Raw genomic sequence first — 143848 nt, forward strand, 5'->3', positions numbered from 1 at the left:
TGAAAAAAGACATGCACTGAACCCACGCCTTTGTATTCTTTTGGTCTTTGTTTGTAGAAGGTTCTTACATGGAGGAGGAGGTAGTTGGCTCTGAGTATCAACCTCAAGTAATAGCACACACACACACGCACACACACATTCACGCACGCACACACACACACACCGCACACAGACACACATATTCGTTCAGTCTTTAAAAGAAATGTATAATGCTGTTAGATATTATTTTAAGGCGAGGTACTGATTTCAATGCCAAATGTCAAATCAGATGTAGATGACTAGGAGGGTTCTTTATGCTAATAAGATGGAGTGTTAATATTCAGATGATATGTCTACATGAAGCCTGAGTGTGTTTTTAATATCCCAGAGAGGTGTGTGTCTGTGTGTCTGTGTGTGTGTGTGTGTGTGTGTGTGTGTGTGTGTGTGTCTACCTCCAGACAGAGACGGGGATGGTGCACCCAGGGGCGAGCCGGTGCACTAGCTAGCCTGCGTCGGCGCGACTGGAGCGCCTCGCTGTTTTACCGCAGGAAGTAACACAAAAGAGCAGCAGGAATGTTTATGAACACCTCAAATCCCCGAGGACCTGCGGGCTGACCTGATTATCGCCTGTCTGTAATTCCACAGTCGGCAAGGTGCTGCTACTCCTGGAGGGTTTCGAGGGGTGTGTGTGCGTGTGTGTGTGTGTGTGTGTGTGTGTGTTCCATCACTGATAGGTATCATTAAACATCATTAGAGGGTTGGAAGAGTCTCAAGCTGCTTTTGGTTTTGTGTGTAAGACTGTTTCTGTCAGACGCACTCTAGGAAGATCACTAACAGCGCAGCCCTGAAGACACACACTCACACACAAACACACACACACACACACACACTGAAAAGAGGGTATTTGCCAGTCAAGCTTGTTTTGTTATCGCATGCATTCTTTTGACATGAGCTCTGACTGTGGCCTTTGTAAAAGAGGAAATCAAATAACAGGGCCAACAGGAGCAGAGCTACAACCCCCTCCAGCATATACACACAGAAATAAACCTCTGCTCTCTATATCTAACAATAGGACAACAACTTTTACTTCAAGGCCATTGCGAAGTTTGAGCAGTCATTTAAGGGTTTGTGCGTATTTGTCTACTTGTGTGTTTTGACATGGCTGGCATCTACTCATTCATTTCCCCAGACAGCTATTTGTTTTAAGTTATGTTTAGCATTCGCTGCCAGAATGTGTCATGTGCGATTCTGTTGATCAGCTGTTGATTTCTGGGCTGATCCAGGAATGCCGCGGTTAACTGGTTCAGCATGTTTCAACGTAGAGAGCAGCAGTGAGGAGCGGGCCCTCCGATCAGCTCGGTGACCTGCACTGTGTAGGAAGCGCGGCCACGAAACATCTCTATCCATCATTGGACACAGCATATCCATGAACAGACCGCTGGACACAATAGAGACCCGAGACGGCCGAAGCGTAGCTGGGTGCTGCCATCTGCTGGCCAGGCGCCACACAAGGAGGGTAAATTCATATTATAAGGCAGAGAATCATGCATTTTTTCTACATTTACATACCCATCTTTCTGTCTAAATAATCACAGGGCAAAACCGATGCGGTGAGTGTTGAAGAAGCTTTAACTTCCAACCGTGTAACATTCCTCCATTCATTGAGGTTTCCATTTACGTCAACTTAAAGACAAATTAAAGACTCATCCCCCTATGTACTTCAAATAGAAAAAAACACCTTAAGAATGTGAGCTATTTTTGCAGGCTTAATTCTTCAATCTATGTGTAATAAGCGCATCAGTGATGAGTAACTTATAAAACTTCAAAGCTTCGATAATCTATATTGCTTTACAGTGGAATACGCTGTATCTCCTCAGGTGATCGTACAGTACTACAGAGCAGCTGGAAAAAGCTCCTGGCTACCTCTCTCCACCCCGGCTGAACACGTCAAGCTAATACAGGGTGACGCGTGGTGAGTTATTGCACTGAGTACCAGGCCGCTGGTTCTGCTCACAGGCCTGGTTTGATCTTTTATTTACACTCCTTTTTGCTCAGGATTTCAGGACAATTTTCCCAGCTCTTTACAGTCAACAAACTACAAAGCAAGGCCCCCATCTCTGGGAGGCATGTTGAATAGAGAAACAGACCGCTGGCTTGGCTGCCTGCTTCAGAAACAAAAAACTACACCGCTTCAGCCACTTTGGACTCCATGTTGGCCTGGCAAATAGGTTGATCTGACTGTGAGAGACTGGGAGAGAGGGGTGGTTGGATGGATGGATGGGTAGATGGATGGATGTGGAGAGACAGTTGTTAAAGTACAAAGGAGGAGGCAAACATGCCAACAGACCAACCGTGAGATAGTCCTGAGAGACAGACAGATACTGCAGACAGAAAGACAGACAGACCATTAGATAGTCAAGGTGGAGGACAAACCATTCTGACTGCAAGTAGAGTTGCATATTCACTCAAGTGGCTGTCTGTATCGGAGAAATAGAGCCAGTAGCTAAAACTATTATTCTGCCATTAGTTTTCTGCAGGTCACGATTGTGGCATAATGCAATAGCATTCATCTATTTCATTCATTTTAGTTCTTAGAGAGCGACACACAATTTAATTACCCATCCTCCTCTTTGGCTGTTGGAGCGGGAGCGAGCGCCTCGCCCCCCTCCCTTTGCTCACTCACTTCTCGTAAAGGATCGAGGGTGCCGAAACAATGATGGATAGAGTCTGAAAAGTGCAGTATTTCTGATGCATTTTTGATTATTTCTACCCTTTCCCTTTTTTTCAGGTAATGCAATAAGCCAGATACGCCCTGAGTTCTGTCAGAGACATGGATATTGCAACAGCTCAGGCATCTCTTTCTATCGGCAGGCGAGTCATTGTTTCTGAAACAAGGAGTTCTTGTCTATTTTTTCTCCTTTTTATTCTTTTTTCTTTTTTCTTTCTTTTTAAGTTTTTTTTTTTTTTTTTTTTTTTTTTTTTTTTTTTGCATTTATCTGTGTCTGTCCGTCTTTTTCTCAGTCTTTGTGCTTCTGTCTGTCTATCTGTCTCCAGCTTGGAGACATTCTCATTTGGACCGGTGCCTTGGATCCCCCAGCAGACTGCCACAATAGTTCCTCATCGAAACCATTTCAAGGGCCTCTTCAAAGTGAGTGAATCAATAAGGCTCATATGTGGGGTTAAAGCAGAGGTTACACTGATATTGTTCAGTTTCAGACACTCCCTTAGCCCCAACATGCTAGCCAGAGCCAGCGACCTCTTGTTTGCTTAATATAATTCATTCTGAGAATAGAGAATATCAATCTCCCCAAATATAACCCCATTTTGCCCTAACTATATATATATCTACTAAAAAAAAGGCAAACCTTAAGCCTTATTCATCAAAACTCTTTTGTCTAAAGTCTTTCCTCCACAACCAGACAATGCAAATGTGTGTGATGTCTGAAATGTATGTGCTGCCAACAGGCATTGATCCCATGGTCCTCATGTTGTCGGAGCTATTCTCAACAAAAGCCCATTTTGAGCACAGTTTCTCTTTTTACAAATTGTTTATACAATATTTCCCTCACGACACATTTCAAGTTTTCCTCACTGCGATATGAAGAAACATTACTGGGCTCAGATAGCACCAGCAATAATTGTTCCACGCAGAACCAAAATGCTTCTTCAGTGGCACATGTTGTTCCCAACCATAAACAGTTTTTTAATGTACTGTAATGGTTTCATGTCACGTAACGATTATTGGTTTTGTGTGTTCTTTGATAGTTCTTAACTCCATCCACACTTACAATATATGGAGCTTCCAACCCTGATTGAACTCTGATGGTTGACATTCATTGTATTCTCATATAAAGTAATCATATATGTGACCAAATGCCATGAACTCAGGCTCATTTATCATAACAGTAGATCCCTTTTACATTAGAAAAAGTCTGATCAAAATGCACTGTTATTATTCCATTAATTATTAAATGAACCACAACAAAATCATTTATTGACCTTTATTGCATAATATACCACTTTAAGCTCTGAAAAAGATCTATGGAAAAAACAACAAAAAAACTATCTACCACAATCCAGCAGACAACAAAGAACCGTTTGGATGTACGACAGTGCTGTATTGTGCCACGTGATGATCTGCCACAATACCACCACAAAAAAAAAAAGTGTAGCACCAAAAGCAAGCCAAAGAACCACCATTTGGCATTGTTAAACACCTTTCTTTCTTAGAGTGTATGCCCCGTACCTTGCTAACCTTCTTCCTCACATACCAGCACTACACACCACACTGCTTTGATACAGCCAGCAGCTCTACACATACAGAGCTGCACTGCACTATTGGGTCACAGGCACAGGTGAAGCAGTCCAGGTGAGCTTGGCAGGAGAACGCAGGCGGCTGTCTGTAGGACGTGAGACTCAGATGGGCTCTGAAGCCTCATCTTGGCATCCCACTTCACACAGAAACACAATCTAACCCAGGTAAGGCAATAATATACTGTACACAGCGTTGGCTAGGCTCCATCATGCATGCGACTGGCCGCATTCCATTTAGTAATATACAGTGAAAAAGGATGATCACTCATTGTTTAATTTGTTCGTTTGGAGCTTTATCTTTCAGGGTAAGAGACTCCAAAATCTAAATTGATTTCTTGATGAATTAATGCAAGTAATTTATAGCTGAATTGTGTTCTGTTACTGTTAGGTGGCTGTATCTTAACCGACCCATCAAACATTGCCCTTTCGTTGGAGTATGACACGATGGCATTATCTTCACGGCCTCCAGGTTGAGCTCAGTAGACGAAGCTGAACTCTGTTGCTCTGTAATATAAAAGTTCATTGCTGAAATACCAGCTGGTAATAAGGGCGGTCCATCACCCATCTCTAAATGATGTCAACAGAAGTTAAAGGGTCGCGGTGTGAGTGAAACAAGAGAACTTTCTTTAACTTTCTTACCCCAAGTATTCACACATAGACACACACACGCACACACACACACAATCCATACCTGCACCTCCATTCACCTGCAACCAGATTCTTCTAGCTCTCCTTCACATACACACGTACACACGCACACACACCTACACACACACACACATACCAACACTCACACACACAGACTCTTTACAGGGCCGAGGTCTCCTGACATAGCCTCTCCAGTGACATTTCGTCAGCAGGTGAGCGTGGCATCCCGGCCGTGTTGATGTGATTGGCTTTGTGCTCTGCTGTCGTAGTGACCGGGGGAAGATTGATCGTGGGGGCCCAGGGTGTGTGTGTGTGTGTGTGTGTGTGTGTGTGTGTGTGTGTCTGTGTGTCTGTTTGAGAGGGGACAGCATGGAAAGGTCAGGCTCTGAGGTGAAGCCTCTGATATTGACTCTACAAAGGTTCCCTCTGATGAGACTATAATGCCTGGGATCCCACAGCCCCACAGTGTATACACACACACACACACACACACACACACACACACACACACACACACACACACACAGGAACACAATGAAGCATGTAGTCAAAATCATAATGACACTCCTGTTGAATTGATTACAGCACTAATTGAGTGTAACGAGCAACCTATGTACCTGGAATAAACTGATTGTTGCAGCAATTCAAATCACTCAAGGTATTTAATGCTGTGTCATGCTTCAACTTGAACCATAGAAGCCACTGTAAACTCTTTGATACCATGCTGTCCCACTGTACTGTGCATTTTGGCTGTATGTGTAGATCTTACTTTGTTTTGGACTTTCTCTTACATTTCCACACCATCTTCTGTAAGAGTGTGATATACTTCTGCTGCGTCATTATTCCAAATTTAAAATTCTCTTTCCAGCTCACCTGTCTGAAGGAACTACCCAGGCATATGTCTGGCACTTATCCCCCATTTATCACTCTCCCTCACTCCCTTCCTTCCTCCATTCCTCTGCCCCTCATTCCACGCAAGTTTCTCTTCCCCGCACTCTCTCCCTCCATCTTAACCTCTCCTTCCTTCATCCTTTCTCTCCTTTCCCTCACTCCTGCTCCTCCTCCTCCTCCTCCTCTCCCTCTTCTCCCTCCCTTCTCTCCAGTCGTCTCTCAACACTGGCTGGTGTGTTTTCTCCAGGACATTTCCTATCATTGTGCTTCAGCTCGCAGCACCATGCCTCTATGTTTCCTGCCCCGTCTCAATCTGTGCCCGCGCCCATTCGTCTTACAGCCACCTGGCAACGAGGGCCGCCTCTCAGCAGTTCCTTGTCTGATGCTGCTCGGCGGGCCCAGACCTTCTCACTCGCTCAGCCCCGTGCCCAGGGAACCTGCCTCGCTAATTAAAGGAAAACAAACTCTGTGCTTTCCACCCGCTCTCCGCAAAACACTGCTTATTAAGGAGTAAAAGTCAAACTTCATGATTCATTAAGAAGAGGAAGTCTGAGCAGACTGGACAGATCAGAGAGACTGGAGAGCAGTGTGGAGATGGAGCGAAGGAGGAAATGGAGGAAGGTGTGTGTGTGTGTGGGTGGGTGGGTGTGCATGGGCGCCTAACTTTATTTAAAAATGACGTGTGTGGGGTGGGGGGCAAAATCCAAATGCAGTATGGGGGTCTGGGGTCCTCCAGATGTAATTTTGATGATAAACTCCCTGTAATTCTAAGCTCTTAAATGTGGTTGGTTTTAGTGTAATACGACCGGCCTTCCTTTTCTTACTTTCTATCAGTTGTTCTGTTATCTCCACTTTTTTGTTGAATCCTTACTAACCTCTCTCTGCCCTGTCGTGGCTTCTGCCCTCTCTGTCTCCGGTGTGAGTCTTGTGGGTTTTTTTTCTGGTGGCTGTGTTTTATAAAATACTTCAGTGAACTCTTAGAATCTAGCCACAATGACTTTGCCACAATGGAAACACCACATTCTATTGTGCTACAAAGTTATTTCAAAATGCATTTATTTGTTGTTTTTTTTGTTTGAGTTCTATGCAACTATACACATTTATGTAAAAGTATTAAATTCAAATAACAAGATTCTTGCACTAGTACTTACAAACCCTTTGCTTCATTTGGACTAAACTGCCACACATGCAACAATTTGCTCATGTGACTCAGATGTCATCATTTGATTGAATTTAGGTGTTTTGAAAATTTTCCTTTCAAATTTGCTTTAATTCTGTCTCTCCTGCTAACAAAGCTGAGATCAGGTCATATCACTATATCTTAATGGGACTTAATGGGATTTTATGGTGTAGGGTGGACTCCATCAGAATACCCAGGCACAGTACGGCATAGGTGGTTTTCTTATGGATGACCATTGAGTCCAATCCAAAGTTTCAAAGAGAATTTAAATCATGCAAACTTTCACTGAAATTTCCATAATTTCCTTCAAAATTTGTTAGAGTACTTTGAATAGAACTCAGACAAAACAATCCATTTTGAAATAACTAGGTGGTGTGTCCATTGTTTTGTTGGTTAGCCTACCTGATTTGGCACTGCCAACTGAACAGATTTTTTTACTCAAACCAAAGTAAGTTTTGTAACAAAAACCACCGCCACCTCCCCAGTCTGCAGGACGCCAAAAGAGCTCTGATAGACGTAGATCTACTGAATAATGACTGGTGCTGCCTGCCAGTATGAAGACGAGCCATTCGTCAAATCTAGCTCTAACGTTGCCCAGCTAGCTACAGTGCTAACTGACATCAGGCTGTCGGTGGACTCTGGACTATTGTGTCCACTGTTTTGCTTGAAAAACACATTATGTGGGTCTATTATTAAGGTACAATAATGCAAATTTAATTGCTGTACTACTGTATATGAAACATCCTACTTGTCCTTGCTACGTAGAACCTAATATTTCTGTTCTTTTCATTTGATGATTGACTCCTTTCATATTTCAAAGTACCGCGCCAGATGGGCTTCAAGTGTGTGGGTCATACCATTAATATTAGCAATGGAGTTGTCACTGATTTATTGTATGCTGGTTTAGGTAACAAAACATTTCCAATGACTTTAAAAAAAAAAAAATCTTTGTGTGTTATGTAATAGATTATATTTATTAGGATCAAAAATCTGACAAAAATGTGTGGGGCAAACTCTATAAGGGCAAGGGTGCCATTTGCTCTGTGGAGTAGGTGCCTGTGTGTGTGTGTGTGTGTGTGTGTGTGTGTGTGCGTGTGTGTATGTGTGTATGTGTGTGTGTGTGTGCGCGTGCGAGAGAGCGCACCCGTTTCTGGGTGGTATTTATATGTAATAGATGCAAGAGGGGATTGCACAGGGACAAAGGTTACTGATGGTGTGTTAATGTATAAAACCCAAAGTAATTCTTTCTTGTAATCACTGATGTCGTAAGAGAGTAAAAGTTATGATTACTGGCATGCCACTTAAATGAGGTTGAGGAATTGTGTCTCTGTGTGTGTGTGTGTGTGTGTGTGTGTGTGTGTGTATGTGTGTGCGCCCGTGCATGTGTGTTTACGTATGTCACCGACATCTTGAACTCAAACTAATGCAGATATCTGTACATGTGCCAGCTAGCATGAGTCTTTCACTGTGTATGTTAGTGTGTGTGTGTGTGTGTGTGTGTGTATGTACCCATTCCTCCTTTCTCTCCTCTCCTCCAGCTTTCCTCAGTGTGATGTTTTCCTTTGGCTCTAATGAGTTCTAAGTGGCCAATACTTTCTTCTGCAGGAAACTCGTGTCAAACTAATTAACTTTTAATGAGAGGAAACCCACTGATTAGAGTGTTTTTCTTGGCAAACGAGCCTATTAACTCTGTTGGTCTGAGCAGCAGGGCTGAGGAGCTGGGTGAGAAGGCCTCTCTTCAGCCGTCTGCACCACTCGCGGCTTCTCTCTCTCTCTCTCTCTCTCTCTCTCTCACACACACACATAGACAGCTCCTGCCTGAACCCCCGCTCAGTCTGTTTGGCCAGCTGCTGAAGCTAGGGCATTTTGAGTCCACTCACTCCTTTGCTCTCTCTCTCTCTCTTACACACATGCACACACACACACACGCGCGCGCGCGCACACACACACACACACACACACACTACACTCATGCATGTGAGTGCAAATACACACACACGTATTCCACGGCATCTCCGTTCTCATCGTTGCCCAACACTGCTCTCTAGTGATCGGAGTGAGTCTTCAGGATGTTTTGTCTGGTTTATGTGTGCTGGAGTTTGACTTTTGTGGCAGTTTTAGTGTTGTGATCCCTCATCTCTCTACCTTCCCTCTGTCTGAATAAAGGGGAAAATGAGGGGGAAGCAGAGAGAAGGAGAAAACAATTAATATCTGGGATGTGTAACATTTTTTCATCAATACATCAAACTAACAAAATAATTAAAGCATGTTTTTATTTTTTCAAAAAGAAAGGATCTTTCCAAATTAATATGTTAATATATTTTGTGATGTATGGAAAAATGACAGGCTACAATGACAACGAGCATCAACTGCAGGAGAAATGAAACTGAGAAAAACAACCTCAGTGTTAATTTCCTGTTCTGCCAAAATTGTCGTTGGTACAAATGTTCGCTGCATATAGTTCAGTTGCACTTAATTGTATAATTTCTGTTTTTATGAAATAAACCACAGACGTGACCTGTGACCTTTAGAAGACACTACTGTTTGCATTTGTATCACTGTGCACTGCCTAGTGATACAAGCTGTAACTACAAATGCATAAATTAATAATGAGTACATTTCTGGGTTAATTACTCTTCACAAACAATTTCTTAATGTATTGGATGTAGGTGAATGTGTAGTAATCACCTGATACCAACTAACAAACAAGTTACAATAACAAGCATTTACTTTTCCATTTTTTTTACTTAATAGTTGATTGTCAGAATGAAGTCCTGAAAATCAGTGCCTTAGTCTACCTAAAATTAGATTTTTATATCAAGATTCTACCTTGTTCACTATGTAGCTAAGTTGTTCCTCAATCCCTTTTACAATATTAATGATAGGGTACATTAATATTGGAAAAGGGATTGAGGAACAACTTAGCTACATACATTTTACCTTCTTGTTAATATTTTCAGTTCTGGTCATATGTTATCACTAAATTATTTCTGCAAAGGCAAAGGCAAAAAGCAGTAACTACGCAGTTGATACACAAGATACATAACATGTCATCGAAGCAATATCAAGAAAAAGTAATTTTTGACACAACTGTCAGTTTCCCCCTTTGTAGGGCAGTATGTGTCTGAAGTAGGCTTACATTATAAATCTGTGCAATGTTAGACCGGCGTCCACATGGGGGCTAAACATCAGGGGGCAATATTTCAATGACACACAGAAACATTTTCATGATGGTACTATCTACATCGTGGGTGTGTGTGTGTGTGTGTTTCACTAGGATCAGCAGTGGGCCTATTTGACTCATATTTTCATATCAGAGTGAGTTTAACTGCCAATAGACCACATTAGAAAGTACTAACATCTCATAACGGCGGCATTTAGATCCAGTGGGAGCGGAGCGCCGCTCTCTGCCATTCCCTGGAATCCCGAGTGGGAGCGTTTGATGTGCCGATCGGAGCGGGCCTCTCAGAACCTGGAAAATGTGTCTGTTTCATCTCTCAATTACTGTCGGGGTTTGAAGTACTGATGTTCTGCCTTTATCTGTCACAATATGGCTCAAGTTTGTTGAAGTAGCCTATCTGGAAAAAAAAAAGCAAGCCAATGAGTCCAAAAGAGAAAGAAAGAGAGACAAGCAGGCCCGGCAGCTGGTGCTGTTTCAAAGCCTGCCCGAGCCCTTAAAGATGAAATCCATTTTGTTTCAAGTTCCGCACCCAGCTCGCCTGATGAGGGCTCTAGGGGTGAAGAGGGAGAGAGAGAGAGAAGGAGAGAAAGAGAGAGAGATAGAGAGAGAAATCTGTTTGATTTGTCAGAAGTTCTTTAATTTAATCTACAGCTGTCAGGATGCTGAGGATCCAGACCTCATCACTGCCTTTTATCTGCCTGATTTCACCCCAGGCACCAGACACTCTACTCAAACACACACAGACACACACAGACACACTCACACACTCACACACACACACACACACACACACACACACACACACACACACACAGAGTGAATGAATGAGAGAGAGAGTACAGGATGAACACTGTTCATTTATTAGAGAGCACAAAGAAAAGATAGAAAGTAAGACTAACTAGAAGGGCACTCGGAAAGCACAGACCTCCGCCAAGGTTCGTGCTATTATTGCTTGTTCGTGAGTCGGATCCGGATCCGCTCCAAAATTTAATGGGTTCTTCCTTGGCCCATGCTACACCCTTCCACGAAGTTTCATGAAAATCGGGCCAGTAGTTTTTCCTTAACCCTGCTAACAGACAAACAAACAAACAAACAATCAAACGGCACCGAAAACATAACCTCCTTGGCGGAGGTAATAAACAAATAACGAAGGGCCTGTTAACTACCATCTAGGAATCTATACTGGGCTCTGAAGGCCATGCCACATATTTGATTGGCTTTGCAATATTCCAAAGTATGCAGAAACGGACAAAAACAGAGACAGACAGACTAGAGGGTGGTGTAGAGAGAACAGTGGTGTGAGTACGTCAGCATTGCCGTGTGCCTGATATCCGGGAGCACACACATGCATACACACAAATACATGTATGCACACACACACTTACACCAGAGAGACAGTATGTCTTGCACGACTAGTATGTAGTGTGTATATTTACATGTGTGTGTAGTCAGAAATCATCTACATCTGGTTTGACAGTTAGCATTCCCCTGAATACCTCACCTTAAAATAATATCTCAAACACTGAGCGAGTTTGTTTGCGTGTGCTTGTGTATTTGTGTGTTTGTGTGTGTTTGGGGTTTAGGGAAAATATGCAATGTCATCAATCTGATGTTGTCCCTGTCCTGTCCCCTAGTACATTCCTTGGCCTCTCTTCCTTGCTCTCTCTGTCTCTCATCCTTCACACTCACAGTTGGCCACAAATTTCTGCTGAGGCTGGACATATACCTCCTCACCTGGAGGTGAACTGTGTGTGTGTGTGTGTGTGTGTGTGTGTGTGTGTGTTTACACAGAGGAGATCTGCAGATTGCCTCTGTTGACCTATATCATTTATGAAACACAACTGGGGTTTGGAAAAAAATTCTGCACTATACATTTATTATTGTATTGCAGCACAACAGGCTGTTTATGAGCGTCATTTATCTCTGACAGACATATCAACCATATCAACTTACTGTTTACTGAATTTGCATTTGATGGTCATTTTGCAATTCCAGGATATTGAAAACCATGGATAAACCAAAAAAAAAAACCTTAATTTATATAGAAGTTCTTCCTGTGATACTGAACATATTTCCTTAATTTGTGAACATGACTAAGACTAAGACCAAAGGTAGAAAACTGGAGAGTCTCTCTTCACGACGAAGACACAAATCTTGGAGCTTCTCCAATGAATCCAATGAATGGGAGACCAAATTTGTGGACAGTGACAGTTCCCAGGGAGACTTGACAAAGATATGGGGAAACTAGAAGGGCACTCGGAGAGCGCAGACCTCCGCCAAGGTTCGTGCTATTATTGCTTGTTCGTGAGTCAGATCCGGATCCGCTCCAAAATTTAATGGGTTCTTTCTTGGCCCATGCTACACCCTTCCACGAAGTTTCATGAAAATCGGGCCAGTAGTTTTTCCATAATCCTGCTAACAGAGAAACAAACAGACAAACAAACAAACAAACGGCACCGAAAACATAACCTCCTTGGCGGAGGTAAAAATCCTTTAGTCTTACAATGAAATAAGGTTGATTTGGATGTAAGAGGTCAAACGAACACATATGAGCCCACAAAGTTCCAATTCATTGTCATTGGAGCAGCTCTATGCTTTGTGTCCTGATAAAATCACAGACTACAGCTTTTGTCCTCTGGTTTCTAGCTTTAGGCAAGAGTCGTTCATGTTCACATTTATTGACTAAACTGCCTGAGGTGACCGGAGCAGCAAATGTAAATTCTGCTTTACTGTGGATTTTCCCCTTTTTCACCTTTCTTCCACAGTTGGAGGCTCATATGTTTATAGAACCCCCACTGTCTCTACTGTTCTGTTTTCATTTTACTCCGTCTTTACCTCTCCACCCACCTTTTAATATCGCAATATCTCTCCCTCTGTCTGAATCTCTCTCTGTGGTAGTATATCCACCATCAGCTTGTCCTCTCCTGGCAAAAGCCCTCATTTTCCATACTCTCTAAATCTTACACCATTCCAGTCACTTACCCTCCCTCACATCATACCTCCCTCTTTTTTTTTTAGCATCTCTCACACACTCAGCACACACACGCACCATTCCTGTCTTTTTCTCCCATAGGGGGACTGTATTGCAGATTGACACACACTCTTTTTGTGTTAGCTTGGAAAAGAGGAAATTAGAATTAGACATTGGGACGGAGCTCGGCCTGCAGAAATGTGATCCTGCTGCTTTCCCATAAGGTTCCAATAGGTTTTTTCTTTCCTCTGTCCTAGTCTCGATTGTTCTGAGGAATCTGTGGACTCTGGAGAGTGCTATCTAGTTATTGAATCTGAGGACTGGACAAGAAAAATAGGCTGCCTAAAGCCGCACTATGTCTAACCCCTGCCTGAGGAGATCCAGCATTTCACCAACCCTCCTCACTCCTTTTCTCTGACTTGGCTGCTCTTCTGTCTCTTTTCCATGTACTGTATTTCACTTTCACCTCTCTGTTAACCTTTAATGTCAACGATGCAGAGGTGGGATTAGGGTAGAATTCGGCACAGTACATTTATAAAGTTATGGCCAACTCATTATGAGCTAAATTTATCATTTAACCCCAATCCCTCTCTCTCTCTTGGCTGCTTCTCTCACTATTATGTGTCTTCTCCATTTCTTTCCCCTCCTTCCCCTCCTCTACCTATCCCTCTTTCTGCCTCTCCCTTCAGGCTGCTCCTCTCTCCATCTTTTCCCCCCCCTCCATCTTGGCTGCCTCTATTTGTAGCTCTGAGGTGAGACTAGATGTCTGTCAGACCCCACAAGATTCTGTCATGTATCCAAATAGCACATCTACATTCTGTGGCCACTTTATTAGTTACACCTAGCAAGTACTGGGTAGGACTTGCCTGGTGTCCAGCCCCCATGAATTGCAGTCTTTAGCACTTTTTGAATTTGCATGGCAATTCATAGGGGTCTGCACGCAAGCCTATCCATCGGCAGTTATTTCGGACAGACTGTCCGAGATATCCGATTGGATGGTTGATGTAGGTGGGCCAAACCTACATGAGGAGTAGTTGGTAGTTGTTGTTGTACAGAGTGCAACAACAACTACCAAAATGTCAGTGCCGGCAAAGGGATTGGATGATAGTGAGCTAGATTTAGTGATTTCGGCAGTCCTTAAAAAACTTAATGGCATCGATGAATTAAAACAAGAACAAACAGCGTGTTTAAAAGCTTGGAAGTGATTGTTGTTGCTCTGAGGCATTTCCAGATTGTGTCAATCTGCTTTGCTACTGTGTATTGTGTATTGTATTGGTCAAACATTTTGAAGTATTTTCTCTATATGTAAAGCTTGGTCATATGTTTTGTTTTTGATTAAAAGCAAGTCTTTGTCCATTATCTCATGAATAATTGAATTATTGTCAACATGATTCCCAGCAGTACCAAACTTTTTTACAGCAGTGGTGTTTTGCTGAGTGTGGAAGTATCGAAGACTCTGAGAGCCATATGATTTTATTTAATTCTGGTTTGTCTTATTTTATTAATTAAAACCACAGCAGGCACAGTGGCAGTTGACAAGGTTGCTGGCAGCAAGTGTTGTAGAAGGGTCATGTGGACATGGGAGCCAGCTACTTATTATTCATTAACTTTTTCAGCCAATGAGCACTGCATTAGCCACAATGCTAGTGTGGACATGTACACACATGGATTCCAAGGACAAAAAACCAATAAATCATCTTGCCATTTATATTTTTATAGACATTGACACTGAAATTATGTTGTCACTTTAGACGATTTCCAGGCTAACAACTCAGTGATAACACAACAGACCATATTAGCCTCATTGCCTTCCACGCAATGCTGGACTCTGCACATTAGAGGGCGCTCCAAACACTCGACTGCAAGCGTACCATTGGAGAGATGGCGAGTTGCAAGGCTGTGTACAATGGCTGCGCCCCAGTGGAGGTCTGTGGACCATGTAGATATCTCTGCAGGCCTCAATCTTGATCTTAGAGGGGTGACTACGACCGCCCAAACGCAGGGGGCTATTGGGTTTTGAATTGGCCAATCACAAGAGGCAAAAGTCAGCCCAGGAAGACAGTATTTCATTAGAAATTCTTCTCATGATGTGAATAGTAAGACTCCAGTTTGGTGCTCAAAGTTATTTATGGTTAGGGTTAGGGTTATGGCCTGGATAGTTGTTCTCGGTAGTCTGTTTTCTATTTTTCACCCTTTTTCTAGACTATATCCGTAACAATACATTACAACACACATATAAAACAACTTATAAACTAAACACAAAAGTTATGATGATTTTCATTTTAAATCATTAATTTCATTAAAGCCTTCCCCTTGAAGCTCAAGACCATGCCCCTTGGAGCTCATCCAGGCCTGCAGGGATACCAGTCTCCTTGTCAGTTTTGGTGATCACGTGTGTAGTCTCATCTTCTTCCCATCTGCTGACTGGAAGTTTTTTTGTTTATCACAGCATTCTGAGTAAACTAAACACTGTAGTGTGTGAAAATCCCAGCAGGTTGGCGGTGTCTGAGTTGCTGGAAGTGGTGCGTCTGGCACCAACGATCATATCATGTTCAAAGTTACTTAAATCGCACGTTTTGCCCATTGTAACATTTTGTCAAACAGTAATTGTACGTCTCCACCCTGTCTGCATGCTTTATGTACTGAGTCACAATCGCTTAACTCACTGTGTGGAGGAGCGAGATGTTTGTGTAAACAGGGAAGTGTACCTAATGAAGTGGCCACTGTCTGTGTGTGCGTGTGTGTGCATGTCACTCAGTGTATTCTGCTCAGACTGTACTTTTACAATGTCATAATATCTGCTTGAAGGCTCGTTCTGCTTAGCTGGAGAGGTTCATCCAAAGCAATGCATAAGGTCACACTGCCACCCTGAGATCAAATACGGTATAGTAAGTTTGCAATATTGCATATTGCAAATCTTTCCCAATGACGATATAAAAAGAGGTAAAAAAAAAAAGAGTCAAAAACTGTTTTATTGAAATCCTCCATGTGAAATGTAAACATCCTGATATACTGCATTAATTGTGTTGATTAAAAATTCCATTTGTTTTGGTAAATTATGCAGAAAATTGTGTTGGCAATAAATTCTACTTGCAGGACAGTTATAGGTGAAGAGCTTATAACTGGTTTCCTCTCCAGTCTCCTCTGGACAATGAGACAACTAGTGTGGTTCCCCTGCCTCCAAGCCCACCGCCTCACCAGGCCGCACTGCCTCTGCTACCTCAGGAGGTCCTTTTACCACTGGAACAGACATCAGGGAGGGTGTTTCAACATGAGCCTGCTAAGTCACTGGCTTTTGATTTATTTGTGCAGAAATACTTTCATAAAATATCAATCAATTATCTTATATTTGGTCTCTTTCATTGAGTCCTAAATATGTAACATATGTAACTAAATATGATACTGTAGAAGTGGCAGGAAAGTTGAGACGGACAACTTCTCTCGTTGACTACATCAACTCGTGTGTCATTTATTTTTTAACCACACAGCAAGACAATTTTTATCGCGCTCAAAAACACAACCACATTACGTGGAGCTGACGTCACTCAGGAAACCAGACTTTCTTAAAGGGACCGTGTCTCCTTAACCCTGAGAAGCACACAATATATCTGCGTGTGTTAAACATATCCAAACCACAGATTATGGTGAATAATGTCCATAGAGTCCGCCACAATACATAAAATATTGCTACTTCTAAAATGCAACAAATGGGTGAAAATAATTGTATTATTTTATTTTGTTCTGCTATTAATAGTCTTGAGTTTAGTGTTGTCTGTTCTGCAATTCAGCAATATGCTTTCATGTAAAGATAAACGAGAGGGTTAGAGAGGATAGCTTGTAATGATCACAACATAAAATTCTATTGGTATTACAGGAAACAACTAGTAGACTTAAGTTAACTGAGTTAGTAGCAGGGTTAGGGTGTGACTTATCCTGAATGGTTTGAAGATATAGTGTTTAATTTGTATTTACTTACATCTCGAGTCTTGAATGTGACCAAGAGAGAACCTGAGATAGCTGATAACTCCTATAACAATATGGGTGGTTGAGTTGGCCAAGCCAGACCATATAAATGGAAATGCTTTGCACAATGTGTTAGCATTTAATCCCATTGGGGACAGTAACAGGGGTTGACTATATTATGGATAAACAGTAGTCTACTGTCACTTTCTCCCTGTATCCTAATTTCCTTTAGCTTCAAATGATTCTCTTCAAAATATACTTTTCTAAGTAGGCTCACTGCTAAAAGAAATGCAACATTGAACTAATTTCATATTTCCAGCAGCGGTCAGGGGTAGTAGCTGCAGTGAGGCAGGTTTGGACACAGTCACACACTCTTACCTGCTGCCGCCACGATACTACAACAGTCTTTTACTGTTGGCCACTAAGCAGCTCCATTTGAGAAGTTTAGGCTCCAGTGCTTTGCTCAAGGGCACTTTGACTGTAATGTGAAAGAGAGGAAAGTCTTACCAGTTCCTTATGCCACTTTAGCTTCAGGAACTCCATGCTCCACTAGGCTCTGAACTTATTTAATGCATTTTCACCCTGCTCAGAATTTCCATCTCATGTTATGTTGTTCCAATGCACTGTTGGACTTGTTGGACCTGTGGCTGCAACCTACTGCATGCCACATGCATGAATGCACATAGTGTAAGGATATTTTATCCTATATATGCATCCCACTGTGCAGTTGTCAATATGTCTCTGCACCAATGTCACCGAGATGAATAATATACGTTTATTCCAGGTGGTGAATAGAAATTCTTATTGTTATTTTCCTCCATGTTGATTTTTCCACCACCACTCCACAGATTCAAACTAACAGCCTTTCAGTCACAAGCATGCTTCTTTAATCTTCACATTAGATCCCTTCACCCTCTCCTTGAAAATTGCCCAATGTATTGGGCAGTATTGTACACTTTTTCACAATTACTTTGGCCCAGTTTCTCAACAGAGTTTCAGTGTACAAAGCTTAATGCAAAGCTGTCTCTACAGCTGTATTGAAAGCTTCCACTGTGGTCACGGTTACTGTAACATAGTAACAGTATTTGGTTGCCATTATTGTACTGCTTTTATTTTTGGTTTCTTTGTGTTACTGTTAATGAAGTGTACAGTAAATTGATGCTATAAGGTACAATCTCATCTCATTTTGCATCAATTTTGTGTTTTGGACACATGCAGTCTTCCTTTTTCTCTTTCTTGCATCATGATGAACACCAATGCATTGCTTTTGCATTACTTTTGCCCATATGTACTGGAGAATTTTGATCCAAAAGTCTGACTCACTCTATCTGTCTATCCATCTCATAGAAAACTTCAATCCAGATCAGCAAGGGGAATGCTCACTGAACATAATTTCAAAAAGATCACTACAATTTAGGTTGAAAACCTTTTGCTCCTTGCTATTTGGATAATCTAAATATTGTAAAATGACCATTGTATATTATTGAATTATTTTTTATTTGATGGCATCATTTGATAATGACCATTTTATTTTCAAATTCAAAAAGGAACAATCCAATGTTCAGATGTTGTGTGATGTACTACCTCATTTGACACAGTTGTTTTTATTTTACATGCTATGTGTGATTTTGAGCCCACAGTATCAAATTTAGCATTAACAGTTTTGCACTTTGAAACCTTGGAAACTGAGTCAAAGCAATCAGACAGAACTGTAACACGCTTAGACTACAATGTTCCTTTCTGTCAAAAATCTCCAGTGGGACAATTGTCTTTGTCTAGGACTTTGCCTAATCCAGGTCCATGAAACCGACCCTTGGTACAAACTACTCACAGCAATACCAACCAGTTCACATGGTGTCTGTGTATCTATGTTCACATGTGTGTGTATACCTCTAAGCTACATGTCTTGATGTGAATTACTGTATTTATAGGCTACAAACTAAGTCATAGACTAAGTCCTACTGCCACTTGTGGACATTCTCATCATCAGCACTGCAGTGCTGCGATAAAAACACTAGAGGGAGACAGAGCCCTTTGGTATGGTGTATTGAAAGGTGTTCAGTGACTCATATTACAGAAGTGTGTTTCTGAGAAACTCTGGGTCAGAAGCTTCATGGAAGGCAGATTTAACGCAGATAATTAATTCTACTTGGTTGCTTTCAATGTAAGACCAACCTCTGCATTTTACAGACAACATGTCTGTTTAATAACTCTTAATTCCCTGTCAATTGCAAACTAGTAAATGTAGATTGTTCAACAGATTAGGCTATATTCCATCATTCCAAAATGCTCTCTCTCTCTCTCTCTCTCTCTCTCTCTCTCTACCTCACACTGATAAATAAAAGGGTGGATATGTAATTTTATGTTTTCTATTTCCTTAAAAGACCCCATCTTCATATAACATACACAAGGTGGAGCATATAACAAGTTTATGCTCCTATTACAAGTATACCTAATGTACATCCTTAATTTTCTTCATCTTCATTTTGATATCTGAGAAGTCACAGAGAAGTCTGCATGATGGGAGAGTAGTTCTGTCCATCTGAGAATGAACAAACATCCTTCCCTCCGCGCCGTGTCGCTGTCGGCCCGTGGATCCTCTCCGTCTACTAACGTGTACTGTAAATGCTGCTCCATCCTTCCTTGGTCGTGAGTGGACTGCTGATGAGTGGTTGACATTTTAGAGCTTCCCTGGAGATACATTCCCCGATAGATATGGGCCTACAGTCCTGGTTAAACCAATTTTAATAGCAATTGGTTGCTGTTAGAAAAAAGAGTCAAGTTGTCGTCCCTTATAGGCTACTGAGGCTAAATGTGTAGGTTGGCCAGTGACCAGCATAGATGTTTTTTCAAGGGAGTGAGCAGTTTACATATTTAATATTGCTTGAATAGGCTACAGTTAGTACGAAATCATTAGGAGTAAACTCGTGTAACTCTGTTTTTTATTATGCTCCATCTCTCTGCGGAGGTCTCGTTGCACAGTGAGCTGGAGCAGATATGTCAGATGCATTTCACACAGGCTAGGCTACCTCAGCAGATGTTTAAAGATATATTTAAAAATATACAAAACGTTGCCCATAACAGTAGGGCAACAGTAGGGCCCATTTGTACATGTAGGTTACATTCATTCCAAACATTTTGGATAGGCTACTGGAAAAACATTTTCTCCCTAAAGTATAGGCTATTAGGTTGTTCGAATCAATGCCCGCTATTTCTACACAAATTCACATTTTGGCCATGTTTAGTATACCTATATGTTTAAACATATCTCAAAAAAAAATTCTGAAGTAGCCTACTTGTGAAATGTAATTCTGTTGCAGTATGGGGAGGATGAATTAGGCTGCTCTTCTTTTGAAGCGTCAAGCTAGCCAGAGATAGCGAAATAAGACCAGAAGTAAACCTTTTTGCCTTCAAAAGAAAAGCGTCACGCCACAGAATCCGTGCGTCACTCTTACGCAAAGAATCCTTCGCAACTCGTGTTCATCAATAAGGATTTTACTTTGAAAGGTATGACCGGACGTTGTGTCTTTTACTCCTGGTAGCTTGACACTAGCAGCGCACAGGCATCCTCTGCACTCCGCGCTCTGCGTGTGTGTGGAGCGAGTGTTTGTGTGTGTGTGTTTGTGTGTGTAGACATAGCTGGGGCGGCTCGTATGAGGAGCGAGGGGTAGATTTGACTGCAATAAAATAACAGGGTGAATTTTTTTTTTGACCGCTCAGATGAAGAAATGGCAGCAGAATCAACCCGGAGATTCACCAAGAACCTGCTGAAACCGGGGAGCGCAGCGGAGATACGGCAGACAGCATGCAACGCAGTCAGACACTCTGCAGTGACGGTGAGTGGATTGGTATGAATTTAAAAATTTATAGTAAAAACATGGTGGCAGTGGAAACCAGATCACCACCTGTGGGCCAAAACACAGCGTTTAACCGCAGAATTTATTCAGCCCCAGGCGTGGAAAGCTGCGATCCGAGGCGTTACAGCCGGAGTTCGGATGGATTCGCTTTCATGTATGAGCCTCCAACAGACTGGAAGGATTGGTTTTTTAGCGGAGACCGCACCATTGCACCCTGGCTGTGGCGGACTTGACATTGACATTCATGTTGCATCTTTCTTTGCGGTGGATGAGCACAGGCACCCCTGCTGCTCAGCCCGGGTCGGCTTATTGATCATGCAGGGAAACGATATTTAATAAATAACCCCATTGAATGCATCTGCCGTGCTCAGTAGGTGTAAGAACGGGGGCATTGCTTTTCAGCAAACCCGCTATTGGCTGGTAATATGGCTATAAAGTCGTATAGCCTATCATATTCCCCTGTGGGTTTGGAGTTCATTTCAGGCTGGTTGGTTGAATTAAGGAAATGAAATAAATAATGGCTTGGTAGTAGGATAGTGGGATGCGGCGTGACACAGTGGTAACATCTGTGCAGCGGTGCACAGGGAAACACCAGCAGAGATGGTGGGAGGAAGGGAGAAAGGGGGGAAAGAGACGAATGCGACGGTGGGGTTCGATTTATGATAATTGGGCAACTAATTATGTTCTTATTAGATTATTAGCCTGTTATATTTTTTACTGTTGTGAAATGTGAAAGGCAGGCTTCAGTGGGTGTGTCGCGCCTTATGATGAGAGGCTTTGGTTGACATATAAGATACTGGGAGGAGGGGTAATCCAGGAAAAACCAGCATGTACAACGCATTACACACTTGCGCACACGCATGCATGTACGCACGCGCAGACAGACACACACAGGAATACACACACACACACACACACGCAAGGATGGATTTGTGTTTGATGATGTCCTTTTGATTCATCTGGCAGGCAGAGGACAAATCCTCTACCTTACGTTGAGTGTGTGTGTGTGTGTGTGTGTGTGTGTGTGTGTGTGTGTGTGTGTGTGTGCATGTTTCTCCAGCCTGTAGAGATTAGCATAGAGAAAGGTCACTCCACTCCAGCCTCTCTTCAGTACTCTCCACATCCTCGATGTCACTGTGTCACTGGGACACAGCATGGCACAGCATAGAATTAATTACAATAGAATGGGAAATAATAATACTAACAGTTCTTAAAGAGGGTGCATGACAAAAGACAGGAATAAAATAGAGGAGAATATAATTGAATAGAATAAAAGTGAATGAAACCTTGATCAACCTCTTTGAGCAGATGTTACTGTGGCACTAGGACTAACACTAGGAATAGAATAGAGTAGAATAGCATGGACCTTAAGAGTAGAAATAGTTTAGCTTACAATACATTTGTCATGTCCAAAAACACGGTAAAAGAGAGTAGTGCTTATTGATTCTCTTATTGGATGTAGAAATTGATCGGTAATTTGACTTGTGGCCTATATCTCTAGAGACACTGATGCCCAGTGCTGCACTGCAGTAACAACAGACTGTAGGACAACAGACTGAACTGCCTTGCTCAAGGGCACAGCAGCTGGGGGGATGGGGCACTGTGTTCTCCAATAAAGACATGAAACAACTGACGACTCAGAGAAAAGAGGAAGTGAGAGAGAATGACATATAGAGGGAGAGAGATGTAGGGACAGTCGCTCAATGAGAGCTTGCAACTCATCATGAAACAAGAGGCACTTGAATTGCCTAATGTCCTGCCATAATCACCATGATATATTGAACATAAGCAGTTATGCTAATGAGCTCATTAATTAAACTAATTAAGATTTCTATGCCAACATACTGCACTTGTCTTCACATAACACTTGGGTTGTTCAAAATCAGTTTTTCCTCGTTAATATGCAAATTTATGCAGCAAGGTGCTCCCAAATCTAATCAGATCATCTGCTCTATAGGGGGAACCTGCGCTGTAAGTGTAACACAGACACCAGCATGACGATGTACCATGGTGTCGGGGTATAAAAAGTGAAATATAGAAACCATAGAAACCAGAGCTTCAATATTCTAATCTATGTTATCATGTGCAAGTTTTTGTCTCTATCATCTTCCAGTGTAAGAGCCTGGCTGGTTGGCTAGTCTCCATTCCGTCCTAAAGCTAAAGGAATTCATGGTTTTCAATGGCTGCCCACTGGTCACTGGATCACTGCCCACTGCCCACTGCCCACTAATACTGGCCTCAGCCACAGCTCTAAAGAGACAGAGAGAATTACAAGAGACGGATAATGGCTCTACACATGTGGCTCTTGAGATTTACTACGTACAGTTATAGGCTAGAGAAACAGAGGGGCAGGATGGATAAAAGAGTAAGCATGTGTGTAAATGCATAGGCATAATGCCTGTATGCACATGCTTAGTTTAAGTGGGTGCTATAATGCCTATAGGCATTGTGTGCATGTCTGTGTGTTAACGCATGGTCTTTGTTGGTGAAAGAAACCAGGTCAGCAGAATCAAGCCCTATGGGGGAACGCTCGATGAAGCGTGAGCCTCTCTCTCTCTCTCTCCCTCTCTTTCTCTCTCTCTCTCGCTCTCTTTTACTCTCTCTCTCTCTTCAGTTTCCTGTCCTCTCTAGCTCTCTGACCCTCAGTCTTTTTTTTCACAGTAGCCCCCTTTCCTCATTCACCCGACTTCACCCCCTCCCTTAATCTTCTCTCTCCATCTTTCCCTTTCTTCACCGTTTGAGTTTCTTCTGTATCTGAGTTGCTTCTGACTCTGTTTTTCCTTTCTGTGTTTCTCTCTGTCCCACTGCTCCACATGGGTCCTGACCCGGGTTAGATCAGTGTCTGAAGTGTGTGTCAATGTATGTGTACATATGTGTGCGTGTATACAGCTTACATGTGTACCGCAGTATATGACCCTGATACTTGGTAAAGCTCCCTAGTGCACTACACGTTGAGTTTTCCTCTGACTGACTGCTCTGTGAAACCGATCACTGCTTTCTGTCTCCTTCACTGTCAGATTTAGACCGCACTATTTCTTGTTAAAGGGTAGCAGCAGCCAGCCCACACATCCTCAAATAAGAGGGAAGCATGGAAGGGTAGATACAAGATTGAAGGATTTGGTTCTAGGTTAAAAAAGGGATGTGGATCTAATTCAGTTCACCTTTTCTGACCTCTGTCTAGTTGCACTGTGAGCTACATCAGAAAAAAATACATTCTCTAACGGAGCATGATCTATCTACATTTTATCTGTGTATGATCTTCTATACACTGAATGCAATATATGCAATATATGAGATTCGTGAAGCATGTTGCGTATATCATGTGAAGCACAATCTGAGTAAATGAATCTCTGTGTACAAGTTAGAATGAGTCAAGCAGCCTTTGAAACATAAAATGTACTGTAGATTTTGGAGTGTTCTGACTCTCAACAAAAGTGAGCAGCATAGTAATCCAGACACAAGTGTCATTCTTGTTGTGACACTGGCTGCCTGCTGGGCTGGACCCACCACATGCCATACCATGCCTTCAGGATGCCAGCCACACTAACCACACAGCCAGAGAATGGGGCCAACATGCCAAGCCTGGCACCATGCTGTCGTTCAGCCTTTATTTTGCCCAGTACCACTGGGTTGCTTGTCTGCAGTCAGCATCACTCACTGCTTTTGGCCATATGCATGCCTCTGCCTTTCCGCATGGTATCCCAGTGTTTGGTGTTGTATCACGATGGTCCCGTCTTTCCTTTGGCATCAGATAATGCTGCTCCTTGCCCTTGGCATCACCAGTGTCCTTATGGTACAACAAGCCCCATGCCTAATCACACATTGCCTGTGTTTGGTGCCCAATCCCATACACTCTCCAGTGATTTTCCATTGTGTTATTAACCCGTGTCAGTTGTCCAGTCATAGTGATGGCCCTGACATCCTATACTGTGTAGTGTTACTGTGTAAAATGTCTATATCTGATGTGCGTTAACAAGCCGGTTCACCCTCCTGGTCATGTGCCTGCTCCTGTTCTCCTAATGGCTGGCATGCTGTATGGGAATGGTCAGACCTCATCTGGGACTATCACCAGAGACCAGCATGTGTTCACCAAAGACACACACACACACACACACACACACACACACACACACACACACACACACACACATACACACACACACGCACTGAATCTTTTATGACTAGAGCCACATATAGAAAGAAGGTCACACGTTATTTAAAGTTCAAGTGCTTTTCCTTCCTCTGTTTTTGTGCGTTTATTATGAGACCCTGGCCTTGCACTGGATGTTGTCAAATATTAAGAAAGTCATTCATATTTCATGGATCTCCCTTTCAGGTTTCTTTTCCCCTCCCTCTCTGGCTTTACCCCATCTGTTCCCTAACTCATGTCATTTTGTACCCTGAGAGGAAGACAGAATATTTGTGCAGATATTTGTCGAGCTCTCCTCTCCTCTCCTCTCCTCTCTTCTCCTCTCCTCTCCTCCTCTCTTTGGAAAATGGATGGCTGCTGCTCTTGGTTCATGTAAAGGAACTACTACTGCCTGTCCGTTATATCTGCTGCATATTCTCTCCTCTCTCTCTGCCTATCTGTACGTACATCAGCCTTTCTTTCCCTCTCTCCTGTACAAATGCTAGTAGATGCGTGTCTGCTCTTCTAGTAAACACCACTACTGGGCATGTCTGTCTGTCTGGAGCTAGAATGTGTGTCAGACAGCGTGGAACAGTAATTTGTTGGCGGGGGGCATGTCGGGCGGGCGGGCTAGCCCCAGCGTTGTAGTGCGGTTGTGTCTAGCGGTTGGGGGACATGCTGTCACCCTGACTCCACTCCCTCCTCATGACACATCATGTTCACAGCCTGGGGAGCATTGTGCATGACTGCTGACCTGCCTGTTTGTCCAGCATACAGACATAGCTGTGTGTGTGTGTGTGTGTGTGTGCATATGCGTACATGTTTTGTGTGCTCCACGAACATCGCTTGTGGTTGTTCTGAAGCTCCTGCAGTGTGTAAAAACTAAAGTATATGTGGTAAGAAAAAGCAAGCGAGCATATAGGTTTGTAACTGCTTGGGATTTGCTCTGGTCACATTATACTGCCATGTTTCAAAAAGAGAGATGTCACTGTCACACATGCCAGTCTCTTATCAGCATGCAACACCGACTAATATCCCAATCTCATGCGAGCCAGTCAAGCTGATAATGTTGAAAATCAATTGTCCCAGTGGAAGGAAACCAGTTAGATTACTGGTAATTACTCTCCCGCAGCAATGCCACTGTTACCATAGCGACAGAGAAAGGTCAATTAGGATGGCATTCTAACCAGCAGGAAGCACTCCTATCACTCCTCGCATATCTCTATATCTCGCTCTTTTTTTTTTTATCATTCTATCTCATCTATCGCTCTCAGGCTGTTCTTCTGTTCCCACGCTCTCTCATCTGCATCTGTCAAGATATCTCATAAATTCATTTGCTGGTATGCGTAATGTCTAGTTACGCTCATGCTTTCTTTTAACTGTGCCTGAAACCTGCCACCCACAACCACTTTCTGCACACCCACACTCTTTCATTACCTTCTGTACCTTCTTTATTATCCTTTATCTCTTTTTGCTTGTTCCTTGTGTTGTTGTTGTTGTTGTTGGCAGGATGACTAGTCAGGACTGTTGGCCGGTTGAAGTTGACCTGTATTGATCCTGACATTTCTGTCACATGCCTCCTATTACATCTGGACAGGACAGAGCAGGACAGGAGAGGAATGAAGTTGGAGTCAAGTGAGTCTATAATTAGGTCAGACATCACCAGTTTCACCATTCAAGAGAGCGAGACGATAGAGAGGGGAAAACCAGCGAGAAAATTGAGCAAGGAAGAGTAGGGAGAGAGAGAAGGGGGGATCCTGGCTATCGGTTGGTCTATCTGCACTCCTCCCCTCCCAGAGGAGTTTGTACTGAGGCTCCTACTGCAGATATCGTCCTCTCATAAACACATTGTCCCCTGTGTGTGTGTGTGTGTGTGTGTGTGTGTGTGTGTGTGTGTGTGTGTTGTAAGCATAAGTAAGCAGGCTAGCAAGTGTCCAGGTCTGTTTGTGTTTGTGTGTGTATGTCTCTTAAGTGTGTGTGTTTGTGTATTTATGTGTTATTAGCGTAGGTTAGCAGGCTAGCGAGTTTTCAGGTCTGTGTGTGTGTGTGTGTGTGTGTGCGCGCACGCGTATGTGTGTATTTGTGTGTTGTAAGTATACGTTCGCAAGCTAGCAAGTTTTCAGGTCTCTGTGGACAGCCATGTGAGTGTTCCAGTTCTTGAGGAAACAGCGACTCTGATTGGAGTCTCAACACGTTGGGACGGAAAGTAGAAATATTGTGCTAAGAACGATTGTCTTTATTACCGAACAGTCAGTTATAAAGCTGCTCTCCGAGTGAACAGAGATGACATTTCCTTGCCTGCCAATATAGTTATTCTCTTACATAAGTTTGGGGATTTGGAAAGCATACCCCAGTTGGATTATATAACCATACAAATAGCGTGTGAGAGAGAAGAGACTATCCCACCCAGAACAATTAAGAAAGGAGCTCATGGCCGCTCTCATCAGCATGCATAGGAACACTATGATACTGACCCTCCTCAAGTGATACACCGTCAACAGCATAGTACTGAGCTAATAACCAGGCTGCTACATGTATTATGTGACAAAGATCTTAAATTTGGCTGTATATCATAGATCTTAGACTGTGTATCTGTTACATCTTAAATTGCATGCAGGTCCATTGTTATATGTTAGATGTGCATGTGTATCTAAAACCCGCTGTTCCATACATCTCACATTGTGTGTGCCTCTACGTCTTAGCTAGTGTGTATGTCATATCTTATACTGTTTTCATCTCAGAGTGGATTGTGCAAGTGTCACCTCCTAGACTGTCTGTGCGCCATCTCTGACATCGTGGGACAGGATGTCGCACATTTTGTGTCTCTGAACAACTCAGCATGCTACTTTTCTGAGAAGCCTTGCTGTGCAGTTCTTCATCCAGCGTTTGTCATGCAGTGCAACCTAAATGTGTGTGCATAGCAGTTTAGCGATTTCATCAGTAGTGTCACACACATTCTCCTCTTCCTGTCAAACTGCAGTCTATGCTCACCCCATCTGCCTCTATTCCCCTCTCCACTTTGCCTCTCTGTCTTTTATTTTCACTTCTTACCTTCTCTCTCTCCTTCTGCTCTCCCTCAATTCGAGCCCGTTTAGTTCTCACCTCTTCGCTTCGCCTTTTCCCTCTCCACATGAACTCCGTAATTGCCTTCCCTCTCTATACCTTCCTCTCCTCTCCTCTCTTCTCCTCCCTCCCTCTTTCTCTGTGAACATCAACTGGATTACGCTCACCCAGTTCTTCGGTTTTCAGTCCTTGTTATTGTGAGAGAATGGTTCCAGTGTCACCGGTGTGTATACAATGCAGACAAGAGAATAGAGACATGGATTAGAGGAGATGAATAGCTCTTTGACATTTGTTATGACTGAGCTGCAGACGACTCAGCCATGTTTGCCTGATAACAGTGGGGCCGCGCACTGCCAGGCCTTGGTGTGTGTCGGTCCCTATCCGATCCTCTCAATGACTCATTCAGAAAGGACAGAAATAAAAGCAAAGAGCGAGAGAGCGAGAGAAAAAAAATCAGAGCCTGTCACTGTCACTAGTGACACTGTCTCCTGTTGAATTCCCCCAGTGTTTGAACTCTGCATGATCTCACTTGTGTGTGTGTGTGTGTGTGTGTGTGTGTGTGTGGATGTGAATTTCATGGCCGGGCGCGAGTGCAGAACATCCAGTCTTCGCCTGCAATAGCCTTGCAGTATCAAGCTGTGGGCTGAAGTTGAAGATGAAAAGTGTGTTTAGTCTAGAAAAACTGGTAGAGAGAAAGTATGTGTGTCCGTCTGTGTGTCAGTGTTTGTAAGAGGTCACATGAGAGAAGGAGAGCGGACAGAGGGAGTGTAACAGAGAATGAGTGGCAGCGAGAGAGAGAGAGGGAGAGAGAGAGAGAGAGAGAGGGAGGGAGAGATAGAAAGAGAGAGAGAGAGAGAGAGAGAGAGAGAGAGAGGGGTCCCTGGGGGCTCCTGCATTTTGCCAGTGTAGGTTTACAATAGGCTCTTTGGAGAGGCTTCACAGCCAGTGAACTGCTCCATTCAGACTTAGCTGACCAGGCTTCGCCTCACTGGAGCTTAGCTTTTACCCTTTCTCTCTCTCTTTCTGTCTGTCTGTCTCTCTCTCTCTCTCTCTCTCTCTCTCTCCCTCTTTCTCTGTGCCTCTAAAGCCGTCCGTCCAGCCTAGCTGTCCCATCCGACCTTAATAGATACCACCGTCCGCCCGTCTGTCCAGACTCTTTCATGGCCCACTGGGAAGGGGAGTCCACTTCACATACTGGACTAAGAATAGTTCACTGACTCTCTGTGAGTGAATTGAAGTGTTGTATCTCTGCCTCGCTCCACATTCCAGAGTAGGAGGCCTGAATATGCTGCTGCCATTACCCTTCAACCCCTCCTCCCGCCCTACTGGCCTGGCCCTGTTGTATATGCATGCACAATAAACACACACACACACACACTGTGTGACAGCTGTGCATGACCCATCCTTTCCCTCATTAGCTGGCTCCGTTGGCTGGACAGGGTTAAGAGAGAGAGAGAGAGAAAGAGGACAGGAGTGATCTAATTAAGCAACAAATTGGCTGAATGAAATGAAAATATGTCAGATGCTACTGTTCGAACCAGACCCCCTCCAAGCCTTCCTCTAAAAATCTTAACATCAGATGAACCACTTTCATATGGAGGAATCCTCAAAGAATAACTCGCTGTCCCTCTCTGCTCTGTCTGTGTCTCTAAACTGTCTCCCTTCTACCAACCTGACTGACCCACCAGTAATCCTGTCTGACCGCCTCTGTCCTCTTGGCACTGGTGGCAGAGGGGAGAAACAGAGAGATACAGAAAGGAGCAGCCATCTGCTACAGTAGCTCTACACACACACACACACACACACACACACACACACACACACACACATAAACAGACACACACACACAGCCACAAGGACCAGCATCATCGCTTACTGAAGCTTTATTAATGTTTCACCACCAGCACCCAGATAGATGCCCTCTCCAGCTACACACACATGCATGCACACACACTATTATGTCTTTGTTGTGCCTGTGTCCCTGTTAGAAACAGAACAGATAGTTATTCACTGATTGAAGAGAGGCTTTCCAGCACGTTGCCTTGGGGCAGCAGAGCCCAAGACGACATAGCTGGCATAACTGGCTGGCAAAGCCCAAGATAACTGGGCTTAAGAGCCCATCGTTTCAAGATACGGCTGTCGTCAGTGTGCTCAGTTGGCCAAATGCTGGATAGAAATATATAGTATGGAGCTGTGATTAGGGATGGGACGATATGCTTGTCTCACGATGCGATTTGATATATAACATGGGGTTCACGATTCCATACAACCACGATACGATGTAATGAATAAAAGTTCAACGTCAACAAAGTATGACTGTGCAGAATTATGTTTATTTCTGAGCCACAAATCTTTCTAGCAATGGCATTAGCTTGCTAGAATGTAAACAACAATTTGAAAATGTCATTGTAAAATGCAAATAATATAGTTACAATGGAGAGCTTGTGAAATCGTGATGGGCAAGCCAACTCATTTGTCATTACTACAGCAGAATATAATGTAGAATATGATACGAATTGCATTGCGATGCATTGCAATATATTGAATTTCGATATTTCATCCCATCCCTAGCTGTGATGACTCTCTCTGGCACATCGTATCTTTTCTGCTCCACTTTCTCTTTCTGAATTATTTGGACTCTTGAATGTGGCCCAGTACACGGCAACACAGTTTCCCTGAGTCAAGTGCCAGCAGTGGAAATAGAATTGATTCAGCGATGCCAGTTCCACTCGCCGGTGCGCCTACCAGCTGACACAGAGAGGTGTCTCGCTGACAAATGTCCCAGGGGAAACATAGCCCAGAGCCAGAATGAACAATAACTGAGGGTAGTAAAAAAGAGATTATTTGAAAGGTGGGGAAACAATGGGCAGAGCTATGATGCTGCCTTGTCTGTCATGCTTGTGTAAGCTGATATTGGAGGGAGGGAGTCAGTGGGATTTCTGTTTTGTTTTCTCCGTTTTGGATTTACAGCCCGTCTGTGGGTCTGCGCTGGCTTACTGTGTGTGTTTGTTTGTGTGTGTGTGTGTGTCTGCCTCTGTATCTTTTTGTGTGTGGTAGTGTGTGTGTATGTTAGTGTGTGTGCGTGTATTCATTTTGTGCGCCTTAAACTTCAGCCAAAAAGCTGAAAGCGGATCTGTAAAAGAAATAACAGAGAAGAAAGCAGGGGGCAGAGAGAGAGAGAGAGAGAGAGAGGGGAGACAGAAAGAGGGAGTTAGAGGCAGAGTGGGGGAGGGAGAGAGGAGGCGAAGGTAAGGGAGGATAATAGATGTATGAGGAAGCATGAGGAAAAGTCTTCAGTACGGTCGCGTCCTCAGTCTAAACCGGGACCTCAGGGAGAGGGAGAGATGCTGAGTGGGCGTCTGTTAGATGGTTAGAGGTTATACAGAGGTTGCATGTAGGCTTTGTGTAGGAGTCAGTGTAGGCGTTATGGCCGGATGATTTATAGCAAACTAGGCGTCATAGTGGGCTTTTTTCTTACTTTAGGGCTGTGTGAGTGTGAAGATTTTTAGGTTCGGGGTAGGTGTAAAGTGTTTTTCTCACTGATCTGTCTGGAGTGAGGCTGATATGATTGTTCATGGTATCCATAGTATGAATGTAGAGCAGACTAGTCGAGTGTTTCTGCCAAGACTGCGTAAAAGTAAATATTGGCTTTGGTGTCCTTACATCTGGGCCTTTGTTAGGATGAAGACAGCAGGTTCAGAGAGAGGACAGAACCTCAAAGCTAACCGAGTAGAGGAAATAGAAATCATTAGGGATAAATGCTTAAGGAATACTTACGCTTTCCCAGTATCAGAGGCCCAGACGTGCAGTGGAAGTACAGTAGAGGTTTGCGTATTCCAGAGTTTGGTTTGGCCTGCATGGAGAAGTCAGTCCACTGTCCCATCGGGTGTAGACTCTGTACCTGAGCAGGAAGCAGAGCAGGCCTCACAGCTGTGTAAATGGGCCAGATAAGAGAAACTATGGACACATGGCAACGCTGAAAAATCACAGCTACTGCGCTAGACTGGTACATGCATTATGGTGCTGCAGTACATTTTCCAGTAATACTAAGGTTTGATTAACGGATTAGTATTGGCAAAATGCTAAAACCTCTTTTTTTCAGCAGTAAAGGGTAAAGTAGTCCCTCAATCCTTTTTCTTCCATTTAATCTGTTTCTCATTAATGTTCTCTCTCCTGCATGGAAAATCACCATTAAAAAGAACAGCTCTATTGCAGTAGTGGTAAAACTAGTTTGCTCCTGCTTGTTGGCCCACAGTATGAGCTTAAATTTTAGTCTTAATATGCAGCATAACAGTACTGAATCTCATTTTGAATGTATGCCTGTGTTACTACACAAACTGAAAAAAAGCTTTGTTACTGGAGTATTCATGAAACGTTTTAACTGCAGTTTACACTAGCAAATTGGATTATTACACAGTTACACGGGTATTGTGGCAAATATTAATTGTAGAGTGCATAAGTGTGTGCACATAAAGACAGAAGCCTGTGATCTCAGTTCTGTGTGTGTGACTGCTGCGGAGGCCCAGGACAGGAGGGGGAGGGGAGGAAGGAGAGAACAGCGGGGAGATGTGGAGGGATGCCACGTGGGAGAGTGAATTAATGAGACACTAGCCTCTCTGACAGAAGCTGTGTGTTTTTCTGCTGCTTTTGCTGCTACATGGTTGCTAAATAATAATACTTGTCTACTTCTTCTTTTCTTCACTCAGATTCTCTGTTTTTCTCTTTTGCTATGATGCATGTTTATGCATATGTGAGTCAGTAGAAACAGACAGGTAGACAGGTAGATAGATGCATCAGGGGTGATTTTGTTGTTGTTTCTGTTATGCCCATTAAGTCCAAGGTAAAGGAGCGCTCCATAGAGCAGATTGTAAGGAGCAATGATGTACTTGCAACATCACAATGTTGGAGTCCAGCTCATGACACTTGTTGTATATAATCCCACCTCTGTTTTATAGCCCACTTATATTTCTTATGAGTCACTCACTGTACTATCCAATAAAGTCAAAATGCATAAAAAAAAAACAAGACCTTTCTCCCTTTACTTTACATTCAGTTTACAGCTGACCTCTTGACATTTGAGATTTGACCATACGATGCATTTATTATCTATAAATATCAGCTTTCCAATGATGCAGTATCTACTTCTAAACCTTTACTCTCCTATTGATTCCTTACCTTTGAGAGGTGCTTCTCTGTCAGGGTCTATTTGAGCTGATCCAAATGCAGTCCTTTAGTTATGTAATGGTGGAGTTTAGGATTATAGTGATTAGTATTGGCACAATGCTCCAATAGTGGATTACAACAGCTGTCACCATAAAACAGGTCCATTCAAGTACCACAGACACTTTTTAAATCGCCCATCGTTGTATCTATGTGTATGTTCTTCTGGAATGGTTGGAAGGAGAGGAAGGGAAGAAAGGAGGGAAGCAGTAGAGGGTAAGATGGGGGGTGGAAGGAAGGGAAAAAAGGTGAGGTGAGGATTATAGATTTTAGAGGGTGTGTTTTGGGGGTGGGGGGGTGGGGGTATTCTACAGGAAGGATTTAAAGGAGGAGAGTCCAAGAAGAATGAATGGAAACTTTTAACACTACCTCCATTCCCAGCAGTTCCTCCTCAGCACTGCCCCTGTCCCATACTCTCCTCCTCATCCCCCCTCCCTTCCTCCCCCCCCAACCCCCCCCCGCCTCAGGACTTTAGTTCTCAGTTAAAGACATTTTAATAGCTTCCTTTTCTAAACAAACGGCTGCAGCCAGAGGACCAGATACACATCTGTGGCTTAGAGCGCCTCCTGGAGGCCATTTAGGAAAGGCATGGCAGCGAGAACAACAGTCGGACAGAGGTATGGGGACACACACACACACACACACACACACACACACACACACACACATATATAGGCACTCACTCTCGCACAGTTGCCTGGTCAGTACAATGGTCTCTCTATTTCTTCTCCCACACACAGAGAAATGGAGAGAGACGGAGACAGACAAGGAATATGAATCAAGAGAGTCAGCCTTGCATCAGAGGCTTCGCCATCACAGCAGTAGACATAGTTTACTCTGCGTCCATAGAGCCTGTTGTGATGAGTTCTCGGCACTAGATGGCATTGGCAGTGTACTGTAGCTCTCAGCTCGGCTCTTCCTTTGACCTCCTCCAGGAAAGAGCTCAACTCACAGCCAGATGCAGCTCCGTGTGACATTGCACACATTCTTCCTGCTTGTCAGGTCCGCGACCTGAACCTGTAAGTCTTTATGTGGCTATAGCAGCTCTACAGATAGTGGAGAGATAGACAAGTGGGGTTCCAGAGTACCTGAGTGCATCAGGTAAAAAAAAAAGTGTGTTCACACAAGACCTTGTCTGTCTTCCTGTTTGTGCAAATGATTGCTTTGGTGCTGCATCCGGAGGCTGAGGTTTTACTGAGAACTGCATATCGTGATGGGTTGAAGTCACACGTACACACACACACACACACACACACACACACACACACACACACACACCCACACACACACACACACACACACACACACACCTTTAACAACAGCAATAATTAACATACTAGAGGCCTAAATAGAATAGTGACCGCAAATACACAGTGACAGCTTGAGCTGCAAACTTCCTTGAACTCTGCTGTAAACACCAATCCTCCAACCAGCAATACGCATACAGAGAGAGAGAGAGAGAGAGAGAGAGAGAGAGAGAGAACCACATTTTAGTTAGACAATTTATTCAACCTTCATTTGACCCAGCAGAAGAACAGAGTAAGTAGAAGAATAGTGGAAAACAGTTAACAGAGACAGACAGGCCTAAGGAAAGGACTCCAGGTTTATTTCCAGTTTGTTGTCTGCAGAGTTAAGCCCTCTCTTCCTCACTACATTTTTTTCAACTTGGCTCAATTCTTTTAATATTTTTTTCAGTACAGTGTAGTCTATCCATCTCTGCAGCATTTCAGCGAGAGACACTTTGTGTGTGTGCTATGTCAGGCTAGTGAGGTAGGGCAGCTAAAGAGGTTGACCCTGTGTCCCTCTTGTTGCTCTGTGAGTGCCAGAGGCCAAACTGTAGTTTGCTGAGAACCCAGCACCCTTGAGTGACAGCATCCTTCCTGTTGTGGTCGCCATGGGAACGAGGGAGTGTTTTCCCAAGTAAACTCAGTGGAGCTCTGCACCACATCAAACACTGCTGCCATGAGTCAGCCTGCAGCTCTACAGGGAGGCTAACTATAGCAAAGCTAACTGCTTACAAGGCAGTGTGCTGGAGTCTTAATGGACTGCGGTTTCCTAGTTGGCCTAGTTGGCTAGTTGGCTGTGGTATGTAAACTCAGTAAAACGGCTTGTGATTGCCTTTTGTCTAAATAGTTAAACTACATATATGCAACACGCACACACATGTCAAATCTAATGTACATAACCACTAACTACACCACACACATAGCAATGTTCCTCTTGGTTCGTCTCTTCAGCGTTCAGCAGAGTAACAGTTCTGTCGGGAAGAGAGGGATTATGTTGCTATGGTTGTGCGTTAGAGACGGAGGCCGTACAGCTGGAAAACATTAACTCCACAAATGATGGAGGCACACTGCCCTATACAACCCCAATGATGTCATCCTTCACCGACATTCAGATTTACACACAACTTAACCCGGTCACACACACGGAAACACAGGCGAGCACACACACACACACATGCACCCAAACTTACTTAGCGTCTGGCGTGTAGTTTTGCCATTGCGCAGCCAAGGGAGTTCAGATATTGGATGTTCGAGTTAATAATCAGAAAAAAAAATTGTGACGGAGAGAGGAGACAAAAAGAGAGGGAGGGAGTATTTAGTCTCATTGTGTGCATGGGGCTGAGGCGGTGTGTGGTTTTCTCTAGGGACGTGACATTATCCTTGTAGTGTTTTGCTTTCCTTTTCCATCGTGTTATTTATTTATGCTCCCAACCAACTCTAACTCGAGGACAGGTGGTCTGGGAGCTGTGCTGTTTTACACTGTATCATCTCCGTGGCTCTGTTTCAGCCGCACCAGTTGTGTCAGAGTTTCCTCATTCCCTTCCATGGGAGCCCGAGGTCCTCATCACTAATTCAGCACTCACCACCTAATTCACTGAATGTTGCCTTGGGTGTTTTTTTAATTTCTCTCTCTCTCTCTCTCTCTCTCTCTCTCTCTCTCTCTCTTTAAAAGGGATATGAGGTGAAACAATTACAAGTGGCTCCAACAATACAGACTAAACGCAGAGAGGAAGCTATTATACTGCCCATCTCGCATTGGTCCTGCAGTAACACTGCAGTATTTTCCACAGATTTTCTTTTGCGGCAGCAATACAGCAAACATGTAAAAAAAATGAAGTGATTTCAGTGATGGCCATATGGTGACATAACACCCTCTAACCCCCAGACTGCACCTCTGCAACAGCACCAGCAAGGTGCTATAATCTGTGTTCAGAAACAGTGTGAAGGCAGCCAGATCAAATGAGAGCAGAACACCAAGCCAGCTGTGTAACATGGGGAGTCTGCTGGCAACCAGAGGGCATGGCTGTGTGGGCATATTTGCATGACAGGGCCATTGTGGAGTCCTGGCATACAAACAAAGCCGGTCTCTGTGGTTCCTGTGTGTTTTAGCTGCTGTATCAGGCATGTTGCACTGCAGAGCCTTTAGTGAGAGGTAGTGGTGGTGGTTTTTGGATCAGAGAGGAGAGGGATGGGGCGGGATGGAGTGGGGTGGTGTGGTAGGAGGCGGGCTATTGCACTGTCATCTGCTACTGTGTGGGGGACATTAACATTTGTACACTGTGTGGGAGAGGAATTGTGTATCTGTGTGTGCACATGCTTTTGCGTGTCTCTGTATGTATGTGTGTGTACATGTGCATCTATGTGTGTGTACTGGTGTGTGTACTGTTTATAATTAGCTGTGTAAAGCATTGTAATAATAAGCGTGTATGTGGGAGGTGGGTGGGATTATCTGTCACATGGACTCTAATGATCCTAATCGTGACCTAACAGCATCACCATGGTTACCTCCTACTTTCTGCCGCGAAGCCAGAATGTGCAAACGTCTGGACCTAAACATGATGTGTCACTACAGATCTGCTGATGGCCTCTGAACACATTGGGATCCATGATAGCACCGCTGGTGTCTCCTCACTGTTAGCAAAACCATGCTACAAGCAGTAAAAAATTCCCCCGAATGATTCCAGGTGTGGGTAGCTTGTTCCTATTCCAGCGATGCTTCACATATTAACTTTGTCTTGTATCACCGCAAGTTTTTCCCATTACCATTCCTATTTGCGTGGAACCTGCATTTACAAGTTTGACCTTATTCTTGTAAAAATGTGCAACGGAATCTTCCTTTTTTTTTTCTTCATATATTCTTCACATAGGAAACAGCTGCTAAGTCCATTCATACTTAAATGCAATGCCTCCAATTTCGGATCCACCTTTGACCTAGCATAGTTTTCCAAAGGGAATTCTCTTAAACAAGGAATAGCATCAAAAGTGTAAAAAAAAAAACTAGCAAGGATATGATTGACTATGTAAAGCCTTATGAAACATGACAGACTATCCAAAAACATACATATGTCATTCGTCGCTTGTTTGGGCAATTTCTTGTTCCACACTATTTCTGGTTAGGAAAAACAAAGAATTTGGAGATTTATAATGACAAGGTTTGAAAACCACTATCAAACATTTGAAAACTATTGTTTTGAGACTGTGCATGGTTTCTTTCAGCACAGCCACCCACGATGAAAGGGGCTCATGAACAATAGAGCAAGACCAGACATAGACATTATTTCTGGTGACATGAGAAAAATTAGAGTGATAAAAGTGATTAATTGTCACTGGCGCTGAACAGTAGAAGGGGATCAGAGCAGATTCAGTGGAACTTGGTACTTAGTTGCAGGCTCAGATATTGGTCTAGGCCCAGTCAGTATCCTAATGCCTGTCTATGTCAATGTGCTGAATCAAAGTCAGGGGAATTTCACATGCTGGCTCTATTTTCCTCTACAGTCCTAAAACTCGACATGCACACTTCATCTGTAAAGCCTCCCACTCCTCACTTTCCATCCACTTTCCATTCAATAGCCTTGCTCACCATTCCTGCAACCTCCACCAGCCCCCACCCTCTCCCCAGAGTCACACACACTGCCAGCCACCACTCTGGAACATTAAACTGCATTTACTGTAGAATTTATTGCATGCACACTCAGGCAAACATGTACATGCATAAACACACATGCATGCATGTACAGTATACACGCACACAGACACCACAATCTGTATGTTCTCTCTTTCCTCGATAAAAGATAAAAGCAAAGATAAAATCAACAGTCTATTTTACCAAATCAGTCCAAAGAGAGAGAGAGAGGACACATGCTGGGATAGTGTGTGTGTGCGGACGGTCTTGTCTGCAGATGCAGAAACACACCCAGCACAGCTTTGACTTGAAATGGCTGGTGTGATCGGGGTAACAGGGAGAGTGCCGCAGAATGAAAATCAGAAAAATTATGAAACCAGTTTGTGTTCGCATGTGTGTATGTGTAGCGGCTGGTTCTGGTCAGCTGACAGCTATTGCAGACTGTGATTTGTTGGCTGGGCTGGGTTGGGCTGAACCGTGCACAGCTGCAGTGTGTGTGTGTGTTAGAGGAAGAGAGACAGACAGAGAGAGAGAGGGGGGGGAGAGAGAGAGAGAGACCCATGTAAGGCTGCCAGTGTGTAAGCTCAGCAACAGCAACAGTAGGGGCTGGAGGCAAGAGGAAGAGTGGAGCAGAGCAGATCATAGCAGCACAGTAGAGCCAGGGAAAGCTAGCTAAGCAGGGCTGGTGGAGAGTGGAGCTGGAGGGATAGGTGAGGCAGGGCAGGGCAGGGTAGGATGGAGACTGAGATGTTCCACTGGGATTGAACAGAGTACAGCACCACTGGCTGGACCGGGGGCTGAGCTGGGCTGGACAGTATAATAAGTGCAGAGGGCTTGTTGGCAGGGCAGGAGCTTGACTTTTGGATCAGAGCTTTACCAGGTTTGGTATGGGCTACAGCTGCACCGAAGCTGGGCTGAAGCTGTGAGGGAGGGGTGTGACTGGGAAGGGTGACGTCTGGCTGGGCTGGACTAGGCCAGTCTGGATTAAACCTCATTGTAGCTGAAGCCTGTACTGTAGGCGCTGGTGCTGGAGTGGACCGGACGGGATCAGGCTGCACTGGGAGTCGACGGCGGTGGATTATGGGTTGCTCGGCCAGCGTGGTCCTGCTCCTGCGCTCAGTGGGCGGGGCCGACTGTGGTCACATGTGCTCACGGCAGGACCAGCTGTCATTGGATGCCGCCACGCCCACCCTAGAGGGCTACACCAGTACCGACGCACCTCTAACCATCATTGTAATGGTAACCGGCACTGCTGCAACCCCCCCCCACCCCTCCACTTTAGTCAGCTCTGCCTTTTCCACTTTATGCATGTGTGTGTGGGTGGGTGGGGAGTGAGTGTGTGCACTGCATTGGACACATGTTTTGGATGTGCATGTGTGTGCGTGTTCTTGTTCATGTGTGTTTTCAGCTGTAATGGTTTGGGGGGGGGGGGGGGGGGGGGGGGAGATTGCGTTTCAGCTTCACTGGTTCAAAGCAGTAATTTTTGCCATGTGTCAATGTTATTCTTTTCATATGTGTTCTCTCATTTGCTCTGCCTCTTTCTCTCTTTCCTGCTCGACCTTTCTTTCTCTTTCTCTCTTTCCTGCTCGACCTTTCTTTCTTTCTCTTTCTTTCTCACTGTCTCTCTCTCTCTCTCTTTCTGTTGCTGAGGATGATGTATTACCCAGGAGTGGGGCCTGGTTGTTTTCCTCACAGCTGAGAGGGAGAAGGACGGAAATGGAGGGAAGAGGGAGGAGAGTAAAGGGGGATGGGGGGGTCAGACCTGAGGAATCTAGTTTCTGTGGGAAAAATCTGCTTTCTCTGCATATGGCTTCACTCATGGCAAGGATGACAAAAATAGATTTTCAAACAAAACAATGAATAGAACGGTGGGTAGGCAGTTGTGTGAGCGAGTAAATGAATGAATGAATAAATGAATGAATGAATGAACATAATACTGGATGTTTCTTTCTCCTTGCGTGACTTTCAGTCTTTTCCGTAGCATACTGTATGTGAGCCATCTGTTTGGGATCTGTATCCTCTAGTGTTGGACAGATCTCTTTATTCCCAGAAAGACCCTGGTTCCTCTAAGCACAGTGGAAAAAATGTCAGAGTTTTGGCAGAGTGGGATCTGTACAGTCGCCCCCTCTATTTCCCCTTTCTTTCTTTCTTTCCCTCTCTTCTGGTGCCCCTCTCCCAGTCCATGTGGCAAAGTATGGTCATGTTAGTTTGCACTGTAATACCATGTTCCCTTGCAGATTCCTGTAAGTATGAGACAGTGGGCTGATCTATTTAGGCCAGACTGTGCCTGAATCTGGTGCATTAACGCCGCCTCTTGCTGATCTTTTTAGCTTGAAATATTTCCAGTGTAGAGTTTTATCTTCATCGCCATAAACCTCCATCCTCTTCTCATCTGCCTTCAAGGTTTCTAAACTTTTCCAGACTGGGATCTCGACAAATTTACAATTGAAAGGTTTTTATTCCAAAATTCTATATCTTCATGTTGGAAAACTGTTGCTGTTTTTTTGTTTTTTGTTTGTTGATGTTTAATGTCACTATTTCAAAAACATAGATGATTCTGTTCTGAAAAACATATGTTGTTTTGTAAGCAAAGGTCTTAAGATGACACATACAGTACCTTTAATATCAACCCATAGTGTTCTTTACTTGCATTCCAGCAAACATTTTCTAAGAGTAGTTACCATGTTTTTCATATGGCTGAGATTTAATTTTGGAATAAAACCGCTCATAAAATGGCTTATGAGAACATATAACCATATTTATTAATAATTCATTGCGGGGGACAGAGCCTTTTTAAGTTATTAAACTGTCTAGCCTTGCCATGCAGTAAATGACTACAGAGGTGGAGAGGAGTAGCCATTAGGGAGTCTGTTTGTCTAACAATGTTTTTATTATTGGTATTATTTTATTTCTTTTTTTAACCTAGTCTTTTTTACTTAAGTCTTTTAATGTGATGTGGCTTATGTGATGTGTTTACTTGTTTGCCCTGAGCAGCAGCACTTTATGTCCAAGACAGATTTCCCCTTGGGGACAATAAGGTTCATCTTGCCTTATTTGTCATTGGGGGACCCACAAGAGATTGGCCCCCAACCCATACTTTGAGAAGCTAGGGTATCACGCATGTTGTACTGTATCCCTATTTGGCAGGAAATGTTGGACAGATAGGGGGATATCAGAGCAGGACGAAGGCTGACAGACATGAGAGATGCAGCAGCAGAACTTGTCAACCGGCTGCCAGACGTACAGCACCCCCCCCCCCTCCCCCCCCCTCCCCGCCTCCCTCTGTCTCTCCCTCCAAGCTTGATGCTCTTTTCCATCCGTCTGCCACCCTGTCATTGACACTGTGGTCAGAGATAGAATGCGAGTCCTCCAGTCCCACTTTCACTCTGTGTTCACTCCTAGAGTGATGTTCGATCATGTGTTACTATGTCTGTGTGTCTGTTTGCCTGTCTGTCTGTCTTTGCCTGTCACTAATGCTGCTCCCTTTCTTCAGCTACTGATTTTTTGTTGGTTAATTAGTGAGTAATTTATGTGTGAATTGGGAAATTGCACGTTTGTCCAATCACTGAGAAATGAGGGCTGTTTGTAGAATGATCGTTCACACAGTTGACTGGACAGGCTCAAATAGATGTGATGCATAGGTGTTAAGCAGCCAGCCTCCCAAAAAAAGTGTGCATTCATTGTATAGTTCAAAAGAATGTGAGCAAGTTACAAAAAATGCTCATGGGCTGTACACCATTAACTCAGCATGTCAAATTGCCCCAAAAGAAGTGGCAAACACTCTTTTTCATCAGAGGAGCCACCTCCCTCTGAAGTATGAATCGCTGTTAGTCCGGCTGTGTCTCTGTGTAGACCTTACATCGCTCTAATGATGTAAAGCAGATGGCTTCTGTCTGGTTTCTTCTCTCTGCTGTCTCAGCTGTCTCTGTCCCTCTCTCTCTCTCTCTCTCTGTCTTTCTCTGTCTTTGTCGCACACTCCTCTCATCTTTCCCCGAATAGATTGATAAGCTCTTAAACCCTGTGCTTGAGGATGACATAGACCAGCTTGTGCAGATGATGTGCGAAGAGGTGAACCCTGGACTTTCTCTCAGCATCAACTCTCTTTTCTTTAATCTCCCTCTCCGCCTTTCTCTGTTTTGGCACTCGTTCACTCTCTTTGGTCCGCACCATCTTATTCATTTCTCAACTTTGATTTATTCACATCCAAATGTTTTTTCCGCTCTTCTGTCTTTCTTTCTCTCTCATTCTCTCTCATTCACAGCACTCCCCCTCCCCTCCCCTCACTATCTCTCTCTATCTGTCTCTCTCTCTCTCTCTCTCTCTCTCTCTCTCTCTGTCCTGCTCCCTTGTTCACAGTTATGCTGGAGGGAAGCCATGCTGTGAGCCAGCAGCCTAGTACTCTATTTGTGCCCTCCACACAGCTGTAGTTTACCAACATCAACACCCACTCTGCCTCGCCCCTGCTGAGAGGGCGGGATAGAAAAACAGAGGAGAGGGGGATCGAAGGAGAGACGTAAAAAGAAAAAGAGAGGATGCTTAATGGGGTGACGATGTGAACAAGAGAGACAGAAAGAGACTGTGAAAGAGAGAGAGAAAGAATGAATGAAATGAAGAGAAAAGAGCAGCATGAAGACACCAAAGACATGTTTGATGAGATGAGGAAGTGATGGAGGAGAGGAAGAGAGGGAGGTGATGGAGGGATGGAGCCAGCTGAGGCAGCTGGAGCAGAAGAGAGGAAGGATGGAGGGAGGGAGCGAAGGAGGGAGGGCGAGCTGGCGTGCGCTGCCGCAGTGTTCAGAAGAGGTCGTTAAACAGGCTTGAAGGAGTGCAGTGCTCAGAGCGTAATTATGATTCACTGTTTCAGATGCGAAACATCAAAGACTTATTAAAGGTTATTAAATTAGGAAAACAGATTAAGATTAATGCATTACTTAGAAGTGTATTGTGCTGGTAGATTGCAAGGTCTTGTCATGTCGCTTTTTTTATACCTCTGCTCTCAGTTTACTATCATGAATATGACAGTTACAATGATGAGACATAATGTTGACTGTCGGCACCTTTCTCTATGTCACTTGTCTCTATTGAATCATTAAATCTCGTAAATAGCAAGCTTCGAGCACAAAGGGAAAGAGAGAGAAACCGTTGCATTTAAGAGTGATGTTGAATGTGTTCTGGGAACGTAAACATGTCAAACAAACTTCTCACCTCAACCTCAAAATTTCCTTGCTATTTCACACTATCTAACCAAGCCAAACTGCCATGACCTGAATGGAGCCATCCTTGTTCCACTTGCTATTCTCCTTCTCGTACTATACTTAGAAGGACAGTGTGAAAATGACTGAACAGCCTCAGCACTGTGAATTAGCTGCACAGTGTAAAAAAGATTACTCTTGTTCACACGGTTTGATTCCACATTGCCGCGCCTCATTAACTGCACAAACTCTTTTAAAAGGGAAAACTCCATTGATTTGTTTGCCTCGCTTAAATCATCAATACTCCCAGATGACCTAATGGAAGTTTCTTATGTAATGGTGTTAGCAACAGTCAGAACAGTTGGTTATATCATCAGAAGTTGTTTCCTCTAATACTGATCTCTGTTCTGCTATGGAGTTTAATCTGGGGAAGTGAGTGTTTGTGTGTCTGTGTGTGTGTGTGTGTGTGTGTGTGTTTGTGCATACCCGCAAGCATGGAAATATGCAAATGTTATGTTTACGTGTATGTTAATATGCTTCATATCGAATTCTGTAAAAATGTGAAACCTACACCCACTGCTTCACCCAATAATGCTGTCTATAATAATGCTGTTACTTCTGATTAATTCTGTCAGGACACTGCAGTGCTTCCACACTCTGTACACCGCCTCACACACAGCTCTCCATGCAAGAGGGACAGAGACTACCTTGGTTTAGAACAGGAACTTAATGGTTGTTCGTTCGTGTGTATGTCTGTATGTGTGTGCATGCGTGTGTGTGTGTGTGCATGAGCAAGCTGAGGCTGCGCTATTGATAACCACGGACAGAAGGAGATAAGACGCAGAGAGTGAATGTGGCTTTGAGAATGTGTGAGTACATGATAGTGTTTAACTGTAGAGAGAAGCAGTTGCTTATTGTGTGTGTTTGCAGTGTTAGCATGGCAGGGAGTGTAGAAGCAATTTAGTGTGAGCCGGTAACCCCACTTTTAGTTTGTTCAGTCCAGATGATAACTTTAAGACTCCTGGGTGAAAGAGAAGAGAATAAATAAATTGAGAGAATAAATATGAATTGTAGAAAGTGGAGAGCGTGGTTGGATAGTTTCTCGTTTACCCGGTGATTCCTCAGTGTGTGTGTGTGTGTGTGTTAATATAGACATGTGTATGCTGAACTGCGTGTCGGACATCACACATCTACTTCCTCCACATCCACGCGCTCTGACACATAACTCATAAACCCGCTGAACGCTAGTTCTGCTTCTGACAGAGCACATGTCCTCAGCGTGTGTTTGTTTAACTTGTAGTAGTTTCCTTTGACTTTAGCTGTGTCTAAGTTTTATTTCTAGATAGCGGACAGTTGGCTGCTCTTTGTGTAATGCTGTAACTTGTGCACTTAATTCTAGTCACAATGAGCTTCAGGAGCAAAATCACCTTCAGGAAGAAAATAAAGAGCAAACGAGTGAGATCGAATTTCAACCGCCTGAGTATTGTATGTATCATCTCTTTCTGTCTCAGTTAGTTGTTAGGGTGTGAGTATCACATTTAGTATATATATATATCCAGGGTGTCAGTATTTTACACTGTATTAGCCTCAAATGATCTAGAATGAAATGACTACCGCATTGTTATGGTTTTGCTATCAATGACTTGTGTTTGCCTGCTGTCAATCACTGCTGTAAATGTAATTTATACACCTTGAATGATTATTGTCCACAGCCTACTTCATCTCTGCCGTTATAATACTCAGCCCATAATCTTTTCTGTATTATCAGCATTTATGATATGAGCATGGCTTTGTCTGGTTCATTTCCTCTTCTTGTGCCAATGTGTGATTTGTATGTTACAGTCCATTGCGGCATGCTCTGTGACAGGTTCATAGTTTGAAGTTGACAGAGAAAATGATACACATCTAGCAGATGTTACCATGTTGCATCATCTGAAAGCTGTCAGCTTGTCAGGGGAAAACCAGCACCCAGTGAAACACTTAATCACTTACTCTGACATCACATGGGTCAGAAGGCACCATCTGAGGGTGTACTTGGTATACATTTTGACTCCAAATGTATACCAAGTATGACTATGATGATGTGATAACTTTAACCTCAGCTAATCTGTCAGTCTGTCTGAATGGTTTTCACTGCCGTTGACGTGCCGTTGATGTGCTCATGATAGTTTTTCTTTTCAGAATAGCAAATTTGAAATATGTTTACTAGGATACGTTTTCTTCAACATCAGCATGCTGAAAAAGCCAGGATTTTTCAGCATGCTGAATTTTTTTTTATGTCATACAGCTTTACTAGTTCGACTGAATAAACACCAGGAAGTAGGGCTGAAAGATATTGACAAAAAAATCGAATTGTGATTATTTGACACATTATTGCATTTTCTGATCTGAGGTTTTTACCAATATTAGACTTCATTCATGGACCAAAGATTACCCGGAGCTCTAAAACACCTTGTTTATTAGTCCATTTTGAACCAGAACCAGAACCAGAACCTCTACCAGGAAGATATGGGAAAAACATGCTAATGCTGTGCAGATGATCATGAAATTATCCAAACGAATGACAATCATCAGTGTTTGGAGTTAGGAAGGTTCTGGATATAGTAAAATGTAGAATGCTGACAATGTACAGTTTTTGAATGCTCCATGTGTCTTTTAAATATGAGTAAATATGAACCGTATACAATATGTTGGGTATGGCTAGTACTTGTATGTTTTAATAGATTTCAGGCAGAGCACCTACATTGTAACCTAACCTTAACTATTAATAATGGGGCTGTCCTAAGGCAAGGATCACCTTTCCTTTTCTGGTAATCTCATGGACTTTCCTACATCCTTGCCTTTTTCCCCTGTGCTCTCTGTTGGTGGAGTGCCAAGGGCTTCTCTCTCTGTAAAGGTAGCTGTTGTGGGTAAAAGCCCCGGCCTTCACTGTGCGTGTGAACAGAGTCTCAGAGATCATTACTTCCTCCCTCTCTCTGACCACAGCCTGTTTCAGCTCTCATTTTTACTGCTGCCACTGTGCTGCTGTTCTCTGGATGACAGAAATAATCTACCATTGTCCTTGATCTGTTCAACACATGTTTTTAATGTTATGTTTTCTTGTTGTCCAATCCGCAATCCTTCACAATATTTTCTAAACTGTAATCTTTGAGCAAAGAGTAATCTATTGTGAATGTATTGTTTTCTCTGATGTATGTTCACTGATCTAATTTGGTGATTTATATACTCTACGTTTAATAAAGGGTAAGGAGGACTATTCGAAAACAGGCCTTCGCAAATAGAAGCATCTGTTGATTAGTTTATCTTATGTGTGGCGTTTTCACATTTGAGGTTAGTCGTATGCGTGACAAGTTAAATGAAGCTATCCCACTCGAATAGTTAAAAACCACTTCACATATATTTTGTACAAGTCTGCAGTGTGGTGTAGCGCAGCCTCACATTACCACTTCATCTGCTACTTCCTCTGCGCTTCTTTTAGCTCCTGATGTCACGGCGAAACACAGGAAATGGCATGATAATGGCTTTTATCCAGAAAGCTGAGATTGTGTTTTGGCTATGTCTAATTTACTGTGACCATTGCCATCTCTAAGACCCACATTTGGCATGCTTGTTACACTGCTGCTGTACTGTCCACCCCTAGAGGACTTGTTTGGTAATTAGTGTAGTACTAATACTGGATAAAGGCAGTGTTGGGGGGCTTCTACCATGGATACTACTGTAGTTGAGATCTTAGCGCAGTCTTATTCATCTTATTCTTTCTCTGCTTTCACCCTGTCTGGTATTAGATATGAGATATAAAATGAAATAATTGATCTTGAAAACAGCCAAACAAGTGAATACTGATTGAATATCTGTCTGTTTGTGTCCAACTGCAGCAGGAGAAGCCTAAGCTGATTGATCCTCTTGACTATGAGGCCGTCATCTCTGAGCTGGGAGACGAGTTGAAAGAAGACCCTCTCAGAGACCTGCTCCTCTTCCCTGACAATGATTTCTCGGTAAGAGTGTGTGTGTGTGTGTGTGTGTGAGAGAGTGTGTGTGTGCATGGTTGTGTGTGTGAGCAGAAGGTATGGGGGAACAAACATGACTCACACCACCTTGAAGGCGCTACGTGTGTCATTTTAACATCAGTAAACCATTACCACATTAACACCGACACTAGTATAATTACCGTAAACAAACAAGACCATCGATTGGCAACCGCGCTACACTGCATTTTACATTGTGAGCTAAATGGAGCTTAACTTCTCGCAGATGGCGGAACGAGTGAAAAAATATTTCCAACATGTTTATCCTTTGCAACAGGAAGCAAGGGGTTTTATGGGAAATCTTCTTAATTTTGAGAATCACTAGCACTAACAATAGAACTGGCATGAGATAGAGGCTGCCAAACATTTCAACCATGGTGTCATTTGTTTACGGTTATTATACCAAGGTATCACAGTTAATTTGACAGTGATTGATGTTTATGATGCTACACATGGCTCCATTAAAAGCAACACATAAATAGATGAGCGTGTGCAAACACAAACACTCAGCCCCCAACCCCACCATGACACACTTATTCACACTTGTCCATGCATGTTTAGCTTTGCGGTCTTTTCATTACAGCCAGCAATTTATGCTCTCCAACTCCCTTTAGCTCTTTGTTCATTAGTGCCTTCATTACTGTGCTAATGTGTTCCTGCAGACACAGATCCACTGCACATTAGGATGGCCTAATTGGCTGCTTGTGGTAAAGAGTATCGTCTGCCTGTGGACCCCGGAGTTGATGTTTTAATGCATGACTCTACTGGTTCCAAGCTCTTTCTGGCTACAAAACAATCTCCTCTGATATACTTTGTCTCTGCAGCCTACAGTCAATTTCCTTAATTGAAAGTGAGAGTGGCTTGGCGGAGTATTGCTAATGCACAAACGCCATTCACTAGAGTTGCTGCTTTGCCAGCTGGTTTGTGAGCTCAGCATTGCAGCCAGCTGATTGGGTTGTATAAATCAAAGCCGGACTCTCGTCACGGACACAGATCTTTATTGCAGACACATTTTCAATGCCTTCATGCGCCATCATTGGGAAGGATATTCCTATATTTCTGTCTGAATATGAACATCCAGCGAAAAGACTGAATGTTGATTTTCTGTATAATGGATCGTCCAATATACTCTGTAATTAGAGCTGAATGTTTCATAAGCTAGATGAATAGCTATAAGTCCAATCAGTGCTGAGAAAGGGAATACATATTTAAGGGTTGGACTTTGAAGGAGCAAAGCTATTCAGCTTCACTGTAATCAAGGCGGTCAAGACCGACTTCAAGAAGAAGCAAGGAATGAAGAAATATTACATTAATTTACTGTATATCTTTTTGCATGTCAGGCCAAATGATCCCTCATGAGATTAAATTTTTTCTTATCAACAATACATTTTTATTAGACTCTCCCCTGTTTTTCCGGTGGTGTCCTGTCATGTTAACAGCCCCTCCTCTCTCTGGTTTCTCTGCAGGTGTCCACGGTGCCTCAGGAGAGACGGACTCTCAACGCCACCGTTCCTGAGGGGGCAGAGCTACAGGCTGAATGTCTGCTGGTCAGACAGGTGAGGGGTGTGTGTGTGTGTGTGTGTGTGTGTGTGCATGTGCGTGTGTGTGTGTGTTTCCATGTGTGTGCCAGTATGTATAAGACTTAACTGAAGCCACTGTGGTTTGGAGTGAAGACAGTTCGGTTAGTGGTGGTTAGGTCTGTCAGTTTTGGCTGTTCTTAATATAGGACCTCCTGATACTGGTGGAGCGGTTTCTCCTCCCTCCACCATGCCTCTAAAGTAAACCAGATGCCTGTCTGTGCATGTGTTTATGTATTGTGATGTGTGTGTGTGTGTGTGTGTGTGTGTGTCTGAGGGAGAGATTAGGCCAGGCCCATCACAGCCCATTGCAGCGGGGAATCATTGATTGACCAATCATAATCTCAAGGGCTCAGAGTAGAAATAATATCTCTGTAGACGGAAACACCCCAGACAGCACTGGGGACTGGTGTGTGTGTGTGTGTGTGTGTGTGTGTGTGTGTGTGTGTGCGTGTGTGTGTATGTAAATGCATGCAAATTATAACAGTTGTTTGTGTGTTGGCACCTGACTTGATTGATTGCCAGAGAAAGTAAACCTGTCTAGACTGCTTATTAATGTTGTTTTGTTATACTGTAGTGAAAAAGATTGCACTGTGTGAGGTTGTTATTGTAGTTGATAATATGGTTGGTCTGTCCATAGTTTCTGATGTTGTTAACAGTCAGGATCTTTCTAACCTAAAAAATAACAGAGAACAACAAAACTGACATTCAACTATCAGACAGAGAGAGGATGTGAAACTTGCAGTCTTTGTTTTTGTGTGCGTGTGTATGTGTGTGTGTGTACATGTGTGTGTGTTTGAGAAAGAAAAAGAGAGAGGCGGTGAAGAACCTACATGCCATCAGAGAGTGCCATTTCAACCCACGGGACAGACAAGGAATCTATTAAGATATAAAGATATCTTCTTCATAGATTCCTTGGGGACAGAATCTTAATTCAATTCCTTTTAGAGTTTAAATAATCTAATGATGAATCCCAGCTTGCAAATGAGTAAGTAGGCCTGGGGAGAGCCGCAGTCTGACTGTGCTACCACTATCTGTACTGTAGTATCGCATTCTTAATCATCTGGAGAAATTTGAGCTGCCCCAGGTCAAGGTTTCCCAGAGAGGCCATCATTTTGGAAAGTTAATATTTTATCACATTCCACTAAATCTCCATCCCCCCCTCCAGGCCTGTAAGTACTACAACTCTGAACTATATGTGGTCCAGTTCAAGTATGACGACTACGCTGGAGACTACCGCCTGCTGCCCAGGTAATACAGTATTGACAGTACTCTACCATCACCTCTACTGTGTCTGCTGTATAGGGTTTTAACTCAACTTGCATATGGCACTGTTGGCTTTTTGTAGGTCTTTCCTTTGCTTTTGGACTTTTAAGAATTATTAAGTTGCCCATAAAGCGCAGAGAATACTGTGAACTGGCATTTTTCCTGCTTACTTAAACGTTTGAGATGTTATGATGAAATTGGAAAATGCTGAACCAAGGTTTTTTGACTTCATGTCTTGGTCAGGGACATATGTCAGCTTTTTTCACATGAACACATGTTGTAGAGAGAGGGAATGTAGTTCAGCTGAGCAGCTCCTGACATCAATGAGAACTATAATCTGTCACACTGCTAACAAGCTAACAAGAACAAGATGGTGGCCGGTGTTGAGTGAAAAAGAGAAGTTTGCTCACTCTAACAGATGTGCACTTTCATGTGTGTCCGGTCCCTTTTTTTAGATGTCAGCCATTCATCCATTCAGTCAGTCATTCAGTCAGTGCGTCAGTCAGTCAGCCATTTATTTAGTTAGGCTGTCTGTCAGTCAGTCAGACAATCAGTCAGTCAATCAACTAGACTTTTCTTCAGTCCCAGTGAGACTGACCTAGAGCAGTCCTGCAATTACTGCTCACAACCACAGGAATGTCCCTCTTCTCTCCCATGGGTTACCACTGTATTCTCTCGGTCAGTTCACATGACCTATGCACTGATACCCAGGATAAGCTATAAAGTGAATAACTTAATGCAACTTGAGCACAATTTAGAGCTCAATCATTCCAAGAAATTATTCCATTAAGTCCACTCGTCTTTTGGCATTATTTTGGAGATAGAAGAAAAGCACAAATGCTATGTTACAGTCTTTGTTTTGTAATCTTAAACTGTAAGCTTACAGGTTTATAAATGCAGTTTTTAAATATGACCAAAGTGCAAATACACCAGGGAAACCATAATAGAACAGAAAAAAGGAGACTATTTTGAGTTATATCTAGCTAAATCTGCAGCTATATGTGCGGTTCTGACATAAGTTACTGTAATCTGTGTGTGAATGGAGCTTTCTGGTCTTTTATCTGTGCGGCCAAGATTAGCATTCCTGTGTCAGTGGCCAGCCCACAAATGCCAGAAGTCCTCTAAACATCTTCGCCTTAAGAGATTTTGTCAGACAACTTTTTACGATTGTGTGACTTTTAGCAGAGAGCGGTGCCAACGCTGTCCTCTGCAGACTGCAGCCTAGCTGTCTGCAGCTCACAGCACACACACAAAGGCATTTTATCCCATTGCTCACACACAAAGATGGGCCAGCCAGTGAAATCAGTGGAGCAGGATCTAGTGAAGACCACCTATTGTCGACTCTTGACAGAGAAAGCTGGAGCAGAGTCAGCCAGCCACAGTCATTTGCATTGGTCAAATGGAGTGGATTGATTTAATCTCAAAAGTCATTTTCTCTTTCCATCATCATTGGATTTCACTATCAGTATTCTTGGACTGCACATGTGCTTTATTTAGCAGTACCATATTCTTCTCAATATCTTTCTCTTCCTTTCCTCATTCCCATAGGAAACTGTATAAAGCAGAGAAGCTGCCATCCCATTCTTTTGAGATTGACCATGAAGACATGGACAAGGATGAGGTCAGTAATGACCACCGTTCTGATGAATGCTTTTATAAGGCAATCTGAACCCATTGTGTACTAGATACACCACGAGCCTCACTCTAAATCCACATTGAAATGAGTCTATAGCAGCCTTCAAACTGTTAAAAAAAATACTCTGAAAGAGGGGTTAGCTTATGGCAGGTCTTTGGGACTAGACACATTGTTTACAAACCTAATTTGACTGACTTAATGGCCATTGTGAAATAGAAGCAGTCTAGAGAGCCTCCTTTTCTCTATTGATCATCTGCTCCTCTGTGCCAGAGGGATGAGGGCCAAGCTAATGTATCTATGACTTACCTTATTTGTGTTTTACAGGATACCACCTCCCTGTCCTCGTCCAAAGGAGGTGGGGGCGGCGGGGGAGGAGGAGGAGGGGGAGGTATCGGTGTGTTTCGGTCCGGCTGGCTGTACAAAGGGAACTTTAACAGCACTGTCAACAATAGTATCACTGTTCGGGTGAGGAAATGGGACCGAGACGCAAACTCCCACAATTCAGCTCTCTGTCCCTGTCTTGTCCTCTGTGGTGTCTGTTGCTCTCTCTCTTCACACGCACACATGTCTGCTGTCTTTCTTTTGCCTTTTCACCCTCTTCATTAGATCTCCCCCCGTTGTCGCCTAAAATGTTTTTCCCTTGCCTTCTGACCTAGTGTATTCGATATTGTTGTAGTGTGAATGTATCGTTATAGTTTATAGTTTTCTTTATAGGTGTCGTTCCCACTTTGATAACCTTATTTTTACCCAGACTGCCCAGGGTGACAGCAGGAGTCTGTATCATGAATATAGCACTGACTAGCAACACAGTGGGCTCTAGTCCAAGAAAGAATTCTAATGTTATTATTAAGCTACAGTGAGCTCCAAAAGTATTTGGATAGCAACCAATTCTTCTGTTTTGTTGAGTCATTTTTAGTATATAGTCAAATATGATTAATAGCCAATGACTTTGTCCATAACCCAATTTAAAATATTTGAACCTTATTTCTGTTTGTGCAGTCATTCAAAAGGAGGTATTTTCAGCTGACCCAGTTGACTGACAACTCCTACATCATGAACTTCTACAAAGACGAGAAGATCTCCAAGGAACCCAAAGGATGCATTTTCCTCGACTCATGCACTGGTGTGGTGCAGGTGGGTTTTAAATACGCATTCTTGTAAGCCAGTACACACACACAAACACACACACACACACACACTCAGGCATAGTAAACACACTCAAACACATTTGCTGATTCATTATTAAAGGAACACTTTAACACGCCATTTTTTAACCTTATCTCCATATATTGGTCCTCACTAATACATGCTATGAGACGGCACCAGAGTGTCTCAGAGACGGGCTGTGGGAAGTTCCAAAATTCACCCGGTGGTGACGTCATCGCCGGGTGAATTTTGGAACTTCCAACTCGTGGAAACTACAACCGCTCTCTTTCTGGTTGTAGTCGGACTGCCCACCGCCTGAGGCAGAGACGAGAATCCAGGAAGAGAGCAGTTGTAGCTTCACAAATACAAATTTTATTTTTATTTTATTTATTGGTTTATTTTTTCAGGGACAATGCACATCAATCAACAGTCAAACTGTAAATGAGCCAGAGTTAGCCAGAAAGGCTAGTTTTCATCTGCTGTCCCTGGCCAGATGTTTAAAAGGCAGCCTAAAATTTCAAATAAGATAGAATTAAAATGCATGTGTTACAGAGATAAAGAACTAAGTAAGTGACACAAGAGAGACAATAAAACAAGAAAGGACAGATTAGGAGACAATGGCATGTAGACAAAACAAATGCACATATAAGCATAGTGTACATAAGACACTAAAGCAGGGCGGACACAATAACATAAGACTATAGCATGCGTCAGACAGAAAAAACACACCTACAGTAAAAGCACATATATGACACTAGAGCACATAGCATACACATCAGCACGTATATGAAATTATAGAATAAAATAAACAAGAAAGACAACCTCAAAGGTTCTAGATATTTGAAAACTGTTGAACAGTGTATATACTTTTTTTGTTTCTATGGCGTTTCAGGGAATCAATGAGAGTGTTAATCTCAATTAAAAACAATTTAAAGCAGGGTACAGATTTTGCTAATGTTGTCTTATGACTATGAAATTTTGCCATCAAAATGAGCATGTTAATAACATAAGCTATATAGTAGGGCTGCAACTAACGATTATTTTCATTGTTGATTAATCTGTCGATTATTTGCTTGATTAATCGATTAGTTGTTTGGTCTATAAAATGTCAGAAAATGGTGAAAAATGTCGATCAGTGTTTCCCAAAGCCCAAGATGACGTCCTCAAATGTCTTGTTTTGTCCACAACCCAAAGATATTCAGTTTACTGTCATAGAGGAGTAAAGAAACCAGAAAATATGCACATTTAAGAAGCTGGAATCAGAGAATTTTGACTTATTTTTCATAAAAAATGACTCAAACCGATTAATCGATTATCAAAATAGTTGGCGATTAATTTAATAGTTGACAACTAATCGATTAATCGATTAATCGTTGCAGCTCTACTATATAGGAATTCCTGTCATAATCAAAATAAAGAATCACATGCTTCTTAGTAATTAGTTTTCCCCACAATATCATGCGTGAACTCTTGCCAGAATGTATTGTTTATTGTACAGTCAAAAAATAAAAAAATTCCTTCGGCGGGTGAATTTTGGGACTTCCCACAGCCCGTCTCAGAGACACAGAGCGAGTAGACAGACATGTTGTCATCTCATAGCATGTATTAGTGAGGACCAATATGTGGAGATAAGGTTAAAAAATGGCGAAGTGTTCCTTTGAGGCAGCAGCACACTGGGGACAGAAATGTTCTACCTGATCTAGCACAGCCATTCACTGTATTATAACCGTTATTTATTTAGAGTCAGATCTATCAGTGCCTTAGGCAAGCTATCAGACTCCCTCCACAAGCAGTAACTTGTAGGGGTATAAAGTAAAGAGAATGTATTGAAGTGAAGTTGATCTCTCATGAGGAGACATGATGCTGTATAGTTTTACTGCTGGAGAATGTAGTTCTTAGCAGGATTATATAGGGCATGATGACACTACATGCCCAGGTCAAGATATTTTTGGGTTTTCTTTTAAAGGGTGTCAGGTGCGTACTTCTGGAGCTTTGATGTTGTTGTGTAGTTACATGAATCATGCTCATTTATGTATCCATCCATCCATCCATCCATCCATCCATCCATCCCCCTCCAGAATAACCGCCTGAGGAAGCATGCCTTTGAGCTGAAGATGAACGAGGTGACGTACTTTGTTCTGGCCGCGGAGAGCGAGCAGGACATGGAGGAGTGGATCAGCACCTTGACCCGCATCCTGCAGATCAGTCCCCACGACGGGCCTGTTCCAGACCGCAAGAGTCTGGACCTCACCGACCACCGCCAGGGTGAGACAGGTTCTGTTACTATGCCCAAAGAATGCATTAGGGTTCCCTCCGGTGCATTTAGAGCCCTGGAGTGGGATTTGAAGAAAATGTGGAGTGAGGATATAGTGAAGGGAAGCACGATCGGTAGTTCAGAGGAGAAATGGGTATTTGTAGAGAGAAGAATGGGAAATTTTAGAATAATTCCACCAGATAAATAGATCATGGCGCCGTTACTGTAAGAAAGGCATGATTTCATACTGAGTGTAAGCAGAAATATAGCCTTTTCTTCTCTATGTCTGACATTACTAAAGGATTTCTGTCATCATGCCATGCCTTAAAGGGAGAATTACCACTGGGTTGAGGCTTGATCCATAACATTAACATCAGGAAATGAGACCTGACACCAACCAAGGACTCCACCTTGGTTTAGTAGCCCATGCCTTGTTAAAAAAAAACTGTGCATCGGAGCAGAATCCATAATACTAAACCTTATGTGCCAGCACTGTGAGAGGCTGGGCACGGGAATACAGCCTGTAACATAACACACTCTGACAGAGCATGGAGAATTGGCCCAGTGAAAAGTGATGGAATGATGTAATAGCCTCAGCCATCATGGCTCTGTGGTCTGTTAGCATGCCTGTAAATCAGGCTGAGTGTAAGTGGTGACCTAACATTAATGAGCCATTTTGTTCAGTATGGCCTTTGGGGAGAATAGCTCCAGGCACGTATAAGTTATGTTTCTCCAGAAGCTTGCCTACCTTATTGTCCATGGATATGAGAGATGGAGTCCTATTATAGTCTGCGATGGATATATGCAGACTGACTGTGATTACTGTGTATTTACTTGACCTTTTCAGAAAATGATCTATGACCCTTGACCTATGGGGGAAATGGATTTTGTAGATAAACATTCCCCTCCACTCAACATCGGCATTTATCAGTCATAAACAGGAGGCACTCCCTGGAGCCCTGATTGTGTTTGTTCTCTCTCCAGATGTGTTTGACCTGTCATTGAGTGACGGCTGTTTGCATGAGAATGAAGAAACTACAGAGAATGGCATCAATCCAGAGTTAGCAAAGGTTGGCACTGACAGCTCTTCTCTTTCAGACAATAATATAACTCTACTGCTGCACTCCACAGTTACCATTATCACAATTTACACATACATGCATGCACAACAAAATCGTAATTTAAGTGTCAGCACCATGCCACTGTTTAGTCCACACAAGAGTTAATTTAACACTTCATGATAGTTTTGAACACCTGCCCCCGAGCCATATCAGCTCTATTAGTGAACAAACAACTACTACTACTACTCATAATTGATAAATGATTATTTTTTTGAATCACGCTGTTTCTTTAACTGTTTCTTTCTGTCTGTCTCTCTCCCCATCTCTCCTATCGCAGTATATCTCTGAGACAGAGGAGGGTGTTCGCTCTGCCAGGAGAGAAGAGAGGTTGAACCTGTTCTCGCTAGACCCTGACACTCCTGTATGTACACACTTTGCTTTACCTTGCTCTTTCTTTTGTATGACTTGAATCTTATTTTGACTTTATGCATTGTTGTACTGTATGTTGTTAGTCTGCAATTTTTATGTTTGTCATGATGCTGCCTTCTTGACCAGGTTTCCCTTGAAAAAGAGATCCTTACTCTCAGTGGGACTAACCTGGTTAAATAGAATAAAGTAAAGCGTGCCTCCCCGTAACGATCTGTGTGTCGCCGACCCCAGGTCTTGAGGAGCCCGCGGGGAGAATATCCCTCAGCTGAGAGCGCAGCAGTGCGGCCGTTTGAGGAGAAGCTGGGCAGAAGGTTTATGATAACCTGTCGATCCCTCAACCTCACGCTACAAGGCTGCATCAACGAGACTGAAACTGGACCCGTCACCAATGTGAGGATTACAAACACCCTGGGAAGACGTATATTCTACACTTTCAGATATTTATTCAAAAATGCTTCATGTGGGGATTTTGTCTCTAATTTGTTACTGTGAAATTAGTTGTGATGGCACATTCCAATGCCAGCAAAAAAAACACTAGCCCCACTGATCTGCTTTATACTTTCATTTGATTCAGTCTGGGAGTCCTCAGGCTCAGTTCCTTATGAAATATAAGAATGGGCTTTCTGGTAAACTAGTAAGCAATATAAAAAGCAGTAGCGGGGAAGGGTAATAATGAAATATCCCGACAGAAAGCATGTCAAAGAGGCTGTTGCTGAGTGGTGTTTTCACAGTTCATTTGACTTGGATATATAGCTACCTGACCTTAATAGTATGTATCCTTAGCATTTGTAAGAACATCTCCTTTTGTATAATGCATAGTCGCAGTTCAGTATGAATTTTGTCCAATATAACACTTCTGTCCCACCAGATTGAGCCCTTCTTTGTGTCGGTGGTTCTGCTGGATGTCCGTGAGGGGAGGAAAGTGTCGGCAGACTTCCACGTGGACCTCAACCACGAGGCGGTGCGTCAGATGCTGGGAGGCTGCAGTAACGGGACAGGGGGTCCAGTGACAGGGCCGGGACCTGGTCAGGAGAATGGCCTGAGCTCCCCTGCTGAGAAGAAGCCAGGAGACTGTTATCTCAGCCTGGATCTGGACCACTGGCTATGCTTCCCCAAACAGGTACAAGAATAAGACTTAATGTTCTTATGTTGTATAGAGTTGCATACTTTTCGAACACTTTTAGAACTGTTTTGTTACATTTTGTGTAAATGTATTTGATTGTGATATCTGATCATACTACTCGTTCATTCGTAAAAGGGAAAGCACACTTTAATTTCTTGTACATACCCTGTATTTACCCTGTAATATGTCTAAATGTGTCTATCCATTGCTGTCCATGCAGGCCATCTTCTCAGTGACCAACCCCCACACAGACATAGTGATGGTGGCCCGGGTGGAAAAGGTGCTGATGGGAAATATTACTTGTGGGGCGGAGCCTTATATCAAGAATACAGATTCAAGCAAGGTCAGAAAGCACTTTTAAAAAAGTTTTTTTTTTAATTCGATTTACATTCATTGCCTTGTTATTCTCACTTCCACTTTCACTTGCATCTATATTTACACTGATCAGCAGTACTGTGTTCTGTCTTAAGCATTACATTTCATACACTACCAGTCGAAAGTTTGGACACATGCATTTGTCTTTATTTTGACTATTTTTCACATTTTAGAATAATAGTAAAGACATCAAAACCATGAAATAACACAAATGGAATTATGCAGTGACCAAAAAAGTGTGAAACAAATTGAAACTATCTTATATTTTAGATTCTTTAAAGTAGCCGCCCTTTGCCTTGATGGAAAGACAAAGGCTTTGGAAAGAAATTCATACATAGGCATCAACTTCACTATTTATATTTGTCTAAAAAACAAATTTCAAGAATTTAAGCATAAGCCGTTAGATCAAAATGGCTTTAAGATAATGAAAAACATAGTAAATTCAATCAGGTGTGTCCAAACTTTTGACTGGTAGTGTACATCACCAACAACATAGAGGTAAACACTTTATATTGTCTTGTCTCATTGAGCTTGCTGGGAAAAACGGCTTATGAAACATGCTGTAAGGGCCATTTATTGTAAGGGAAATGGCCTCATCTATTCAAACAGTTGTTTGCATGACATTTATGAAGTGGTTTTCCTGTAAGTCCCTACCAGTTTATCTTCATCATCGCATGCCAGTTAGATGGGTTAGAAATTAAGTTTTTCCTAGATTCTATCCAATATGTTCCCTTGCTTCCCCACTGGCGGTGCTCCATGTGGTCTTTGTTTAGAGGGCTAAGTGAATCACCAGACATGCAACCTGCTGCCAGACTTACTGTATTAAACAACCTCTGATTTAATCTGTCACTCTGTCTAGGTCAACCAGTATTTAGGGTTGATCACATCCCACAGAATTCAAGAATATCAACCGATGTGACTCTTTGCTAACATTTCCCTCTGTCTGTCTTTCTCCGCTTGTGTCTTGCACAGACTGTTCAGAAGATGTTGAAATCCAACAAACAGTTCTGCAGTAAACTGGGAAAGTACCGTATGCCATTTGCCTGGTCCATCAGGTCAGTTCCACTGTTCCACTTGAAAAACATTTCTACTGTACTCTTCATGAGTTTTAACCTAATTTAGTGTCAGCCTAACATCTGAAATTGACCAGGCAACATCTATTACTGATGTCTAATTCAATCTATTATAGGTCAGTGTTTAAGGACAACCAGGGGACATTGGACAGGGAGTCTCGTTTCTCACCTCTCTACAAACAGGAGAGCAACAAGATTTCCACAGATGACCTGATTAAGCTGGTGTCTGAGTACAGGAGGTAAGACATAGGCTTTACTGAGAAAGTAGACCATACAGACTTCTCCAAAACAAGATGAACAGTCTTTTACTCTGACCTCTGTGTGTGCAGGGCTGAGAAGACCAGCAAGCTGCAGACTATTCCTGGGAATCTGGACATCACAGTAGACTATGTCCCTCTGGAGCATCCTAGTACGCCCACCCTTCAGTCTATACTTACTCTCTTCCTGTGCTCATTCATGTTCCCATTCTGCTGTTTTCTTTCTGCCTTCTTCTAGTCTTCTCCCTCTACATACATTGTAATGTGTTTCAAGCTGTGAATCTGTGACTTTTTCTTCTCTGTCCATCTAGACTGTGTGACATCCTCCTATGTACCAGTGAAGCCCTTTGAAGAGCTGAGCCAACACCCGCCTACGGTGGAGGTGGAGGAGTTTGTCCAGGACACCACCAAGTTCACCCAGCCGCACCGTGTTTACAAGAACCACATCTATGTCTACCCCAAACACCTCAAGTATGACAGCCAGAAGAGCTTCGCCAAGGTATGGCACAGTAGCATTAAACATAAAGCACAGTTGCAGAGCAGCAAGAGTTAATGTTATTAAAGGTCATAAAGACAACGTCATGGTCTAAATGCTTAAAGTATAACTCGTATAGTTAAACTGTAAGCAAGCAATTGTAAGTTAATGGTATAACTTAAAAGTGTAACTTGTTTTTTTACATATTTTATGTAGTTTTATTACTCATAAGCCACTGTTTGAGCAGGTATATGAGCATTAATTAATGTTACAATGGTCTCTTTGTTCACAGGCTCGTAACATTGCAGTCTATGTGGAGTTCCGCAGCTCAGATGAGGAAATTGCCAAACCTTTAAAGGTAAAATGCTATCCAAAACACACTGATGGCACATTAATCAGCTTTTATAAAACTCTATTTTCCACATTTTAGCCCTTGCTATGATGGGAAAATGGCTGAGCATGACGTTTTCTTTTGTTTGTTTTTCTATTGCTCCTTTTCTAGTGCATCTATGGCAAGCCAGGAGCTCCAGTCTTCACCACAGCAGCCTGTTCCACAGTCCTACATCACTCCCAGAACCCCGACTTCTATGATGAGGTGAGGACAGAAACAGTAGTATGGATAGGATCAAGAAACAGAAAGGATAGGATGGGTATCAACACATAGAGAGCGATCATTAGAACCTGGATGATGGACTGGGAAAGTGTTTAACTGTCTTTAGCTAGAACAAGTTTGCAGATGACCTCCCAATCTATACCATTCATTACATTACATAATGTGAACCATCATATGCTGTTGTGTCCCCAGGTGAAGATTGAGCTTCCCACCCAGCTTCATGAAAAACACCATCTTCTCTTCTCCTTTTACCACGTCACCTGTGACATCAATGCCAAGACCAATGCTAAGAGGAAAGAAGCTCTGGAAACCCCAGGTGGGGATGGTGATAGATCCACAGAACCAGGATTCAGCTAAAACTAGAGTTAAAATTCACTAGAACACTTTGCTTGTCGGTTAGAAGTTTATACTGTGATTTGTCCACCATTCCATATCCTGTTTTGTGTGTGTGTATGTGTGTGCGTGTGTGTGTGCGGATGCACGTGTGCGTGCTTTTTCAGTGGGGTATTCTTGGCTGCCTCTCCTCAGAGAAGGTCGTCTGGCGTCTCAGGAGTTCAGCATCCCTGTCTCCTGTAACCTGCCTCCTGGATACCTGGCCATCAAAGAACCCAGCAGTTCCAAGGTAAAAAATGGAGCAGGAAGGAGGGCCGGGGCCAGAGGGTCTATGAATATTGAAAATACTGACATATAAGAAAAAAAAAACTTAATTTGTGAGAGAAGAAGTGCAGTTGATAAATGGAGTGTTCAAAGAGAAGGAAGATGGGACAGTGGCATTCTTCCTTTCTGGTGTTCATACTCCACCTGTCTCCTTCCCTCCATTTTACAGAATGGAGCAGACGTGAAATGGGTAGATGGAGGAAAATCCATCTTCAAAGTGTCCACCAATGTCCTCTCCACAGTCTACACTCAGGTAAGACAGTCATCTGGGTTTCTGCAATCTCTCCCCATGTCAGTCAAAACTCCATTGAAGTTTGTATGACCACCAAACACATAGAAAGGAGTTCAATCTCAGTTTTCTCCAAAGCAAATGAAATAGAAGGGGTCTGTCTGTTTGGAGTTCCAAAAAGGGCATAAAATGACCGTCAAATGTCTCCAAACAACTCCTGCAGCATGTCCTGAGTGTTTTGTAGCCCAACAATTGCACTGTGAGCCCAAAAAGCCTCATCGACATTATTCTAAGGAGAGGAAATGGTAACTTCTTGTGTAGTATGGCAACAAAACAAGGAAATGGGCTGATTCTGTTTACAACTTGCGTTCAATAGAGAAGGTTGGGGCGCATCATCATAGCTCTCTATTGGCTGGTGAGTTGTAAATAGCCAGTGTCCTTGTTTCGGTTGCCATACTACACAAGAACCTACCTAGAATAACGCTACATACTAAGGTATATGTAGGCCTTTTGAACCCAGTGCAGTCATTTGGCTACAAAACACTTGGATTATGCTGTGCAAGCTGTTTAGAGAAATTTGATGATTATTTTGTACTTTTTTGGAACAAAAGGTCCCATTTGTTTCAACTGTTTGAGAAAAAGCTGGGATTGAACTACAGAAACTACCTTGCTGTGTGTTGGTGGTGGTATGAACTTTAGTGCAGTTTTGACTGACATGGTGGTGAGTAGATGATGACAGAGTTTTCAGTTTAGGATGAACTGTTGCTTTAAAAGGAGCCGTTCCACTAAGTATTATTCCAGATCCTAGCTGCTGATATTCATGGATTCTCTTCTCTGTGCCAGGACCCCCACCTGAACCGATTCTTCCAGCAGTGTCAGAAGAGAGAGCTGGATCTCTCGCTACCTCCTACCTCCAACTTCCTCAACTGCCTGAAGGTCAGAGCAAATCCAGTATATCCTCTCATCTTTCATTTATTGTTACTGAGACAAAAACTGGGGCCTTGACCAGTGAACACAGCCATATGTCTGATCAGTGCAACACTAAACCAGTTCTTTCTCTTTTCTCCCTCTCTCCATTTTTTTTTTATTTTTTTCCATTTCTTTTCTTCATATCCCCCTTCTCCTCCTCTTCCATCTCCTCCACCTCCTCCTCCTCCTCCTCCCATGCTTCCCTCCCACGCTCCTCCAGGGTCTCCTCAGTATGGAGAGAATCCCAGTGATCATCCGCTTTCTACCGGTGCTCTTCAACCAGCTGTTCAAGGTTCTGACTCAGAATGACAACGACGAGGTCACTACTGCCACCACCAGGTAGGCAGCGGTACTACGGGGTCCACAACACTCTTGTTGACATAGGGTCGGGGCCCAGTGGATGTGGTAAAGCACACGATTAGACTCATAAACATATTCATACAGGAAAGCACAAGGTATTTAAAATTCCAATTTAAATAGGTCACATACCATCTCACCTGCTTTTTGTTTCTGTATGAGCGTGAAAAGAGTCCAGGGAACTATTAGAAGCATACAGAGAGCATGTGTCTGACAGTGTTTGACAGATGTTTTCTACCATGGTCTAATGAGGCAGGCATGCTGCTGGACTGTGATCAATAAGCTCTTTGTTGCTTTGTGTCCTGTGTCTGCAGAGTGCTGGTCCACATTGTTGCAAAGTGCCACGAGGAAAACCTGGACCACTACCTGCACTCTTATATCAAGGTATGGTAACATGGGAGGTGGGATGTGAGGGGGAATGTTAGTAGTAATCCTTATCATGGAGCGAGGTGCGTGTGTGTGTGTGTGTGTGTGTGTGTGTGTGTGCTTAAAAGAGATTATACGATAATTATGAAGGCTGTTGTTTGCCTTGAAGAAGTGGGGTCAGTGCACAGACAACTTCATTAGTAGAAAACACTGAAGGGGCTTTGTGTGTGTGTTTGTGTGTGTGTGTATGTTTGGGCCAACAGGAGTGTGGCTAGGGCCGCATGCCCAGAACACTGTGCACACAGAGGGAAGGGAGGAGGGAGGGAGAGAAGAAGAAGAAGAGAGGGTGATTGAGTAGGAGGCAAACCAGGACATCGAGCCCGCTCAATCAGAAACACAAGGCATGCTTGTTTAGGGAGAAAGTCAGTAAGAGAATTAGCGAAGAGAGGCAAGAGAAACCACAAGACCTGTTTCATGTTGGCCACAATGAAGGAAAACTACTACGCTTGAAGAGGCAGTGGCAGAGACAAATGGAGTGAGGGAGGGAGAGAGAGGAATAGAATGGTGGAGCAGAGCTAATGGAACTAGGGTTGCTATAGTAACAGATTGGCATGATGTTCAGGACTAGTGGTGTACAATTTGAACTGCTGCCGCGTGTGTGTGTGTGGCTGTGTGTGTGGCTGTGTGTGTGCGTGTCTGTGTGTGGTCGATGAGAAGGAGGGGGAGGATGGGGGTTCAGTTTACTGTAGCAAGAACTGAATAGTATGCAGTGATATTGCTGGAATAGTCTACACCTACTAAAACCTGTAAGAAATTATGTTACAACAAGCTTACTCATACTGCAGCTTTGCATACTGTTTGTTTTTTATTTAGGTGAATTATGTTTTCGGTAATCAAATGGGAAAACACTGTATTTGCCTGATTACATCTCAGATGCTGTATATCAGGTATAAATGTGTGTTTGTGTGTGCACATGCATGTACATGTTGCGCCTTATCTCACTACCTTGTCTCTCTGCTGTGTATGTGTGTGTGTGTGCGTGTAGTATGTGTTCAAGTCAGAGGCCCATGGCTTCAGGACAGTCCATGAGGAGCTGGCTAAGGGGATGACCTTTGACCTGAAGAGCAATGAGCAGGCAGCAGTCAAGAATGTCCTGAGGGTTAGTCTCTCCCACCACACCTACTCTTTGCAACTTCTTCTGTCTTTTTATTCTAAAATGGTGAACTGGACGTTGTCCAAATGAATTATTTGCACCTCTAAGCACCTCCTCTAAGCTCCCAGAGAAACGTAGGTCTCAGTGCATGCAAAATTCCCCACCAAAATCATGCAAGCCTTTCCTCTTTTCATCATGGAGCTGATGAGACAGATAAGTGGTGAGGTGACTTCAGAACGAGTTTGACCTGGTTTTGACCTCTCACCCTTGCAGTTCTCCTGGTTCTTCTTTGAGCTGATCATCAAGTCCATGGCCCAGCATTTGCTCGACGCTGACAAGGTAAAGGTAAGTGATCATACATGCCAACATTCCTGGAAACTTAAAATCCTTGTTACACCGCTAGAGTTAGTAAATATCCTGTGTCCTAGAATTAGTTTGTGTTTGTATAACCTTAAATGGGGCAGCATATATGATTATATTATGCTCATTACATGTTCCTCTATTCCTGGTTACAGCTGCCTAGGCCCCAGCGTTTCCCATCATCCTATCTGAACCGTGTAGAGACCCTGGTGGATACGGTGTCTGACCACGTCTTCTGGAAGAACAAAGACCTGGCAGAAGAGACACGCAGCGCCAACTTAGCTGTGGCAGCTTTTGTCAAGGTGGGAGCAATGAATTCATAATGTGTCTCTACATTTTTTGTATCCCGGGATGGATTTAAATCATAAAGTTAAGTTAAAACATTATTTATGAGGCAGGATAGTAGTATCATTAGTGCCAATAAAGTTTAAGTACATGTGAAGGGAGCATGTCTGCGCTATCAGGCTAAAAATGCTGAGAGGGATCAATACAATCAGCCTAGCAGCCTGCAAATTAGAATTGCTTCCATTTATTATTGTTTCCTATTGATTTTCCTAACAGTTTTTGTTAAATGGTCTGTCTCTCACTTTCTCATTAACTAATGTTGGGTCTAATCTAATTTCTCTGTCTGTCTCCCTCTTGCTACAGCGTTGCTTTACTCTGATGGACAGAGGCTTCACCTTCAAACTGATTAGCAACTACATCAACATGATCACTGCTACTGACAGCAAGGTAAAAAAAAAAAGAAAAAGCACCCAAGATAATTGTCTCATTTTAATTGTCACATCTCTAATTGATTTGAAATTGTTTTCAGGGAAAGGGTCTTCAGGGAAAGATATCATTTATTGAAAATATGATTAACAAGTTACCAGACAGTTGCTAATTGTTTTTTTTTGTTTGTAATAGGTCTTGTGTGAGTTGAAGTTTGAGTTCTTGAGAGAGGTGTGCAACCACGAACACTACATTCCTCTCAGCCTGCCCCTGCCCTCCGCTCGCATCACAGGTTGGAGTCCAGGTCACACTGTGTAGTACAGAGTCACTCATGTAGTGTTAATGTGATAGCTGTCATACATCGAGTAGCTCCCACTCTCATTTGTCTATTAACACTCTCTGTCTCTCTCTCTTTATCTCTCTCTCTCTCTCTCTCTCTCTCTCTCTCACTCCCTTTCTGCCATCCTCTCTGACTCTCACTCTCACTTTATCTGTCCATATCAGACCATACATCCCCAGAGCCACAAAGTACTCATGGTAAATATGTTCACTCATTTCTTTGTAATGTTGCATTTAGAGACGTTTATAGGTAGGTTGTATTTAGCAGGTTCATACGATGGGACCTTAATGTATGCAACTAACAAAGGTTAGCGTAAATAGGCTTGTCACAGTATTTGCTCATTATAGCCATTTGGTACACTGGTTTGTTTGGAAATGGATTAATAAACAAAGTCCTAACATAAGGCAAATGTCGCCATAAGCATTATTTAAAACATGGGCATCTGAGTTAATCCAGGTTCATTTCTTGTGCCATCTCTCCTCTAGTGTCAGTGCCAGAGTACAGCCTGACCGGAGAGTTCTGCAGGAAGCACTTCCTGACTGGCCTGTTGCTACGGGAACTGGGGCTGGCACTCCAGGATGAGCAGGACCTGAGACACCTAGCCTTGGCCACCCTGAAGACGCTAATGGCCAAACACTCCCTGGATGCACGCTACGCCACCAAGGTAGACAGAACATATGTGTTTACATGGGATGAAACAAAAAGCATGAATAATGAGTCATGAGCTCACAGTAGAAATTCTTCACATGTGACTCATACAAACATGCGCAGACTGATGTGTGATTGTTCCTAGCAGCTGTGAGCAGCGGAGAAGATGTCTTGGTGGGTGCTGGGAAGTGCCCAGATCAGATCAAGTCATTAATCCTCCCTCTGTCAAACAATGCCAAACACTGCCAACCACAACACAACACCAGGGTTGTAGTCAAGACCAAGACTGGGTCTAATCAAGTCTAATCAAGTTGAGTCAAAACCAAATGGGTTTTGACTCAAGTCAAGGCCAACCAGAGACCAAAGTCATGTCTTTTTCAGGACCACAGCTTTTATTTGGCAGGATATATTAAATATTATGTGATTGCATTCCAGTTATACTATTATGGACAAGTCCAACACCATAGAAACTTGGATTTGAGATCAGACTTGAGTGCTACAGCCCTGCAAAACACCTGCACTCAAAACTGTCAAATACAACTTCTTAAATACAAATTAATTAAGCAGTAATGACCATGACATGTGATAATGCAGTTTTTCCATTGTTTAGTGTTGCTAAGTTTGGGAACATTGAGTGACAACATTCCATTACAATTCATGGCTTTCAAAGTCTTTACTGCTTTTATGAAGCAATTACCAACAGTTACACTTTTGATTTGAGAAATATACCACCATTAAATATTTCCAAATACAATAGAACAATAGAATTAACTAGCTTTCATAGTGAAAGAAGGTGGGGATATTCCACGATTGGCTGGAGTATTGTGAAATTATGGCACTGTAGAATTTACTCTTTGCCAAAAAAACAAGGTCCAAGCTACATGATCATTATCATTAGTTTGATTAACTCATTTTCTGGAAGCTGGGTAATGCGATGCCCCTGTAATTCACTGCCCTTCCAGGAGAAGCAGGCAAGGATTGCATCTCTCTACCTGCCGCTGTATGGCCTGATCCTGGACAACATGCCTCGATTCTTCCTCAGGGACCTCTTCCCCATCTACTTCACCTCTAGTGACCAGGTAAGAGTCAAGGCTTTGACTGACAGAGTGATCGATTGACTCCCTCACGAGCGTCATCTTTCTATACATATCCATACAGTGTTTAAATAACCAACACCCGCATCATTGTGCGTTCCAGGGCTCTCGAGATGACCTTAGTGTAGGAGGGGTAGTGGCTGGAGGGGTGGCTCACGTTACTCGCCATGGCAACTCTGTGGATGCCTCCTTCTCCAAAGAAGTGCTCAACTCCATAACAGGTGTCTGTTTGTTTCTCATGCCTATATATAAAGGTGTGAATGAGGATAACTGTACTCACACCCCTCCCCCTCCACCAGCCTTCTCATCCCTGGCAGTTGCCACGGGTAACCAGGCCGACTCTCGGGGCTCTCTGATCAGTGTGGACTCCAACCCTAGCAACAGTGACAGGAACAGTGAGAAGATGGATGGATGTGAAAAGGTGAGAAGAGAAAGAGTAAAGAAAGCACAATAGCCAATACCTTGTGTCTCATGACACGTCCCATATGTTCTTTATTCCTGACACGCCTCTTATGAAGCCAGCAGATCTGTCAAAAGAAATGAAATCCCTTAGATACGCCTCTTATGACAGGCTCATATTCTTTTTCTATATGATATACAGTCACAGGTGTAAGCTTTGGGACAATGAGCTTTAGTTACAGTGTATATGTGGACTTCTCATGAAAAGATGAATGTAAGGTGAGGCAAAAGAACAGACCATCAGCTTTTAGTAATAGGTCTTTATTGGCTTCCATTTTAGACTATTAACCATGTTAAAACATTAAAACTAGCAAAACAAACTTTAAGTCACTGCCCCAATACTTAGACCTTTGATTGTATGTGTGTCTTAACGTCTGTCCTCTGTCTTTAGTTTGCCCGGCCCCAGTCCCTGATTGGCTATGGCTCTCGCTGTGACAAGCTGGACCAGGCAGAGACCCGCAGCCTGCTCATGTGCTTCCTGCACATCATGAAAACTATATCTGAGGGTGAGCCACAACAGGACTGACCTCTTACAAACATTCATACACCAATTATACAGTCCAGTCCAGACCCATGTGAAATAGTATTTGCAAATATTTTTCATGGTTTATTCTAGCCTACATAGGTACCATATCGATGGGGTTTGTCACATAGGACAGCAGGGGACCGAAGGTGTAGACAATCAGAGTATTTGAAAAGTACTCTAAGCAGGAAAAAAACACTAATTATCTGCAACAATTAACTGTTTGACCCTCTGCTCCAGTCACCACAACAGACAGACCCTCAGTATACAGACACTAACCCTATGAAAAGCTGCAGTGACACTGCATATCTAAGGGATGACATAGGCCAGCAGACTAAAAATCTGCTGTGCTCTGTAAAATGTTGTCTCTGTGTGTCTGTTTCCAGATGTGCTGGTGTCCTACTGGCACAGAGCCATTCACCAGGAGATCTCAGACTTCTTCAACATCCTGGAGTAAGTGCTTTCATTCTTCATTGCAGCGTATTCTAGTTTAATGCATCCATGAGCGTACTACCATAGCTCCTTTTAGACTGACAAGTGATACCGCACACATGGGGAGAAAACCACTGAGACAGACAGAGATGAGGACAGGAGGATGAGAAGAGAAGAAAGTGGAAACTTGGCCAAAAGGGTGCCGATGAAAGTACTGAGAGAGGGGGAGAGAGAGAGAGAGAGAGAGAGAGAGAGAGAGAAGAAAAAGATGCACTGTAATCCCAATGAGAGCTCCCTATCCTCTGAGCAGTGCGGTAAATTAACTGTCTGTGTTTCCTGTTTGTGTCAGCATCTGGACTGTGCTGTTACAACTCAGCGCTATCACATGCGCTCAATTTACTACCTGTCCTTAACTCACAAAGAACACACACACACACACATAAACACAGGCAAACCCCCCCCCCACACACTAAAGACATTTTTTGCATTTTCTTTTTTCCGCAGGCTGTGTCTTCAGCACTTCAGGTTCCTTGGAAAACGCCACATAGCCAGGTGAGTGTGTGGGAGATGGACCTGGTCTCATCTCCTCATGGAAAACCTTCAGATGTATTCAGAATAATGTTGTAGACATGGAAACAGCTTATTAAGTCAAAATACATACTACAGGCAAAGGTTGTACCACCCACCCACTGATACATAATTCATACAATCATATGCACACATGAACGCACACATGTGCAAATGCAGGCACACACACACACACACACACACACACACACAAATAAATGAAGCAGACACAGTCAAGCAGAAACACTAATATGTGTTCTGTATGCGTATGCACACCCAGGGATGAGCTTCAAGGGGGGAAGAGGTAAAAGGGGGAAGAAAAAAGGAGAGGAATAGGAGGGGAGGGGTGAAACTCCTAGATCTCCTGCTGTTGAGAGCAAAGCACGGCTGGATATTGTACTGTCATAGTTGGCAAGCACAGGATGGGGGGTTGTTACTCTGTGTGTGTGTATGTGTATGTGTGTGTGTGCACATGTGTGTGTATGTGTGTATGTGTGTGTGTGTGTTCCTACTGGAGCCCTGCCATTGGCACTGCTAGACTCCTCTATCTTGTGGTTCCTCCCAGCTAATTAAATTAGCCCTCTTTTCCCTTTCAGCATTAAGATGCTGAGATGTAAGCCAACAAAAGGCTGGGAGAACTCGCTCTGCTTTACTGTGTGAGGAAGCATTAACAGAATAAAAGATAGCTGGAAGCCTAGCTAGCTCTCTCAGACGTTGTTGAGCCTGTCTGGGGCTGCTAGCTGCTTAACATTCGTCTGTAATACCAGACCACGGGGGATTCACAATCATACGCCTCTGTGTCTGTCTCTGTGTCTGTGTCTGTCTCTGTCTCTGTGTCTCTCTCTACTAGCTCTTTGATGCCTGGCTGAGTCAGTGTGGGCTTCCATTGAAGTTAGGGAGCCATGAGTTACTGTAGCATTGTGGAGCCAGCAGCCAGCCAGCAAGCTAGGCAGAGCGACAGGCAGTCAGCCAGCCTATCAGACAACCAGTCAATCATCAAGTTAGCCAGTAATGCTGCAGTTTGAAGCCCAGATGTTCCTAGATCATATTCTGTTTCTGTTTGTTCTGGAGGGGGGTAATTTCCTTAGCTTCTGCCATATTTTAGATTGGGGATAAAAGGCTCAGATACACACAAATATAGGCACCAGCATACACACACACACACACACACACACACACACACACACACACACACACACACACAAACACACACTCACAATAAACAGTACATACAACTGTGATTAGCAGACCAGTGACAGTAAATTGCAATGTTCTCTCCATGTATGACCTTGCTGTTGTAGTCCTCACCCCAGTGCATGCCTTATACCCTCCCCCTCTGTGTGCTGCATGTGGTGATGTAGCTGCTGCCTTGTTAGTGGATTCTCAATGTGATGGCACATGTATTGATGTTCTGTTGCACCATATAGGCCATACTGTATGTACAACATGAATGATAAATGGAAAGTAAATCAATTTGGACATTGTTTTTATTGTGTATATTGCATTTTTTTTTTGTTCTATTCAGCTTTTTACATCTTTGCTAATTACCACCCCATTCCTGTTGCATGTCCACCATTCAACCCTCTGTCTCCATGTCCTTCTGCCTCATGTTTGACCGGCTAGACTCACCTGCTTTGTGCTGCTTGGCTTGATTGGGTTTCCTTGCTACGTGTTAATAGGCTTTCAGGCTGCTGCAGCTGTGTCGATTTGGCTTATAGTTTCTTTTGATTGGCCGAGGCACTATATGCTTTATGTAGATTGGCAGTAGTTTCTGTTCTAGCTTCATTTAGGCATCATAGGAATATGATATGTTGAACATCTGTTTGTTGAGATCTAGTTACTTAGCTGCTTCTTGCTGTAGCTTAGCTGTCATTTGGCGCCATCACCTCTATACATCTTAAATCCCCTGTAGCCCACTGTTTTGCATTAGCTTGGAGGAATATAACTCAAATTGCTTACCTCAAACCCTAACTCTCCACTAACACTCTAATGGCACTTGAAACAACATTAATCCAGCATTATACTAATGCAAACTAAAACCTTTGACTCTTTTAGGCCACTAACCTTTCCATCTGGCTAGATACTGTGTCCTCTGACCTCCCTCTCTTCTCAGCTGTATGATGTTTCTTTCTGGCTCTAGCCGCTCCCATCAGACCAAGGTCAAATTGGAGTTATCCTTTATGCTTTGAGCATTTCATTCAGCCTGTTGGAATACAATGTGACCTCGTTACCATAAATGCGTAACAAGGTCACAAAAGTGAAAAAATAGTATTGTATTGCAAAGTGGTTACATTTGCACTACATGGTCAATTTTTATTGACTGCAGGCATGCTCAAGCAACTATTAGCACGCCACACAAAGCTCAGATAGAAAACTGATGATGGTAATGATGGACACAACAACACAAAAACAATAATTGTCTTAACTAAACCAACTAACGTTAGCTTTGATGTGATTGGCTCGTGAACAGGAAGCTAGCAGCGGCAGTAAAGCTGGCCCAGTCCACCCAGGCCAATGGCACCCTGAAGGGCTCTAACCAGCACCCCCACCCCTCCCACTCCTCTCAACCCTCAGGCATCCTCCCACAATGGTAATCAACCTCCAACAGACAACACCTCAACCATGATGACAGAGTTAAGCTGTTCAAAGATACTGAGTCTCAGATGGTTGCTAAATTAAATGTCCTTCATGCTAATGTTGTCTGTTTAATGAATGGCTCAAAATGTAAATCATGTATTTAATGACACTAAACTCCGGGCTGTACTATTGAAAAACAGGCACACATAAACTGAATGGACAAAGTGAGCACTTGGAGTTAGATAAATACACTCCTCTTGTCCTGTGTATATTCATCATTGGTGTTTCCATAGCGTGTATTCATCTAGTATACTGTAACTGTTCCCCCAGCATGCCCCTCTTCATATTGTACCAGCGTTGTTTTGTGTGAATTGCTAGTCATTGTCTATGTACTCTGATGTGTTAATAGACTCCTAATAACAGCAAGTCATTGTGACTTGGATGTCATTTACATATACCTAACAGCAAAAGGGGACCAGGGCTTACTTTTAGAACTATACTTTTTAAACAAGTATTAGTAATTTGGTTGATATTAGCTGCTGATCCCTGCTGTTGGCCTTCAGGATGGCATCATCAGGAGGGGAAGGCCACCGACACGCCCGCTCCCAGACCATGCCCATCATCAGGGGCAAGAACGCCCTCACCAACCCCAAGCTACTGCAGATGATGGAGACAGGTAAGACACACAGACACACACACACACACACACACACACACACACAAATTCACACACACAAATTCTGATATGATCTGCAGGCTGCATTTTATTTTCTTATCCCCCTGCTCTATCTTACTTCCTCCTCACTCTACCCCCAAAGCAGTTTCTCTCATCTTACACTCTGCTGACTTATAGTCTTCCTCTTTGCCTTTAGTTAATGTCACTGTCTTCTCTGTTCTCCCCATTTTCATTTATTAACATGAAAACACACGCACATTCTCGCCGATGCAGTAACTGAAATGTGATCAGACTTTGCTATCTGATACTGCTGCTGTGTTTCCAGATGGGAATGTTCCGGAGGGAGACACGCTGAGTCCCACAGATATCGAGGCCAACCTGTCCACTGAGGTGGCTCTTACTGTGCTGGATGTCCTCGGGCTTTTTGTTCACCATCACAAGGTCTGTGGTCCTCCTACTGCTTCCAACCTGAAACTACATCCCACGCCACACACATTTATTTTTCACCTGTTTTTTTAATTTAAACTATTTTTATATACACTGGAGACAAAATACTTGCACTTAAAATACCTTTTTAGTTGTTGTGTGGGCTCCATACATAGCCCATATTAACTTACTGTACAGCCTCATAGTCAAGTCAGTGATGCTCTGCTGCCACCTGGTGGTTAGAAGAAATTTCTGTTTTCATAAATTGAATATAGAGTATGTAGATTAAACCTTTACATTAGAGAAAGGATAGTTCTCTGTTGAACTTTTTTTGTTCAACACATTTTTTCTGCTTGTTTCCTTCTTCCTTCCTCCAGAAGCAGCTGTTGATGGATGATGGACAGAATGTATTGATGAAGAAGGTGCTGGACACCTACTTCCTCTTCTTTCAGATCAATCAGTCGACCGCCACTCTACGGCACGTCTTCGCTGCACTCAGGCTCTTTGTACAAAAGGTCCTCTATATGTAACATACATGTATGCATGCATGCACACAATATGCACTCAGTTCAAATACACAACCTCATTTATCACCTGTATCTCTTCACTCACTCACTCACTCACTCATAAACACACATGCATACACAGAGATGCAAGCACACATACAAGCCACACAATAAAGTGCCAATACAAACCAACAGCTCATAAGCAAACATACACACATATCAGCACATCCAAACACGCCTCTCAATTGTGCAGTTTAGTCAGCAAGCTTCATGGAAACAGCTACGATCTAAGTAATGATTTCAGGAGATTCTCTTATGTGGGATTTCTCTCTTTGTGTCCCTCATCTCTTCCTGTAGTTCCCCAGTGCGTTCTTCCAGGGTAAGGCAGACCTGTGCGGCTGTCTGTGCTATGAGATCCTGAAGTGCTGTAACCATCGCTCCAGCTCCACCCAGACTGAGGCCTCTGCCCTGCTCTATTTTTTCATGAGAAAAAACTTTGAGTTTACCAAGGGCAAGTCCATAGTCCGCTCACACCTGCAGGTCAGTGAGACCAAGTGTATATGTGTCTGTGTGTGTGGGGGGGGGGGGGGGGGGGGGGTTAGGTATGTGTGAGACAGTGATGTTAATTGCTAGACTGTTGTTTGACTGTTGTCAGTATTATAAGTTTCTGTATTGTGTACTTTGTGAAGTATGGACTCAGTGATCTCACCCCCTGAACTGCATCCCCTCTTCTTCAGGTAATCAAGGCAGTGAGTCAGCTGATAGCAGATGCTGGTATTGGAGGCTCGCGGTTCCAGCAGTCCCTGGCCATCATCAATAACTTTGCCAACGGAGATGCACCACTCAAGGTAAAGCAAATTCAATCTAGCAGTCTCTACTGTTGCCTGCAAATTATTGCACATTTACTCTTGTTTGTATGTGTCGTATCACAGCATTCTCACTAACAATTGTAATGTATCTACTGGTATTTCATTTCACTTAATCACTGAAGTGCAAATATATGTATGCACACATATCACCATCATATTACACCTTCTTAAAGTATGTATCAATACATTTTCATAACACATTTTCTCCAGAACACTCCATTCCCAGCAGAGGTGAAGGACCTGACCAAGCGGATCAGGACGGTTCTGATGGCTACGGCCCAGATGAAGGAGCATGAGAAGGATCCAGAGATGCTTGTGGACCTGCAGTACAGCCTGGCCAACTCCTACGCCAGCACCCCCGAGCTTCGACGCACCTGGCTGGAGAGCATGGCTAAGGTCCACGTCCGCAACGGAGACCTCTCTGAGGTATGTCAGATAGTTTTTAATGGAGTAGAGTGCGCTTTTGTTTTTGGTTGAGGTCAGAAAGTGTTAGAAATGGCTTTTAGAATGAAATATTGATTTGATTTGATTGGGATGTGCTTGCCTTTCCCTCAGGCTGCCATGTGCTACATCCACATCTCAGCCCTGATTGCTGAATCTCTGAAGAGGAGAGGTTAGTGCACATATGATGTTGCTTTGACTTCCAATCTGTGTGGCTGTTGGTTTGTGTGTGTGTGTGTATGTGTGTGTGTGTGTGTGTGTGTGTGTGTGCGTCTGCGTGTTTGTTTGCTTGTGCTTGCACGCATGCATGCACATCTGTGCATGTGTGTGTATGCGCTGCAATGGAATTGCTGTGGATTGTGTATATCTGTGTAAACATGGCAACCTCTAACCCAAAAGTCCCATCACAATGGTGGCAGCCATCTTTTATCATTCAGCCAACCTCTCTCTCTGCTAACATGGTTGTTGCTATCTCAGGGCAAACTATTGAACATTTCTGGTATTAGTTCTTCATATCTTCATGGAGTTGAAGTAATGCACCTACTTGAAAAGTGAGCACAACGTGTTGACTTGAGTGTGTACCACATAGCTTCATCGGTGTGTGCATGCATTTGTATGGTGGAGATGAAGGAAGAACCCATGGGGAATGGACATGGAATCTCATCCTGCCGACTGGTAGAAGAATAGATCTACAGCGCTGTTTATGCATTCAAGTATCATTCTCTTCCATGACTTTTACAGTGAGATAGACTGATCTCTATACATTTTGCTGAGCTGCATGGTCCTCTATCTGCAAGTCTGTGTGCTCTCATGTGTGTGCATGCTTCATCATTTAGACCAAAGCATGTGTCTATCCCTCTGCCTTTATATGTAGCCCACATCTTGTAGCATGTATGCACTGTGCCTGTGCACCAAAACAGCTAGCATAGCATGCTACCTGTAGCTTGGCTTTTTGGTGAGCCTGTCAGCTGCCTTGTCCTTGACAAAAAAAGGCAAAAGCAAGTGGACATAAACTGTGTAAACCTCCTCCTCCTCCTCCTCCCCTCCTACCAAACAGGCTACTGGAGAGCTGACAAGGCCAGGATGTCCAGTGTGTCCCCTGAGGAAAGCCCTGTCTTTAACTGTAGCTCCTTACTAACTACCTCCCGAGATCAAGACAGTGAGTGTGTGCGCCTGGGGCCTGCTGGGAGGTGGGGTTGGGAGTTGTCAGAGAGTAGGGATGGAGAGCCGAGAGACTGGGGGAGGGAGAGGGTGTGCACTGGCATATGGGCATGGTTTGGACTGAGGGGCATTGGGCTCTCAGGTGCCAGAGCAAAACGTACCACTCCAAATGATGGTGGATAGTTTTGTTTACTCCCTATATTTTTCTAGGTATGTATTAAAATGGGTTCAGGGCCACTGTTCTTGCCTTTATGATATGAGATTTGATATGGCTATGGTGGATTATCTTCACTTCTGTGCAAGATTCTGTTTGACCTTCGGTGTTCACTCAAGTCTCACTGGGTAAGATGTTGAATGTCACCAGGTTTGATATGAAGCACGCTCACATTTAATGTTGTTACTTTTGTTTGGGTTTGCAAAAAATGATACTGGTTGCAATGAATGTTTGACTATCTAAACCTTATAAAAAACATCTTGTATTTCAAATACAGAAATGTTTGTGTAAGATTCTGAGTGTGTGAATGCATTTTATGCATCTGTGTGTTTACCAGCTGAACATGACAACACCAGCAATAATGTATAAAGTCTAGGGAAAGTGGATACCTTCTGAATTACTAGCTGACCTGCTCCGATGTCACTTTCACTTGTTTGAAACCCCAGCTTCGTTCTCTATGGGCTGGGCAGCATTCATGTGCATCAGCCCCAATGTCAAGGAGGAAGGGGCCATGAAGGAGGACACCGGCACACAAGACACACCCTATACTGAGGTACAGCATAAACCTTCTATCCTCAACAATATGATGAACAAAACCTTAGGCTGCACTGAATGATGACTGAAATATGTTTGCTCTCTACAGTAGTATTCCATATCATAAACAGCAGAAGCTATGATATGATGGAGCATAATGTCCTAGTAATGTTGCACTAATTGGGATTCTTTCTGATATGCCTCCTGATCTCCCTGTACTGTGTAGGACACCCTAGTAGAGCAGCTGGAGCTGTGTGTGGACTACCTGTGGAAATCAGAGAGACACGAGCTCATCGCTGACATCAACAAACCTGTGATTGCTGTCTTTGAAAAGAGGCGGGATTTCAAGGTAACTGTTCTCTAAACAGATTCAAAAAAGGAGACGCGTTTCTTTGTCTGCTGCTGTGCGTCATAATAGACCTAAACCTCTAAACCCCTTCTCCACTGTTGGTGTGTGTGACCCACAGAGGCTGTCGGAGCTGTACTATGACATCCACCGCTCCTATCTGAAGGTGACTGAGGTGGTGAACTCAGAAAAGCGTCTCTTTGGTCGCTACTACCGTGTGGCTTTCTATGGACAGGTGAGGGACAGCAACTGCTACCAGTTATTGCAGATCATACACTCGCACTTACATACACACACCTACACACACACCTCCAAGATACGTACACACCACACCTAACAGTCTACGAATGCTACACAGGAGCAACAACCACTATAAGCGCTACGGCTGACAGATACAGCACATGCAGATACAACCTACATGTGGATGGTTAGCTTTGGTGCCTGACTAGCCTGTATGTACTGTGCTATTAGAATGTATTGGTTCATTTTACAATGCAAGTATAAAGTTCAAAATATAAACATAATTAGAGTAACAGCATTTTGGACGTATGTGTAAATAGTGTCCTGGTATAACAAAGAATATCTGGCTTTACCTATGGAGAAGCAATGTGTGGTTTGGGCTTTTCTTTTAAGAACTTGGATCCTTGACACAGTTTCATATTTGTTAATAAGGGGATAATGTGTTTGTGAAGGGATTAGGGAGCTGTGAAGTGAAGGGCATGGGTTGAAATGGGAGTAAAAGAGAACATGAGAGATCTACTCACTAATGAAGAAGATAAGGAAAAAATACAGTATGTGGTTTTGTCAGTGAGGCACGGAGATGGGACGAATAAGGAGACCAGAGTCTTTATTGAGTCAGTGTCTTTAATTTCTCTGTCTGCTCTTTTCTTCTTTTTTTATATTCTATATCAAGATTGCGGTAAGTTTTTTGTCTGTCTTTGTTTTTTCCATCTTACTCTCTGCTAACCACCTTTACCTCTCTTCTCCTTCTACCACTATTAACAACTGCTGCTCCAACCCTTTGAAGGGTTCGTCTCCAGCTTGCTGTTGTCTATTCTGTATACATATTAATATATATGTATAATATTTATACTTCCTATAATCTCCAATGACCCTAAATATCCTGGTATATAACACAGAGCCCATTCTGCAGGGCCGGTGTCAAACGGCAACAGTGGACAGGCAGGTATTACCTGATAAACCTCATTCACCTTTGACCTTTCACTCCCATGGTGCTTTGAAAATGACCTGTCCCATCCACAGCATAACATTGACACTCTGTCAGTGCTGATTTGTTCTAACAAAATGATAAATTGCTATGTGGCCTATTTGTTGTGTAACCAGTGACACGAGAAACCACTAGGAGGCAACATAAAACCAGACTGACGTGCATTCTTTACAATGGAAGTAGAAGCCCACAGCTAAAGGAACACAGTCAACATATTAAATTTGCATTGCATACACACCCATACACCCACCCATACATGTGCATAGACACACACATGCACATGTGCGCAAAAACACACAGGCACAGGTGTTTCTAATCACTTGTGTGTGTGTGTGTGTGTATGTGTGTGTGTGTGTGTGTGTGTTGTGGTAGGGTTTCTTTGAGGAAGAGGAGAGTAAGGAGTTCATCTATAAGGAGCCGAAGCTGACCGGGCTGTCAGAAATCTCCCAGAGGTTACTGAAACTCTACTCAGACAAGTTTGGAGCTGACAATGTTAAGATGATCCAGGACTCCAATAAGGTAACTGACATTGTAGAATTTGTTCTATTAATAAGGCTTAATGATATTCCTTAACTAGGGATGGGACGATATATCAAAATTCAATATATCGCAATACAAAAATGTGACAATACGTATCGTGGGGCAGAAAAATTAATCGCGATATGAGCTGAGATTTTAATCTGCTGTAGTAATTACATATAGACGGCTTGACCATAACAATTTCACAAACTCTCCATTGAACTTACATTATTATCTGTAATGACATGTTTAAATTGTTTACATTCTAGCAAGCCAAGGCCATCGCTAGAAAGATTTGTGACTCAAAAATAAAAATAATTCTGTCATACTTTGTTGTCATTGAACATGTATTTATTACATCGTATCGTGATTGTATTGAATCGTGAAGCCTGTATCATATCGAATCATATTGTGAGATAAGCATATCATTCCATCCCTATCATTAACACATTACAACTGAATGGTGTACCTAGATGTTATTATGGACAGTTGTTATTGATTTGTAAATGTGTGACTCCACTGGGTCCTCTAAATTACAGAGAGCCTATAAACTTTTAACCCTGACACTCTGACATGAGCAAAATGTGCTGACTATCGCTTGCTTAAAAACGTTTTTGCCACCAGGTGAACCCCAAAGACCTGGACCCCAAGTTTGCCTACATTCAGGTGACGTACGTGCTGCCCTACTTGGACGAGAAAGAGCAACAGGAGAAAAGGACAGATTTTGAGAGACATCACAACATCAACCGCTTTGTGTTTGAGACGCCGTTCACTCTGTCAGGGAAGAAACACGGCGATGTGGAGGAGCAGTGCAAGAGACGCACCATACTGACCAGTAAGAATCTGCCTCTCTCTGCCTGGATAATAGACATTTACTGTAGAGTCCGCATCCGACTCTAAACAAAAAAACGCTAGGAACACAATTCCAGTCCTTATGACAGACTGGCAGGTAACTGGAAGATGGGTCTGACCAGTACATTCTTCTCTCACCCCTCTCTCCAGCGAGTTCCAGCTTCCCCTACCTGAAGAAACGCATCCAGGTGGTGGAGCAGCAGAGCACAGAAATGAACCCGATTGAAGTGGCCATAGACGAGATGTCGCGCAAGGTCTCCGAGCTCAACCAGCTCTGCAACATGGAGGAGGTGGACATGATACGGCTGCAGCTCAAACTGCAGGGCAGTGTCAGTGTCAAGGTGTGGATTCTACACAGACACAGCCGCCACGTGCATGCACACACACACACACACACACACACACACAAATACTCAGATACACACATTTGCTCTTGGTACATTATTGTTTCTCATCTGTCTCATCCTTCCAGGTGAATGCCGGGCCTATGGCTTATGCCCGGGCCTTTTTGGAGGAGAAGAATGCCAAGAAATACCCAGACAACCAGGTCAAACTGCTCAAGGAGATCTTCAGGTAGGATGTCGCTGCACATTTCAGTTCAAAATGTATACAATATTTTATACAATAAATGTTTGAATGTTGAAGGTGTCACCCACAGTAAAACAGCATGCATACAAAGCTAAATTGTCAGTGTTAATTTAACTTAATTTAAATTTAAGAGTGTAAAAATCAGCACTATGCCAGTATTTATAGTCGACACCCATCAGTTCATTTAACACTTCTAGATAGTTTTGAACACCCTCCCAGAGCCATATCAGTACATAAGTGGACAAACAACTCCCTAGTCAACACTTGTCAACTCTGAATACCAGTCAACACTGAAAAATCAACACTTATTAACCCTGGAAAATTAGCTGTGTGCTCAGTGGACCTTACCTGGATAAATAACGGTTAAGGTTAAGGGTGTAATTCACAGCACTAGTAGTCAATACCTTGCCAGTAAAGGTACTATACAGTAAAATAAACCTAATTTCCCCCCTGCAGGCGATTTGCCGAAGCCTGTGGTCAGGCACTGGATGTCAATGAGCGTCTGATCAAGGAGGACCAGCTGGAGTACCAGGAGGAAATGAGAGCTCACTACAGGGACATGCTGACTGAACTGTCTGGCATCATGAATGAACAGGTGCCACTATGGATGGACCAATGAATGTCCAGACTCATTTTATTACCACATTGCTTCTCACCTCTTTCTTCCTCAGATTCTTCCGCCTTTTTTATTTTATAAAGCATTTTCCATTTTCAGCTGCTCTTATCATTCTTTTCTGCTTTTCCTACTGTTTTCTCTGATCACAGCTGCAAAAAGGCGTTTTAGCCTCCAGTAGCGCCTCTCTCTCTAACAGCTCTCTCTCCACTCTTTCTAAGACTGGTACGTCATGTGATCAAATTCCCTAATGCAATTATTTAACATGTCATGTCCGTCACCTTGCTACTTGGTTACCCAGCTCAGATAAATAGACACATTTCCTTTCCATCCAATATACACTTTTCCATACAAGGACCAAACCATTAGTCACACTACTGGTCTCCATTTGAATTTTGCCAATTGCCAATGCCGGTATTTCTTTCTTGTTCCTGCCCAGATTCCTCACACAAGACAACCAGGAACGGAACGGCACAGCGCCTACTGAGTGGCCAATAGCCTCACAGGAAACTGTTTGTGCCAGCGAGGACATCTTTTCCCTTAAATGGCTTTGGTATGCCAATTTGAGCCTCAAAGTGGCTCATTTGCTTGTTTCTGACTGTAGTTGTTTCCTGCTGCAGGGAGCAGTGGGGGAGTGGAACTATGACTGATGGGAAGTGTAGTGAAAACAAGGGAAGAAGTGTGTAGACTGTGGTTGTGGTAGTCTGTAGTCCTGTTGTTGAACGTTGACTATCTACAGTAGAGGCCAGGCTGCTGGACTGTTAGCTACTGTTGTTTTGGTTTTAGAGACTCAATCCATGTATAGTATGGACTTCCCTGCCCTGCCAACCAATTCATCACTTTACATCCTGTATACACATTGACAGAGAGATACACACACAAAAACACGCACATACAGTGCATAGGCACGCACACACACACACACGTCCACATACAAGCACACACACAGACAACATGCGCCTTCTCTCCACAACCCTGTCCCTTTAGAGAACAGTGACCTTATTGAGCTTGAGGTGCGTTCAACTAAACACATAAAAAATAGCTTTCTGGTGCATTTTGATAACAATATTTCAATTTTCTGTGGAATATCATTGTACTTCAAAATATCTGAAAAGGTCCCGTAAGATGACTGTAATGTGAAAAGGAAATGATTTGGGTTATATGTCTTAACTAACAAAGCATCTGATTGGTTGAACACACCTCTAGTTCCTGTTTGAATGTAGAGCAGCTCCACATTGCTACTTTGTATCCTTGCTAACATTCTGGAATTCTCAGCTTGCAGATTTTCAAATGGAAAAATTTATGTTTTGTAACATTTTTATGATTGATAATTTCATTGTTACTGTTATTATTTCCTGTACTGTTTTGAATTGTAAATAAGAAATATTAATATTTAAAATGTTTGAAATGTTTCTTTTTATAAAATATACAATATATGAATATTTGTTTAGCTGAATTAAAAAAAAAAGAACAAACTAAAGTTTTATGTATAACATTTAAATAAAATTTTGTTAATGTCCAAAACTGATGATTATACTCCTTATGACATACAATCAATTTTCCTTTGTACTATATACCATGTCAGATTATTTTGACTGACTTAAATTTATATTGCACCCCAGCCTTTCTTTGTCAAATGGTGATTTGCATCCACTGTTCTGTTGTTCTTAAGACAATGCTGGTACAGCCGTGTCTACTTTGAATTCTATTCTTCAAAGGACTTTGGGTCTTACACTCAGTCACATCCTCTTATTACAGATATGAGGCGGCTAGACTTGTTCATTGACACTTTGCTTTTCACACCTCACTCAGCATGCTGAACACATTAGCCCAGCCATTCCAATCATGTTGATGGGGGGAAAAGTAGAAAAGGATAGAATGGCCTTTTGGAATGGAACGGTGCCTCGGCCACAGCTGTGCTCTGCCGCCTCTCATATCCTGTCTATTGGCTGGGCCGGAGACCAGGCAACAGCGTAATTATAAATAATTGCCAGGCCCTTCACCTGCACAATGGATGGAAATGTGTGAAGTGGAAACGTGTGATGAGCAAAGTCGGCTTGGCACAATGGAGAAGAAAATCATTTTTTTCTTTGGTTCATGTCACAGGCAGCATAGACAGTAATGACAGAATACATAAATTTGCATTAAACTCCTGATGCCACCTGGATTATTTTTCAGCTTATCACTGTAAACACAATGTAAACAATGACACAACAGTAGGTCTGTACATGCTAAACCACATACTAAACTACATGAAACCTTAACAGTACAGTAAGTTTTCACATCTTAACTCGTTCTTCACTCGTATTGTGAAAATGGTGTATCACACCATTTTCTTCAAAGAGTATGAATGTCACTGAAAGGACTTACTATATGCAGTATGGTTAGCTCAAAGAGGCCAGAGCCAAGGTGAAAAGCCATGCTATATGAGAATAACACTTCAAAGCAGCAGGATGAAAGAGGTCAGTGCTGTTTCTGATCAGACGGAAGCTTTTGTCTTTTGGTCAATCTGCCCTGACCTCTCCCTCCACCTGACTGTTACAAAGCCAGTCTTACTACGTTTCTACCTTGAAATCTTTAACACTAGTTCATTTGTTAGACAAGTATCAAACACACTGTAGGAGTGCCACAAGGTCAAGAGTAATTCATTAGCTTAGATGTGTTTTGCCAAAGTAAACATGACATACAAGGTTTCAACATGTTTTCCATTCAAAATGGCAGGATTACAGTTGCCCAACATATTGCACTGTGGTGACCTGAAGGGATGGTGCGATGAAGAGGGGAAGAGGAAGGACCAGACTCTGAAGACTCTCTCCAGACTATCTCTTGGATTATTGATTTCCACTTCCAAAGTCAGAAGGGGGGCAGAACAAAATCAGCAGCCAGATGAATTTAAAGCTGAGCAGCTCTAGTTAGATCTGATTGACCCAGAGGCTCTCACCATCACAACTCACTGTGTGTGTGTTTGTCTGTAGGTTGGTCTGTCTGCTTCAGACCGTCTCTGCTCTGTTTGTCCCGGGCTCTGTCTTCCTTAGTGTTTTGCGTCTTGATGCAGACTTGCATAATATTTCACTATAACCACAGTTTAAGCCCTAATCTGACTCTTTTCCAGAGTCTGAGAAGCTAAAATGTTGTCTTCAAATGGGAGTCACTAAAGGACGGAGGATGGTTTTGCTTTAATCCACAATATGTGGTAAGGGGGGTCTAGTGTACAAGACTGCATAATTTGTCCCTTCGAGAGATTTAAATCTATGCCATAGTTAATTTCGGAGATTTTCTTGACATACCAGATTTTCATTACATTTCTTTACATATTTGGTGCATAACTACTAAGCCTAGTATATTCAGTCTGTTGTATCTGTCACAGTGTTTCATCTGCTGTATTCTCACAATTTGTCTTTCTGTCTCTGACAAGGGTTATATTTGTAGGCCGCTAAGAAAAGTAAATAATAAATTTGTTACTGGGTCTGTCTGTTAGATGACCCTCCAAATTTACACTTCAACATGAAATATTTCAACCAGAATATGGAGAAGAAATGTGAACTCAGAATGTAATAGCCAATGGCCATTGAAGTAAGTTGACAGATATTGTTGCAGAAACTTTAATATGATAAAAACTATTCTAAGAGTACATACACAATATCAGGCAGAAGAGGGTAATACTGGTTTTGAAGTAGTTTGTTTCTTTGAAAGTGAAATTAAATGCTAAATGTAGCATGTCTTCCAATATAGTTTATCAGGAGATCCAGTCTCAGTATTTTCCGATAGTCAGGTATAATTACTGACCATGTAGAAGTCAGCAGCAGAGTGGTTGTTTACTTATTGATGCTAAGCCTCGCGTTGGGGCACTGCACATGAATGCAGGTTAAGTGGCCCTGGACTTGCAGCCGGGGGTACAAGAGGGCATGCAGCCCTCTGTCTCTCTTTGTCTGGTCTGTCCTTATGTCTCTCTCTCTGTCTGACTCTCTCTCTCTCTGCCTGATAAAATAACAACCACATATTTCCTATCTCGCTCTGTCTCGCTCTTCACTCTCCCTCTCCTTCCGCCTCTGTGGTCGAAACACCTGAGGTACAGCGGATTGAGTTTCTTCGCCCCACCTCTTACTTCACCAGCTCCACCAACAGCCCATCACCATTTCTCTCCCCCTGGTTCTCATCTCTCTCTCCTCCCTCCCTCTCTGTAGCCTATTTTGTGAACCAGAAAGAAGGGGCTGATTGGGTTTCTCTCCTCTACAGACCGGCTTATGTGTGCCTGTCTCCCTCCCAGTGGCCTAGACTCTGATGGGGTCAGGTTGCTATGAGCCAGCACTGATCAGTCCAGGTCACAGACAACAAGACCTGGTTACTATGTTGGCTATGTACAATGTCTCAACCTTATCATGTGGCACATCTAGTAGCTACTGCTATCCACACTGAGAGAGAACTCTTTATATTTTATACTTTGTTTAAAGATGATCATCGGCCCAACCTCACCTACCAAAGGAGCTAGCAGAATAGAATAGAAGCAACGCAAAGAGAAGACAATATACTTCATTCACCCACTTTTCATGTTGGAAACTGATCTTCAGTTTAGCTACAGAATGTTAAAATGTATTTGACAGACTGTGTGAATATTAACATATATGCCAATGTGCTTTTCAACAGTCATATGGTGGAGCTGCTGGGGGCTTTACTTTGTGAAGAATCCACTATGCTATACAAAAACCTGAGGACTTATGAGGAACATTTTAGCATTGTGCCACTGCAGATTTTGGATTTTCTAGGACTGCACTACTGACCACAATCAAACTACACATTGGAGCAGACCAGTGATGGCTTGAAGTGTTTGCATGAGTAGGCCTACAATAAAAGAAACTGAACTGCCTAAGTACATCAGCTGAGTGTGCTGTTTGGTTATGGGCCTATAACGTCTCCCTTGTAGAGGCCAATAATGTCATAACTACAGATAATGTAAGAACTGCCAATGTAATGTAACTAAATGTAACAAAGCCGATAATGTACTAAAAAGCCAATGCTGTAATAATATCTTGAACCAATAACAGTTTTGCCAATAATGTAATAATTTATGATATATAACCCAGTCATTACATTATTGGCTTGTTAACTATTTTTTGGCTGAATAATGTAGTAACCTAAACCAATCATGTAATAACACTCCGAAATCTCTTCAAATGTCTCTTCATCTTTGCACATGAAGTGAAATGTGTATCTTCCAAGTAAAAATAATTTGGATTAAAGTCTTTAATTTTGATAAGTAACCTGAAATTCATTCTGCCATTCTAACGTGAAGTTGTAGTCAGGTTTGTATGTAATCATACCTGTCTTTGCTAACCAAGTAAAAGCTGGGAAGGACCGACAGTTTATGGGACCTAAAATGTGTGGTGTTGGTTGACAACTACTGAGGTTTACTGGTTATCTATATTTTCCTCACTCGGCTTAAGTATTCTGAGGCAAAGTCCACTTTACATTTGTTGTATTATTCTGCACTTACAGCATATAGGACAGAAGGTTACAAATTTAAAATAAGAGATATTATCCAAACCCCTTACTACTGCCTAGGAAATGATGAGCATGTTTTTGGCTGAGAGAATATAAAGCTCATCTGGAAGTTTACCATATTGCATGCCACTGGTGTTAGTTCCTTCAAGTTTAAGTTTTTTCCCCCTCCATTAGAAACTTCTTTGTGGTTGTAGTTTTCTTCTCTGACCACTAGGTGGCTTTTATCACAGGGCTCCACTATCTGTTGACCCTCCATGACCCTTTCCTTTTCTCTCTCTTCAATCTGTTCTTCCGTTTAACCAAGCTGAAGGTAATAAGCTGTTTAGTAAAAACCAGTGAACATAAGACTATGTGTTCATCATCACAGCTGTATAATATTTGTACAAAACAGACAAATAATGGATCACTTTGGTATAGGCTACATAGCTAGACAGTGTCATAACGTGGTTCAGTTTAGTACTTGTTCACAAATCTCTTCATAACAAAAGGTACAGAGGCATATTAGTATATCTGATATGCAAGTGTATTTTCCACTCTGCATGGCTGATGGTGGATCTAGCATTTCAGTGTGTATCTGAATAAGAAATTAAAGTGCACCACAATGTAGGCTGTCACTCAGTATAAATATGCAGTGGCTCATAGTCAGTTACATTCATAGAGATTCAAGCATTGATCTAATTTAGCTGAGGCATTTGAGGACACACACACACACACACACACACACACACACACACACACACACACACACACACTTTTTCTCTTGACTTTTCTTCTGAGAACAGTTTGAATCTATGTAGTGTTAAAATGCTGTTCAAAGAACATTTACATAGTCAAAAGTAAGCCAAAATACCACATGAATATCAATACTTCAGTTTGGCAACTCTGATCATCTAACAGCCAAATTGATGATTTGGCTAGAGGAAACTAGAGGAGACAACTTAACATTCAATGGCAAAAAAGGGGCTACAAATGTTGGATGGAGAGTATGAGAGGTTGAACCATTATTTACCAAGACAAAAAGGCCTAAGTAATTAAGGTGCAATGGATAAAAAAAAAGAAAAAACTATATATTTATGTAATAATGTTACAAGCCAAAAATGCAATAATTGGTCAATAATGTATAGGCTAGTAAGTTATTACATTATTGGCAAAACTGTTTTTATCAGTTTGTTTTTATCTTGTTTTTATCAGATTATCGGCTTTTATTACATTGTCGGTATTATTAGGCTACATTATTGTCCTCTGCCTCCGCACGAAGCCTATATTCAGCCCTACAGTTTAAGTGCACAATTACATGACCTAACTACTCTTAACAGCAACGTAAGTCATTTTGTTTGTGTAGTATATCTGCGCTACAGGCGCACTCACCGACTGCTGTCTCACCCACGGTCCTTTTACGCCAAACCCTGTCTGGTCTATTTATGGTGGGTTACAACCTGTGGCCATGTGAGCTCGATTAGTACAACACCTGACCACACAATCCCGGCTGTGGAAGCCCCATTGACAGTGTATGTATATGAGTGTAATTACCTGTAATTTTCTCCTTTGTGTGCCTAGCGGCCTGCCTTCATTTGATGTTTGTTGTATGGATTTTTTTTGTCTTATTTATCAAACGCCTGTTTTATTTTCATGTTTTTTTTCCCCCCTAAGACTGTCTGTCATCACTGGGCTAACCTCATGACCTCTGTCTTTATCCAGTAACAACATACATATTCAAAAGACAGAGGACCACTTAGTACGACAGAAGCCGAGAGATCCATAATACACACACACACACACACACACACACACACACACACACACACACACACACACACTAAGCAGTTTGAAAGACATGCACCCAGATAACTTGTGCCATTCATTTATATTTTGCCTTCTTTTCAAATGTTGAGTCTTTTTCAGAATGTTCTGCTGTATCACAACCAGAAAGAAAAGTAGTGGCCTTTTTCTGTTTCCTTCCTAGATTTGTCTTTGCTGACAGATTGAATTAATATTTTAGGAGGAGGATATTGTAAGCGGAATGGAGACATGGGGATCACGGGTGGAAGGGTGAATGAACATCTGTGCTGCCAACAAAATCTCTCTCACCTCTCTGTTTCTTGAGCTAAAATATTAAGTTGCTACGTATGCTGCAGGCCCAAAAAGCTGCCAGAATCACTTGGCCAGTTCGGTGAGCCTATAGGCCCGTGGGTCTCCCGCCATTCAAGCTCCTGCGCCGTGCACATTTCATTTCCGACCCCTGCTTAGTTTTCCTGAAACTGGACCCCGGGGCTAATTAATAAAACATCCATTGTGTGCCGGTGGCTGATCACCCGAGCCCTTTCAGCTGTATAAGTGGTGAAAGGCGACATAATCTCCCCAGAACAAGATCTGGACTGAGATTGAGACACACACACAACAGAGAGCCGCAGAAGACGCTGGGGCCAGCATGTTAAAACCACAGCAGCACAGCGAGTTCCTCGTGCACGAATCCCCGCCGGTGTTTGGGAAGCCGTGGTACTGGCAGCGCAGCAGCGGCACCATGGAGAGCACCCGGAGCCTGGCGCAGGTCATCATGGAGATGCGTGACGAAATCAAGAAGCTGGAGACGGAGAACCGGGTGCTGCGGGGAGAGTTTGGTCAGCAGACGTTTGGGGCCGTGCCAGGGGAAGCGAGCCCGGCGGCTTCAGCGGCGGAGCAGCGGGCGGGGATGGAGGAGAACCCCTACGTTAACCTGAGAAGAAACGCGTCCGCGCCGGTCCTGGAGGCACAATACAAGGGTAAGCAAAAGGTTGTGGGCCTGCAACAGCACAGGTGGAGGTGGTTATATTATCACAACAGCACCACGGTCATCAAAGGGTAAATTCAGGTCAATCATTTAAGGTAAGACACTTAGCCTACATCTAAAACTGCGCGCTGTCAAACTTCATCACAGTTTACAGCACCTGAGAAAACATTTGTTATAGGCCTAAACCATGTCTGATTGTTTAATTGAACGGTATGTAATTAATACAATTAAGTAAAAGTAGTGTTATTATGAATATTTCACATTAAATATTCACACCTTGGTGCGAATTTTCACATCCCACAATCCTGTGTATTGAAAAACCCGGAAGACAGTTGAAGTGGAGGAGTATTTTAGTGGTTTAAGACAAGTGGATTTTATGGGACATGCATTTTTTTTCTCCTCCAAAAACAGCAACAGAATATGTGAAAGAGGACAAATAAAAGATGTAATACAGGAGAAGCTATCACATCTTAGGAAGAGATAGAAAATGTGAATATTAAAATAGACATTATTGGGGTGTCTCCTTATATGGTGCCTTCCTCTTCTTTCTAGTTGAATCCTTCCAATCCATTTCTGTCTATGCACTGTGCAACTGTACAGAATCCGTACTGGTTAACAGTAGCTGGCCATTCCCAAATGTATCATGTTCATGTTATTTTACAGAGAACGCTGTCATGACTGTCCGGAGATACTCTATAAGCTCCAACCTGTCTGGGATGACCAGGAGAGAGGGAAGGACAGACAGGACGCGGAGGAGCGACTCGGGATGGGGAAGACTACAAGAAGAAGTCCAACATGGAAACGGATCTGCCATCTTTGGGAATTCGGCCAGAGGAGAAATGGGAAAAGTAACCAACAGGCGTTCTCTGCAGGAATACGTACACAAAAACAGGTACAGACAGGCATCTCCCCTTATGTTTGATCACAAAGATTTTAAAGTAGCTTTAAAGGCAACATTTTTGAATCAAATTTGCTCTAAAATTAACATGGCAGAGCTTTTAATAAAATGATTTACATTAGTTATGGCTAGTTTGAACATATTTGAACCTAAGAAAGTTTTGTCTGTTTGTGTATTATGACCTGGGCTAGATCTGATACATCCTTGCCCTATTTGCATGAGAGAGTCATAGTCTTAATTCATGTGCTCAACCAATACAGTACTGAGGTTTGTTGGGGCTTTGATGCCTTGTCGTTCTTGTCATTCATTTGATCTTCCAGGGCCAAGGTAAAAACGGTCACATTTCTTCTGCCTGTGGATGACATTTACACCAACCGGCCAGTCCTGACCAAGCACCAGGAGGATCAGAAAACCAGTGAGCTGGCTTCCATAACTGAGACTGATTCTTGAGGAAAGCAGCGACTTTTAACGACGTGGGAAGTGGCCACAGACCAAAAGGTGGACATGAATGGAGCTCCTGTGGCCTATAGCGCATGTGACGAGAAACAGGTTAGCCTCTTCATCTAGGTCAGTGTCGACTGGGCCCCTCATAAAGTGAGCCAGGAGACTGATTTTATCACACCTGACCACACAAACACAGACTCTGGTTACAGGTGTTGTTTTCATCCGGTCATGGCAATCCAGGCCCGGTCAACGGTGATGAGACACTGGGCCCTCTTCAGCGAGGATCAGGTGTCTGGACTCCTCTCCCAGCCTGGGGTGTCATTTCGGCACAAGGCACACACCCGCAGGTGACAGCCCTTTTACGGACGTTTGTGGTCACTGTCTCAGAGCCGGCCTCATGAGCAATATCAGCATCATTATTTATTCATCCTTGTTTCTTTTCACAATGTAAACTGAAATAGGGTGGTGAGAGGCCACATGCACGTTTGCTTTGAACATGTGAGACCTGCTTCTTCATAAAGAGTGAGTTTCTTTTTTATCAGACTGAACCGCACTCTGTAGTCTCTACTTTCATGTGTGGAAGGCTCATATTAAAATAATCCAGCACTATTTTTAAATGGTCTGCTCAGTTGCTAACTTGCTACCAATATGGAATTGAAATAAGGTGCCGCCTAAACAGTCAATGTTGTTGTAAGTCAAGGTTTGTGCAATATTTATGAATTGTTTTGACATATTCTAAGTGCTCATTATTTTCACCATTATTAGCCTTGTCCTTCTCATCATGGGTCAGTCCAAATAACACACATAATCATGGAAAATGGCCTTAAATAGCAACAATACTACATTTAAGTGTAGATAAGAAAAGGTTGGTCATACATGTCTGTACAATGTGTTCACTGAAAACAAATTAAAAGTGACTAAACTGGATGTTTTTGCCTTCAGTGCTGGTAAGGTTCATTGGGAATCACTCAGTCACTGGCAGGCCAATCAAGTTTATTATTCAGTAAGTCAGACAGATACAGGGGAGCAACGAACACAACATATAGAATTCAGCTTTAACATAATGTTTGATCTGCTACATGCAAAACATCCATTGTAAAGGCAGACTGTCAGTGTCTGTTTTTTTGTTCTATAATGGGAAAACAGTAACAATGCGTGTCTGCTACCAAGAATTTAGTCAAGAGAAATTTTGACACTGGATGCACTGGGGAAGTTGCCATTGGATGTAGATGCCATGAGCAGGTCTGACTGTCTTCAAAAAGACCGTTAAAAAGACTCTCAATGGCTGATTGTTCAGCAGCAATGCCAGATGTTACATAGATATGGTGTCGCTTGGTAGATAAATACTTTCATCAGTCAAACAGACAATTGGTCAGTCAGCCAGTCAGCAAGTGATCCATCCTAATTCCAGCTCACAGGACGACACAGAGCCTGGTTCGGGTGCGTTTGTTCTGATTGGTACGGGACGAAGTTCCCGCAGCAGCAGTGATCATCAGCTGTTCCTCAGCGTCATCATCTAATCCATTCAATTGTTGCTCCTCATATTTGATTTCTGATTGGCCATAATTTTTCATCTGTATTTCATCTGTATCTTTTAATTGACCTAGAGCTCCGTCCTCTGACTGGTCATCAGTGTGCAGACTGCCGTAGCTCTCTGAGTCCCGGGGCTTGACAGCCGGGCCGGGCTGGGGATCAGAGATGCGGGATGATGGTGAGGCCTCACTCAGGCTGTCTCCATATTTCATAGGGATCAAACAGAGATCAACCCTTTTCTGCCTCTGGATGCCTATGGAAGCAGAGAGAAAGTGAGTGAGAGAGAGAAAGATGAGTCATGTACAGCTGATAAGGAGACAGGATGCGTTCATATAGCAAGATATTAAGAGACCAATAAATCCCCATGGGAAGTCCATGTTCTGTAAGCTCAAACACAGAGTAAACCACTAGATGCAGAATTAGGATTAGTCAGAGACAGCAAACTGACCTGGTCGCCCTAGTCTATGGAGACTTGGCTGGTAGCTAATCGGTCCATACTGCTGCCCAGAGCCAGCTTCAGCGACTGAGAGACCCATAATCTGCTGCTCGCTGACTCCTAGGTTCCTTTCTAGGAAGTAAGTGGTCATCCTGCCCTTCCCCTTCACCTCGATCTCTCCTCGCTGCTGGATAACAAAGCCTTTATCCTTCAGAGCCCTGAGAGAGGGGACATGAAAACAAAGGGGTTAACCAGGAAGAGGACGTGTAATCTAATATACACAGAGTTCACGGTGCATGTCGGAATGTGTGTGTTTGCATGTGTTTTCATGCATGAGTGTGTGCGTGCCCACTGGTAGACACTTGGGCTCAGATGGATCTTGTTGGGCAGGCCGTGACTCTCCATGCGAGAGGCAGTGTTGACAGTGTCTCCAAACAGACAGTAGCGAGGCATCTTCTCCCCAACCACACCTGCCAGCACAGGACCACTGTGGAGACCCACACGGATCTGCAGAGACACACCAGATCACATAAGACGCTGTGTTAGAATGGAATAGAATAGAATAGAATCTGCCTGTCATCCTATAAAAGCAAAAATGTGTTCTATCTCAATCCTTCACATCAGTAGATGATGATGGAGAACACTCCAGCACCTGAATGGGCCCTGCAGTCACGGGGTTGATGACCTCCCTGGCAGCCAAGATCATACCCAGGGCAAAGTTGGCCACCCTCTCTGCATGGCTGGAGACTGGGATGGGAACCCCACCCACCACCATATAGGCATCCCCTATGGTCTCAACCTGGGGAACACCAAACAAACATGCTTTAGGTTACCTGTCACACTGGAGAGAGTGGTGTTCACTCAGTTCAAAGTGAGTGGAAAAGTGAAGGGCAAATTTAAACTTTCATTTCATTGCACTGATTTTCTTCCTCCCCTTACTGAGCTAAAAGCAGAAACTCAATATGAATGTTTTTTGTTGTCACGTCTATTGTGATCAAAGTTGATACAAAAAAGGGTCAAATCTTATTGTGTACCTTGTAGACATTGTGCACAGTTGTGAGTCGGTCGAATCGGAGGTACATTGAGTTGAGCATGAAGACGATGTGGATGGGTTCACACTGGGCGCAGATATTAGTGAAGGTCACCACATCACTGAACAGTATGGTACACTCTTTAAATTCTCCTGTAGGGATGCACACACACACACACACACACACACACACACACACACACACACACACACACACACACAATGCACAGAAACATGCACACAAGCAGACATACATGTACAGACACATACACAGAAACAAACAGCGTTCAAGTCAGATACAGTCACATACACACAAACACACAGTGATCATTCAAGTGAAATACAGTTGAGACTCTTGTGTGTGAGCATGTGTGTGAGCATGTGTATGTGCATGCCGTTAACCTGCTTCTACGGTCTTGCCCTCTTTGAGCTGGTTGGCTACGTGTTTGGGCAGCATGGCGTACAGCAGGTTCTCTGTCTTTTTCCTCTCCTCCTCCAGGTGCTGAGACAGGAGGCGGAGCTCCTCCTTCTTCCTCTCCAACTGATTGGACAGCTCTATTTCCGCCAGTCGCTGTTGATTGAGCAGGATGAGGTCGCGGGTGACGTCATGGGCCGCGATGTCAGAAATGTGCATGTGTCTCTCCTCCAGCTCCTGAAGGCTTCTCAGCAGAGGAGAGGCTTGATAGAGCATACAGCCCAGAGAGGACATCCAGATCATCTGACCTGGAGACAGGGGAAACAGAAAGATAATAACAGGCTTAATTAAAAGGAGCTGATCTGGGAACAGAGACAGAGCAGACTGCTGGAACAGAGAGAACAGAGCATTTAGCATAGAGAGAACCCCCAGACAATTTGACAAGCAACACAGAAAAAGAACAGAATATACTACATACTGTAGATGATTCAGTGCAAGCAGGAATGGTTGTCCATCTGGAAAGTGTAGATGGTGTATGGTTATATATGATATTTCTTTTCTCCCCTACCTCTGAGCTGCAACATGGGCCTGTCCCTCCATGCCTCGGGCATCATGTCTCTGCGTGTCTGCAGGACAAAGTGGCTGTTGATGAACTTCCTAATGCTGGAGATGGTGAAGGTGACCTCAGGGTGCACGATGCTGAAGTACTGGTCCAGATGGATGCTCATAGTCTGGAGCCCAGGGACGATCCTCTGGAGGTTCACCCCAGCCTGACGCACCACCAGCTGTCCCAGAGACCACCGGGATCACTCCACTTAGTTTAATATGATTCAGTTATTCATGTTTAAAGGTTGAAATAACCTCTCAACTGAATTATGCTCAAATAGGGTTCTGTAGTCGAGAAATTGATTGCAAGCTCTCAACATGACCATCAACAACGCCCACCACCCATAACTGTAATATGTACAAGGTCACTTTCTATAGGCCTCTTGCTGTACCTGCTCATCGAAGACTATATGGAAGGGGAAAGCATTGCAGAACGTCTTCAGATCAATGTTAAGGGTCTTAGGGTAGACCGGCTCAAAGCCCCTCAACAGTTTCCCTGTATGGTGAGAAAAAGGGTGTAGGAATTTGTAACTTTGCAGATGATATATCAAGACGCAAATATACGTGTCTGTGTGTGTGTGTATGTGTGTGTGTGTGTGTGTATCTATACTGTACCTTTCCCGAGCCGGACCAGCCCTCTGACTGTCTCCCAGTGACTCCTGTACATGGAGAAACTGACACTGGATCTCTTTTGAACAAGGGGCTAAGGACACAGAGAGGGCAGCGTCAGTATTTCACTATAATCCATGGAGTCAAACTTGTATTGGTATGATTCACTTCGTCCCCTTTAGAAAAAAAATCCACACTGAGGAAGAAGACACCTGTAGAAAATCTTGTAGTCTATACACAAGTTTTATAGCTACACTACCAGTCAAACGTTTGGACACATCTGATTGAATGTACTATGTTTTTCATTATCTTAAAGCCATTTTGATCTAACGGCTTATGCTTAAATGCTAAAGTTGATGAAATGGTGAAGTTGATGCCTATGTGTGAATTTCTTTCCAAAGCCTTTGCCTTTCCATCAAGGCAAAGGGCGGCTACTTTAAAGAATCTAAAATATAAGATAGTTTTGATTTGTTTAACACTTTTTTGGTCATTGCATAATTCCATCTGTATTATTTAATAATTTGGATGTCTTTATTATTATTCTAAAATGTGGAAAATAGTAAAAATAAAGAAAAATGTGGTGTGTCCAACCTTTTGACTGGTAGTGTATATGAAATACTGTTTAGTTTTTTACAGAGTATGTAGCGTAGATCTCTGACCTCTTTGCTCCAGATCACAGCATTGCGTCTGTCAGTCCGATGCTGGAGGGACTGGGTCTTTGAAGAGGGCCGATTCCTGCTGCTGACTGCACTGGACCCAGCAGCAGCAGCAGCAGCAGCTGGCCGCTGGGTAACCAGGAACACCACATGCTCTTTCTTCCCAGTCCTCTCCAGCTCCTCCAGTTGGTTGACAATCTCCATTGTTATCTCACTATTGAAAAAATCTTTAGCAACAGCCCCGATAATGCCTGTGGAAGGTAGTGTTGTCACTGTGAGTAGACCCTGACACACGCCATGTGGCTCCACTGACCAGAACATGAATCAATGATGGCAAAATGATGACAACAATACAAAAGGAAATGAATGATTTTATATAAGTCATGGGATGTTCCTCTAATTACCGGGAACAATGTGGCAGAGCCCTCTGCGGTCTGAGTAATAGTGGAGAAACATGGTGCCCTCACGGTTCCTCTCCACCCGAAATGATGGTGCATTCATTTCCTGCAAGCATGTTCAGATAATGGCTTTGGTTGAGCAAGTAGGCATTTTCTTTTGTCTTCATGGCACAACAGTCAAGAAAAGAAGAAAGACAGGAGATACAGACAGAGATAGGCTACAGAAAGGCAGCAAACTTGGGGGCAGGCACCTTGTAGGAGAGGGCGAGGTAGCTGTGAAGTGCATCCAAATTCTCAATGAATTCAAATAAGTTTCCCCCCAGAGTCCGCAGCATGTGATCATACCCGGACCGCTTACAAAACTCAAAGAAATATTCTCCAAACTGCCTCAAGACCACTTCTGGCTTCACTTCTGCCAAAAGACAAAAGTACATAGGCTAATAAGGTTGGGTGGACATGACAAGCAAACCTTTTGATTTAACATTTTTCTATTAAAAAGGGACCCAGATTTCTTTATTTTGAATTGGGAAAAGTAAACACAAATGGTACACAAATTACCTAGCAGTTTGCACGCTTCTGTCACTAATTGCATGGTGATTTCATCTGTATAGACTTCATATGTCAAGAAGGTATCTTGGACTCCAGCTTCATCCCTGTACATCATGATGATGTTGGAGAGTGAAGAGGAGTGTTGGGGATGATGATGATGATGATAAAAAAAACTGAGGTTGAAGCAGTTCCTAATATGTTATTCTATTGATTTGAAAATTACACTCCAAAAGTTATGAATGATAGATACCAACTCTTACACAAGGGAACTTTTTTAATGATTAATCTCTGCTACTAAATCCGTCAATAAAAAGGAAATTCTCTTTTACCTGAGCTTGACCCACGTCTCCTCGCCAAACTTTTCAACTACCAGCGACTTCAAACAGGTGTTGATAAATCCATACTGTCGAGGACAAATTACACGTAAATAATGAACAGCTTACAAAGGACGCTGCAATTAAACTTTGCAATTAAAATAACAGTTATGCCGCCAATTCGAAGTGAATTCTGGTGATAAGTTTGCAAATAAACAATCCATACAGCGGTCAACAGAAAACAACATCGTGCCTCATGTGTAAAAGCAGCATACCATCTCTTTGACAAGTTTACAACATCATGTATCTGCAAGCCATGTTTTCCTTCAGGTTATCTTCGTCACTTCGGCGGCTCTGCTCTCTCCACTGACCGCGCGCAAATGCCATGTCCAGCCACAGGCTAAACCCTGGATGGTGACCACGCCGGTTGTAAGAAAAAGTTATGCATTCAAACTACACTGACATTGAGAAAAAACTAAAGCAGTGACAGAATACAGCAGGAGTCCAGCCATCTCCACCAATACTGTATATCCATGTGTACATTGGGGGGCCACAGCGGGTTCCTATGAGGAGCTGTCCAGTCCCGCCTGGTGCTGAAGTAAAGGATTTGCGGGCGATCCGCTTTATTTCACGCCCGAAAGAAAGACCTACTGTAATATTCCTATAGGGATTTTTATTGTGTCTGTGGTACTCAATCATGAGTTTACAATAACCTTATCATACCATAAATGTATATATATTTTTGAATCTCATATTAGGTAGGTATTAGTAGGCTATCACTAGAATATTCTATTGTTTACTATTATAGTTTTACTGTGATATTTGTTGAGCATCCTTCTAAAATGCATTATAGTATATTACTTTTCAATGGGCGGCATCAGCAAATCTGGCAGATCGAAATGTCTCGATAATTCAAATAAATGAATTGATCATTAGCCTAGGCTACTGTTATTCATAGTTTTATCAAATTTGTCAAAATGCTTTTTTGAAAATGAAAAAATAAAACAGTACAAAAATAATCCACACAGTGAAATGGGTCCATTCGTTTGTGTGTAGTGCTTGCTAGTGTATTAGACTGTTAGTGTTAATTGTGTTTGCTTGTGAGTAGATGCAGCCAAATTGTAGTTTAAAACGGCGTGATATGGTCTAATACAGAGTGTGGTTTAGCTAACAAGTGGTGTGGATCGATAAAGTTTTTAGGCCGTTGTGATCTTATTCATGTCTGATCTGACATCATGAGGCCAGGTCAGAGACGCCAGCATCACTAAGGCAAGTCTGTAAGAGGCAGACCGAGCAAGAAGAGCTCAGACACACAGCAGGGGAGCAGAGTGACTGGTCGATAGGAATAACAGCGCAACGTCAGAACTAAAACCAAAAAGTCCACCAAGGCTGATTGCCACTGCTCTCTGCTGTTTTTAGCAACTTACCATTGCAACAAAGGCACAATTTAAAAAGCAAACAAAACAATGTACTTAAATGAAAGTAGAACAGAAATAGTTTATTTCGCAAAACGAAAAAAAAAAATAAAAAAAAAAAAAATAAAAAAAAAAATATATATATATATATATATATATATATATATATATGTGTATCAGTCAAATGTAGGCTACCCATGATTGTCAAAAATATTGAACGATACAAACGTATTTCAAATCCTAACATTTCATACAAACGCTGTTGCATCATAGCGAAACCACACACACACACACACACACACGCACACACACACTTATTACAAGTGTCTTCAGTCTTATTCTGGCTTTTTTTTTTTTTTTTACAAATTATTTTCCTGGTCCTTCGTAGGACATCATTAGTCAAACTGCACGAGGATATGTCTCAAATTTGCAATTTACACGCAGTGACGTCATTTAAGATATTTTTAGACATTTAAGACAAATATGGTGATATGGCAACAAATAGTTACACTATCAAAGATTTTTTTAATTCATTTTATGCCTGCTGATAAAATTAGGGAAGCCATTGACGGTCCACAGGAATGCTTTAGCACCAAGAGATTTTTTTAAACACCTTCTATAAATAATTTTGTTCTTGAGGGAAGCACCTGTTCCATGACAATTTGTTTTACATGACTCGAAAACTAACTCTTAAAATGTCCAGCTTTTCCAGCACACGTGGGATCCCTGATCATGATATGGATATCTAAGCAGTGGGCTGATGAGCCTCTCACGCCCTCTACTGGTAGAACAGTTAAACAACAACGAGAGGAACTGATAATGATAACGAGTCCATGGGGATGTTTGAGCCATCATGCTCCATACACAAACATTCAGTTCCTTTAATGGTCTTTCTTCACACGATCCTTAACCAGTGTGACTAATTAGAGAACAAACTGACCACGTGTTCATGAAAGGCACCCTGGGTGACAGAGACCAACTGTATGGTCTGGTTCACAATGTAGTCTTTTGGGTGTGTTACAGTATTCTTAATATGGTAAAAATAACTTATTATCGAACTTTTAATCAAGGGGAGTTTGGTCATAACACTCAGTAACTTGTTTTGTAACAGCAGCTTTAGTTAGGCTGGTCTGCCAGGTTCATGTACTGGTCACCTGCCAGTGTTGAGGTTGAAATAACGGCCATAAAGGGATTTACAGAGCCCTTTTAACCCTGTTCAGCTGACGGCAGACAGTAGGTAGGTAGGTAGCACCAACAAGGTTAACCTAAGTTGCCATGTTCAAGTTATCCTGTTGAGTTTCAGGTCCGTAACGAGGTCTGCAGAGCTTTCATGTCCCTCAGCAGCCTCAGATTCCTCTTGCTGCGCTCCCCTGGTTTAAGTTTGACTGCTCCGGCAGAGCGACCTCTAGTGGTCACTGTTGTAGTCACTCTCACCTCGTCCCTACTGCTCCGCCTACAATTACCACCGGCTTCCTTCCGCAACTTCTTCATCTAGAGGGAAAAAGACGAAGGTGAAGGATGGGAGAGATGAAAGAAAACAATGTGTTTGTATTAAACTGATTGCATGAATTGTGTTTTTGTTTGAACTCATACCTGTGTTTTGTGTTTGTACAGCTTGCTAATCTGCTCTCCTTTCCTCTCCATTTTCAGCAGCAGCCGCTCTTGGTCCCTCTGGAGTTCTTTTCTCTCCTGCTCAGACACACTGGCCTCCACCTGCCTCATCAACTCATCCTGCTCCCTGCAACACACACGTGCGCACACAAGCATGCATGCATGCAGAATAAAGTTCAACACTCATTCATAAAGTATTCATAAATGTTGTGTGCAAGTCACCTCTAATCTAGTTCAGATGCAACTGCACACTCGTTCAGGTGCAGACACACACATACACACACTCACAGGCTCATGAGTCGGAGCTCCTCCTGTAGTGCTTGCAGCAGCTCTGATAGCTCCTCCCCACTGGTGGAGGAGGAGGAGGAAGACGAACTGTCTGTGCGGCTGTGATTGGCCGTGTCGGAGCTGCTCGGGTTGTGAGAGAGGACACGGCTGTTGCAGAGCTGGGGCTGGTGCTGCTTCAGGAGAGACAAAACTGACTGGACGTTGGCTCTGACTGAGTGGCTGCAGCCCACTGACTGAAGGCCAGATAGAAGAGGGGAAGGATAGTGAATATGAGAGAGACAGAGAGAGACAGAGTAAGGGAGGTGCAGCACTAAAGACTACATACTGCATAATGCCAACTAAAAAAACACAAATGCATGTATGTCCATACTACCGTTCCAGCTACAAAAGGTACATCTCTGAGGCTCAGCCTGTAGTGTGGCTGTGTGTGGGAAGACTGCTGCGGTAAAGGATGCTGGAAAGGGAAGATCAACACACAAATCAGTAGGCTGCACAGTAAAATGCAATATTGGCCATACAAAAACATTTTCACACTCAAAAACATTGAGAAAAGCAGTAAGAAATGGAGTATAGAAAGAAAGACAATACTGTTTTCATCCATTTCATACCATTTTATCATTTTAATTTATCCTAATTAATACCTCATTTAAATTCCTCTCTGCCCAATTCTATATGACATGTCTAGGTCTAGTAACACTGTGCAGAAGCACCTGGTTGCAGCTGTCTTGTCATGTTAGTTCAAACATGAATTTAAGAAGGTTCAGAGAGAAAGAAACGGTCTCAGTGCGCTAAAACAGGAGTGAAGCCACTGAACACTCCTGGGAGGGTCTTGGGTCGCTGTTGGCACTGGGGGTATGTTCTCCCCATGCCTTCGGTGCCTAGTGCCCAGGTGGGTTATCTCGTGAAAAGGGGGCCTTTCTGTGTGGAGTTTGCATGTTCTCCCCGTGCTCACCTGGGGTTTCCTCCATACGATAAGAACCCCCCACTAAAAACATGCAAGAAGATCGTCGCCTGACCAGCGATGGTCCAAGAAGAAGTTGGTCCCCGGGCGCCGCGCTGCAGGCTGCCCACCGCTCCTGGCCTGTCCGAGGAGGAGGACGAGCCAGGATGGGATAAAAAGCGGAGAACAAATTTCACGGCGCCATTTCAGCATGTGTGTGTGTGTGCCGCCGCCGAACACGTGTGTGCATGCGGTGTGGTCGTTTGTGATGAAAATAAAGACGGGTTTGTCCGTCCCTGTTTGTTTGTTTGTTGTTGTTACCTTTGAAGTGGACCTTTTGCCTTTGGACCGTCTCCTGGATGGGCGGGGTGACACGGACTGGAGCAGAATCCTATTGGCCTCCAAACCTGTCTGTAACTGAGGAGAGCAGAACACAGAAATGTACTAAACCGTTTACATTTAGTCATTTAGCAGATGCTCTTATCCAGAGCAACTTACAGTAAGTAAAACAATAGGCTAAGCTTCCCGTCATGTGTAACCAACATTACAAGCTGCCAATAGGGAGTGCAAGGGATAAAACACTTGCAAAACAGAGTGAGTGTCTATCTACCTGGTTGGCTTTGTCCTGGACCAGTTTTCTCTGGTGCTCCTCCTCCTGTAGTTTCATCTCCAACTCATGAATCTTTATCTGACACACACACACACACACACACACAGACACACACACACACACACACAGAGTCATCATCTTTGTTGCCGTCACATCAGTTGTAAAGGTCAGTACGGATTCTTAAACTGTTTCTCTATTTGATGTTTGTCTTTGTGTATACCTCAGCGTTGTTCTGCGTGTGTGTGAGCCTGAGGTACTCCTGCTCCAGGCGCTCCAGCTTCTCCAACTGGGCATGCTCAGACACAGGGTCAAGCTCTTGGTCAGCTGACCTGGCTGTCTCCATGGAAACCTGAGAGTGTAGAGAACAATTAACACAATACATCTTTATTTTAAACATTAAATCGCTGTATGAGTGTAGTTTTTAGTGTTGTTTTAGAGTCTTAGCTTCTACCGCACAGCCTGTGACACTGTGCTACACTGAGCTAACCTGCTGTTTGAGCAGGCTAGTCCTGTCTGCCTTGGCATGGCGCACCATCCTCCTCATGTGGTCCAGCTGTCTCTCCAGCTGCACACAGCGAGACTCCGCAGCAGCTAGGTGGGTGATCAACACTGTGAAAGAGAACGAATGGACACAATGAGATAGGGAGAGAAAATATCAACAAGATGCAGGAAAATGGACAAGGGCGGGATATAATTTAGTAAAAAGCCAACTTTAAAGTTTGTGCACCTCTGTAGGACGTTATGTGTCATTACACTCTGTCCGCACTCACCTTGGTTGCAGTTGGAATGGTCACTTGTCTCTCTCCCTGTGTCTCTCTGGGTGTTTGTGTCCAAGAAGCTTTGTGTGACTTTCTCACTCTGCAGTTGTGTGTGTGATGTGTCTTTCCCCATAGTGCGCAGACTGAGCTCTGCACATCCTTTCTCCAACTCCAACCTCCTGATCTTCTCCTGGAGGTTCCTCAGGGCAGATAAGATTGCTACACATGCACACACACATGCACACACACATTATAAAGACCATATGATACCTTTATGTGATGTACGATTAGATGTAAGAATGATTAGATAATTAGATTAGATGTAAGAATGAATGCATAGAGGGCTGTAGTGATAGATTCAAAGCATCTTCGGGGCATGTATATAGTATTGGTGGAATAGTGTCAGAAAAATATGGGATTTGGAGGTTGGGAAAGATGAATAGAAGGGGGACCTTAGGGATAGAATGAGTAGATGTCAGCACAGCTCAGACATTCAAGTAGTGTGGTATCATGTTGCACATGCTGTAACCATGGAGCTCTGATACACCACAATACCTGGATGGAAACTGTGAGTGTGTGGCGAAACAACACACACGCAGATGCACACAGTTACCTGCACTGCTGGTCTCTGGGAAGGCCTTGCTGGGTGGTGATGACAGTCGACATGTGTGGTGTGTGCGTGTTTGGGGTGTGTGATGCATGAGTGTGTTGATGAAGGGGCGGTGAGCAGGATAGTCTTTGTAAGATGGCAGTGACGGGCTGCCAGATACTATTCCACTGGGTGGTGGTGGACACAGCTCCTGTAGAGAACCACGGCTAAATGTTGAACAACCTCCACAACATCTATATTCACACTGACACTAAACAGGACACATCTCTCTCTCTGTGACGAGGAGCTGCACATTCACATGCACTTCAAAAACACTTAATAACAATACAACACCATAACGTTAGTGTACTGCACCTGCTCACTTCCCCTCAAAGAGGCACCTGATTATAGGCAGCAACCAGCAAAGGTAGTAAACAAAGTGTAATACTACACTACTTCATATGACAAATTGAGTAGCATAAAACGTTACAGCATGAATCAATTGTTTGCCCTGCTCATTTTAAATATCACACAGTGAGGTAAAACTTCAACACACAAGCCAACGTATTATTTCGTGCAACAACAGCTGGTAGTGACAGCTACTAGGTAACAGCTCTCCGTGCAATCTAACAGCTACTAGCTCTTCGTGGAATCCAACTTGGCCAACATCACAGAGAATGCACGGGTTTTATTCTTCCTTTTGCTAACTTAGCTATCGTACCAACTAGTAAACTAGCATAAAGCTACAATTTAAAACTGACTACCTTCTCCCGCGTAGCATCAGCAGCGGGTGGTTTTGACAGAGTCTCCATTGAAATCCAGCCAATCCGGTCAGCCTAGCTGGTACTAAAACTAGCAAGGAAAGTATGCTAGTATAAAAATAACTATATACTTCCTTTAATTACTACTAACAATTAGCTAAGCGCCGTTTATACCACCACTGGTAACGTTAAAGAGTTGTGAAAACATCATTTGGTCAGCTAAACAAGCTTGGGTTTCCGAAGGGTAAAAATGATATTAATCCCAGTCTGTCCCGTTCTGTCACTGTGCTCGTAGACGTTATATTTCTCAGCTGCGACTCTTCCTTCCTCGGCGTGTCCTCGGCGTGTCTGTTTAAACAAAACAAACGCACCAGGCATTCTACCCGGAAATGTAGTTTTTACTCGCCCGATAATCTACAGGTTTGAACGGAGATGCATTGTCATAAAACTACAATAACAGCAAATGATCTGTGAGGGGTGGGGACAGAGTTTGCAAGACTTGCCGGGAATTTCATGGCAAGTGCGCTAGTCGTGGGATTTCCAGAGGAGGTGGGTGACGAGTAATGATAGCTGCACATTGTTTAGCATACACTACAAACGTTTGTCTAAATAACGTATTGAATATGGGTGAAAACCAGCCAGTATGGTAGCTTTAGCTCAGCTAATGTTAGCTATCGCAGGCACTTAATAACTTGCAGCCATGCTGATTTAGCATAACTGCAAGCTAACCAGGATTCGTCACCATCCTTACAGTTATCCAGTGAAAAGGAAAGTGCGTTACGCAGTCTAACAACCACTGTTACTACTTTACTAATGACTTATTATCATAGAGAAAGCTCCGATAGTTGTACTGTAATGTAAAATGTGTGACTCACTTGACCCTGATAACATCTCGCTAAACAGAAACACTGACGAAAAATGACTTTAGGCTATAGTTAGTATTTCTGTAATATCCCTTACTTGCAGTGTTTATGTGGTAATCAGTGATGATTTTCGTATAGTGATCTTATCGCATTACAGTATGTGGTATTTGTTAGTTCCTATAGTATCACTGCAGTGTTTGTATAATATTAAAATAGACACGTATCCTTTTGCTGTGATAATTGTGTAGTCGCTTTCTAAAAAGAGTCATATTATTACTCTAGGTTCTCTATTTTTTGAGAACAGCATGAATCAGGGCTAAAAGAGTGATCCTCTACTCTGCAGGGGAATTCTCTTGCTGTCAGCCGTCCAGGTGTAAAGGGATCACACTTATCACACCCCACGTCATCATGTCCTCAGAGAGCACCTTGTAAGTCTGCTCTTGCTCCTATTGTTAATTTGAATGGAGGCATATGTTTTTGATCTGTTATGCTTGAATTACTTTATCTCAAACAGAATATGAAAGTGGACCTAATAGCACAGGTTGTGCTTGTGCAGGTTGCTCATAATTAGAGTTCCAGACATTTCTCAGTGATTAATGATGTTCATATCCAGATAATCTATGGATAAATCTAAAGAATCAGATGTGTGGTTCTATAGTAATCATCTTATTGGTTCTGTTGCATGACTGTCTGGTGTGCTATGTTTCCAGGGACGATGAGGATACCTTTAAGATCCTTATCGCCACAGATATTCACCTTGGTTACCTGGAGAAGGATGCTATTCGTGGGAATGACACTTACAACACAATGGATGAGATCCTGAAATGTGCCAAGACAAATCAGGTATATGCCGGTTGATATGTGTGTGTGTGTGTGTGTGTGTGTCTGAGTGCGAATGTTTGTATGTGTGTCGGATGGATGAGTCAACCTCAAATGTGTGTGTTTCTCTGTCTGAATGCATAGGCATCCCAAAACCTGCTGCAGGCCTTAGCCCTACCTCTCCTACACACCTTCTGCTTTCTTGTTTTCTCTGCAGGTAGATTTCATCCTGCTGGGAGGTGATTTGTTCCATGAGAACAAACCTTCACGGCGCTGCCTCCACACCTGCGTCACTATGCTAAGACAATACTGCATGGGAGACTCTCCCATACTCTTCAACATACTCAGCGACCAGGCTGTCAACTTCAGCACCAGCAAGTCCGTTCCTATCTGTCTGTGTGTGGTCATTCCTGCAGGCATTGTATTCTTGTTGAATGAGTATGTTATTTTAATGTTGTGTGTGTGTGTGTGTGTGTGTGTGTGTGTGTTTAGGTTCCCCTGGGTTAACTATCAGGATGAAAACCTCAACATCTCTATTCCTGTATTCAGCGTTCACGGTAACCATGATGACCCAACTGGGGTGAGTTGCTTCCAATGTAAAAAACATTCACTCATGATGTGACTGAATCTTAATGTGTGTGTGCCTGTATGTTTGTTTGTGTGTAATGCTCTCTTCCTTTCCTCAAGGCTGAAGGTTTGTGTGCATTGGATCTGCTGAGCTCTTGTGGCCTCGTCAATCACTTTGGTCGCTCCCAGTCAGTGGAGAGAATAGAGATTAGTCCCATCCTCATGCAGAAAGGCAACACCAAACTAGCCTTATATGGCCTTGGTGAGTGTGTGTGTGTTTGGGTGGCATGGTGGTGAATGGTGATATTCATTCCCAAAGTAATCTTTGACTTTGTTCTGAGGTTGATAATAGTAGGCAGTCTTCTTGGTGCAGTGTAACTTGTGTGTGGATGATGTATGTGTTTGTGTGCAGGCTCCATCCCTGACGAGCGCCTGTACAGGATGTTTGTCAACAACCAGGTAACCATGCTTCGCCCCAAAGAAGACCAAGACGAGTGGTTTAACCTCTTCACCATCCACCAGAACAGGTGTGTGTGTATGTGCATGTTGTTGGAAAGTAATTTTTTACCAACGAAGGCAACTCCCCCCTTCCCACCTCGCCCTTAGGAGGGAATTGCTCTAAATTTTGTCATACAGTGAATAATCTCAGGACATCAGAGAAGGTGCAGGCTAAAGGCCATCTGATGCAAACTGTGTGCCTCTGTACCTTTGACCTTTTTTTAGAGCTTGGAATGCAGGATGGGACTGGGGAGGGCAGATATAGCAGAGGAAACTAAAGCAACTCATGTTTTCATGTTAAGAGGGTACATAAAAGCCTGGGTGGCCTTGGCCAGGCAGAGAAGGCTGATGCTTTTTCATAGGCTGGCTTGTTCTCTCTCTTGATGCATTGAGATTAATAAACCTTTTAAAATACAGTCGTATGCCTGTTCTTGAGCTCTGTACCTTCCACACCTACTGTAGGTGCGTTGCCTTAGCTTACAAAGCCAATTGCTGAATTTAGGATTTAAATAGTAAATTTTTTCATATATCTGCCTGTATCCTGTTTTTTACAATTTGACATATCTTCTCTATCTTGTTTTTCTAGGAGCAAGCATGGTCCCACTAACTACATCCCAGAGCAGTTTCTGGATGACTTTATTGACCTGGTGGTGTGGGGTCACGAGCACGAGTGTTTGATCGCCCCCACCAGGAACGAACAGCAGCTCTTCTACGTCACACAGCCTGGCAGCTCTGTAGCCACCTCCTTGTCCCCTGGAGAGGCCGCCAAGAAGTACAAATACACACACACACATACACAATTGATGGTACAGATAAATTGAGCCACATTTCAGAGTATGTGTCTACAAGGGATGCAATAACCAAGCCAGTTTTGTTCCAATGATGCAAAAATCCCATACTACCTCTGTTTGTGTGAATGCAGGCACATAGGCCTGCTGAGGGTGAAGGGTCGTAAGATGAACCTGCAGAAGATCCCCCTAAAGACGGTGCGTCAGTTCTTTATCCAAGACGTGGTGCTGGCTGACCACCAAGACCTCTTCACACCTGATACGCCTCAGGTCACAAAGAAGGTGGAGAACTTCTGCTATGCCAAGGTAACACTCAAAGACACCAACAAACACATACAGTAAGTACTTCTCTAATATCTATCGCTCAATCAGCTCATCTAATTACCCATTTCTCTCTCTCTGTCATTCTCTAGGTCGTAGAGATGCTCGAGGAAGCTGAAAGAGATAGACTGGGGTGTCCGCTCACCCCAGAGAAACCTCTGATTCGCATCAGGGTAAGACAGACATGGGCACGCTTACAGTACATGCACGCACCCACATACATACACTGTATTAGAATTCAGCGACTTCTGTCATCTCCTTCCCCAGGTGGACTACAGTGGGGGCTTTGAGGCATTCAACACTTCTCGCTTCAGTCAGAAGTTTGTGGACCGCGTGGCCAACCCCAAAGACGTCATTCACTTTGTCAGACGGCGCGAGCACAAGGAGGCCATCAAAGGTCTCATGCAGACTAAATATACAGCTATTCATTGTTCACTTTTTTGATTTGCTGGCCATTTAACTTTTTTCATTTATTGTGCTTTTTAGATGAGATCAATGTCGACTATGGCCAGCTGTTAAAAACCACTGCAGTTGAGGGGCTGAGAGTGGAGGACCTGGTTAAACAATACTTTGAAGCAGCCGAACAGGTACACACACACACACACACACACACAAACATGCACATACACTAAGTAGTAGTAATGATAATAACTTTATTTTTTGTAGCACCATTCATACATAGAATGCGACTCGAATGGTGAATCATTTATTTCATGACAAGCAAAACAAAATCAAGAATACAAGCAAAAGCAAGACAGAATTTGTCTAGTAAAATTACATTAAAAAAGAAAGATAAAAATAGGTAAGTAAGGATAATATTTAAAAAATTGAAATATTCTTTTATCCTATCCTAGCACCTGTACTATCTGTATATCCTTTTGATAAGTGTGTGTGCATCATGTCTTCACAGAAGGTACAGCTGTCCCTGCTGACCGAGCAGGGCATGGGGAAAGCCATCCAGGAGTTTGTGGACAAAGACGAGAAAGACGCCATCGAGGAGCTGATCACCTACCAGCTGGAGAAGACACAGCGCCACCTCCAGGCCAGAGGAGTCTCCACAGAACAGGATATAGACACAGAGGTAGGAGAGGAGAGGGGGGAGGAGGGGGAGGGGGAGGAGTGGAGCGGGAGGCTGGAAGAGTTGTCATATGTTGTTATAAGAATGACATATTTGTCTCTTCAGATCCGGCTTTTCAGAGACTCCAAAAAGAACACAACTGAGGAAGAGGAGGAAATCAGAGAAGTAAGTAATGAATGCGCACAGGACACACACATAATAATTTTGTTTTAAGATACCTCTTCTTCCACTCACTGTCCTCTCTACAGTCTCTCTTCTGTCCCTTTTGTTTCTCTACCTTTCTCTCTCTCATTCTCTTCCTTTCCCTCCCTCCCTCTGTCTCAGGCTATCGACAGAGCCAAAGCTCACCGTTTGGAGCGAGGCGACCTGGACATATCAGACGAGCTGGCTGATGTTGCTATGGACTCTGACGAGGGCCCCTCAGCCCCTCCCCCCACGCGAGGCCGAGGGAGGGGCAGCAGAGGGAGGGGTGGCGGCCGGGGGAGGGGGAGAGGTGAGTTATCATGACTGCTAGTGTCGTCATCTTGAAGTGATGTTCGGACCACAGCAGTTTTCAGGTTTCAGGATCACTGCACTTCAGTCAGTCAAATGGATATGTTCAATGATATGATAATATTAAATTAGGCTTGGGAGTATTTTCAAAGAATATTTTATATTATATAAAGGGGATATCTGTTCATCCAGGTGCAGCTGCCGCTGAACCAAAGCCAGCAAGTCGGGGCCGTTCCCAGAAATCCTCCGCCCCGACCCAAAGCAGAAGCATCATGGAAGGTAGGGGTGTGTGACTGTGCGTGTGTGTTGGTCTGTGTACACACAATATACACTGCACTCATATGCCAGTCCAAGGCTTCAAGGAGAATTCACGGAAATCTTACTGTGTTTTATCAGTGCATAAATCTTTTCCTTCCACCCCTGCCTCCTCCTGCCCCTCCTCTCTCCATTTCCTCTTTACTTTCACCGCGCCTCCTCCTCCTTTAATCTCTCTCCCTCCATACTTCTGCCTCACGCTTCAGCGTTCCAAGCTCCATCCCAGAGACCATCTCAGGCCAGAGCCGCCAAGTCCTACACAGAAGACGAAGTAAATGAAACGACCACACACACACAAACACACAACACCCACACACACACCTCCTTCTTTCAGTCTGTACTTGAACGGTACCATAGTGCTGAAGCGATAAGTTGAAAATTGAATTGAATTTTGATAATTGATTAATTGTTTTAGTTATTATCAGTAAAAATACCAAACATTTGCTGGTTACAGCTTCACAAATGCTAAAATTTGGTTGTTTTTCTCAGTTTCATATCATTATAAAATGAATACTTTGGGGTTTTTGGCTGCTGATCAGAATAAGTAAGACATTTTAAGACATCACTTTGGGCTCTGCTAACTTGTGATGGGCATTTGTCATTATTTTTCACATTTTAGACTAAATGATTAATCTATTAATCAAAAAATCATTAATAAAAATCATCATTAGTTGTTAGCCCTACTGTACCGTCCTCCAACCTTCTCTCTCATCCTTTATTAATCTCCAGATGTTCATTGAAGACTCTGATGAAGATATACCCACAATGAAAGCTACGCGACCCACTCCAAGGTATGGTTTATCTGTCTACGGTCTAGTCTAGTCTCTGAAGTCAGAAAAGGCTAGATCCATACACAGACTCGCATATATACACACTCACCACTTTATTTTAATTTTTCTCCTTCCCTCTCCTTAGCCTTATATTTAAATTGAGATGCATTTGTCCTCCCTTGTTTGACTTGTCTCTGTCCTTCTCTTTCTTACCCTAGACCAGCGTCGTCGTCCTCCGCTAAGCGCAGCTCCCAGAGCCAGAGCCAGAGCCAGTCATTTAGAGGAGTTGAATTTGATGACAGTGACGATGAGGTATGGTGAGACCGTTCTGTGAAAAGAGATGGCCCTATAATGTGCAACTAGAGTGTTGGGGTGCAGGGTATGGGAGTGCATATGCACAATATGTCTCTTTTTCCATTTTTTAAGACCCCATAAAGTGAAAAGTGACTTGACCTGTTAAGTGGGATACCTACCTAACCATGGAGGTAAACAATACAGACCAAAAAATTATATAGGAAGTATGCTTGTTAGAAGATTGTGCACAACCCAGCCCCCAGTATATATATTTTTTTGTTGACCCTTCCTGTTAAAGGTCCCATATCGTGTAAAACGGGATTTCCCTTGCCTCTTTGATTATAAAGGAGTTGGATGTGCTATCTAAACATTGTGAAAGTATCAAAACGCACGGTAGTCAACTAAATCCACACAATCCGTATTAGAAAACTGAGCCTCTAAATGAGCCGTTTGGACTTCCGTAACTTTGTGGCGTCACAAAGGTTCGCTCATTATCATTTTTATAAGAAATAATAGGCTAACAAAGTGTTTTTTTTCAAAGCGGTTGAGCGGTTGTCATTGTTTATTACCGGAGTTTTCTGCTGCCTGTTCTGTGGTCTGTGGTGTCTCACTTTTCACTCTTGAAACGGTTAGTCAATCAGAACAGAGGAGTCGTTAACATTAATGAGCCTTAAAAGCACAGCAACATACAGCCTGTTCTTGGTAAGGCTCAGAGAGATGCTGGAAAATGAACATGTAAAAATGGATTGAGAGTGTTTTTGGGACATGACGCCACACAAACAGCTTTGAATGGACCTCAAGACATAAAATAAAACACTGGAAAGTATAGAATATGGGACCTTTAACATCTCTTAGCAAGTTAGGGTGCAGTGCTGGCTGTTTTTACATTAACAAGAATACAGTTCTGCCAGTTTGCACTTATTATGGATTGGCTTATGCATAAATAATCCTAACCCTTCCAGCAAAGTTACACGAAGTATGGTGATACAATCTGTTTAACTACAATTGCACTCATTTATTTTTTCATTGTTTGTATTGCCAACTTCTCAAACAATCCATGTAAATAATGATATGTGTAATCTGTTGCTATTGTTGGCTTTTGGCTATCATATATTTAACAAAAACAATGCTTACCCCACCCTTCAACTGACAGAATCCCACTCATATTTCCTTATTAGAACTACTTGTCTTGAATTTAGCTCTTATTTCCATATCAAAGGGTCTTAATTTTTCAGTTTCTTTGTCAGTGTCTTAATCACTCTCTCCATCTCTGCCTCACTCTCTCTTGATCCAGGATGATCCATTTAAAGGCGCCAGCAGTCGTGCACGGAGATAACCATAACCACATCCATTATATAACAGCTGTTCATGTTTTTGATTGGCTGAAAAGCCGTAAATGTTAATTGGCAAGTGAGCTGCAGCAGAATTGTTCTGAAGGGCTCCCAAGTGCGTGTTTTGATTGACTTGGCACTCAGCTCACTTTATGTTGATATCAAACATTGGTCAGCTACTGTAGGTTAGAATTATACCTATCCAGTCATTCTACATGCAGTGCCTGTTTTGGTTGAAGGGCTAGGCTGTGATAGGAGGGAAGGTCGGGGTGACCCAAGTTATGTTCAGCTTTTGCAACCTCACCTGCTGGCCAACACCAGAACTCCAGACTGGTGGAGCTCAGCTGCTATGGCAACATTAACCTGTGTTGGGTTTTGTCATTGGGCTGTGTAGGACTCTATTACTGACCGGAAGTAATAAATAGTTCTTTTCTACATACACAGCTGTCTCTTTGTCTCTGTATGACATATTCTCTGTCCTTAAAGAATGTGGCTGCATGGTTAGGAAAATAACCTTATGTTGAAATGATGTGCCAGTGCCAGAAGAAGTGTGGGTGCGGTAAAAGGGTATGGACTAATAGGTCATCAAAAGAAAAAGAAATTGAATAAAATGTCATCCTCTGTCTTTACTACATCCTCCCACTTAATCAATTCAATCAATCAATCAATTCAATTTCTTTATTAAGATCTTGAAAATAATAAGCAGCACAGCCATGCAGAAACTTCAGATAAGGTATATCCAAAATGTCCTTCTAATCCAGAAAATTTAGAGTTATTTTTTATTCATCATAAGCTGGTTAATGAACCTAACCGCCTTGCAATGCCCCTAGTCATCTTAAAGGAATAGTTCACCCAAAAATGAAAATTCTGTCATCATCTACTCACCCTCATGCCAAATGGTGACATTTGTTAATCCATATAACACACAGGGAGGTTGCCAGCACAACTTCGTAGCAGCCTTCTCCAAAACAACTGAAGTCAATGGGGACCTGTTCTTTAGAGTTCCAAAACAAAAACAGCCAAACAATCACACTGAATAGAAAGACCTATACACCATTATTTGTTGCAAATCAATCAGTTGTAGTTAAGATTTGCATTAAATTATGGTGTAAATATAGGTCTTTTTAGAACTCTGAAGAACTGGTCCCCACTGACTTCAGCTGTTTTGGAGAAGACTGCTATAGAGTTGTGCTGGCAACCTCCCTGTGTGTGTACTATGGGCAAACTTCACCTGTGTTTCAACTGGCATGACGGTGAGTAGATGACAGAATTTTCATTTGTGGGTGAACGATTCCTTTAAGGATCTACTCTAGGCTTCCAATGTTTTGTGAAGAGCAAATATTTTATAAAGGCCAAAAAGGTCATTATTCTGTGTGAAACTGACTTAAGTATTTCTTATTTGTATGATCCATGATTCAAATATTTTCAAATGTTTTGCTTAAAGATTAGTTCTGCACCCAGTTTTAAAAAATGCAAGACACTGGGCGTTAAGAGCAGGGGAGAATAGGGAGGGTATGAATTTGGGCCGGATTGGTGAGAAGAGGAATGGGTGGGGTGTTTGTGGGCATGTGCACATGGTGATGGGTTAGAGTGGTAACACTTTTTCACCAAATGACATATCTCAGGACATTTGTCCTTGTACACGGCTGCATCTCCAGTTGAACACCAGCTGCTAATTTTAACCACTGGAGGGCGAACTGAGCCAGGTTTAGTGAGATAAATATGGCACTGGCACATTTGGGCTCAAATGTTGACAAGATGACTGGCATTGTTGTATTTCATAACTACATAATGCTAAATACCAGTTTACAACTCAAAAAAAGTGTTTTAGTGTGAAGTTACTCTTTGATTGAGAATTTAGCAGGGTCGTAACCATAATACCCCGCCGCCCCCCCAATCCCCTCCACCCTTTCAATTACTAATACTTGACTCAGATTCCACAAGGCCTGATTAAGAAGTAACTGTGTGTGTGTGTATGTGCTTGTGCGTGTCCTTAACTCTTTACTATTAAAGGGGAAATATACTATATACAAGGATTTACATGTTATTCCCATGATCTTGGACAGACAGATCAATAATTTTTTCAACATGAATACTTCTTTCCCATAGACCCAATGACACTCCATGTACTCAAGTGCACTCTGGTACCAAAATGGTCCATTTATACATTTGTGTAAATGTATCAGAATGCATGTTTATTCTTCAGAGCGTCACTCTTGAAGTGTTCAGACCACATCCTGGGCAATCTGGCCCATGAATATGGGCTGCATTTTCCAACGTTTACACTAGCAATTATGTGACCATTTTACTTTTGATTCGTAAACTGACTACAGTATGTGTAAAACTCTTTTTCCCATAGTCAAGTCAAATAAGAATCCATTAGATTTATTATAATCTGTACATCTTATTTACAAGCATATAAAACATCAGCAACAAATGTATGTACAATCAAACATTATCAGCCACCCTGGTATATGCAGGTCTACAAAGAAATGTTATTCATGTACAACTATTTAACAATACAGTTAAGTGAAACAAAATGTAAATCACTTTCACTTTTTTAAAATGAAGTGCCATTTTTTATTTATTTTGTGTAGCTTTCTATAGACTGAGAGAATAAGTAAACTTTAAAACACAGGTTCATCTATTCTTTCACTTTACCAAAGAAGTGAAAGAATCGCACTTCACCACACTTTCACCACAGAGAGAACCATGACTTTGAAAATGAGGAAATAATGATGGTTCTTTGCCTGAGTGCACCCTTACTACAAATAAACATATAATTCCTGTTGTTCACATTAACATTTCAAGAAATTACAGTTATATCCTCTGCAGCTGACAAGACAAAAACTCAGCCAATGACCACTGCTATTAATAGTCTGGTCTTGGTATTCTGAAGGCACACTGGACATCTTTGCACTTTGAAACTTTCGATGTAGAGCCAGTGAACACTTACAGTGTGACTGGAGGTTTAGTCTACCTTTATTCAGCACATTGTAAGACTAACTGTCACTTAAAGCATCTGCACATAATGTCAAGTAATGCTGACTCCCCGCTTAAAGTGCTCATGCAAATCAATCTGTGGTAAGAAGCACACCATCTGTGCTGTAAAAAGGTGCAGTCAAGCATCAGATCAACTGAATCAGAGCAACATTAACGTTTTAAGCCCTGGACTTTGCCTCGGTTCAAAAATTGTTGATATTAAGATCAGTCCTATTGGCATTAGTATGGCACAGGTTTACCCCGTCTTTCACCTTTTCAAACAGGGTCCAGGGAACACTGTTAACCTACCATAACATAACAAGAACACAGTCCATCTTACAAATTAGAATAAATTACAGTTTACAATATGATTTTGAAACCTCACCATCACACATTGCACACCTGATAGTCAAGTAGCTCAGATCTGCCGGCCCTGCAAGTTCCAATGTCTTAACAGTGTTAAGAATAGCTGGTTAATACAATTAGAACTGCTATGTCTTAACAGCAGTGCCAGTGATCAAATATACTGTTTTTATTTGACAATGTAGAGGCACATTTAAAAAAAAACAACTAAAATTGCGGGGTCCAGGCACACTTGGAAAAGACAGACAGACAAAACATTACGGAAGGTACACAGACAGACTTTGTGACAACTGCACATGCTGTCAGTTTGTTATGGCTAATTTCGTGTTGGCCTGTGACTTCTGTCAAGTTTATAATTTCATTGCAATCACATTGTTGAAGTTAATTCTAATAGCCAAACTTTCTATTGGAAAATATGCCACTTTTTCTTGATGGTTTCACTGAGGAGACACTAAGTATTGTGATACTGCAGCCTGTGATTGACAGTGTCAGACAGCTACATTAATATAATTGTTCCCTGAGATACTGCATACTGCAGAAATGGCACAAGCAACACCTGAAACAAGCTCTAATGAAATTGTGTGTGTGTGTGTGTGTGTGTGTGTGTGTGTGTGTGTGTACATGCACGCATACATGCAGAGTTCATGCATATGATTGTGTTTGAGAGTTAGCCTGTGTTGCTGCTGAGAAGCATCTTCAACTTCACTTGGAGGTCCTTTTCTGTTCTTCTGACAGCCTTCCATGTTGAAGCAAGTCGGTCCATGATGTCCAGACTGCAGTTTTCTAGTGGCTGCTTGTCAGGAGGAAGGGCCTTAGGAGTTTTTCTGCGGGGATGAAATAAAAATAATCAGGGCTGGCTTCATATAGTTTGTTATGTTTTGTCTGTCTTTTTCTCAAATTAACAAAATGTCTCACTTACCAAATTGTATTTCACCAAATACAGTTGACTCAAATGGTTACAACATCTGTCTTGTGGTTGCATGAGAGTTACACTTAGAACATCTTCAGCTACTTTGAGTACAAATGCTTTCAGTTTGGTTAATGTTTTCCATTTCCCTCCAGGTTAAGTAAATTTGTTGTGATGTGAAATCCTCCTAGACTTCATTCAATGATCCTCTTTGTCACTAATTCTACCTTAAACAAACTCTGGTGGGCAGACTAACTCTTACATGTTTGGTTGGAGCCAGCCAGCCTACCTCAGTGACATACACACACACACTTATCATATGTATACCTCAATGACTGTATGTATCCAGTTTAGCAGCTCGTCCACATTGCAGTAGACGCCTGGCTTTCTCTCCCTGGCACAGCCAACACCCCAGCTCACAACTCCCACCAGATGCCAGCGAGAGGAGGACAGGTACACCAAAGGACCCCCACTGTCTCCCTGGACAAGAGGACAATAACATGTAGTGTCTTAAAATACTGCAGGCCTACATGATAAATACGTATACACATTGTTTTGTTTTCTGAGTGTCAACAGTATCAAATGAAATGGGTCCCAATCAATAGGTGCCCCATAACAAGCAAATACATATTTGAATGTCATTCATATTATATTAACAAGTCTATATGATATTTAAGTCAAATACTCTCATGTTGAGTTTGCAGTCGTTACCTGGCAGGCATCCACTTTACCCTCCAGGAACCCAGCACAGATCATCCTGGAGGTTATGGCAGGACCATAGACTCTGGGGCTGGAACACTGAGCAGAGTCTATCAGAGGGATGGAGGCCTTCTGAAGGGAAGGAGATACCCTACCTGAAGGGAGAACAGAGGTACTAGTCTGTCACATTTGAGTGATAGGGTCAGCCTCAAAGACATGAGGTTTAGATGGTGATGATGAGAGGTAGTCTGTGTGTGTGTGTGTGTGTGTGTGTTGGGGGGGGGGTTGTTTCTCACCTTTTTCCTCCAGGTATCCCCAGCCAGTCACCACCATGGAGGCACCAGCACTGAGCCCCAAGGCTTTAGGAGGGAGACAAACTGGCCTGCGACTGTCTGGAACACCGGGACAGAAAAATAACCATAAAATACATGTATTAGATATACATAGTACTTATGTATTGTTTTTCCTCTTTTTTTGCTACAATTTTTGACTCTTTCAAAGTCACAAGAATAATACCAAATGATTACACTGGCAAAACATTTTCTGACAGATCAATGATAGATACTGCTACTGATACTAACAGATCAATGTAAACTGTGCTGTTGCTGTTTGATATAATGGCCGTTAGAGGGCAGCAGACTGCACAGAGTAGCCTATATTTAATATCCCTGCTTATCCTTGATGTATGGTACAAGTTATCTATCAGTCTACCAGTTTTAATTGTATTAAGCATGGTGTCAGGTGCTATCATGACATATAGGTTCAGTGTTTTCTATCAATGTATTATGGTTAATGAATCGATTAAACTTTAATTTCCTCACCTCCCACACTGATAGGGCTGCTAAGTCTCATCATTGCTATGTCGTAGTCATTTCGTGCTGCATTGTAGTCCCCATTTACTATGATCCTGTCCACATAGGAGCCTCCCAGTGTGCCCATGTAGGTCCTGCCTGACACCACTCTCCAGCGATTCAGCTCCTTTTTACTGCTGCAGAGCCCCGGGGGGAGAGAGGGACAAAGAGGAGGTGTGAACATGTTTCTGTGTCAGAAGTTCAATTTCATGTGAAATGGTAGAGATGGAAACCTATACTGACCCAGAAAAGCAGTGGGCAGCAGTGACCACCCAGCGCGTTGACACCAGAGACCCTCCACAAGTGTGTTGGCCATTCTGCTGCAGGCTGACCTGCCACGGCCAGTCCTCGATGACGGCATCCGTACCCCCCACAATACGGTCCTGAGAGCCCACCTGCCCACAGTCTAACAAATGGGATCACAAAATTATCCAGCATCCATTGCATTATTTACAGAGATATCTCTTATTTCCTCTCCACAAACAATAAATATGGTTTTATCTATTGTTCAACTAATAGAGTTCCTCATATTTAATCAGTGGAAGTCAGTTTAAGCCAATTGTTTTGTGCTCCATATATTTTTTTTCCTTGCTGTAAAGGAACTAAATGAAGGAACTAACTTTGTTTCACTGCTTCTTGTGGGCATGTATAGGCTTGCTTATGTAAAACTGTCTGGTCACATTAACATGTCTGAGCATGACACTCTGTTTTGTCCCCCACCCCCCGTCCTGCCCTCACCCCCCTCAACCTTGTTTGTTATTTCTACAACAGATGGTTAAATATAGAGTAAATATATAATTCAGACATGGTTTCTTCCCTAAAAGCAGGACTCACCTGAACAGGCCAAGGATATCACAGATCCCGATTTGCATATCTTGCTGTAGGAAAAAAACAAAATGACATTCATCAAACGTTTACAATTACACGCAAATACACACTGCCACATATAGCCACACAATTAACCAAACATTGACAGTTAAAATACACACCCAAATATTGACCTAATTTTACTGAGGTAATCCCCATTGTGAGTTTAGTCTCTGTTTTTGTTTGAATAACATACCAGTCCAACTTGTTCACTGTCATGATGGAAGGAACGACAGAGAAGGAACAAAAACTGGAATTTTCTGTCTCTACTGAAACCACAATTTGTTTATATCTCATATTTGTATATGAGATAAAGAGAAAGAGGACAACAGAGGACAAGTGTTAAAACCTGAGAGAAAGAGAGAATAAAAATGACAGATTTGTCTAGCAAATGTTGATTTGAAAGATAGTAACAGGTAGGAAAATAAGGAGAGGGAAGTGAACACGGTGTTTTTTTTCCATGCCCCTGGCCTTTTCACAGGTGAGTCAGCCATCTGTCACCGCCACTGCCTTTGAAAGGCTTTATTTTATTAATGCCTGAGACTGACTTAAACAATAGCAACACAAATATAAACCGAGAATGATAATGACATAAAGTCAACGCACATTTGGCCTAAAGCTAATTTTAAAAACAATGGCAAATGACATAATAGGATTTTTCCCAGCATGCAGCAGCACTGACTCAGCACTGAGTGAACTTCATCTATCCATGTAAAGTAAGGCAAATGACGTAATCATGAATGGTGGAGGAAAAAGTGTTTGTTTCCCCTTTTGATGACATAAGTCTTGCCTCTCTTACCGGTCAATGGTAGCTTGATGTATGGGTATGGTCTTAGTCCCAGGCCTGATGGCTGTGAACGGTCCCGTTTTCAGGGAAGATATAAGGGTCTTCACTGGCACAGTGGTGCTACGAGGTTTACTGTGGGACAGAGGAGGGGAAGATGTTAGACTTGATTTCAGGTTATTTGTCTTAGACTGAATGGAACAGATTTACAGCCCAATCTACTTGAGGCACTTCAATTAAAAATGGGAATGCTTAATATCAGCTCAGTAGTGCAATGGCATTAGTTAGAATTAGTATTATGATGTTGTGATGGATGTAATCTCACATACTCAGTCACTTCAAAGCTACATCCCTGGTGGGTGTGAACTCACTATGTGTATCCCAGTTGTTGGCATGTTGTCTGTGTATGCTGCTCGGTCCAGTCCTCACTACACACACTCCTCCATCCTGAGCCTGTACTGTACACCTGCAGGACACTCCAGTCTGATATTAGACGCACTGGAAGAGGAAATAGAGGGAGAGAAAGAAAAGAGGGGTCAGTTTTCAAGTGTTTGTGAGAGACAGAGAAAGAGAGAGAGGAGAGAGAGAGAGAAATCGTCTTTTGCTTTACCTGGGAAGGTAGTGTTGACCTTGAAGTTGGACACACAAGTGATTTCATCCTCTCCTCCAGCACAGTCATCTTTGCCATCACAGGCTTTATCTAGCGGGATGAACTTCACTGATCTCTTGCAGAAGAAGTACTTTCTGTCAATCAACTGCTTGACTGGAGAGCAAAGGAATGTCACAGTAGAAGGGAAGGGCATGTAAGTCAAGTTAGAATGGCAGACATTTTGCTTGACACTGAACAATTGGATGATTTGTTACACAGTGATATGAGACTGAATCCGAACACTTATAATTTCTATACTTGTGCAAAACACGCGTTTCTCTAAAGGGTTCAACTTGGATTATCAAAGAGTGGCATGTTTGGCACGGCACACTGTGGTTTATGTGTACAGTATATACTGTATACAGACAGTCAAGATGGTGACTCACTAAAATACGCAGCGGTAGCCAGTATGCCCAGCAACACTATAACTGTTAGGACAGTCAGCAGTACTCTCTTCCTCTTAGACGCCTTGTCCTTCTGAGTCTGCGGAGCCGTCATGGGCCTTCTGTGGCGCCCCGGCCGTGGAACCACTGGGAGGAAGAGGGAGAGGAAAGAGGGGGTGAGGAGCAGGAGTGAAGCCAGGGAACGGAGCGGATCAGGAAAACAAAGATAGAAAAGAGAGAGGAGAGAATAGAAAGATATACACACAGAAGGAAGTAAGACAAAGATGGTCATGAGGGTGGAAAAAATGACTTAAGAGGAAAAGAGAAGTGTCTTCTGAATGTGCAGCAAGTTCTCAGTATCTAACAAAACTAAATTTTTATAGTATCTGATATTATATGCAGCAGCACAAGTTGTCACTCACCTTGTTGCCTAGGATTCAATGGTCTAGCGCTTTCCTCAGGCAGCTGGGTGGGCGTCTAAAGAGAAAATAACAAGGATTCATAAGACAAGGTAATAGAGCATAGGTGTCAAAACAGCAGTGTGTACTGCGTAGCTTACGGGAAAATATACAGCGAGTGTGTATGTGTGATTGTGTGTGTGATTGTGTGCGATAACGCATGTGTCTGTCTGTCCTACAGACTACAGTACGTAGAGTATGCAAGCCACATGTAAAACAGGTGTATAATACAGTGGATAGCCAGGGTCTACTCTTGATTAAAAGAGGAGCAACAAAGGATTACGGATCACACACACATGGAATATAGTGTGACACTATAAGTTGTCACGTTACACCCTCGTGCCTCTGTCAGTTACTCCAGGAGCTGCAGGCAGTTCCCATCATCTGTTACCAACCCTGTTATGATATAGGTGGACTCTGCATGTACAGTAGAGTGTGGTGTGGCAGAGGCTATTGGGACCCAGTGAATCTACTGTAATGTCAGAGAGTATCTTCCATTCAAATGCAATGGATATGTGAGGATAAGACACATTGTGCTCTTGCAGGGCGGTGTGGAGACCGCCCTACAACCACAGGAGCCAAGCCCCCATGTCAGGAAGCATCCACTTGACTCCGCTGAAGTCCTTGAGCGAGATACTGAGTCCCTACCAGCAGCAGGGGCGCTGCTCTGTAGCTGACCGTGCTCTCTGACTTCCCTGAAGGAGGGTGGAAAGCGAAAAAAAACTCCCTACGGGGATCAGTCGAGATTCACATTAGTAATACTGTGACGCCTTTAAAGACTTATCATTTCCTTGTGAGTTAATACATTGTAGCCAGTTCACCATTCTATCAGTAACACATTCAAATGTCAATTAATGTCAACTAATGACAGATAATAGCTCATCTTTTTCACATCACTGACAAAACAGGGAAATCCCACAGGTCCCACAGAACAATAGCTACATCCAGTCATATCTCAACAATGGATTTATATTACGACAATTTGAAATTATTCAATCTGAAACCATTTTAAAAAGGGTTTTTTATGCTGTTGCACTTTCACTTTTTGCATGTTATTGTCAATTCATCTCCCTTCATTTTTTATATAAAAAAAGAATCTCTCAACCACTACTAAATTATTACTGTACTTAACAGACAGATACCGGGTGCACTGCCATTCACTAATGGCAAATGGAGAGAGCTTTCAGCTACCTGCTGCTGTGTCTTTGTCCTGTTCTCAAAGCTTTTGCTTCATTGTTTGGACTACTAACATAACTTTATCTCTATCTATCTAGTTGATGACTAGTCAGGAGTTTCCACAGCCATAAATTATAGACTATTTTATTTTCACTTCTACTGTTCAGTTTTAGGTGTATTCCCTCATTTGCTTATAGCTTTACCACCAAGTTCATTCTGCTGTGCTTTTTCAGTTCAATAAAAGGAAGGGCCAATAGCCGACTTAAAAGCAAGAGAGATGTAAAAGCTCATCACAATATGATCGGTTAACATGTCAGTTTGATGACTTTAAATGGTTCTAAAAGCAATTTGGCAGCTGTAGTCTTGTCAGTTAAAAGCAACAGTAGTATGGGGACTGAGATGGAGGAACAAGCACAATGTAATGTATAGACCATATTGTGGGAGAGGGGGCGAAGAATGTGGTGGGACAGGTTCTCTAGCCCCGGAAGAGTTTTTTGGGAGGGAGGTCACTTTACCCTGCTATGAATCAGCTATGTCAGCAGAGACTGTTCTGTGGAGAAACTGCCTGAGACAGTCTTACATAACACAAAGTGTTTGCTGTGGTCAAAGTGCTTGTCATGTCCAGTTTCACATAAAGGCTCATGTGTCAGAGACCGGGACACCTTGTTCCTCTCTACATGTCCTGTAGTCAGATCTCTCTCAGATTGCTCTTTATGTTGAGCCGAGGAATGTTTCATTTGTTTGCATGAAGCCTCATAGCACCTGCATATGTAACATGAGAGTTGTACTCGGTTATGGTGAAAATCCTATTAAGTTTCATAGTATGTTTAGTTTAAACTGCCATATAGTCTTTCCTTTATGTAAAAGGGTGTGAGGTGATTGTTCTGAGGTGGTCCCTCTACTCAATTTTCTAAAAAAGATTGAGAAATTGCCTCCTCTTTGGACATTAGATATTACATTGATGCCAGAGGATAGAGTATGGAGCACATGATATCAGACTTAAGAAATGTACATGATAATCATTCCCTACATAAATACATAATTTGAATGTGAGCAGCATGTAGACACATACGCACATACACACAAAACACACCCACATGGAAACGTACGATACTGATGAGATCTTAATGGAAACCAAAACTCTAGGAGAAACCAGGTCATCATCAACTTACAGTATATGAGTTGAATAGGTGAGATAAGAAAGGGATTGTGAAATGAAGGAAGGATGAATGAGACAGCACAGAAAAAGTGGGACATCCATCCAACCTGAAAAACCTGAAAGATGGCTAGTGAACTCATGTTGCTGAGAGTGGACAAAAACATTCCTGTTTAAAACATGTTCTGTTTTATCAAGACAGCCTGCTGGGAAACATAAACGTTCTCGTAGGTTCCATGACTAACATGAGTAATTTAATAGATGAGCCAAAGCAGTGTTTCGACATGTCCAGGTACCATTGGCCATGCGTGAACGTATGTCATGTTATATTTCTCCGGTGTATTAAGAGTAGAACTCTTAATCCCTGAATTGTTTTTGTTTATTTTTTGAGTTAGATTGGGCCATATGGTCCGCTCCAGACAACTGACCCAGCCTCACTGGGAATAGCTCCAGCTCCAGCCAGAAAGCATAACTGGGTCAGCCAGGGACTGCTTTAACAGATAAAAGCCTTGGCACGGTAAATCTTTTGCTCGAATGAGGTGCTCCCCTTGCTACCTATCGGCTTTGTTGGATTGAGTTCTTCTAAACTGAGACATTCACAAAAGCGCTTTTGAGAAACTGTGCGTGACATATTGGATGTGCTTTAATCAAAGGCAGAGATCTAGACCAGTGCAGTACATGCACGGATGTTCACAGGGACACACATTCATATGGACATAAATGCATAAAGGCAAGTGGCGCACACATACATATACATAGTATTACTGAACAAATGTTACTAAAGCGCAATCTAGTTCCCTATTTAGATCTAAAGACAAAATAAAATAAACAGTCACCACAGACAACTGGAACTGTCATTCCCACACAAATCAATCGAAACCAGCGAGTATCAGCAGGATCAGCATCAACCCAAAATGCTGGTACTCCTACATGGACCAGGAACTGCAATTAACCACATACTGTTGATAAAATACTGTACAGCTACATAATGTACAGGGCACATATGCAATATACGCTGAAAGATATAAACTACAGCATATGTGCATTTATATGTGTACATCCATATGCCCATACATAGTAGCAGAACAACATATTACCAACAAGCAAAACGTGAATACGCATGATACATTACAGACAACCTCATGCTACTGCTACTACATGAACCAGTACACCGACAAAACTAGTAGAGCGCAGGTGAGCAAGCAGAGAGCATACAGTACATTGGTTCCCAGGATGAATAATAATGTTATTCAAATGTTCTCTCAAATGCAAACTCTGTCGTCTATTTTGGAGTAGTTCCCTGTACAAGGAGTGGCAAATTTAAGTTGATTCTAGTTCCAGCTCCACTCACCCACATGATGCAGTTGTCCCTTCTTGGTAGACCCAGACGCACCTCATCAGACACGGGGCTCAGAGAGAACACTGCCCTCCCTCCCTGGAGGTGGGACTCCCCAGAAACTCAGTCTTTCCTGCCTGTCCTTCCTCTCGAACCCTCCTGCTCCTGTGACTTCTTAAGCTCTAAAACCGGGCCTGTCCCACGATTTAGTCTCTCTCTCTCTCTCTCTCTCTCTCTCTCAATCTCCTTCTCCGTCCCTCCTTCTTTGTACAGGAGTGTAACTGAATCCGGCCTGAAGGGTGCCTGAGTTGCCCTACTATGAAATCCCGAGGCTGTAATAAGGGCTGCCGGTGTGTAGCGTTGTGTTTCGACGCTCTGCAGATCGTTAGGGAATTGTTTTGAATGACCCAGCCCTGCTGCTGACAAAACAACGTTAAACTATTCCAGGTAACTTGACACTTTGAACCCTCCTCTCTCTCTCTCTCTCTCTCTCTACCTGTGTGCCTTCCTCCTTTTTGTCTCTCCTCCTACTCCCTCCCACTCCAACTCTTTCAAACCCCCTGGATGTAAACACACCGTCTCTTTTTCTCTTCCCCTCTGTCTCCGTCAGCCCACTGCTCCCTTCCAGAGCCTCTTTGCCTCTCAAATTTTATCCAAACATACACCCACTCATGCACCCATCTGCACAGACACATACAGAAAACAAATACGGACACACATACAGGGACAGACCCATGCACACACACACAGCAGAAAGTGGTGTGGCTTGCCCTGAGGCTGAGGTGTGTTTTTGCTACCTGTGTTGTTTTGACATGCTAATGAGTAGTCAGTTGGTATCAGTCTGTCATGTCTGACTTTGAGCCGTGACTCATACCGTGCCATGTCTCATAGCATCAGCATAACAGGAAAGTGACAAATAAGATACATGCACTTTGCTATGAGGACAGCAAATTTGGTCAAGTTGACTGATATTTGTTTTATATTTATAGCAATGGCCTGGTGGAGTAAATTTGGTGATTTACAGCACATTCTTATTCACAGCAATGGTCTTGGGGAGAAACTTATTTTTACAGGATTAACTTCAGTTCAGTCACTCTTTTCATCGGATATCCACGATGGAGAGGTAATGGTGATCCATATTCTTTTGGGACAAGTATGGAGTCCCATGCAATCAATCAATCAATCAATCAATCAATCACCCCCCTTATTCCCTGCAGAGTTAAAGGCCTATTCAATGCCGTCGCTGCAGTCACTAGGTCAGTGCTTCTCGGTGTTCGGTGGCTGTGAATGTTATGGGAGACCGAGCATAGGAAAAAGTGGAAGTGTGGGAGTGTGATAAAAAGACTGATACGGTTGGCTAAAGAGAAAGAGCCATTGTTTTAAACAGGAGCTGATTGTATTGCTTGACCTGGACTATTAAAAGCCATGAACCATAACCTCACTCCCAACCTTTCTTCACTTGGAGAACGAGGTCAATGGACTCGTCCTAGAATATAGTCTGTCTTCTCTTTATGATTGAAGTGGTCAAAGGCATGAGGACCTGGATAGATAGACAGATCAACAGATAGATAGATAGATAGATTTTCCTTTACTGAGAGGATCAATGAGGCTGATGATCTCTGAACACTCTCCATGCAAGATCTCTTTCTGCCAATAACCTGTTTTAACCTGTTTGAAATTCAGATTGGCATACGGATCCTGTGACAGTGCTGGGCTGTCACAGCCTGGTATGAAATCTACTATGAAACCTCTTTTTGTGTGTCTGCCTCACTGAGCTTAATTAAAGTCAATATTGCTTCATTGAGAAGTCAATAACTCTTAGTGACAGAGAAGAAATGGGGTGTAAACTATATACTGTATCATATAATGTCACCAACTGTAAAACATACATTTTCTGCGTCTCTATTCCCTAGTTTACAGCACATTTCCAATAGAGTTTACCCTGTAGAGCACATGAATATCACACAATCACAATGTTGATCCTAACAACAGTGTGACATGGTTAAACAGTGACTGGCAGTATGTTTGCACGCACCATAAAAGAGAGGATGAGAGGAATTCAGAGATTTAATAGATCTAGTGTATGCCCTGCTGTGTCTCTGAGCTCTTGCTGTTCAGCTGAATCAAACTGCTTTATTTTTGCATATTCCCAACGGCCGCAGTGCCTCACAAGCAGCCTAACACACACATTCCATATCAGAGCAATGAAAGTCATTCATTCAATGCTCTGCATTACTCTCTTAATGAAACTACCTGTTACTGTTCCTGATATCAATTAATCAGCATTAAAATACTGTATTTATAGTGAGTGTATGTGAGACTAGAGAATATTCTGTAATCAGCAGGCACAGTCCAGAGGCTACAATAGCTGGACAGCTAAAGACTGAATTCCCGGAAAGCACATAGTCTAGATGGATTACATATTAACAGGGTTGAACAGATTAATTATTTGCTTACTTGAGTTATTTGCTATGCTTAATTTCCCATTGACTTGCAAAATATTTAGTGACAAATTCTAATTCTGGGCAAATCTCAAAGAAACATTGTGTCTGCAAGTTTTGATCAAGCTAAATTGTGACCTTTTTAATGGTGGTTAATATAAGACCATCTTTGACCACATTTAAATAAACATGAAGATGAAAACAACTGTAGTCCTATCAGAATGCAAGTCTGCATGAAGCAAAATTTTTAAACCCTCTAAAACTGAGTCTGAGACATTTATTTAATTGTATTCAAGACAGGCTTTGTGTTTAGATCATATGATTTAAGGCATTTTAAGACTTTTTCAGGATCTGCAGACACCCATCAGAACATTTTGATTCCAAGTGTGGGCTTGATTTGTGTTGAACAGGACAGACTTCAGAGCTTTCCTTTAAAGCAATCAGATGTACTGATAAGGAGTGTTTGCTTAAGTTTAGTAGGAAACTTGAGCTGGATCAAAGTTCTTTTCTGATTTGGCGTGCTTTGTAACACACCCCTACCATCATCTACCACTCATATGACATTCATTCTCTCTTTCACACACACACATTTTATTGCTGGATGACAGTAATATAAACATTAATTATCAAGGTTCCATGTTTGAACGGTTTAAATTAAAACAAAAGTGATCATAATCACATTTCCACATACGTCCCTCTTCACACCACTCTCTACTCTTCCTCACCTGTAAAGTGCTTAGCTGTCAACCCTTGTCAGATGTCGACTGGTATGTAAACTGGTAGAGAAAAGTGTCCCTTCCTGGTGTCCAGATGACTTTTTGAGATGTTTTCAGTCCTTGTGTAGCTGCTGGTCAAGAGCTGGCAACACCTGTAAATTACACTGTATGTCCTAGGAGTGTGTATCTGTGAATAAAGACTTGAGAGATCTGACTGTCTGACATCCTTATCTCATTTTTTTGCAGTGCGATGACAATGCAGACAGGGTAACGATCTTGACTGCAGCAAACATTCCTTTTCCCAAAAAATCTGCCCCTCTCTCCCTCTTTTCCACTCTCATTGCCTCTGTCCTTCTCTGAAGAGTTGCTCAACCTTCCCATTGCGTTATTTAAACAGGGAACACCCTTCAGAGTTCATACATCCCACCTCTGTCTGCCCTCCACTTCCATAGCTACTCACCCCCCCCCCCCCCCCCCCCCCCCCAACGGCCACACAGACACGCACTTCCTCAATCTACCATCAAAGCCACTACACTACTCGCCCCCACAACCATCCACTCACCCAGTTGACCACAACAACAAAGCTTTGCCAAGCTCTCTTTTGTCCAGACAGGTGTGCATTTTGTAAAACCTGGATGTGTGGAGAAAAGGAGGGAAATGCAGTGTTTCTGAAAAATAACCGGTTAATAATTAACATCTTCACATTTCATGCTGCCTACACTCTAAAGAAAGTGGTTCTGTCCCAGCATAGTCTGGGACAATACATGTTTGTATTACTTTTCAGCACAACATTTGTTAATACCAACATATTTTTTTGTGACTACATTTTTATTATGGTTCATATTCATCAGACAAGAGTGAACGAAAATAACTTTTGTTTGCAAGCTGACATGATTCTACTGAGGTACGAATACACTTCCATGACAAAAAAATGATCGAGGAATAATCCGTAACAAAAAGACAGATAAAAGCCGTGACTAGAGTGTGTGTCACCACCCTGGGGGAACACACAACACTTCTTTATTGTGTTATTGTGTTAGCCACGACCCACTGCTCCTGATTATGGGTATCACACGGAAGGAAGTATAAGGAAGCATTTCTGCTGTCTGCTGAGAAATGCAAATACGTTATGAAATGCAAATACGTTATACAACTAAACTAGGTCACATGTAACCTACACTGTAAGACTTCCTTGCCTTTTTACAGTAACATACTGGCAACTGTTGCCAGCTAAATACTGTAACCGGCCCTTTACAATATCGGCCAGTGTGTTACTGCAACTAAGTCCTTACAGTATCCTCATTGTTATTTTACAGCAAGAAACTTACTACTGCAATTATTGTTGTGTATTACTGTAGTACAGTGGCCTGTAGATTACTGTAGAAAAAAACAACTTTACAGTGATATGCAGTAAATTCAATTATTTTTTTTATTTTAGAAAAATCCATTACATTATTTTAATAAATAAATAAATACAAAACTACACTTGCTTCAGAATTGAAGAATGTCAAATCAATTAAATATTAACTTTAGCATTGTATGAATGAATTTAAATGTAAACCTTTCAAAGGCTTTTCAATGAAGAACAGGATCAATCTTAACCTTAATATAAAATGTTTTATCATACAAATACCAATGACTTTAAACATTAAAACCAATACAAACAATAAACCAATAATAATGAAATTCAGTGAACAGTATTTAATAAGCAATATGTAATGTGTGAGAGGCACAATGGTTATTGTCTTGTCTACATAACTGTCAAGTATACTCAGCTTGTAGTGAAATAACAGTTAAGTTCAAACAGTTAAGTTCAAATCACCCAAAAATGTGCATAAACAGTGTAAATTTGGGAAAATGGAAAAATCGGCTTCGTCAGTCCCTGCCTATGCCAATGCTCAATGCCCATGTGCAGTTTCAGATTGATCGGCCAACCCATTGAGGAGCAAAATGGATGCGGACAGACGGACGGACGGACGGACGGACAGAGTTTTCCTCATTCTATAGTAGGACACTCCATGCTCACATTTGTATCAACTCAAGTGTACAGGCTGACTCCTGGTACTCCTGCTGAGGGAAAGGTGGCATCATCCACTGGTGTTTTCCCTGAAATATACAAAGTCAAGTTATAATATCCTAACCAGCCATATTTTAGCTCTGCTAAAATCTCTCTCTCTCTCTCTCCTGATGGCATAGAATACAAGTCCTGTAGCCTATTCTGTAGAGAATATTTTGACAGGGTTCTTGCAGGCAAGCTGAGATCCCCCGCCTCAAAATCTGCCAATCCTAACAAATATTTTATATAATATATGCAAACATGTCTCTTACCAACTATAATGAACCTTGGTGTGGCAGGTCAACTCTCAATGGAAATCTTGCCGTTGCCTGCAAAACACAAAAGGAACAGATTTTAAGTCATCTTGGGGCCCATGTGGGGCCACTGAGGGCTGAAAATTGGGCCCCTTGTGGGCTGCCCACACCAGGCCCAAAGATGCATGGCTTGGTGTGGGCAGCCCACAAAGGGCCAAATTTTCAGCGGTCTATTCAGTTTATGACCTAAAGTAAAATAATTCCACTGACACCAACAAAATCATCCTCATTTCAAGTTTCTAAAGTACAGGCCCTAGACCTAGAGGAAGGTACTCATATTTAACTATTGAGGTGCATCAATGAACATAGAGCATGAGTAGGCCTACATAAAAAATATACTCTCTTACTCAGGTGTTACTAAGTCTATGGTAAGAGTCTTAGACAAAGAGTGAACAGGATTGGAATAAGTAATTTACAAGTCTGGTTAGATTATAAATGCAATTAAGCATGCTTTATTAACCTGACCCATCCACCAGATCCAGAATCAATATTAATACTACCAAAATATCAATATGTATAGCCTATCCATGCAAGCAATGTAGTGGTGAGTCAGGCAATGGGTTTTGGTGTACGTTACTAGGGATGCAATCATATTGATCTCTACTGATTTTAGTAAGCCAAGTTTTTACTTAGCCTACTTGTGTCAGATAATGGGCTATGGATACAAATCCATCTATCTCCATCGATGTTATTAACTATGCCTTGTCCTACCTTCTTTAACAGACACATTTTCAGAACAGTAGCAGGAACACCCGAAATCTTTTATGGTTAAGAAGCACCTTTATGACAAAATACGTGTAAAAAGACTTTTATTTGGGAAACAAAAAGTGACATAATGTTCTACCCCGTTAACATACAATTGACAATTAACATAAGAAGGACAATATGGTACCGTTACATCTTCACATATACTGGCATAAACAGCCAACGTTATAGTAATTTATCTTACAGGGTTCCCACACCTTCTTAAACATCAAATTCAAGGACTTTTCAAGGACTTTCCAGGCCCAATTCCCTCAAATTCAAGGACCCAACACGGCATAGTTTGAGACATGGATCAAGGTTAATTACTGTTACAACACTGAGAATTTTTATAATGAGAACTAGCAGGCTTTACAGAAGCTCACAGACAACAATTAAAAAGAGAGAGAGGCTTGAATGTGTGAACACTTCTCAACTGTGCTATGTTACAGTGATGGCAGACTATGTGGTCTCTTGCCTTCTCTAACACAAATATATAAATTCAAGCACTTTCAATGACCCATGTCTATTTATGTCTATTTTCAAAAACTTTCAAGGCCTTGATTTTTTTTTCTCAAATTCACAAACTATCAAGGATTTCAAGAACCTGTGGGGACCTTGATCTTACCAATCAGAAATCAATCATCGTAAACAATAATATAGCCTAAATAGGCCTACATAATATGGTTAGCTTAGTTAACTAATAAATACATTTTACCACCCATAAACACGTTTACAGGCTTTTGTCTCCAATTTAAAACGCATGAAATTACAGAGAATTTAAGAGAACGTAACTTAACCTAAAACCAAATTGATTACTAACGTTAGCTAGTTTAACGTTATTGTTTTGCTCTATTAATCTGTTTCCGTACATAAAATAACATAGTCAGATTAAATATATAAATTTGGTTAAGTGGAATTAAACTGAAATGCTCTAAACATATTGCTAACTCGATTCACATGCGATAAAAAGATAAGTAGCAAAAGTAATACTGATTTTGAAGTTATTACCACTAAAAGCAGCAGTTGAAACATTGCTTCCCTATGGCGATGCAGTTGCTCGGCTGTTTGAAACTATTGAGGGTCTCCATGATCCACCATTGCTGTAAAATAATTGGCCTGATGAAGTGAATGGAGGTGATGCAATTCTTTCTCTCAATGGCTCTGGGTCATCCCATTTACATCACAGAAAGACAATATGTTCAGATAAACTAAGTGCATATACCACTAGACCAACAAATGAACAGAGGCATTGTGGCAACATCTATATCTAGTCAGCTACAGCACTGTTTGTAAATGTGTGCGTTAATACCAAATTGGATTTGAAAGCTTGTCAGTTAGCCTGGCAGTAGGCGTTAGCTTATTTATCTATCTAGCTACACAGTTTAATGCTTTGAGCTCGCCATGATAAACAACTTCTAACAAATAAAAAATTTCTAACATGATAAACGCTTAATGCAATTATAAATCAAGCCATCCAGCTGCAACACATTCCCCTGAATGCTCACAAACAATTTTGGGTATGACTGGTGGCATTAGCCCAAATCGAATTGTTTCGGTAACTTATCAGCTAACTAGCTAGCGGCAATTGCTAACGTTAGCGCGCTAGCTAACGATTAGCTTGCGAAGTGAAATTTTAGTAAATCCAACAGGTGGCCAGCTGACGTTTATAACCCATTCCCTTTGTGCTTTCTAACATCTTATTCTAGAACTTGAAGCTAACATTATCTAAGCAGCCTCAACAACTAATGTTCACATACGGTAGAGTGACATCAAAAACTCACCCAAGTGCTCACTAACGTTACAAACGTTTACTTACCTAACGCTAGACCAAATTCAGTCGTCAGGTTAATACTTTATTAGCCAACTAGCTAACAAAATAGTCACATTTCAGCTAATGAAAACTGGTTTGTTTGGTTAGCTGTAGGATATTAGACGCAGACTAAACCTGTAATTATGCTCTCAATGTTTGTTTGTTTTTTTTTGGGGGGGGGGGACAGTATATGACAAAAATAGCGATACTGACAGCACTACGGTGTCCACCCTGGAGTTGTTGAGGCTTAGTAAAAATCTAGTACCTGATAAAAATTAATAAATAAAATAAAATAATAATAATAATAATAATGTTTTGATATTTCACTTGCTGGTAAAAAAAAAAAAAAAAAGTCCTATTGTTTTGAAAGGCATCTGTCATGGTGTTCATCTTCAAATCTTTACATCCAGAAATTCAAATGTCCCTGTCAAAATGCAGATTATGCAGGCTACGTAACCAGTTTTAATACCATTACAGAAAGCAATGGGCTTTCTGTGGGCTGCCCACACCTGGGAAAGCCCACAGAAAACCCACGCGGGCCCATAGGTGGGAAAACGGCGTGGGCCCTGCATAGGCAAATGGACCCGAATGGGCTTTCTGTGGGCTTGTCCAAGTGTGGGCAGCCCACAAAAAACCCATACGGGGCCCATCGTAAAAGACTGTCTTGCATGGGCAAAGCCGCTGTGGGCCCGCATGGGCTTTCTGTGGGCTGGCCCACACGTGGTAGCTATTTCAATGGATTATAAATACAGACAACACAGTTAGGACTCAGAGAAAAGAGCTACCTAACGCTATCAAACCTGTGGAGGCTGGAGGATAGTGAATAAATCATAGGATTTGCTTCCCTTACAAATAAAATGTAGGTGTTACAGCTATCGGCCGGTTTGATTCTCTGTTTTCGGTAGTCTTTTTCCCACGGGTTAGGGTCACTCAGTCAATCACTCACTCAGATACGGTATGCACAGAGCCTGTGCAAATCAGTTGTCGCCCCCCCGGGTTATTTCAGGTCACTCAGAGCCTGTGCGTTGGTGAGTTAATAAAGTTAGCCTATTGATTTACATCATTTTGAGTATGGAATTATGCCCAATTTACTTACGCATTATGTTAAAACAGATTTACTAGTTTCCAGTTCAGTTTCACTTTACCGAAAGCTAGTTGTTGTACCAGCTACGTGTGGATATGGCATTGATTTATTAGTCTTCAGGAGCTGCCAAAGATGAGCATTTCCGATGTACATCGTATGCAGGTTGACCTCCAAGACTCCCACGGGCCACGACCAAACTGGATAAAGGGTTTAAACTGTACGCTTACATCTGCGACTATGAGGGTATTGTCTACTAGCCGGCTAGCTAGCTAGCTCACTACCTGTTGTTAAGAGAGTTTCACCCCAGCAACTTTCTGATTAACGATTGCTATATATGCCTACATAATAACGTTGTTTTATTTTCACCAGTATCGAACAGACAGACAGGCTGACCAGTTGTTTGATGTCCACTTTAGTCTCCGTTCTGCATGTATTCTGCACAGTGTAAAAACATGCAGATTTTATAGTTAAAAATGGCACATTTTATTTCGTTATTATTATGACATCAAACATTAATATGGGTGCTCACTTATTGAATTTGACGATTAAATACAAAGTAATTAGTTTAAAACCGTATTTCTACCTATTTTCATATCTCGCGCTTTTATTTTGAAGGCTAATTCGAGCTAGTCTTACCTATCGAGGCCGCGGTGGCGCAAACGTGATGTAAATCAACAGCTAGAGTGGCAATGTCAGCTAAATAATGGTGTAAATGTCAGTCTTTCCAAGTCACTTTGGGGTCGATTGGCTTCAAGAGACTTGGATTATCCTGGAAGAGTTGCAGCCATTTTATGGTTATTTTCCGTTATTTTTTGAACTCTGAAGACAGATCTCCAGCAACTTCATTTGGAGAATGCTGCAATGTACTTCCGGGGATCTCTGGGACTGTTGTATGGACCAGAGCCATATAGAGAGAGATAGAGATCTCTCTATATGGCTCTGGTATGGACTAACAAACTTTACCCGATTTTCTACTGGCATGGGGGTGAGTAGACAATGACTGAATTTTCATTTTTGGGTGAACTATTCCTTAACATTCCACAATTTGCTCCAAACTCGTGGCCTACAAACTTTAACAGTAGGTAACTTTATTATCTCGTGTTATTTAAGTAACGTTAGTGGAATTACGTAATTTAACCGTGTCACATAGTACAGTAACTGTTTTGTAAAAAGTAGCTTACTGTATTTTTAAAATATAGCCTACAGTAATTTCCTGTAATTTCTAAGAAATCCCGTGATGCAATGCATGTTACAGTTTTCTACTGTATAGGGTATTTTATTTGGCATTCTGAAGTAATTAACCGTAGCTTTTACAGCAAGGGTTAGTAGTGTACCGCATTTTTTTAAAATATACAGTAGGCTAATATCTTGCAATTTCTAAGAAAATCCCTATGATGTGGAAATGTAATATAATTAAAGCTACACTAAGCACTTTCTTCTGACCACTAGAGGGTGACAGAAACCGCAACACATTTTGTAAACACACACAGCAAACCTGCTGGGCGACGGAAGCCCTTAAGGAGTCAGATGTCAGATGTCTGGCGTCACGGCATTCCCCCACTTGACGATGCACTGGCTGCCCATTTTACTCCTGGCTCCACTACCTATTTCAGGAGTAGACAAACTACTCCACCGCAGCCTAGGGATAAGGAGACGGTGGAATTTTTCAATACAATTTTCCACCTGGTGGCGCAGTCAGCAGTGGTGGCTAACAACCTGGGGCTATTAGGTGTGTCTGTCACCTCTGTAACATCCTTGTTGGCTGAGGAGTTGGACCTGGTGTCCTGCTTTGCGAGCTAGATGAACCTCACCAGGGGCATAAGTGTGTTTTTGTAATTCCAAAAAAGCCACTTAGGAAATAGATACAGGCACTTTTTTCAATTTGCATAAAAACCCTCTATACCGCCACGTTGGTTTGTGTGAATGCACATCGCTCTCTCTCCTCACTAATGTGCCACTGGACATGGCACATTATATGGTTTTGTTTGAATCTTTACATCAGTTCAGTTGTGCAACTTTACCTTTATTTACAAAGACACTGCATGCTTAAAAGCACATTGGAAATATTTGGAGAGGGGAGCACTGAACACAGTGCACATCGCCATTGATTTTGACAAGAAAGTGACAAGAGGGGTGTCGTTACCTGGTCAGCATGGCATCTTCCAAGAAGGATCAGCCTCTACTGAGTGTTCGCGGCAATTGTCTAGCAGGCCCCCCACCCTTCTGTTTTGCAGGGTATAAATTTGTTTTCTGTTCTAAATAATGACAAAACATTTTTCTCCTACTTCCCAAAAGAGCCTATTCCTACTTCTCACACTGCTATCTGCTCTTTGTCTCTTTGTCCTTCTTTGCATGACATGTTTTCTCCGTTATACACCTCCTGGGTCTCATGTCAGATGCTCACCCGGTGGTTCCACTGGGGCTGCTGCACATGAGAAACCTTCAGAGATGGTTCGCCAGGTTGCGTTTGGATCTGGGAGTCCCCCGGATACTCACAGTAGGAACATTGGAACACCCTTAGGGAGAGTAACCTCCTATGTATCATTGTTCATGGATGCCTCCCTGACGGGATGGGGGGGGCCTGCCTGGCGAGGTCAGTAGGTGGTGTGTGGCCTCCAGGGGAAAACCGTCACATCAACCTACTGGAGCTGACGGTGGCGGTGTTGCTGGTCCTTCAATGCTTTGCACCCCCGTTACAGGGCAAAGATGTGCTCGTGAGGACTGACAATCGGACCACGGTGGCCTATGTCAACAGACAGGGCAGTGTTCCATCTCTGTTGAGAGCTGCAGAGAGCTTGTGGTAGAGGGCCATGGAGAACCTCCGTTCTCTAACATCCCTGGCCTGGAGCACTGAACTGGTCAATTGGATCTGTTCTGTTTTTTTACAAGCACCTGCTAGAGAGGGGACTGGCGCATTCTACAACTGCGCAAACAACAGTTGTTTATGTGCTAAGTGGATGGAGTGGCTGGCAAGCCCCTGTCAAAACAGAGGCTCGCCCACTGGCTCTGTGATGGCATTCACTAGTTTATGTGTTGGCGGGCAGAGATCCTCCCACTGCCATTCATGCACACTCGCACACTTGCACAGTATTTCAGTCAATTGAGACTATAAGCACAGCATTTGTTGTCATGTTGTGTCCCAGCAGGGAGTGAAGTCATCGGGCTTCGCCCCCCTAAGCATAAGAACCCTGTTGGAGGGCAAGGCCTGTGTGAAATAGAAGCATAGTTATTACGCATTGTAACTCTAGTTACACTATGATCACAGGCAGGGCCCTCTAATGAGTCACCCATCCACGATCTCCTCGATGAAGACTTGGTGGATGGCGAGCGAGGGTCTGCTCGTTATTTATTGAGCGATGCTCCATAGGTTTGAATAGGCTCATCCTGATTGGTTGAGTATGTGCATGCAAATTTCAGTGTGCTGACGCAAATGCATGAGTGGTTAAGCATAAGAACCCCGTTAGAGGGCTCTGCCTGTGATCCTAGAACTAGAGTTACAATGCACAACTATTGTTATTCCCATGATCTTGGACAGACAGATCAATTATCTTCTCAACATGAATACTTCTTTCCCATAGAACCAATGACACTCTATGTACTCTGGTAAGTGTACTCTGGTACCAAAATGGTCCATTCATACATTTGTTGTAAATGTATCAGAATGCATCTGAATGAATCTTATTTACAAGCATATAAAACATCAGCAACAAATGTATACAATCAAACATTATCAGCCACCCTGGTATATGCAGGTCTACAAAGAAATGTTATTCATGTACAACTATTTAACAATACAGTTAAGTGAAACAAAATGTAAATCACTTTCACTTTTTTAAAATGAAGTGCCATTTTTTATTTATTTTGTGTAGCTTTCTATAGACTGAGAGAATAAGTAAACTTTAAAACACAGGTTCATCTATTCTTTCACTTTACCAAAGAAGTGAAAGAATCACACTTCACCACACTTTCACCACAGAGAGAACCATGACTTTGAAAATGAGGAAATAATGGTGGTTCTTTGCCTGAGTGCACCCTTATTACAAATAAACATATAATTCCTGTTATTCACATTAACATTTCAAGAAATTACAGTTATATCCTCTGCAGCTGACAAGACAAAAACTCAGCCAATGACCACTGCTATTAATAGTCTGGTCTTGGTATTCTGAAGGCACACTGGACATCTTTGCACTTTGAAACTTTCGATGTAGAGCCAGTGAACACTTACAGTGTGACTGGAGGTTTAGTCTACCTTTATTCAGCACATTGTAAGACTAACTGTCACTTAAAGCATCTGCACATAATGTCAAGTAATGCTGACTCCCCGCTTAAAGTGCTCATGCAAATCAATCTGTGGTAAGAAGCACACCATCTGTGCTGTAAAAAGGTGCAGTCAAGTATCAGATCAACTGAATCAGAGCAACATTAACGTTTTAAGCCCTGGACTTTGCCTCGGTTCAAAAATTGTTGATATTAAGATCAGTCCTATTGGCATTAGTATGGCACAGGTTTACCCCGTCTTTCACCTTTTCAAACAGGGTCCAGGGAACACTGTTGACCTACCATAACATAACAAGAACACAGTCCATCTTACAAATTAGAATAAATTACAGTTTACAATATGATTTTGAAACCTCACCATCAGACATTGCACACCTGATAGTCAAATAGCTCAGATCTGCCGGCCCTGCAAGTTCCAATGTCTTAACAGTGTTAAGAATAGTTGGTTAATACAATTAGAACTGCTATGTCTTAATTGCAGTGCCAGTGAACAAATATACTGTTTTTATTTGACAAGGTAGAGGCACATATAACATAAATCAATCAATCAATAAATAAATACATAAGTAAATAAATAAATTATAAAAAATTATAATAAAAAACTGAGTAAAACAGTGAATTGGGTCTGGTGTTTGTTGACTAGGGCACTTAATTATAGCCAAAAACACCATAAGCATTTGTTTGGAGCTCAGATGGCCCAGAACATTCTGCCATGAAGAACCTAGACTGTCCAGTGACAGACAGCTACATTATTGTTCCCTGAGATACTGCATACATAGGAACCTGAAGTGACACAAGCAACACCTGAAACAAGCTCTAATGAAATGATTTGTGTGTGTGTGTGTGTGTGTAGGTGTGTGTGTGTGTAGGTGTGTGTGTATATATATGCACGCATACATGCAGAGTTCATGCATATGATTGTGTTTGAGAGTTAGCCTGTGTTGCTGCTGAGAAGCATCTTCAACTTCACTTGGAGGTCCTTTTCTGTTCTTCTGACAGCCTTCCATGTTGAAGCAAACGCCTCCTTTCAGTTTCACACTCGGTCCATGATGTCCAGACTGCAGTTTTCTAGTGGCTGCTTGTCAGGAGGAAGGGCCTCAGGAGTTTTTCTGGGGGGATGAAATAAAAATAATCAGGGCTGGCTTTATATAATTTGTTTTGTTTTGTCTGTCTTTTCTCAAATCAACAAAATGTCTCATTTACCAAATTGTATTTCACCAAATACAGTTGACTCAAATGGTTACAACATCTGTCTTGTGGTTGCATGAGAGTTAAACTTAGAACATCTTCAGCTACTATGAGTACAAATGCTTTCAGTTTGGTTAATGTTTTCCATTTCCCTCCAGGTTAAGTCATTTTGTTGTGATGTGAAATCCTCCTAGACTTCATTCAAAAATCCTATTTGTCACTAATTCTACCTTAAAAATGTTTTAACTTTGGTGGGCAGACTAACTCCTACATGTTTGGTTGGAGCCAGCCAGCCTACCCCAGTGACATACACACACACACACACACACACACACACACACACACACACACACACACCTATCATATCTATACCTCAATGACTGTATGTATCCAGTTTAGCAGCTCCTCCACATTGGAGTAGACGCCTGGCTTTCTCTCCCTGGCACAGTGAAAGCTAGAGCTCACCACTCCCACCAGATGCCAGCGAGAGGAGGACAGGTACACCAAAGGACCCCCACTGTCTCCCTGGGATGGACAAGAGTACAATAACATTTAGTGTCTTAAAATAGCAGGCCTACATGATACATAGCCTATTTACAAACAGTGTTTGGTTTTGTGTCAACAGTATCAAATAAAACGGGTCCCAATCAAAAGGTGCCCTATAACACGGAATACATAAATTATTTGAATGTCATGCATATTATATACTCTCATGTTGATTTTTCTTGTCCGTTACCTGGCAGGCATTCACTTTACCCTCCAGGAACCCAGCACAGATCATCCTGGAGGTTATGGCAGGACCATAGACTCTGGGGCTGGAACACTGAGCAGAGTCTATCAGAGGGATGGAGGCCTTCTGAAGGGAAGGAGATACCCTACCTGAAGGGAGAACAGAGGTACTAGTTTGTCACATTTGAGTGATAGGGTCAGTCTCAAAGACGTGAGGTTTAGATGGTGATGATGCGTGTGTGTGTGCGCGCGTGTGTGTGTGTGTGCGTACACGGTTGTGGTTGTGGTCTCACCGTTTTCCTCCTGGTATCCCCAGCCAGTCACCACCATGGAGGCTCCAGCAGTGAGCCCCAAGGCTTTAGGAGGCAGACAAACTGGCATGCGACTGTCTGTAAGGATAAGCAAAAAATACATGAGGTTTATTTTTCTCATGCATTTTTTTTCCTCTTTTTTGCCACAATTATTGACTCTTTCAAAGCCATGAGAATAATACCAAAAAAAACATTTTCTGACAGAAGTAGATCAATGTAAACTGTGCTCTTGCTGTTTGATATAATGGCTGCTATGGGCAGCAGACTGTACAGAGTATCCTATATGTAATATTCCTGCTTGTCGTTGATGTATGGTACAAGTTAACTGACTGGATTCTGCTTCTACCAATTGTATTAAGCACGGTGTCAGGTGCTATCATGACATATAGGTTCAGTGTTTTCTATCAATGTATTATGGTTAATGAATCGATTAAACTTTAATTTCCTCACCTCCCACAGCGATAGGGCTGCTAAGTCTCATCATTGCTATGTCGTAGTCGTACTGTGCTGCATTGTAGTCCCCATTCACTATGATCCTGTCCACATAGGAGCCTCCCAGTGTGCCCATGTAGGTCCTGCCTGACACCACTCTCCAGCGATTCAGCTCCTTTTTACTGCTGCAGAGCCCCGGGGGGAGAGAGGGACAAAGAGGAGGTGTGAACATGTTTCTGTGTCAGAAGTTCAATTTCATGTGAAATGGTAGAGATGGAAACCTATACTGACCCAGGAAAGCAGTGGGCAGCAGTGACCACCCAGCGCGTTGACACCAGAGACCCTCCACAAGTGTGTTGGCCATTGTGCTGCAGGCTGACCTGCCACGGCCAGTCCTCGATGGCGGCATCTGTACCCCCCACAATACGGTCCTGAGAGCCCACCTGCCCACAGTCTAACAGATGGGATCACAAAATTATCCAGCATCCATTGCATTATTTACAGAGATATCTCTTATTTCCTCTCCACAAACAATAAACATGGATTTATCCATTGTTTAACTAATAGAGTTCCTCATATTTAATCAGTGGAAGTCAGTTTAAGCCAATTGTTTTGTGCTCCATATATTTTTTTTCCTTGCTGTAAAGGAACTGAATGAAGGAACTAACTTTGTTTCACTGCTTCTTGTGGGCATGTATAGGCTTGCTTATGTAAAACTGTCTGGTCACATTAACGTGTCTGAGCATGACACTCTGTTTTGTCCCCCACCCCCCGTCCTGCCCTCACCCCCCTCAACCTTGTTTGTTATTTCTACAACAGATGGTTAAATATAGAGTAAATATATAATTCAGACATGGTTTCTTCCCTAAAAGCAGGACTCACCTGAACAGGCCAAGGATATCACAGATCCCGATTTGCATATCTTGCTGTAGGAAAAAAACAAAATGACATTCATCAAACGTTTAGAATTACACGCAAATACACACTACCACATATAGCCACACAATTAGCCAAACGTTGACAGTTAAAATACACACCCAAATATTGACCTAATTTTACTGAGGTAATCCCCATGGTGAGTTTAGTCTCTTTTTTTTGTTTGAACAAACAAAAACCAAAAAGGAACAAAAACTGGAAATTTCTGTCTCCTGAGAAACTGAAACCACAATATTTATATCTCATATGTATATGAGACTTCATCTATCCGTGTAAACTAATGACTAATGACAAACAAATGACGCAATCATGAATGGTGGAGGAAAAAGTGTTTTTTTCCCCTTTTGATGACATAAGTCTTGCCTCTCTTACCGGTCAATGGTAGCTTGATGTATGGGTATGGTCTTAGTCCCAGGCCTGATGGCTGTGAACGGTCCCGTTTTCAGGGAAGATATTAGGGTCTTCACTGGCACAGTGGTGCTACGAGGTTTACTGTGGGACAGAGGAGGGGAAGATGTTAGACTTGATTGCAAGTCATTTGTCTCTGAACTGAGACTGAATGGAACAGATTTACAGCCCAAGTGCTGCACTAGCAAATGGAAAATCTACTGTAGGCACTTATAAATGGGAATGCTTCATTTCAGCTCAGTAGTGAAATGGCATTAGTTAGAATTAGTATTATGATGTTGTGATGGATGTAATCTCACATACTCAGTCACTTCACAGCTACATCCCTGGTGGGTGTGAACTCACTATGTGTATCCCAGTTGTTGGCATGTTGTCTGTGTATGCTGCTCGGTCCAGTCCTCACTACACACACTCCTCCATCCTGAGCCTGTACTGTACACCTGCAGGACACTCCGGTCTGATATTAGACGCACTGGAAGAGGAAATAGAGGGAGAGAAAGAAAAGAGGGGTCAGTTTTCAAGTGTTTGTGAGAGACAGAGAAAGAGAGGATAGAGAGAGATAAATCGTCTTTTGCTTTACCTGGGAAGGTAGTGTTGACCTTGAAGTTGGACACACAAGTGATTTCATCCTCTCCTCCAGCACAGTCATCTTTGCCATCACAGGCTTTATCTAGCGGGATGAACTTCACTGATCTCTTGCAGAAGAAGTACTCTCTGTCAATCAACTGCTTGACTGGGGAGCAAAGGGATGTCACAGTAGAAGGGAAGGGCATGTAAGTCAAGTTAGAATGGCAGACATTTTGCTTGACACTGAACAATTGGATGATTTGTTACACAGTGAATGAGACTGAATTTGAACACTTAAAATTTCTATAATTGTGCACAACACATGTTTCTCTGAAAGGTAAGCGCTAAGAGTTCGACTTGGATTATCAAAGAGTGGCATGTTTGGCACGGCACACTGAGATTTATGTGTGTGAACTTGGAGGAAGCAAATGTATACGGACAATCAGGATGGTGACTCACTAAAATATGCAGTGGTAGCCAGTAAGCCCAGCAACAATATAACTGTTAGGACAGTCAGCAGTACTCTCTTCCTCTTAGACGCCTTGTCCTTCTGAGTCTGCAGAAACTCCATGGGTCTTCTGTGGTGCCCTGGCCGTGGAACCACTGGGAGAAAGAGGGAGAGAGGTCACTTTACCCTTGTCAGCAGAGACTGTTCTGCAGAAAAACTGCCTGAGACACGCTTACATAAGCTGTGATCAGAGTGCTTGTCATGTCCAGTTTCACATAAAGGCTCATGC

At 42.6% G+C, this 143848-nt stretch overlaps 6 protein-coding genes across 10 annotated transcripts in view; 2 read left to right on the forward strand and 4 right to left on the reverse strand.

Annotated features, from left to right (window-relative positions):
* The first annotated feature begins 20760 nt into the window (after positions 1 to 20760).
* Positions 20761 to 82736, forward strand: dock10 (dedicator of cytokinesis 10). 3 transcript variants are annotated; one of them, XM_078284348.1, is made up of 57 exons: positions 44272 to 44365; positions 44896 to 44981; positions 47372 to 47491; positions 48988 to 49077; positions 50267 to 50349; positions 51913 to 51985; positions 52325 to 52465; positions 53000 to 53134; positions 55225 to 55411; positions 56385 to 56470; positions 56799 to 56882; positions 57122 to 57280; positions 57759 to 58010; positions 58234 to 58356; positions 59361 to 59443; positions 59578 to 59700; positions 59791 to 59870; positions 60030 to 60217; positions 60486 to 60551; positions 60696 to 60788; positions 60999 to 61122; positions 61307 to 61428; positions 61633 to 61716; positions 62536 to 62628; positions 62882 to 63000; positions 63333 to 63402; positions 64430 to 64543; positions 64811 to 64882; positions 65053 to 65199; positions 65546 to 65629; positions 65804 to 65900; positions 66113 to 66145; positions 66434 to 66612; positions 67559 to 67675; positions 67794 to 67911; positions 67990 to 68111; positions 68541 to 68655; positions 69059 to 69125; positions 69609 to 69656; positions 72142 to 72261; positions 72812 to 72924; positions 73250 to 73365; positions 73728 to 73865; positions 74214 to 74396; positions 74594 to 74704; positions 74936 to 75151; positions 75281 to 75338; positions 76224 to 76325; positions 76988 to 77094; positions 77302 to 77424; positions 77543 to 77656; positions 79022 to 79168; positions 79793 to 80003; positions 80171 to 80361; positions 80493 to 80593; positions 81065 to 81203; positions 81661 to 82735. In XM_078284348.1, the coding sequence occupies exons 1-57, from the start codon at positions 44362 to 44364 to the stop codon at positions 81706 to 81708; spliced, it is 6519 nt and encodes a 2172-aa protein (XP_078140474.1). In that variant the 5' UTR covers positions 44272 to 44361; the 3' UTR covers positions 81709 to 82735. The 3 variants fall into 3 exon arrangements, with proteins under 3 accessions (XP_078140473.1, XP_078140472.1, XP_078140474.1); XM_078284347.1 differs by lacking the exons at positions 44272 to 44365; positions 44896 to 44981 and adding an exon at positions 20761 to 20963 and having other exon boundaries at positions 64811 to 64876; positions 81661 to 82736; XM_078284346.1 differs by lacking the exons at positions 44272 to 44365; positions 44896 to 44981 and adding an exon at positions 20761 to 20963.
* A 9505-nt stretch (positions 82737 to 92241) lies between these two features.
* On the reverse strand, positions 92242 to 98637 carry LOC139921811 (guanylate cyclase soluble subunit beta-2-like). Its single transcript, XM_071912166.2, has 15 exons — positions 98608 to 98637; positions 97391 to 97464; positions 97071 to 97165; positions 96764 to 96924; positions 96519 to 96618; positions 96050 to 96365; positions 95465 to 95508; positions 95242 to 95345; positions 94812 to 95028; positions 94231 to 94551; positions 93833 to 93981; positions 93451 to 93597; positions 93151 to 93305; positions 92811 to 93016; positions 92242 to 92615 (listed from the first exon to the last, which is right to left on the reverse strand). The coding sequence occupies exons 1-15, from the start codon at positions 98635 to 98637 to the stop codon at positions 92242 to 92244; spliced, it is 2493 nt and encodes an 830-aa protein (XP_071768267.2).
* Positions 98638 to 98971: 334 nt separating this feature from the next.
* cep57 (centrosomal protein 57) lies at positions 98972 to 104477 on the reverse strand. Of its 2 annotated transcripts, none has more exons than XM_078284233.1 (11): positions 104348 to 104477; positions 103611 to 103794; positions 103010 to 103216; positions 102727 to 102848; positions 102460 to 102588; positions 102240 to 102317; positions 101951 to 102046; positions 101063 to 101143; positions 100690 to 100922; positions 100384 to 100528; positions 98972 to 100281 (listed from the first exon to the last, which is right to left on the reverse strand). In XM_078284233.1, exons 1-11 carry the CDS (start codon positions 104396 to 104398, stop codon positions 100090 to 100092), a joined length of 1518 nt encoding a protein of 505 aa, XP_078140359.1. In that variant the 5' UTR covers positions 104399 to 104477; the 3' UTR covers positions 98972 to 100089. The 2 variants fall into 2 exon arrangements, with proteins under 2 accessions (XP_078140359.1, XP_078140358.1); XM_078284232.1 differs by having other exon boundaries at positions 101060 to 101143.
* A 381-nt stretch (positions 104478 to 104858) lies between these two features.
* On the forward strand, positions 104859 to 112924 carry mre11a (MRE11 homolog A, double strand break repair nuclease). The gene is made up of 20 exons (XM_071912146.2): positions 104859 to 104896; positions 105554 to 105638; positions 105921 to 106053; positions 106247 to 106407; positions 106522 to 106609; positions 106717 to 106858; positions 107009 to 107123; positions 107681 to 107866; positions 108017 to 108188; positions 108296 to 108376; positions 108471 to 108600; positions 108690 to 108790; positions 109114 to 109284; positions 109387 to 109446; positions 109606 to 109774; positions 109966 to 110052; positions 110295 to 110359; positions 110818 to 110879; positions 111077 to 111170; positions 112447 to 112924. Exons 2-20 carry the CDS (start codon positions 105619 to 105621, stop codon positions 112486 to 112488), a joined length of 2079 nt encoding a protein of 692 aa, XP_071768247.1. The 5' UTR covers positions 104859 to 104896; positions 105554 to 105618; the 3' UTR covers positions 112489 to 112924.
* Positions 112925 to 114847: 1923 nt separating this feature from the next.
* LOC139921796 (transmembrane protease serine 4-like) lies at positions 114848 to 128518 on the reverse strand. 2 transcript variants are annotated; one of them, XM_071912145.2, is made up of 13 exons: positions 128261 to 128518; positions 121391 to 121445; positions 120972 to 121115; positions 120547 to 120699; positions 120308 to 120434; positions 119952 to 120071; positions 119120 to 119163; positions 118529 to 118691; positions 118256 to 118422; positions 117731 to 117826; positions 117447 to 117589; positions 117063 to 117215; positions 114848 to 116652 (listed from the first exon to the last, which is right to left on the reverse strand). In XM_071912145.2, the coding sequence occupies exons 3-13, from the start codon at positions 121081 to 121083 to the stop codon at positions 116641 to 116643; spliced, it is 1290 nt and encodes a 429-aa protein (XP_071768246.2). In that variant the 5' UTR covers positions 121084 to 121115; positions 121391 to 121445; positions 128261 to 128518; the 3' UTR covers positions 114848 to 116640. The 2 variants fall into 2 exon arrangements, with proteins under 2 accessions (XP_071768246.2, XP_071768245.2); XM_071912144.2 differs by lacking the exon at positions 128261 to 128518 and adding an exon at positions 125110 to 125561.
* Positions 128519 to 137995: 9477 nt separating this feature from the next.
* LOC139921810 (transmembrane protease serine 4-like) overlaps positions 137996 to 143848 on the reverse strand; it is a 9528-nt gene continuing 3675 nt past the window's right edge. The window contains exons 2-12 of the mRNA XM_078284213.1: positions 143571 to 143714; positions 143125 to 143277; positions 142890 to 143016; positions 142509 to 142628; positions 142083 to 142126; positions 141492 to 141654; positions 141219 to 141385; positions 140751 to 140846; positions 140465 to 140607; positions 140101 to 140253; positions 137996 to 139649 (exon numbers count right to left, since the gene is read on the reverse strand). Of these exons, the coding sequence (XP_078140339.1) occupies positions 139638 to 139649; positions 140101 to 140253; positions 140465 to 140607; positions 140751 to 140846; positions 141219 to 141385; positions 141492 to 141654; positions 142083 to 142126; positions 142509 to 142628; positions 142890 to 143016; positions 143125 to 143277; positions 143571 to 143682 (1290 nt within the window). The 5' untranslated portion in view covers positions 143683 to 143714 and the 3' untranslated portion in view covers positions 137996 to 139637. The remainder of the gene's footprint in view (positions 139650 to 140100; positions 140254 to 140464; positions 140608 to 140750; positions 140847 to 141218; positions 141386 to 141491; positions 141655 to 142082; positions 142127 to 142508; positions 142629 to 142889; positions 143017 to 143124; positions 143278 to 143570; positions 143715 to 143848) is intronic.

This window comes from Centroberyx gerrardi, chromosome 6, assembly GCF_048128805.1.
Source record: "Centroberyx gerrardi isolate f3 chromosome 6, fCenGer3.hap1.cur.20231027, whole genome shotgun sequence".
NCBI classification, from domain to species: domain Eukaryota; kingdom Metazoa; phylum Chordata; class Actinopteri; order Beryciformes; family Berycidae; genus Centroberyx; species Centroberyx gerrardi.

Coding starts and splice junctions, on each gene's coding strand:
- LOC139921811 (XM_071912166.2), bottom strand. CDS start 98,637: ATGCTGGCGTCTCTGACCTGGCCTCATGAT. Junction 96,619..96,763: donor ACCTCGCCCTCTCCTACAAG/GTGCCTGCCCCC, acceptor ACATGCTTGCAG/GAAATGAATGCACCATCATT. Junction 96,366..96,518: donor GCTCTGCCACATTGTTCCCG/GTAATTAGAGGA, acceptor TACCTTCCACAG/GCATTATCGGGGCTGTTGCT.
- dock10 (XM_078284346.1), top strand. CDS start 20,856: ATGGCAGCAGAATCAACCCGGAGATTCACCAAGAACCTGCTGAAACCG. Junction 60,552..60,695: donor AAATTGCCAAACCTTTAAAG/GTAAAATGCTAT, acceptor CTCCTTTTCTAG/TGCATCTATGGCAAGCCAGG. Junction 72,925..73,249: donor ACTGCAGATGATGGAGACAG/GTAAGACACACA, acceptor CTGTGTTTCCAG/ATGGGAATGTTCCGGAGGGA.
- mre11a (XM_071912146.2), top strand. CDS start 105,619: ATGTCCTCAGAGAGCACCTT. Junction 106,610..106,716: donor ACCATGATGACCCAACTGGG/GTGAGTTGCTTC, acceptor CCTTTCCTCAAG/GCTGAAGGTTTGTGTGCATT. Junction 107,867..108,016: donor CCTGGAGAGGCCGCCAAGAA/GTACAAATACAC, acceptor GTGTGAATGCAG/GCACATAGGCCTGCTGAGGG.
- cep57 (XM_078284232.1), bottom strand. CDS start 104,398: ATGGAGACTCTGTCAAAACCACCCGCTGCTGATGCTACGCGGGAGAAG. Junction 102,047..102,239: donor TCCAGGACAAAGCCAACCAG/GTAGATAGACAC, acceptor TGCTCTCCTCAG/TTACAGACAGGTTTGGAGGC. Junction 101,144..101,950: donor GCAAAAGGTCCACTTCAAAG/GTAACAACAACA, acceptor TTCCCTTTCCAG/CATCCTTTACCGCAGCAGTC.
- LOC139921796 (XM_071912144.2), bottom strand. Junction 118,692..119,119: donor GATATCCTTGGCCTGTTCAG/GTGAGTCCTGCT, acceptor CCCATTTGTTAG/ACTGTGGGCAGGTGGGCTCT. Junction 118,423..118,528: donor GCTGCCCACTGCTTTTCTGG/GTCAGTATAGGT, acceptor GGGGCTCTGCAG/CAGTAAAAAGGAGCTGAATC.